The sequence below is a fragment of the Ranitomeya imitator genome, chromosome 3 (genome assembly GCF_032444005.1).
Source record: "Ranitomeya imitator isolate aRanImi1 chromosome 3, aRanImi1.pri, whole genome shotgun sequence".
Lineage (NCBI taxonomy): Eukaryota > Metazoa > Chordata > Amphibia > Anura > Dendrobatidae > Ranitomeya > Ranitomeya imitator.
Genome location: NC_091284.1, coordinates 682,735,850 through 682,880,028, shown reverse-complemented (window position 1 = coordinate 682,880,028; position 144,179 = coordinate 682,735,850). Strand labels below are relative to the sequence as shown.

The following is a 144,179-nucleotide window of genomic DNA, read 5'->3' as shown; positions in this document are numbered from 1 at the left end:
CATGCAGATTATGCAACACCAGAAAGCGAATAACCTCCTGATGTGCAGGAGCCATGCACATGGTCAGCTGGGTCCAGTACTGAGGCTTATTCTTGGCCAAAGGCGTAGCATCAATTCCTCTCAATGGAATAGGACACTGCAAGGGCTCCAAGAAAAACCCACAATGCTTAGCATACTCCAAGTCCATCAAATTCAGGGCAGCGCCTGAATCCACAAATGCCATGACAGAATACGATGACAAAGAGCAGATCAAGGTAACGGACAGAAGAAATTTTGACTGTACTGTACCAATGGTGGCAGACCTAGCGAACTGCTTAGTGCGCTTAGGACAATCAGAGATAGCATGAGTGGAATCACCACAGTAGAAACACAGCCCATTCAGACGTCTGTGTTCTTGCCGTTCAACTCTGGTCAAAGTCCTATCGCACTGCATAGGCTCAGGTTTAAGCTCAGGTAATACCGCCAAATGGTGCACAGATTTACGCTCACGCAAGCGTCGACCAATCTGAATGGCCAAAGACATAGACTCATTCAAACCAGCAGGCATAGGAAATCCCACCATGACATCCTTAAGGGCTTCAGAGAGACCCTTTCTGAACATAGCTGCCAGCGCAGATTCATTCCATTGAGTGAGCACGGACCAAATTTCTGACAATATAACTCTATCTCATCCTGACCCTGACAAAGAGCCAGCAAATTTTTTTCTGCCTGATCCACAGAATTAGGCTCATCGTACAGCAATCCGAGCGCCAGGAAAACGCATCAATATTACTTAATGCAGGATCTCCTGGCGCAAGAGAAAATGCCCAGTCCTGAGGGTCGCCACGCAAAAAAGAAATAATGATCAAAACCTGTTGAACTGGATCACCAGAGGAGCGAGGTTTCAAGGCCAGAAATAGTTTACAATTATTTTTGAAACTCAGAAACTTAGTTCTATCACCAAAAAACAAATCAGGAATAGGAATTCTTGGTTCTAACATAGATTTCTGATCAATAGTGTCTTGAATCTTTTGTACTCTTGCCGAGAGCTGATCCACACATGAAGACAGACTTCTAATGTCCATTGCTACACCTGTGTCCTGAACCACCCAAATGTCTAGGGGAAAAAAAAGGCAAAACACAGTGCAGAGAAAAAAAAATGGTCTCAGAACTTCTTTTTTCCCTCTATTGAGAATCATTAGTACTTTGGCTTCCTGTACTGTTATGATTAGGCAACTCAGTACCACAGTGAACATAGAGGTCAGAGCACATACAGTGATCTGACAATAATCCAAAAACATAGAACGAGCTCTGAGACGTGGGAACTCTGTTGACCGCAATCCCTAATCCTATCCAACAACACTAGAGGCAGCCGTGGATTGCGCCTAACGCTACCTATGCAACTCGGCACAGCCTGAGAAACTAGCTAGCCTGAAGATAGAAAATAAGCCTACCTTGCCTCAGAGAAATACCCCAAAGAAAAAGGCAGCCCCCCACATATAATGACTGTGAGTAAGATGAAAAGACAAACGTAGAGATGAAATAGATTTAGCAAAGTGAGGCCCGACTTTCTGAACAGAGCGAGGATAGGAAAGGTAACTTTGCGGTCAACACAAAACCCTAAAAACCACGCAAAGGGGGCAAAAAGACCCTCCGTACCGAACTAACGGCACGGAGGTACACCCTCTGCGTCCCAGAGCTTCCAGCAAACAAATAGATAAGCTGGACAGAAGAAAAGCAAACAAAATAGCAAAGGAAAACTTAGCTATGCAGAGCAGCAGGCCACAGGAACGATCCAGGAGGAAAACAAGTCCAATACTGGAACATTGACAGGAAGCCAGGATCAAAGCACTAGGTGGAGTTAAGTAGAGCAGCACCTAACGACCTCACCACATCACCTGAGGGAGGAAACTCAGAAGCCGCAGTACCACTTCCCTCCACCAACGGAAGCTTACAGAGAGAATCAGCCGAAGTACCACTTGTGACCACAGGAGGGAGCTCTGCCACAGAATTCACAACAGGACCCTTCCTGAATGCACTGTGTCACCTGGGATAGGGACAAGAGTGAACGACACAGGTGGGGACATTAAAGGATGTTTAACAGCCTGCCTCTACATTGACTGTGACATGTCATTTCCAGTAGCAACCGCTAGGGCTGAGTATAATGGTGTGCTAACAGAAGCACTGACGCAGTGGAACGATAGTGCTCTACAAGGTGAAGTCAGGATGACAGTGGTAGCCATGCCAGAATGTATGACCAGACAGAAGTATGGGTCAGACTCAGACCAGAAAGTCGGGTCGATGTAAGCAGGACTTATGACCGTACCAACCGGGGAAGCCAGCCATGGAACGAAAGGTCATGTGAAAGGGTACACTTGGAAAGTGGGTTGACTAAAAAGGGTCTGGTGACACAGACGGATAGTGACTCAGGGGCTGAAGCACCAAGGACGACATACTGACCGCTGGGGGCGGGGAAGGCCAAACAAAGGTATGATGCTGAATGATGCCCAAAACCGATTGAGACGTTCCTCTCGACTTGCAGGGCAAGGTGACATAGGTACCCTGTGTCGGGACCCATGGTTTATGTCATGTGCTCAACCCCGTAAGTTTGAACAGAGGGAGAGGGCATGTGGTGCGGTGAACCATGTTGCAGCCAGGGTGCGCTGTGTGTGTGCTTCAGGATGTGCTTGGAAGCATAATTATGGTGATGAGACAAAGTCCGGCAGTATTGTAAATGGTCGGTATGTGTCGCAGAGGTGCTCTGCGCTGTAAGCCCAAAATGATATGGTTATGCTGGGACTTATAGTTCCACAAGAGATTGTTGTGTTTTCTTATAAGGGCGGGCTTATAGGGTTAGCTGGTGAGCTGGGCGGGACTGGCTAACCACACACACTCCAATCTAGGGGAGTGGTTACAACCATATAATGTGACTGAGGTCTCGTCACATGGTCAGAGTGTATGGATCTGTTTGGTCCATGTGCAAGGTCCTGGACGGTCGGTGTTGGAACCTCCTGTGAGTGGAGTCTTCCTAGAAGCACCTGAGAGACCATGGACCTGGTGGTCAGTGTTAGAAGCTCCTGTGAGTGGAGTCTTCCTGGAAGCACCTGAGAGACTGCAGACCTGGTGGTCTGTGTCGGAAGCTCCCGTGAGTGGAGACTTCCTGGAAGCACCTGAGAGACCGTGGACCTGGTGGCCTATGTTGGAAGCTCCTGTAAGTGGAGACTTCCTGGAAGCACCTGAGAGACCGTGGACCTGGTGGTCTGTGTAGGAAGCTCCTGTGAGTGGAAACTTCCTGGAAGCACCTGAGAGACCGTGAACCTGAATGCTCAGGGTGTTGGATTGTCCTGGGATGGACTGGAGTCCTGCAAGCACCTGGTGAGACCATGGACTGATGGCCTGTGTGTTGGAAGTGCCTGTGATTGGACTTCCCGGAAGCGCATGGAGAGGCTGCATCTTCAGAGCCTGTGACGGCTTCTGTGTTGGGGAAGCTACAGTTCCTACTGTGGGTCTGGACTATCCGAGGTGCCCTGGTCACAAGGACGGTGATCCCAGTGAGGCAGCTTTCCCCTGTGAACCAGCACTGGCAGGAGTCAGTGTGTGGAGCCGGAGCTCCTGAAAGGTAACTCCAGATAACAAGGGGTTACGGGCAGATACGGATCTGCCATTGGAACAGACTGTCGATGGTTAATGTGTTCCATTGATGTGTATAATGAACTGTTTGTTATGTGGTTTATGACGTTTAATAAACCGGAATAGACTGTTTAAGTGGAGAAATCATGCCTGAGTGTCTAAATCCCGTGCCAAGCGAGTGTTTCCCAACCCACTCAGGTAGCGTTTCACCACAGAATGTACTGTCTGTACTGTATGTGTGTATGTGTGTTTTGTTTTTTTTTACACTTGAACACAGTAGCCGGATGATGGGACTATACTGTCCCATCATCTGGCTACCTGTCACTGTAGCAGACATAGCCGGATGGGACTAGAAGTCCCATCGGACTATGCCTGCCTACACACAGCCCCACACACACACAGCCCCGCACACACCAATGCATACCCACACAGCCCGCAGACCTCCGAACAGCTCCACAGACCCCTGCACACAGACACACACACAGCCACGCAGACCACCGCATACACACACAAACACCCACACACAGACATGCACATCTTCCCCACACAAGTCTCCTCCCACACATAGTCTCCGCCCACATTTCGCCCACACACTGTTCCCCCTCACGATCTGCAGCGTTTCCTGCACCCAACTCCGCAGCAAATTGCAGATCCTGCGGTTCTGTTGCAGATTTGACTGAATCAGTGGAAGTCAATGGGTGCAGAAACGCTGCAGATCTGCAAAAAGAAATGACATGGCCTTTTTTTTAATCTGCAGCGTTTTTTGGTGCTGATTTTTCCGCACCATTAGCACAGCATTTTTTTTTACCATTGATTTACATTGTACTGTAAATCACTTGCTGATCTGCAGCTTTTCTGTGCGGGAAAAAACACTGCGGATCCGCAGGAAATCTGCAACGTGTGCACATAGCCTAAATATGTGAAGCAGATTTTTTCTGTTGCAAAAACCAGAGTGTTACGCTATGTTCCCATGATGAGTTTTTGATGCCACATCAAAAACGCAGTGGAGCGCCTACTAGGATCGTGGGGTACTCGGAACAGGGCCGATTCTTAAAGGGATGTGTCACAGCGGCAGTGACCTGGTCCGTGGCCCTGGGTGTCCAAAAAAAAGGGATGAATGGAAGTGGAAACAAAGTCTAATTTAGGAGTGTTCGTGATGCCATCTGTGGTACTTGGCCATGGATGGCCAACGCTGCTTAACCCCTTCCCGACCTTTGACGCCACGTAGGCGTCATGAAAGTCGGTGCCAATCCGACCCATGACGCCTATGCGGCGTCATGGAAAGATCGCGTCCCTGCAGATCGGGTGAAAGGGTTAACTCCCATTTCACCCGATCTGCAGGGACAGGGGGAGTGGTAGTTTAGCCCAGGGGGGGTGGCTTCACCCCCTCGTGGCTACGATCGCTCTGATTGGCTGTTGAAAGTGAAACTGCCAATCAGAGCGATTTGTAATATTTCACCCATTATAACGGGTGAAATATTACAATCCAGCCATGGCCGATGCTGCAATATCATCGGCCATGGCTGGAAATACTAGTGTGCCCCCACCCCACCCCTCCGATCGCCCCCCCACCCCCCCGATCTGGCCGGTACACTGCTCCGGCTCCCCTCCGCCCTGTGCTCCGCTCCCCCCCGTGCTCGTGTCCGCTCCCCCCGTGCTCCAATCACCCCCCCGTGCTCCAATCACCCCCCCTGCACTCCGATCCACCCCCCCCCGTGCTCCGTTCCACCCCCCCGTGCTCCGTTCCAGCCCCCCCGTGCTCCGTTCCACGCCCCCCGCGCTCCGTTCCACCCCTCCCGCGCTCCGATTCCCCCCCCGTGCTCCGATCCCCCCCCCCGTGGTCCCCCCCCACCCTATCATACTTACCGATCCAGCCGTGGTCCCGTCCGTCTTCTCCCGGGCGCCGCCATCTTCCAAAATGGCGGGCGCATGTGCAGTGCGCCCGCCGAATCTGCCGGCCGGCAGATTCGTTCCAAAGTGCATTTTGATCACTGAGATATAATCTATCTCAGTGATCAAAATAAAAAAAATAATAAATGACCCCCCCCCTTTGTCACCCCCATAGGTAGGGACAATAAAAAAATAAAGAAATTTTTTTTTTTCCACTAATGTTAGAATAGGGTTAGGGTTAGGGGTAGGGTTAGGGTTAGGGGTAGGGTTAGGGGTAGGGTTAGGGGTAGGGGTAGGGTTAGGGGTAGGGTTAGGGTTAGGGTTAGGGGTAGGGGTAGGGTTAGGGTTAGGGGTAGGGTTAGGGCTAGGGTTAGGGCTAGGGTTAGGGTTAGGAATGTGCACACGTATTCTGGTCCTCTGCGGATTTTTCCGCTGCGGATTTGATAAATCCGCAGTGCTAAACCGCTGCGGATTTATGGCGGATTTACCGCGTTTTTTTCTGCGCATTTCACTGCGGTTTTACAATTGCGATTTTCTATTGGAGCAGTTGTAAAACCGCTGCGGAATCCGCACAAAGAAGTGACATGCTGCGGAATGTAAACCGCTGCGTTTCCGTGCAGTTTTTCCGCAGCATGTGTACAGCGATTTTTGTTTCCCATAGGTTTACATTGAACTGTACACTCATGGGAAACTGCTGCGGATCCGCAGCGTGTGCACATACCTTTAGAATTAGGCTATGTGCACACGGTGCGGATTTGGCTGCGGATTCGCAGCAGTGTTCCATCAGGTTTACAGTACCATGTAAACATATGAAAAACCAAATCCGCTGTGCCCGTGATGCGGAAAATACCGCGCGGGAACGCTGCGTTGTATTTTCCGCAGCATGTGAATTCTTTGTGCGGATTCCGCAGCGTTTTACACCTGTTCCTCAATAGGAATCCGCAGGTGAAATCCGCACAAAAAACACTGGAAATCCGCGGAAAATCCGCAGGTAAAACACAGTGCCTTTTACCCGCAGATTTTTCAAAAATGGTGCGGAAATATCTCACACGAATCCGCAACGTGGGCACATAGCCTTAGGGTTAGGGTTGGAATTAGTGTTGGGGTTAGGGTTGTGATTAGGATTATGGCTACAGTTGGGATTAGGGTTAGGGGTGTGTTGGGGTTAGGGTTGTGATTAGGATTATGGCTACAGTTGGGATTAGGGTTAGGGGTGTGTTGGGGTTAGTGTTGGAGTTAGAATTGAGGGGTTACCACTGTTTAGGCACATCAGGGGTCTCCAAACGCAACATGGCGCCACCATTGATTCCAGCCAATCTCGTATTCAAAAAGTCAAATGGTGCTCCCTCACTTCCGAGCCCTGACGTGTGCCCAAACAGTGGTTTACCCCCACATATGGGGTACCAGCATACTCAGGACAAACTGCGCAACAATTACTGGGGTCCAATTTCTCCTGTTACCCTTGTGAATCTAAAAAAATGCTTGCTAAAACATAATTTTTGAGGAAAGAAAAATGATTTTTTATTTTCACGGCTCTGTGTTGTAAACGTCTGTGAAGCACTTGGGGGTTCAAAGTGCTCACCACATATCTAGATAAGTTCCTTGGGGGGTCTAGTTTCTAAAATGGGGTCACTTGTGGGGGGTTTCTACTGTTTAGGCACACCAGGGGCTCTGCAAACGCAACGTGACACCCGCAGACCATTCCATCAAAGTCTGCATTTCAAAAGTCACTACTTCCCTTCTGAGCCCCGACGTGTGCCCAAACAGTGGTTTACCCCCACATATGGGGTATCAGCGTACTCAGGAGAAACTGGACAACAACTTTTGGGGTCCAATTTCTCCTGTAACCCTTGGGAAAATAAAAAATTCTGGGCTAAATAATTATTTTTGAGGAAAGAAAACGTATTTATTATTTTCACGGCTCTGCATTATAAACTTCTATGAAGCACTTGGGGGTTCAAAGTGCTCACCACACATCTAGATAAGTTCCTTTCAGGGTCTAGTTTCCAAAATGGGGTCACTTGTGGGGGGTTTCTACTGTTTAGGCACATCAGGGGCTCTGCAAACGCAACGTGACGCCCGCAGAGCATTCCATCAAAGTCTGCATTTCAAAACGTCACTACTTCAATTCCAAGCCCCGGCATGTGCCCAAACAGTAGTTTACCCCCACATATGGGGTATCACCGTACTCAGGAGAAACTGGACAACAAATATTGGGGTCAAATTTCTCCTGTTACCCTTGGGAAAATTAAAAAACTCTGGGCTAAATAATTATTTTTGAGGAAAGAAAACGTATTTATTATTTTCACGGCTCTGCATTATAAACTTCTATGAAGCACTTGGGGGTTCAAAGTGCTCACCACACATCTAGATAAGTTCCTTTGGGGGTCTAGTTTCCAAAATTGGGTCACTTGTGGGGGGTTTCTACTGTTAAGCCACATCAGGGGCTCTGCAAACGCAACGTGACGCCCACAGAGCATTCCATCAAAGTCTGCATTTCAAAACGTCACTACTTCACTTCCGAGCCCCGGCATGTGCCCAAACAGTGATTTACCCCCACATATGGGGTATCAGCGTACTCAGGAGAAACTGGACAACAACTTTTGGGGTCAAATTTCTCCTGTTACCCTTGGGAAAATAAAAAATTGCAGGCTAAAAGATCATTTTTGAGAAAATAATTTTTTTTTTTTTTTTCATGGCTCTGCGTTATAAACTTCTGTGAAGCACTTGGGGGTTCAAAGTCCTCACCACACATCTAGATTAGTTCCTTTGGGGGTCTAGTTTCTAAAATGGTGTCATTTCTGGGGGATCTCCAATGTTTAGGCACACAGGGGCTCTCCAAACGTGACATGGTGTCCGCTAATGATTGGAGCTAATTTTCCATTTAAAAAGCCAAATGGCGTGCCATCCCTTCCGAGCCCTGCCGTGCGCCCAAACAGTGGTTTACCCCCACATATGGGGTATCAGCGTACTCAGGACAAACTGGACAACAATATTTGGGGTCCAATTTCTCCTATTATCCTTGGCAAAATAGGAAATTCCAGGCTAAAAAATCATTTTTGAGGAAAGAAAAATTATTTTTTATTTTCATGGCTCTGCGTTATAAACTTCTGTGAAGCACCTGGGGGTTTAAAGTGCTCAATATGCATCTAGATAAGTTCCTTGGGGGGTCTAGTTTCCAAAATGGGGTCACTTGTGCGGGAGCTCCAATGTTTAGGCACACAGGGGCTCTCCAAACGCGACATGGTGTCCGCTAACAATTGGAGCTAATTTTCCATTCAAAAAGTCAAATGGCGCGCCTTCTCTTCCGAGCCCTGCCGAGTGCCCAAACAGTGGTTTACCCCCACATATGAGGTATCGGCGTACTCAGGAGAAATTGCCCAACAAATTTTATGATCCATTTTATCCTACTGCCCATGTGAAAATGAAAAAATTGAGGCGAAAAGAATTTTTTTGTGAAAAAAAAGTACTTTTTCATTTTTACAGATCAATTTGTGAAGCACCTGAGGGTTTAAAGTGCTCACTAGGCATCTAAATTAGTTCCTTGGGGGGTCTAGTTTCCAAAATGGGGTCACTTGTGGGGGAGCGCCAATGTTTAGGCACACAGGAGCTATCCAAACGCGACATGGTGTCCGCTAACGATGGAAATAATTTTTCATTCAAAAAGTCAAATGGCGCTCCTTCCCTTCCGAGCCTTACCATGTGCCCAAACAGTGGTTTACCTCCACATGTGAGGTATTGGTGTACTCAGGAGAAATTGCCCAACACATTTTAGGATCCATTTTATCCTGTTGCCCATGTGAAAATGAAAAAATTGAGGCTAAAAGAATTTTTTTGTGAAAAAAAAGTACTTTTTCATTTTTACGGATCAATTTGTGAAGCACCTGGGGGTTCAAAGTGCTCACTATGCATCTAGATAAGTTCCTTGGGGCGTCTAGTTTCCAAAATGGGGTCACTTGTGGGGGAGCTCCAATTTTTAGGCACACGGGGGCTCTCCAAACGTGACATGGTGTCCGCTAAAGAGTGGAGCCAATTTTTGATTCAAAAAGTCAAATGGCGCTCCTTCCCTTCCAAGCCCTGCCGTGCGCCCAAACAGTGGTTTACCCCCACATATGAGGTATCAGCGTACTCAGGACAAATTGGACAACAACTTTCGTGGTTCAGTTTCTCCTTTTACCATTGGGAAAATAAAAAAATTGTTGCTAAAAGATAATTTTTGTGACTAAAAAGTTAAATGTTCATTTTTTCCTTCCATGTTGCTTCTGCTGCTGTGAAGCACCTGAAGGGTTAATAAACTTCTTGAATGTGGTTTTGAGTACCTTGAGGGGTGCAGTTTTTAGAATGGTGTCACTTTTGGGTATTTTCAGCCATATAGACCCCTCAAACTGACTTCAAATGTGAGGTGGTCCCTAAAAAAAATGGTTTTGTAAATTTCGTTGTAAAAATGACAAATCGCTGGTCGAATTTTAACCCTTATAACTTCCTAACAAAAAAAAATTTTGTTTCCAAAATTGTGCTGATGTAAAGTAAACATGTGGGAAATGTTATTTATTAACTATTTTGTGTCACATATCTCTCTGGTTTAACAGAATAAAAATTCAAAATGTGAAAATTGCGAAATTTTCAAAATTTTCGCCAAATTTCCGTGTTTATCACAAATAAATGCAGAATTTATTGACCTAAATTTACCACTAACATGAAGCCCAATATGTCACGAAAAAACAATCTCAGAACCGCTAGGATCCGTTGAAGCGTTCCTGAGTTATTACCTCATAAAGGGACACTGGTCAGAATTGCAAAAAACGGCAAGGTCTTTAAGGTCAAAATAGGCTGGGTCTTGAAGGGGTTAAAGGGGTCTACTGGGGCTGATGGTATTGCAGCAGAGTTGGTATAGCTCCCCACAGGTAGAGCTTGGTCCCCAGGGCTTCCGATGCAATTGGTAAGGGATGGTAGGTGTTGAGATGCAGGAAAGAATTGGAGGACACAGGGTTGCAGTCTTTAGAATCCAGGCAGCCTGGAAGCGATTTGGAATCCTCCTAGTCAGGTGGGGTTGGAAGCCTTCCTTTCTGCGCTGAAGTCTCTGTCCCTTGCTGCCTGAGGCATCACACAAGGTCCTTTCTCAATCTGTCCTTTTACATGGACAATACCCGCATGGCAGACAGCTCGAAGCCTTTTTACAGGTGTCCCTTCTCTCGTGGTGACTCCGGGCTCTAATCTGCTGCTGTGCCTTCGGGCGTCAGTGATGGCCATGAGACCTGCAATGTCCCGCTCTACAGTTTCTGCTGTGGGGCATACAGTTCACACACAACCTCGGACTTTGGTGTCTGGTTACTTTGCGCTTTATCCTGGGAAGAGCTCAGTTATAGCTCCATTCCCAATCTTTCTCTCCTCCTGTGCTTCCTCTCCCTTCACTGTCTCACACAGACTGACCTCTAACTCCTCCTCCGGACCAGAACTTATAAGGAAGCTACCCTGAAACTGGGTTTAGAGCTCCCCCTTCTGGCCTGGAGTCAGAAAAGTGTTGTATGTTAGTGATACCTGTTAAGGGGATCCTTCTCACTTCCAGGCATAGCATCACCCTCCCCGGGAGGAATGCAACGCCATTGTGGCATCCGGACTCCTGGGGTGCCACAGCAGCGTCTTACAGATCAAAAAAAGTGGATGGGATTTATAAAGATCTCAAGCCCACCGTGCTTCTTTTTTTTTTTTACTCAGTGTAAACTGACCTGAGGTGCGGGTTTCAAATCCACATGTCAATTTGTCTTGCTGAGTTTGCTGTGTGGATTTTCCACATAGACTTGTATTAAGTGCATAAAGTCTACAGGTTAAAAACGCACATGAATTTTTAGTGTGTTTCTATGGCAAAAACAGATGTTATCAGCAGTTACGTATATCAATAAAGTTTTGTCAAAGCCAAATACCGGGAAATATGAAAAACAAAGCAACTTTATTTAAAGCATGACATACCAACAAGAGGCAAACGTCAAAAATGTGATAAAGACACATGCAAAAATGAACAAAAAAAAAAAACGCAAGTAACCTAATTTACATAATAGGTGCAGAAATTCTGCAGCGTCAAAAACTCACCAAAAGCTTATTGTGGGAACGTAGCCTAAGGTTCAGTGAACAGGAGATTTCTATAAATCCCATCCATTTTGCTGGAACTGTAATATTCTGCATTTTTGTGCACGGTGAAAATACGCAGCATGAAAAACTCATCGTGGACACACAGCCTAAAGCTGCGGTGCGTGCTTCAAATCTGCAACATGTCAATTTCTCTTGTGGGGATGCTGAGTTTTATGTGCAGATTTTTTCTATAAACTTGTATTATAGCATGAAAATCTGCAGGTAAAAAACGCACATGTGGTTTTAGTGCGTATCCTCTGAGGAAATGCATCAAAAACACATGTGATCCACACGTGACTATGTCAATAAAGTTGTGATAAGGCCAAATAGCAGGAAGTCTTAAAAGAAAAGCAGATTTATTTCAATCACGACACACCAAAAAGAGACAAAAATGATGCATCAAAAATGCGCTAATTACGCATATAAAAAAATGCAAGTAATCTAATTTTACTTAATAGATCAAAAACTCAGCAAAAGCTCATTGTGGGCACATAGCCTATACAGAAAAAAAAATCAATTCTGCAAGGAAAAAGTAAGCAGAAGGTGAAAGATTTCAGAAATCTCATTCACTCTGCTGGTATTTTGAAATGCTGCATTTTTATCTCAGCAAAAACTCATGGAAAAAAAAGTGTAAAAAACGCACCTTTTGAGAAAGCCCATACTGTGCATTAGGCCAGGGTCACACGTGCGAGTTCAATGCGAGTCTCTCGCATCAAATCCCAGCACTGCTGCCGGCACTTGGGAGCAGAGCGTGTGGCTGCATGTATTTCTATGCAGCTGAATGCTCCATTCACGAGTGCCGGGACTTGATGCGAGAGACTCGCGTGAGTTTCTTGCATTGAACTCGCAAGTGTGACCCGGCCTTAAACTGAAGATTTCAAATGGACATTTTCTTTCATTCATGGTTGGTCTGTGAATGTCGTCCATCTGTACAATACCAGCATTATTTAAAGGGGTTACATCGCTGGAGGATGATTATCTTTCAGTCAACAGCCTCCAAACTTCTGTCCCTTACTAAATCTTTTGGACTTACTCAGTGGTTCACCGCAGCCACCCACACAGATGGACATACACTAGACCTGGTCTTCACTCTTCTCTGCGCTATCTAACTTCACCACCTCCACTCTCCCTCTTTCCGACCACCATCTGCTTACTTTCTCATCCCTGTCCTCCTCACCAGTCACACATTTCCAGCAACATTCACACCCCCGCAGAAACCTCACACACCTAGACACCCACACACTCTCTGACTCTATCCTACCACAGGCATCCATATCCTCACTCCACGACACAGACAGTGCCACTGCTTTCTACAATGCCACTCTCGCATCAGCTATTGATACTGTTGCCCCTCTCGTTCATGGCAGAGTGCGACGTATCAATCGACAACCCTGACACAATAAGGGTATGTGTCCACTTTCAGGATGGCCGGCGGTATCACCGGAGCGGCTTAGCCGCTCTGCGGTAAGCCCCGCCCCCTTTCTGGGACGCGATGATGCCGGATGTGTTCATAGCACACATCCGGGATCATCGCTCCCCACCATAGGGCTCTGTGCTATATCTTGCGGCGACGCTGCAAGATATACGGACATGCTGCGATCTGAAAAGACGCGCAGCATGTCCGGAGTCGCAGGGCCGCCGCGTGCGTGTTACCACGCATAGTGGAGACGGGATTTCATTCAATCCCCTCCACTATGCTGTAACATCTGGACGCTGCGTGTCTGACGCTGCGGCTCTATGCAGCGTCAGACACGCAGCGTTTCCTGCACGTGGAAACATACCCTTACACCACTAAAAAACTCCGGCAAGTGTCCAGGGTTGCAGAGAGGCGTTGGAAGAAAACACACCTGAAAGACAACTTCACTGCATTCAAACAGGCAACACTCACTTTCAAATCTACTCTCACCTCAGCTAAACAGGCCTACTTCACAACCCTCGTATCTTCCTTATCCTACAACCCTAATCAGTTATTCAAAACTTTTAACTCCCTTCTATGCCCCCCACTACCCCCTCCAACCTCCCTAATCTCTGCTGAGGACTTTGCCACACACTTTAAAAATAAGATCAACCAAACAAGGCAAGTTTTCATTGTTCAACCACCACAACCCCTTTCTATACCAGACCAATGCCCAAACCCCTTAACCTCCCTATCCAACATCACTGAAGGGAAGCTTAATTGTCTCCTCTCCAAATCACACCTCACCACCTGTGCGCTCGACCCCATCCCACCTCCTCCCCAACCTCACCACCACTCTTATCCCATCCCAAACCCACCTCTTTAATCTATCACTAACTTCTGGCACCTTCCCTTCTGCTTTTAAACATGCCACAATCACGCTTATCCTTAAAAAGCTAACCGTCGATCCAACTGCTATGTCCAGCTATCGCTCAATATCGCTGCTCCCATTCGCTTCCAAACTCCTGGAGCAACACATCCATGCTGAGCTTTCCTCCCAGCTCTCATCTAACTTGCTCTTTGACAATCTACAATCTGGTTTCCACCCCCATCACTCAACTGAGAGAGCCCTGACCAAAATTACTAACGACCTATTTACAGCCAAAGCTAACGGACAATACTCTATACTCCTCTTTCTAGACCTGTCTTCTGCTTTCAATACAGTTGACTACTGCCTTCTACTACAGATCCTCTCCTCCTTTGGCATCAAAGACCTCGTCCTATCCTGGATCTCTTCATACTTTTCCAACTGCACATTCAGCGTCTCCCACTCCCACACTACCTCCTCATCCCACCCTCTCTCTGTTGGAGTCCCCCAAGGCTCTGTTCTAGGACCCTAAGGCCGGCGTCACACACAGCGTAAAACAATACGGTCCGTATATTACGGCCGTAATACACTGAAAAGTCCCGAAAAAAGTGGTCCGTAGCTCCTCCGTAGGCAGGGTGTGTCAGCGTTTTTTGCGCATGGCATCCTCCGTATGTAATCCGTATGGCATCCGTACTGCGTGGTTTTCTCGCAGGCTAGCAAAACCAACATACCGCTATAGAAGTGATCCATGTGTCCCAAAAAGAAAAGAAAATATATATATATATATATATATATATATATATATATCAGTAGACACATATATTAGAGAGAAAAGCCGGTAATTCAGTGCGGTGTACAGTAAAATCACACTGACAGCTTACAGTAGAATAGGTAGAATAAATGTGTACACATAGAATAGGTATATATATATATATGTCAGTGAGACACATATGTATATATATTAATATTTATTCCAGCGCTAGACAGCTTGAAAGCCGGTAATTCAATTACCGGCTTTTTCCTTCTCCTTCCTAAAACCCGACATGATTTGAGACATGGTTTACATACAGTAAACCATGTCTTCTCTCCATTTTTTTTGCAGATTCCACACTACTAATGTCAGTAGTGTGTATCTGCAAAATTTGGCCGTTCTAGCTCTTAAAATAAAGGGTTAAATGGCGGAAAAAATTGGCGTGGGCTCCCGCGCAATTTTCTCCGCCAGAGTAGTAAAGCCAGTGACTGAGGGCAGATATTAATAGCCTGGAGAGGGTCCATGGTTATTGGCCCCCCCCTGGCTAAAAATATCTGCCCCCAGCCACCCCAGAAAAGGCACATCTGGAAGATGCGCCTATTCTGGCACTTGGCCACTCTCTTCCCATTCCCGTGTAGCGGTGGGATATGGGGTAATGAAGGGTTAATGCCACCTTGCTATTGTAAGGGGACATTAAGCCTAATTAATAATGGAGAGGCGTCAATTATGACACCTATCCATTATTAATCCAATTGTAGTGAAGGGTTAAATAAAACACAAACACATTATTTAAAATTATTTTAATGAAATAAAAACAATGGGTGTTGCAGTATTTTATTCAACGCCCAATCCAGTCACTGAAGACCCTCGTTCTGTGAGTAAAAAAACATAATAAACCAACAATATACTTACCCTCCGCAGATCTGTAACGTCCAACGATGTAAATCCTTCTGAAGGGGTTAAAACATTTTGCAGCAAGGAGCTGTGCTAATGCAGGCTGCTCCTCGCTGCAAAACCCCAGGGAATAAGGCTAAAAATAGATCAATGATCTATATTTAGCTTTATTTGCGGTGAGGCGCCCTCTGCTGGCTGTTCATAGATCGTGGGAAATTACCTAGAAAGCTCCCTGGCTTTTTTTTCCGCCATTTAACCCTTTATTTTAAGAGCTAGAACGGCCAAATTTTGCAGATACACACTACTGACATTAGTAGTGTGGAATCTGCAAAAAAAATGGAGAGAAGACATGGTTTACTGTATGTAAACCATGTCTCAAATCATGTCGGGTTTTAGGAAGGAGAAGGAAAAAGCCGGTAATTGAATTACCGGCTTTCAAGCTGTCTAGCGCTGGAATAAATATTAATATATATACATATATGTGTCTCACTGACATATATATATATATACCTATTCTATGTGTACACATTTATTCTACCTATTCTACTGTAAGCTGTCAGTGTGATTTTACTGTACACCGCACTGAATTACCGGCTTTTCTCTCTAACAGCGCTGCGTATTTCTCGCAAGTCACACTGCTTGTCCGTGTGTAATCCGTATTTTTCACGCTTCCATAGACTTTCATTGGCGTATTTCTTGCGCAGTACGGTGACAAACGCAGCATGCTGCGATTTTGTACGGCCGTAGAAAGCCGTATAATACTGATCAGTAAAATACGGCAGATAGGAGCAGGGGCATAGAGAATAATTGTGCCGTATTTTTTGCGAGTTTTACGGACGTAGATTCTGCGCTCTTACGTCCGTAAAACTCGCATGTGTGACGCCGGCCTTACTGTTATGACCTGGTAGTCAGGACAATAATGGACCTGGTGGTTAAGAGCACACGGAATGACCTGATAGTTACTGATAATAAAGGACGAGCTCTGGGACGTGGGAACTCTGCTGACCTCAATCCCTAATCCTATCAAACACACTAGAAATAGCCGTGGATTGCGCCTAACGCTCCCTATGCAACTCGGCACAGCCTAAGGAACTAGCTAGCCCTGAATATAGAAAAATAAAGCCTACCTTGCCTCAGAGAAATTCCCCAAAGGAAAAGGCAGCCCCCCACATATAATGACTGTGAGTAAAGATGAAAATACAAACACAGAGATGAAATAGATTTAGCAAAGTGAGGCCCGACTTACTGAACAGACCGAGGATAGGAAAGGTTACTTTGCGGTCAGCACAAAAACCTACAAAAAGACCATGCAGAGGGCGCAAAAAAGACTCACGGTGCGGAGGCGCTCCCTCTGCGTCCCAGAGCTTCCAGCAAGCAAGACAACAATAAAAATAGCGAGCTGGACAGAAAAATAGCAAACCAAAGAAATACAAGCTGGAACTTAGCTTCTGCTAGGAAGACAGGTCACAAGAACGATCCAGGAGTGAACTAGACCAATACTGGAACACTGACAGGTGACATGGAGCAAAGATCTAAGTGGAATTAAATAGAGCAGCCAGCTAACGAATTAACCTCGTCACCTGAGGAAGGAAACTCAGAAACACCCACCAGAGGAAGTCCATGGACAGAACCAGCCGAAGTACCACTCACGACCACAGGAGGGAGCCCGACAACAGAATTCACAACACCTTACTCTTCTCAATCTATACACTTGGCCTGGGACAACTCAAAGTCCAATGGATTCCAGTACCACCTTTATGCTGATGACACTCAGATCTACCTCTCTGACCCAAACATCACTTCTCTGCTGTCCAGAATCCCGGAGTGTTTATCAGCCATATCCTCCTTCTCCTCTCGCTTCCTCAAACGCAATGTGTGCAAATCTGAACTCATCATCTTTCCTCCATCTCATAGATCTTCCTTACCTGACCTATCTATCGCAATTAACAACATCACGCTTTCCGCCGTACCAGAAGTCCACTGCCTTGGAGTAATAATAATAATAATAATTTTATTTATATAGCGCCAACATATTCCGCAGCGCGTTACAAATTATAGAGGGGACTTGTACAGACAATAGACATTACAGCATAACAGAAATACAGTTCAAAACAGATACCAGGAGGAGTGAGGGCCCTGCTCGCAAGCTTACAAACTATGGGGAAAAGGGGAGACACGAGAGGTGGATGGTAACAATTGCTTTAGTTATTCGGACCAGCTATAGTGTAAGGCTCAGGTGTTCATGTAAAGCTGCATGAACCAGTTACCTGCCTAAGTATGTAGCAGTACAGACACAGAGGGCTAATACTGCATAAAGTGTATGAGAACATGATGCGAGGAACCTTTTTTTTTTTTTTTTTTTATTATAAATAGGCCACACAGGGATCGTTAGGTTAATGCATTGAGGCGGTAGGCCAGTCTGAACAAATGAGTTTTTAGGGCACGCTTAAAACTGTGGGGATTGGGGATTAATCGTATTAACCTAGGTAGTGCATTCCAAAGAATCGGCGCAGCACGTGTAAAGTCTTGGAGACGGGAGTGGGAGGTTCTGATTATTGAGGATGCTAACCTGAGGTCATTAGCGGAGCGGAGGGCACGGGTAGGGTGGTAGACTGATACCAGGGAGGAGATGTAGGGTGGTGCTGAGCCATGGAGTGCTTTGTGGATGAGGGTAGTAGTTTTGTACTGGATTCTGGAGTGGATGGGTAGCCAGTGTAATGACTGGCACAGGGTAGAGGCATCGGTGTAACGGTTGGTGAGGAATATGATCCTGGCTGCAGCATTCAGGACAGATTGGAGCGGGGAGAGTTTTGCAAGAGGGAGACCGATTAGTAGAGAGTTACAATAGTCCAGACGAGAATGAATAAGTGAAACAGTAAGAGTTTTTGCAGAGTCGAAAGTAAGAAAAGGGCGAATTCTAGAAATGTTTTTGAGATGCAGGTAAGAAGAGCGAGCCAGTGATCGGATGTAGGGGGTGAATGAAAGGTCAGAATCAAGGATGACCCCAAGGCAGTGGGCATGTTGCTTTGGAGTAATGGTGGAACCGCACACGGAGATGGCAATGTCAGGCAAAGGTAGGTTAGTAGAGGGAGAGAACACGAGGAGTTCAGTTTTTGACAGGTTTAGTTTCAGATAGAGGGAGGACATGATGTTAGAGACAGCGGTAAGACAATCACTGGTGTTTTCTAAAAAGGTCGGTGTGATATCGGGAGCAGAAGTGTATAACCCTTGACTCTGTCCTTCAAACCACACATCCAAGCCCTTTCCACCTCCTGCCGCCTCCAGCTCAAAAATATCTCCAGAATTCGTCCTTTCCTCAACCGTCAATCTACTAAAATGCTTGGGCATGCCCTCATCATCTCCCGCCTCGACTACTGCAACATCCTTTTCTGTGGCCTCCCTGCTAACACCCTTGCACCTCTCCAGTCCATCCTTAACTCTGCTGCCTGACTAATTCATCTCTCTCCTCGCTACTCCTCCTCTTCTCCCCTCTGCAAATCTCTTCACTGGCTCCTATTCCCTCAGCATATCAAGTTCAAGTTACTAAAACTGACCTACAAAGCCATCCACAACCTGTCTCCTACATATATCTCTGAACTAATCTCCCAATATCTTCCCTCACGCAATCTCCAGTCCTCTCAAGACCTCCTTCTCTCCTCCACACTTATTCGCTTCTCATCCAACCGCCTCCAAGACTTCTCCCGAATATCCCCCATCCTCTGGAATTCTTTGCCCCAACACGTCCGACTATCAACCACATTCGGATCCTACAGATGGAACCTGAAAACCCACCTCTTCAAGAAAGCTTACAGCCTGCACTGACCCCGCTGCCTCCTCATCACTACCGGAGCTACCGCCTCACCAACACCGGAGCTGCTGCAACCCTCAACCTATTGTCTCCTTCCCCACCATCCTGTAGAATGTAAACCCGCAAGGGCAGGGTCTTCTCCCCTCTGTATCAGACTGTCATTGTTAATTTGCTTACTGTAAGTGATATCTGTAATTTGTATGTAACCCCTTCTCATGTACAACACCATGGAATCAATGGTGCTATATAAATAAATAATAATGATTAGGATTAGGCTTGTTCATTGGCTGGTTGATGAGGGGCCGCCCCAACAGAGGACGATCCAGGTTGTGTGGTGATGCTCCAGGTTCTGTGTGGAAAATAAATGAAAAGCATTAGTAAAAAAAATTAAAAGTTTAAATAATAGTAAGACAACACAAAAGATACTCACGTTCGCTGAGCAAGCGCAGGTCTCAGAAAAGAAAGCCGATGATGGTACTTATATTTTCTGACTTTTTGGGCAGCACCACTTCGAACCCGAATTGTAAAAAGACACCAACATGTACAGCAAATCCGACGCGTAAGACCACATTGCAATACTTACGAAAATCCTTTCTGACTTGTGGCTTTGCATGGTCCCAATCATCCTACAGCGATCTGGCCACTTCTTCTCAGAGTCGTTGGATCAAGGCTGAGTTGGAATGATTTCGATCACGGGAGTCCCACAACGCTGCTCGCTCTTGCACTGCTTGAATAAGGACGTCATTATTGATATCATGTTGTCCTTCCTCACATTGTGGAACCTATAGATAAAATACAAAAAAAGAATTTGTAAGTAAAACTGAAAACAAAATAAATTACAACTCTGATAACGACTACTTACACCCCATCAGCAACTTGAGGCCGATGACCCTGGGAAGAATCATTTCCACTCGACTGCTCCTGCTCTTCTGCACTGGAAGGTAAAGAAGAATACATGATTTAACACATGTAGCAGGGTGGAAAAGGAAAGACCAATCAAAAAAGTCCCAGTACAATGTGTAATATATAAACACAAGTCATTTTATTTGAAAATAGCAGCAACAGGGGTGTCAGCACAAAGATATTAAAACCATAATTAAAAACAGGGACGCACACAGTATATCAGAATGTGTGAAGGAGGACAATAACCAATGTAGTTTATATATAATCCTATAAAGAATACATCCTTACTTGAGCAGCATAGTGATAAGTCTCATTATGAGAAGAGAGGAAAGTAAAGTGCGGTGCACACCTCAAAGTGTTAAACAATAGTAATGTCACGATTGGACTGGCGGGTAAACTGGGACCAGGGGCACCTTTCCTGGCCCTATCTCTAGGGGGCGCCCTAACTCGCCCTGTTCCCCGGGATACCTCAGATGGCGAGGATGCTGGGGCCTCCGCCCTCGCCCTGTCTCCTGACTGCCACCCTGCGTCTGTCCCCCTCCCCACCCGGTGAAGAGAGGCGCTACCATGTACAATAGTACACCAACCTGACAAACAGGGGAACAAAGACAAGGGTAAAAAGAAAACTCCACTCACACAAAATATGCTCTCACAAATAACAAAGGTATCCACCAGGGTGTGAAGCACGGGGAAGGTAAATAAAGCAGGTAAGGGATGAGGAATTTTCCAAGCGTGCAAACCATACAACTGTCGCACAATAAATTCCTCCAGCTCTCCAAACACCAGCTCCTCACTACTCCAGGCAGGGCCGGACTGGGACTAAAATTCAGCCCTGGCATTTGAAGTCACACAAGCCCACTTGTCACATGGTGACTGTATAATATCTTTGTACACTTGTAGGTTACAAGAAGTGAGGGGAGTGTAACACGACTATATAACATAATTACAGCTGTATCCAGCATTACAGCTCAGTCCCCATAGAATGTAATACAGCACAGCCCCCATAGAATGTAATGCAGCACAGCCCCCATAGAATGTAATGCAGCACAGCCCATAGAATGTAATGCAGCACAGCCCCCATAGATTGTAATACAGCTCAGCCCCCATAGATTGTAATACAGCTCAGCCCCCATAGATTGTAATACAGCACAGCCCCCATAGAATGTAATACAGCACAGCCCCCATAGAATGTAATAATAATAATAATAATAATAATTTTTATTTATATAGCGCCAACATATTCCGCAGCGCTTTACAAATTATAGAGGGGACTTGTACATACAATAGACATTACAGCATAACAGAAATACAGTTCAAAACAGATATCAAGAGGAGTGAGGGCCCTGCTCGTAAGCTTACAAACTATGAGGAAAAGGGGAGACACGAGAGGTGGATGGTAACAATTGCAATTGCAATTGGTGGATGGTAATACAGCACAGCCCCCATAGAATGTAATACAGCACAGCCCCCATAGAATGTAATGCAGCACAGCCCCCATAGAATGTAATGCAGCACAGCCCCCATAGAATGTAATGCAGCACAGCCCCCATAGAATGTAATACAGCTCAGCCCCCATAGAATGTAATACAGCACAGCCCCCATAGATTGTAATACAGCACAGCCCCCATAGAATGTAATACAGCACAGCCCCTATAGAATGTAATACAGCACAGCCCCCATAGAATGTAATGCAGCACAGCCCATAGAATGTAATGCAGCCAGCCCCCATAGATTGTAATACAGCTCAGCCCCCATAGAATGTAATACAGCACAGCCCCCATAGATTGTAATACAGCACAGCCCCCATAGAATGTAATACAGCACAGCCCCCATAGAATGTAATGCAGCACAGCCCATAGAATGTAATGCAGCCAGCCCCCATAGAATGTAATGCAGCCAGCCCCCATAGAATGTAATGTAGCCAGCCCCCATAGAATGTAATACAGCACAGCCCCATAGATTGTAATGTAGCCAGTCCCCATAGAATGTAATGCAGCCATGCCATGAAATAATAATAAAAAAAAAACACTGACTCTACTCACCTTTCCTCTTGCCCCGCGCTGCTCCAGCCTCCGGTCTCAGCAGCTGCAGTCTGCCCGCCTGGTCACACAGCAGGTGCGGGATGATATGACGTCATCGCGCAAACGCAGTGTAAGCGGCAGACAGAGCGGGGAATGATGGGAGAGGGAGCGACAGCAGACGCTCTCTCCCCATCATTGCATTCAACTGTACCGGCGTCTATGACGCCGGTATAGTTGAATGCGGGGCCGGCCCGGGAGTGTGCCGACAGCGGGGGGGACTCGGAGTGTGCCGACAGCGGCACACTCGAGCGGCCCACTACTGCCATCGGCCCTTCTGGCATTTGCCAGAACTGCCCAATGGCCAGTCGGGCCCTGACTCCAGGTCTATCAAGCAAGTGCTATCTCAGACAAAGATCTGACCAGAAGGCCTAGCTTTTATAGGAGAGAGGAGTGGCTAACCGAGCACAGCTGAAAGCAGGAATTTCCACATGGCCTATTAACCCCTGTCCTGCTGAAAGAAAACAAAACACTTTTAATACACAGGAGAAGTGCTTCTTCTCAGCGAAGAAGCAGAAGCCATCAGACGCCGTGGTCTTCTGGTACTGTTCTGTCGCGGTAACTCTGTGACAAGTAAATTTTAATATAAGATGCTAAAAGTATAAAGAGGTAATCATCTCATCATCAGTCCATATACGGTAAGTCACCTCATGGTATGGGACATATTCAATCAAATTGTAGTCAATGGTGTACTTACATAGATGTAGCTCCTTCAGCCACGTGGGTGGCATGTGCTTGCATCCAGAGTCTTGAGAGTAATGGATTACCTGTTTCCAGACCCCCTTTAACCCCTTCAAGTCGCGGCCCTTTTTCGTTTTTGCGTTTTCATTTTTCACTTCCCTCCTTCCCAGAGCCATAACTTTTTTATTTTTCCGTCAATATGGTCATGTGAGGGCTTATTTTTTGTGGGACGAGTTGTACTTTTGAACGACACCATTGGTTTTACCATGTCTTTTACTAGAAAACGGGAAAAAAATTCCAAGTGCGGTGAAATTGCAAAAAAGTGCAATCCCACACTTGTTTTTTGCTTGGCTTTTTTGCTAGGTTCATTAAATTGTGATTCTCTGTCATTACGAGTTGCTAGACATCTAACATGTCTAGGTTATTTTTTATCCAAGTGGTGAAAAAAAATTCAAAACTTTGCTTACAAAAAAAACAAAGAAAAGTGCCATTTTCCGATACCCGAAGCGTCTCCATTTTTTGTGATCTGGGGTCGGGTGAGGGCTTATTTTTTGCGTGCCGAGCTGACGTTTTTAATGATACCATTTTGGTGCAGATACGTTCTTTTGATCGCCCGTTATTGCATTTTAATTCAATGTCACGGCGACCAAAAAAACGTAATTCTGGCGATTCGGATTTTTTTCTCGCTACGCTGTTTAGCGATCAGGTTAATGCTTTTTTTTATTGATAGATCGGGCGATAATGAACCCGGCGATACCAAATATGTGTAGGTTTTTTTTTTTTAAATTGTTTTATTTAGGATGGGGCGAAAGGGGGGTGATTTAAACTTTTATATTTTTTATATTTTTTTCATATTTTTAAAAACATTTTTTTTTTACTTGTGCCATGCTTCAATAGCATAGGAGGCTAGAAGCTGGCATAGCCTGATCGGCTCTGCTACATAGCAGCGATCATCAGATCGCTGCTATGTAGCTGAAATGCAGGTGTGCTGTGAGTGCCGACCACAGGGGGGCGCTCACAGCAGGCCAGCATCAGTAACCATAGAGGTCTCAAGGACCTCTATGGTTACCTTCCTGATGCATCGCCGACCCCCGTCACATGACATCATTTCCGTCTGGAAGCGCCGGTTAAATGCTGCTGTCTGCGTTTGACAGCGGCATTTAACAGGTTAATAGCGGCGGGTGAATAGCGATTTCACCCGCCGCTATTGCGCGCACATGACATTGGTATTGTCGACTACCCTGATTAAGCGCCTTCCCAAGGGATCACTGACCCCTTTTCCTTCCCAACCTCCGAATAACGACATGAGTCTCAAGTTGGATATAATTGGCCACAGCGGCCTTTATTATAACAAACAAAACATATAACCATAAATGAGCTGGGAAGCTAAAAATCTGGTGTCATCCATAGTATAAACAAGTGGACAATAGACCAACCGTAGATTACTCTCAGCCGTTACCCCACAGGCTCGAGAGCACCAAAATACCCTGAAGGGTTACCATTGTCCACTTCCAACTTAGGAATCTGGCCCACCGTTACCAAGATTCCCCCAGATCACCAGACCCGCAACCAAAACTTAAACCAACTGGAGAATCCGTATCCCGACGGACCCCCCAGGCGAATTTAGCACCAACTCCAAGGACCCCTCCCCCCGCCTACAGCCACTATGACCCGAAACAGAAAATCAAACCACACCCTTGAACACAACAAAAAGGGAGGGCGGGCGGGACTGCTCATGATTCTGCAGAGCGGGAAGTGAACCGCTCCTCCCCCCGCTCCCACCATACCCCTCACCAGCAAATACCCCTCCCCCTGGAACGAACCCCACGCCCCCCTTCCCCTGCTCCAAACCCCCTGTCATGGCGGCTTCCACGTACGCCGCCCGGGGGAGGGGGCGGGCGGCTCGCTCCAGCCTGTCTTGACATTGGTATTGTCGACTACCCTGATTAAGTGCCTTCCCAAGGGATCACCGACCCCTTTTCCTTCCCAACCTCCGAATAACGACATGAGTCTCAAGTTGGATATAATTGGCCACAGCGGCCTTTATTATAACAAACAAAACATATAACCATAAATGAGCTGGGATGGGGTTCTTGAAGCTAAAAATCTGGTGTCACCCATAGTATAAACAAGTGGACAATAGACCAACCGTAGATTACTCTCAGTCGTTACCCCACAGGCTCGAGAGCACCAAAATACTCCAAAGGGTTACCATTGTCCACTTCCAACTTAGGAATCTGGCCCACCGTTACCAAGATTCCCCCAGATCACCAGACCCGCAACCAAAACTTAAACCAACTGGAGAATCCGTATCCCGACGGACCCCCCAGGCCAATTTAGCACCAACTCCAAGGACCCCTCCCCCCGCCACCACGAGGATACTTGACCCCCTCAAGTACCCGAGACCCCACCAACCTTAACCGCTATGGCCCGCTCAATTCCAGACTGTAACCCCAGAGCCCACAAATCAATGCCCACCGCGTTCAGATGAACCCCGTCACCCAAAAGAAATTGGTCACCACCACGCTCCAACTCAAAATGGCGCACGGCCATACCTCCGTTCCGCACAACAAAACCCGACACGGCCCGATTCACCTTAATTCGGGCTTTATTTATCTTGTCCACCGACCTGGCGTGCCTCCAAGATGTCCGAGGAACAATCTCCAACCACACTATGGACATCTCCCGAAACGAAACCCATAACCGGAGCATGTCATGTTTAATGTCCCGGATCAACTCCCGACAAGGACGAATTCCCAAGTCGTTTCCCCCGACGTGCAGAACCAAAATATCAGGAGGCCTGTCCAGTCGAATGCCATTATGTACCTCCTCGAGGACTCTTGTTACCGCTCCTGTCCCTGCGCGCAGCTGTCGCTCCACCGCTCCTGTCCCTGTACGCCGCCGTCGCTCCACCTCCGGACTTCAGCGTTCCAGTCTCTCCAGTGCGGCATCTCGTCCTCCTCCCGCTGCGCGTTCCCGCCGCTCCTCTTCCTGGTCGCGGCGCGCTCGTGCCCAGACGGCTCCTGCACTTCCGGTTCCTCGCTCTGCTAGGGGCGTCCGGTGCTGGCGCAGGCGCCCTGGGATCGTCAAAGGGCGCATGCGTTCCTCTGTTTCTCCGCCTTACCCGGAACTCCCGAGTGACAGCCAATCTGAGTAGATCTTCCTGTATTTAAGGTTGGTCTTCCTGCTATGCTATGCCTGACTGTCATTTTGCTTTTGCAAGTGCTTCTGGCCCGTTCGCTCTGCCTGTGCTCGCTGTCTTCTGCGTTCCTCGTAGTCCGAGCTTGTTTTCTTTGTCCTGCTGAGTTTTCTCCCTGTGTTGTAGTCAGTCCTGTTTGTTTAGCTCCTCTCTGTTTTCTGTTTCTCCTACAGGTTCCTCCTGCCTGGGCTTCCCGGTTTGGCTTCCATCTTCCTGGTCCTGAGCTTCAGTCCTGTCTTTCAGTTTTCCTTTGTTCGCCTCTCTCCTTCCTCCCGTTCTCCTAAGTTCCTGTTCTTCTCTCTCTAGAGCCGCCCCTCTAGGTACGGTCACTGTGGGTTTGACTCCTCTGGGTCTGCGCCTGACGATCCCTGTAGAGGGGTCGGTTCCATTAGGTTAGCTCGCCCGGAGGGTTTGTCTCTCCCACGGTCCAGAGGGTCCACTCTCTTTCTCGCTCTGATCGCGTCACAACTCTGTTCCAACCTAAACCCCGAAACCCCAACCACCTGATGACGGCCACGTCCCTGGAAATCCCGAGCTGTCTTCCATCCTGTCTGACGTTGGCCCGTCTCGCGCCCCAGTACACATACGAGTGGCCGACAATCCACACCAACAGCGAGGATGAACCTGAAAAACATAAACAACTTAGACAATCGCCAAAACAAACAAAAGATCACACCGTTCCCAGCTGCTCAAGGCCTCACATAACTCCGATAACGGCCGGACTCCCACCGCCCAATCCTTTGCACCACCTCAGGAGCCAATCCGTTTCGCGCCGCCTCGGTGGCAGCCCCGATCCGGAAAGAATGGGAGGCGAACCTGGCAGAATCTACCCCGATGGCCTTTAAACACTGCTGGAAAACCGCTATGAACTGATATTTAGACAGGAAAGACCCATCCTCATGACGCAACAAAGGCCCGTCACCACGCGGGTGAAACCTATCAAAAGCCTGCCAGCAACGGATAGGGCACATAACAGAACCAGGAACAGCACCCAAAACTACTTTTTTACCCCACCCCATCTGATCCATCTTAGACTTCCGAATCCAAAACTGCAGTGACCCCTCGGAAGCAAAAACGTCCCCCGCCCACAGGCCCCCTTGACGAACCGTAGTGGGAGACACCAACTCCCCAATCCTCAACGTTCCGTAAAAGGCCAACGAAAAGGCTAAGCGAAACAGCGCAACCTCGAAACTGGAAACGCATACATCACCCAAATGTACCCCCAACCGCTCCAACAACTCAAAGGACACCGGGCGCCTACAATCTCCTCGACTGCTTGATCTTCTCAGCCCCCTCGCAGCCTGCTTTACCAGAAAGGACTTTGTCACGTCCTGAAGACCCCGTAGCCTGAAACCAAAGGCTAAAGCCGCTATCGTCCTATCCACCTTCGCTGCCGACCATCCCTGATCCGCCCCATGTCTCAACCACAACAACAATGCCCCCACCTGGTCCGAACCCGCACTCGCAACACCACAAGCCGCCAGCCAACTCTCCCAACTGCTCCATACCGCCTGATAAACCGACCACGTACTCGGAGCCAAGGACGCTTGGATTAAAGGCTCTGCAGCCCGGACACCACGCTCCAGAGTTCCACCGGACACTCCAGGCCCGTCTCCTTGGCATCGAAAACGCTCCCACTGGAAACGAGACAAAGAATCGGCAATGCAGTTATTAACACCGGGCACATGCGAAGCTGTGAAATAAGCATTCAGGTGTAAGCAAGACAAAACCAACTGCCGAAGCACTCTGATCACCGGGGGAGACGCCGTCGTCAAACTGTTAATGGCGCACACAACCGCCATATTATCACAATTAAAACGCACCCTTTTGTTCCGAAAATCGTCGCCCCAAAGTTGCACCGCCACCAAAATCGTGATGTTCCGCACTAAACCTGTTTCAAACCAGGCTTCCGGCCATCTGGCCGCACACCAACGGCCCCCAAAAAAGGCCCCAAAACCAATACCGCCCGAGGCATCAGTAAACAAGTCCAAATCAGCATTGCCCACTGCCAAAGCGGTCCCAAACCTCCAAGTCAGCCTTGTGCTCGGCAGACAAACGCACAAAATGATGCGGGGCGGTGACCCCGGCCGTAGCACTGGCCAGTCTACGTGAAAAAATTCTCCCCATGGGAATAATTCGAGATGCAAAATTCAACTTCCCCAATAGCGACTGCACATCGCGCAGTGGCAATTTTTTCAAACGTCTAGCTCGGGCCACCTCGTCTCTCAAACCCAACACCTTGTCAACCGGCAACCTAAACTCCCACCTCTCAGAATCGATGACAATACCCAAAAAGGACAAGCTCGTACACGGACCCTCCGTCTTGCCCGGTGCCAACGGGACCCCGAAGCGCTCCGTGACCCAAACAACCGTCCTTAACAGGACCTCACAACATTGAGACTGATCAGGGCCTATACACAAGAAATCATCCAGATAATGAATTACCGAGTCCAAACCGGACACATCCCGCACCACCCACTCCAGAAAGGAACTGAAAGCCTCGAAATAAGCACACGACAGTGAACAGCCCATCGGCAAACATCGATCAACGTAAAACCCGCCGTCCCAATAACAGCCTAACAACCTCACGCTATCGGGGTGAACAGGCAACAAACGAAAGGCCGACTCAATATCGGTCTTGGCCAACAATGCTCCCCTACCGCAACTGCGCACCCACCTGGCTGCCTCATCAAACGACGTATAAACCACCGAACAGAGCTCCGGATCAATCCCATCATTAACCGACCTCCCCTTCGGGTATGACAAATGCTGAATGAGCCGGAACTTATTCGGCTCCGTCTTGGGCACTACGCCCAGAGGTGACACCACCAAATCATCCAAAGGGGGAGTAGGAAACGGACCTGACATCCTACCCAACGCCACCTCTTTGCCTAACTTTTCAGACACCACCGATGCATGCAACTCGGCCGATCTAAGATTCTTCAACGTCGGTGGTACCGCAAAACCCGGGGCCGGTATACAAAAGCCAACATCAAACCCGGCCCGGAGTAACTCTGCCCTCTCGCTATCGGGGTACCTATCTAGATAGGGGGCCATCGCGTCCAACCTCACCGGAGTCGCCCCCTTTGGGATTACCCTCTGGCTTCCCTTTCTTCTTAAAACATTTGGAGGCTCCGTGTGAGGCGCCATTGCAGTGCGAGCACAAATGCTTGAACTTGCAAGTTGCCCCGAACTTACACTGGCCCTCGTTGAACTGCCAACACACGCCATGCTTCTGACTGCCTGATTGTCCCGCCTGACCCCCGGCTCCTGAAGAGGAACCCTGCCCAATGCCTTGGCCGGAAGTTCCGGCCCCCCCTTGAAAGGAGTGACCAAACTTCGTCAGTGCCATTACACGCAACCACAAGCCGATGTCCTTCTGATCCCATCTGATCGCTGGACGAACCGCCTTCCGCTGCCGAAACTGCTCATCATATCGTAAACATGCTTGACCACCATAGGCCCTATGCGCCTCCCCTATGGAATCCATATAACAAAACAAGGCTGAGCAATTATCGGGAGCCTTTTCGCCAATAACACTTGCCAAAATCGCAAAAGCCTGAAGCCAGTTCACAAACGTCTGAGGAATAAGGCGCCAGCGCCGCTTTTCCTCATCCTCCTTCTTACTATCCTCTTTTTTACTCTTATCCAAGTTAAATTTCTCCAGTGGTAACAGTGAAAATATCTCCACGTACTCATCCTTCCAAATCTTCTCGCGCACTTCCTTCTTCAAATGCGCCCCCAACGGCCCTTCAAAGCACACATACACCTCACCTCATGCCTTATCATCTAGCCGAATGCCCCCTTCCTTCTCTTTCTCCGTCTGCACAGACACCGAGACCGGCTCGGCCGACTTACCCTGGTCACCCGAACCGCTGCCTAACAACGCTAACCCCGAGTCAGACGATCTGACCCAAGCTGACAAAGGGGACGGCCCTGGCCTACCACTGTTCAACCGCGACAACAGCTCCCGCACCCCCGACAACAACTCACCCACCCCTTCACCCGATCCACCGAAGTCAAAATCGGCGTCGACAACGCCGGGGACAAACAAAACATAGAATGGTTCTCACCAGGCTGCAGGGGAGCTGCGGTCCCCCCAGCCGCAGACGCCGTCGCCGTCCCGCCGTCTCTTGCCAGCGAAGCCGTCTGTGCGTCCACCCGGACGTGAACCTCGCTCCTCACTGGTCCAGCTGCTCCGACCCCTGCAGTGGGGACCGTGCCGACCCCGTCACTCCAGGAGGCCGCCAGGAATCCGTCGGGCCCAGACCCGGACCCGCCGTCCGCAACGCTGCCATCTGCCGCCGTCCCATGGAAAGGTGCGGGCCCGGTCGCAGCTGCATGGGGGGAATGACGTACCCCGGCTGAGTCTGGCAGCCCCGCCGAGTCTGGGGCGCCGCCTGCTGCTGGGATGCTCCCCCGCCGTCTCGTGGTGCCGCCGGAACCAGGCCGCCCGGGACAGGCGTAACCGCCGCGGCCCGCCGTGCCAATGCCGCGTCCTGCAGCCGCTCTGGCGCACGTGGGCCCAGACCCCCCGGTGGATGAGGGAGAGGGCCCAACTGCCGCCGCAGGCCCCAGCGCAGCAGGTGGATTCCTCCCGGACCGCGGCCTGCTGGGGTGCTTGTACGCAGGCACGCGGCCCGGAGGGTCCCGTGAGGGGCTCCTGCGCTGCCGCTGGGGCGCCGGGGCAACATCAGGGGATAGACGCTGAGGGGGGCGCACGCGCCTAGACCGCCGCTCACCGGGCCCAGCCGCCGATGGATCAGCGCCGCCGCCGCCACTGCTGGAACCGCCCAGGATGCCTGCAAGTTGTGCCTCCGGCCAGCCGGGAGGCTGCGACGCCGCCGCCGCCCGCAGCTGTGTCAGCACTCGCTCAATGGCCGCCATTGTTCAGCGCAGGTAACAGCGCTCCCTCCTGCTCACGATTCTGCAGAGCGGGAAGTGAACCGCTCCTCCCCCCGCTCCCACCATACCCCTCACCAGCAAATACCCCTCCCCCTGGAACGAACCCCACTCCCCCCTTCCCCTGCTCCAAACCCCCTGTCATGGCGGCTTCCACGTACGCCGCCCGGGGGAGGGGGCGGGCGGCTCGCTCCAGCCTGTCTTGTCAGCTGTACAAAACAGCTGACATGTCGCGACTTTGATATGGGCTCACCGCCAGAGCCCACATCAAAGGGGGTGACACGGCATGCGCAGTACTAGTACGGCGCATGTCGTGAAGGGGTTAATACATCAGGGATTTTGCAGGTGTTAACATAATTTCCTGGACATGATTAGTGTGAAGTACGCATGCGTATCAAACGAATGCGTATGCATGTCCTTGCGTACCAATGCGTTCCCATAGACAGTAATGCGGGTTTTTCTACGCACTCATCGGCAATCATCTGCATGCGCATGATTGCGCAATATTTGACGCCTCAAAAAAAGCAACATGTTGCATTCGCCAGACACAGCAAAACAACGCATGCGTACGCATCCGCATGCGACGGCATCCGCATGCGAACGCATGCAAATGCATATCCCTGTGTACGCCATGTTAAAGATATGTACACATGACGCATGCGGACAAAAATGCTAATGTGAACCCGGCCTTAGAAGTCAGGTTTTTGTTGGGCCAGGACAACCCCCTTTAAACAATAAATTGCCAATCGATTCCTGCTTCAGACTGTGGCCTGTGTCCTGAGTCCTTCCCTTCATCTATAAATCTGGGCTTTTATTTTTGAAGTGCACATCTGTGGTTAGGCACAAATGACTTTCCAAGAATTGCCAACACATTTGCATTCCTTCAGTCAGTGTCTGTTATGGTGAGTAGCCAAGTGACTAGATTTCTGCCACAATCAAGCATGCTTTAGGTGTGGTACTTTGTAAAGTGCTTCCCATCAAAAACCACAATTTTACTAAAAAATGAACTTAAAACGGCATCTGCCTGAGAGGTATAGTTTGCGATTTTCAGGAAAAAAATATGTATTGGGGATATTCCACAAAACAAAAACATTTGTCACCTGTCCACAGGATAGATAATAAATGTACGACTCATGGAGGACCAATCTCTGGCACCCCCGAAAATGTTCTAGAGAGAATGGGCGCCCCGTAGGGTCTTGTCACTGTGCCATGACAACACAGGTAACTACTGCAGGCCGGTTGGAGTATTAACTGCTGTGCCACCAACTTAATGCATGTCTCACATATTGTCCTTCCCTTACAGCATTAAGTGCAGCCCTTCTTCTTCACATACACCCCTTCTATTTGAACTACCCAAGTCAGCCTTCTTCATATATTTACTTGCATTTTTCTTGCGTAATCCCTTAACCTGAGGCTGGTTTAACCCCTTTACCCCCAATGGTGGTTTGCACGTTAATGACCGGGCCAATTTTTACAATTTTGAACACTGTCCCTTTATGAGGTTATAACTCTGGAACGCTTCAACGTTCTTTGATATTACCTGCGTTTATTTGTGAAAAAAATGGAAATTTGGAAATTTCGCAATTTTCCAACTTTTAATTTTTATGTCCTTAAATTACAGTTATGTCACACAAAATACTTAATAAGTAACATTTCCCACATGTCTACTTTACATCAGCACAATTTTGGAACCAACGTTTTTTTTGTTTAGGGAGTTATAAGGGTTAAAAGTTGACCAGCAATTTCTCATTTTTACAACACCATTTTTTTAGGGACCACATCACATTTGGAGTCACTTTGAGGGGTCTATATGATAGAAAATACCCAAGTGTGAACTATTCTAAAAACTGCACCCCCAAGGTGTTCAAAACCACATTCAAGAAATTTATTAACCCTTCAGGTGTTTCACAGGAATTTTTGGAATGTTTTAAAAAAAATGAACATTTAACTTTTTCTCACAAAAAATTTACTTTAGCTCCAATTTGTTTTATTTTACCAAGAGTAACAGGAGAGATTGGACCCCAAATATTGTTGTACAATTTGTTCTGAGTATGCTGATACCCCATATGTGGGGGTAAACCACTGTTTGGGCGCATGGCAGAGCTCAGAAGGGAAGGAGTGCAATTTGACTTTTCAATGCAAAATTGACTGGAATTGAGAGGACGCCATGTAGCATTTGGAGAGCCCCATATGTGCCTAAACATTGAAACTCCCCACAAGTGACACCATTTTGGAAAGTAGACCCCCTAAGGAACTTATCTAGATGTGTGGTGAGCACTTTGACCCACCAAATGCTTCACAGAAGTTTATAATGTAGAGCTGTAAAAATAAAAAATCATATTTTTTCACAAAAATTATATTTTCGCCCCCAATTTTTTATTTTCCCAAGGGTAACAGAAGAAATTGGATGACAACATTTATTGTGCAATTTATCCTGAGTACGCCGATACCCCATATGTGGGACTAAACCACTGTTTGGGCGCATGGCAGAGCTCGGAAGGGAAGGAGCGCCATTTGACTTTCCAATGCAAAATTGACTGGAATTGAGATGGAACGCCATGTTGCGTTTGGAGAGCCCCTGATGTGCCTAAACATTGAAACCCCCACAAGTGACACCATTTTGGAAAGTAGACCCCCTATGGAACTTATCTAGATGTGTGGTGAGCACTTTGAACCCCCAAGTGTTTCACTACAGTAATGCAGAGCAAAATAAAAATTCTTTTTTTCACAAAAATTATTTTTTAGCCCCCAGTTTTGCATTTTCCCAAGGGTAACAGGAGAAATTGGACCCAAAAGGTTGTTGTCCAATTTGTCCCGAGTACGCTGATACCCCATATGTGGGGGGGGGACCACCATTTGGACACATGGCAGAGCTCGGAAGGGAAGGAGCTCCGTTTGGAATGCAGACTTAACCCTAACCCAAACACACCCCTAACCCTAATCCCAACCCTAACCCTAACCACACCCCTAACCCTAATCCCAACCCTAACCCCAACCCTAATCCCAACCGTAAATGTAATCCTAATTTTAGCCCCAACCCTAACCCTAACTTTAGCCCCAACCCTAACCCTAACCCTAACCCTAACCTAACTATAGCCCTAACTCTAACTGTAGCCCTAACCCTAACTTTAGTCCCATCCCTAACCCTAACTTTAGCCCCAGCCTTAACCCTAACGGGAAAATGGAAATAAATACATTTTTTAAAATTGTATTGTTTTTCTCTAACTAAGGGGGTGATGATGAGGGGTTTGTTTTACTTTTATAGCAGGTTTTTTAGCGGATTTTTATGATTGGCAGCCGTCACACGCTAAAAGACGCTTTTTATTGCAAAAAATACCGTATTTTCTGGTGTATAAGACGACTGGACGTATAAGACGACCCCCAACTTTTCCATATAAAATATGGAATTTGGGATATGCCCGCCGTATAAGATGGGGGTCATCTTATACGCCCAGTCATCTTATACGGCGTGTGGTTCCCAGGGTCTGGAGGAGAGGAGACTCCTTCAGGCCTTGGGATCCATATTCATGTAAAAAATAAAGAATAAAAATAAAAAACATGGATATACTCACTCTCGGATGGCCCCTGGCTCACAGCGCTGCTAGCGTCTCCCTCCGTTCCTAAGGAATGCAGTGAGTGAAGGACCTTCAATGACGTCGCGGTCACATGAGCGGTCAGGTGACCGGTCACCTGACCGCGACGTCATCGAAGGTCTTCCAGACCCTGGAAATCACACGCCGATATGCAGGATCGCTCCCTGCACACGCCGTACCCGGCGTATAAGACGACCCCCGACTTTTGGGACAATTTTTAGGGGTCAAAAAGTCGTCTTATATGCCGGAAAATACGGTAGTTTTTGCGTCTCCACATTTTGAGAGCTACAATTTTTCCATATTTTGGTCCACAGAGTCATATGAGGTCTTGTTTTTTGTGGGACAAGTTGACGATTTTATTGGTATCATTTTCAGGCACGTGACTTTTTTGATCGCTTTTTATTCCGATTTTTGTGAGTTAGAATGAACAAAAACCAGCTATTCATGAATTTCTTTTAGGGGGCGCTTATACCGTTCCTCATTTGGTAAAATTGATAAAGCAGTTTTATTCTTCGGGTCAGAGCGATTACAGCGATACCTCATTTATATCATTTTTAATGTTTTGGCGCTTTTATACGATAAAAACTATTTTATATAAAAAATAATTATTTTTGCATCGCTTTGTTCTGAGGACTACAACTTTTTTATTTTTTTGTTGATGACGCTGTGTGGTGGCTATTTTTAGTGGGACAAGATGACGTTTTCAGCGGTACCATGGTTATTTCTATCAGTCTTTTTGATCGCGTGTTATTCCACTTTTTGTTTGGTGGTATGATAATAAAGCGTTGTTTTTTGTCTCGTTTTTTTTTTACGGTGTTCACTGAAGGGGTTAACTAGTGGGACAGTTTTATAGGTCGGGTCGTTACGGACGCGGCGATAATAAATGTGTACTTGTATTGTTTTTTTTATTTGGAAAAAGAAATGTATTTATTGGAACAATATATTTACTTTTCTTTATTTAGGAATTTTTTTTTTTTTTACACATGTGAATATTTTTTTTTTTTTACTTTTTTACATTGCACCAGGGGAGACATCACATTATAGTGACAGATCGCTGATCTGACACTTTGCAGTGCAGTGTGTCAGATCAGCGATCTGACAGGCAGTGCAGAGAGGCTTCCCAGCGCCTGCCCTGAGCAGGCGCTTGAAAGCCACCTCCCTGCAGGACCCGGAAGGCCCCCCACGGCCATTTTGGACCCAGGCCTGCAGGGAGGAGGAGGTAGGAGACTCTCGGAGCAACGTGATCACATTGCGTTGCTCCAAGGGTCTCAGGGAAGCATGCAGGGAGCCCCCTCACTGCGCGATGCTTCCCTGTACCGCCAGAAATGCTGCGATCATCTTTGATCGCAGTGTGACGGGGTTAATGTGCCAGGAGCGGTCCGTGACCGCTCCTGGCGCATAGTGCCGGATGTCAGCTGCGATAGTCAGCTGATACCCTGCCGCAATCGGCTGCGCTCCCCCCGTGGGCGCGGCTGATCGCGCTGGACGTACTATTCCATCCATGGGAAGTAGGGCCCACCCCACATGGACGGAATAGTACGTTCAATGGTAGAAAGGGGTTAAACACTTGAATATTGCTATATCACATTATTCTATGTATATGCACATAACTGTATTATGGCACTATATGTTATGCTCCATTTCAACCCTCAGGCTAATTGCCTTCTCATGTGGTGTCTGGCCCGCATTTAACATGTGGGTGCAACCCAGGGCTCCCAGTCCAGATCCCTGTATTTGAATTAAAAAGTGAAGGCAAGGGATTTGTTAAATTGAATGGCAAATACAAAATCTGTCTGTGTAAATACTACTAAGAACTTCCAGGTTTCCATGCACAGTTCATCCTTATACATAGGTTTTTCTATCAAGAGTGTAATAGTATGCAGGTACTGAGTGTGTCACCACGGAACAGACAGACCAACAGTTGAGGGGTTTAATAACAGGAATCAGGTTCTCCTCGCAAGGAGGAAGCAGTAGAATATAACTAGCAATAAAACAGTGCAAAAATATGGGAGTCAAACAGTGTAACAGAATTAAGCAGGATTTCTTGAGAAAAAGAACACTTATCAGTCTGATGAGGACTTGCTTGAAGGGTCGTCTTCTCCAACGTAGACGCCGAGAAACAGCGGCACTTGTCGTCCCTCTGTTGTCCGTGGGCTGTGTAGTCTCTGGAAGCCCGCTGCCTGGGGTTTCGGGAGTTAATGTGATATGCACAGGCTCTGACTCTTTAGCTTTTACAGCACAGCCTATCCCGGGAAAACGATGGTCAGTCTATTATTAAGTCTCTCACCAGGAATCAAGGGCTCTGCACTGATACCGTGGGTACCAGGGGTCACAGTCTCTGTACTGATACCGTGGGTACCAGTGGGTCACAGTCTCTGCACGGGTCTCAAAGTGCCCCTCTCCAGTCACAGCAGAGTCCGCTTTCAAGTACTCACAAGATGCAGTCTTTCTGGGCAATCTCCCTGTATTTGTCCTCTGACCGGGAGCGCTCTCTCTCTCCTGGTGCGCTCCTCGCTCTGCTCTGACCGCTGCTCACGCTGCTCTGCTCCTTGCGCGCGCACCTTTCCCGCTCTCTGCCCGGCTTCCTTCCTGTCCCAGTGTCTAAGTCTGCCCCCTGTGGAACCTGTAGCACAGCTCAATGGTTCCAAGCACAGAGCCGAGAAGGTAACCGCCCCGGACTCTTCTTGTGCTTCGCCTCCTTACATTCCCCCCTCTTTCTGCTCGCCATTCCACGGGCGAGATTTTCAGGAGTTCCTGTTGGCAATCTTCCAGTCCTTGCACAATCTGCTGCCAGATGATCTCATCCTGATTGTAGCGAACAGGGGGTACACCAGCCATTGAACATTCAGAGCGTGTCAAATCAGCAGGGGCGGTGGTGTCAACTGCTGTGGGAGGAGTCGAGGTTTCCTCCGATACGTTGGTAGTTTCAGGCACCAGCCCTGTTTCTGGGTTCCCTGGGAGAGATTGGGAGTCTTCCTCGTCTTCCACATCTACATTGATCACTGGCGCAGCCGGTGGGGGAGCTGGAGCCATTTGGACTGATTCAGGATCTCGAGACAAACATGGACGCAACATATTCCTGTGCGGTGCACGGGTGGGAGTCCCCTCTTTCGTTTCGAGCTGGACCTCAAAGACGGGACCCCCGTTGCCGAGCCACCACTTCACTCTGTATGGCCTTTTCTCCCACCGGTACTCTAGTTTGTTCCCCTCACTAAGACTCGGTCTCCAGGCCGCAGGGCTGTCCCCTTTTGAGGAGCTACCTGGGGATGCTCCAATTCTTGCAGCCTCTTCTGCACTAGACGTTGAATTGTCCGCAGCTGACAACGATGTCCTTGAACCCAGGAGTTCACCCACTCCGTGGGTGGTCCTCCTCGGGTTCCAGCTCCAGCTCTGCCAGCCCCTTCCCGGGTCGGCCAAAGAACAAAGAGTAGGGTGTGAATCCGGTGGTGCTGTGTTTCCGATTGTTATACGCCCACACCAATTCAGGGACGGACTCAGTCCACTTCGCCTTCTGGTCCTCTTCCATGGTCCTCAGCATTTGAATCAGAGTGCGGTTAAATCTTTCACAATCCCCATTCCCCTGTGGATGATAAGGGGTGGTCTGGGACTTATTGATTTTGTGCAACTGGTGAAGCTCCTCCATCACTCTTCCAAGGAAGCAGGCCCCTTGATCAGAATGGATGCGCTTGGGACACCTGTACACCTGTATGAAGTGTTTGCAAATTGCGTGAGCAGCAGACTCGGCAGTCTGGTCCCGCGTGGGCTTCACTACGGCAAATTTAGTAAAGTGGTCTATCATCACTAAACAATGCTCATAGGCTTGGTGTGCTGGTCTAATTGTCAAGTAATCTATTGCCAGTAGGTCCATGGGGCCAGAAGACCTCACCGTCTCTGTGGGGGCTCGTTGTTCTGGTGGTTTGACCAGCTCACAACTTCTGCATTGCTGACATACTTTCTCCACAATGTTCCTTAAGTGGTGATGATAAAATAGGCGCTGTAACCACTGGAAAGTTTTTTTCTGGCCCAAAGTGTGCTCCTTTCTCATGTGCTTCCTTAGCCACCTGATGTATCAAGTAGGGAATCACCGTCTGCCATACAAGACTGAGTTCTGTTTGCAGGAATACCTTCCGGTACAGGATACCATCCCGCAACTGGAGCCTCTCCCACTGGCGTAGCATCTTCAGTACTTCACGTGACATGGACCTTCTCTCGTGCCGATTGGGCATTTGTTCAGACACGACCCACCTTCTCAACTGAGCTTGCTCCGGATCCTCCTGCTGCACTCGGACCCACTCATCACAGGGCTGCTCCAGCAAATTCACACAGGCCTCTTCCTGTTCAATTTCCTGCATCGCTGCCACCGTCCTGGCAGTCTCTCCAAAACCTGGAACCTCCACATCTTACAGTTCTTCATCCTGGCTGGTTTGCGATAGTTTACTCGGGAGAGGGCATCTGCATGAACATTCTCAGCTCCTCTTTTATACGAAATTCTGTATCGGAACTTGGCCATTCGGGCTACCCAACGTTGTTCTAGAGCCCCTAAATTGGCATTCTCAAGATGGGCCAACGGATTGTTATCGGTGCGTACATGAACTTCTGAGCCAGCCCGATATTCTGCGAACTTCTCAGTCATTGCCCACACCAGCGCCAACAACTCCAGCTTAAACAAACTGTAGTTTAATGTGATATGCACAGGCTCTGAGTCTTTAGCTTTTAAAGCACAGCCTATCCTGGGAAAACGATGGTCAGTCTATTATTAAGTCTCTCACCAGGAATCAAGGGCTCTGCACTGATACCGTGGGTACCAGGGGTCACAGTCTCTGTACTGATACCGTGGGTACCAGGGGGTCACAGTCTCTGCACGGGCCAATGTCTCTGCACGGGTCTCAAAGCGCCCCTCTCCAGTCACAGCAGAGTCCACTTTCATGTTCTCACAAGATGAAGTCTTTCTGGGCAATCTCCCTGTATTTGTTCTCTGACCGGGAGCTCTCTCTCTCTCCCGGTGCGCAGCTGCGCCCTGCTCTGACCGCTGCTCACGCTGCTCGCGCGCCTTTCCCGCTCTCTGCTCGGCTTCCTTCCTGTCCCAGTGTCTAAGTCTGCCCCCTGGGGAACCTGTAGCACAGCTCAATGGTTCCAGGCACAGAGCCGAGAAGGTAACCGCCCCCGGACTCTTCTTGTGCTTCACCTCCTTACAAGAGCATTTATGTGTTCTTGTGTATGATGTGGTAAAGGGAACCTGTTATTTGATTGACATGCATGGTTGCAGCCAGGTATGTTTTACACTAAAATGCTGCAGATTTGTGAGTAAATATAATGTAAAAGGCTTGTTGGGGACTATGTCTTTGCTGACTAGTCCAAAGCAGGTCCCCTGCCTGATTCTCACTCCCTTCCCTTTAGTTGACTGATGGGTCTCTCTCTATCTATGTACATAGTGACCTATCAGTGAATGGGATAGAGGCAGAGAACACACAGTCCCGGTCAGCGTTTCACAGTATGTTTAATCTAAACTCAGCAGCATTTCAGAGTAAAATATTCCTCGATGCAACCAGTGTCTGATTTATGCTGCTTGAGGTTCATGCAGCATGAATCTGACAACAGGTTTGCTTTAAAATCAATTCCATTGCTTATGCAGCTGCAATCATACCGCCAGTTCCGTAAATAAGGACTTTTTACCTCGCATGGAATATTACTGTAATGTACAAACACTATATGGCATTTACAAGTGTGCAATGCCAGATTGTACTAATTTTCTATACTAAAAATTGGTGAAAATCATAGAAAATTTGTAAAAGAATGTATAAATATACTGTTTGGTTTATTCTTCTCAATGCAGTAATATACTGTATATAAAAAATTGCACCTTCTTCCCTCAAAATACACTCTGAACGGCTACCTACTCCACCTACCTTTTGCCTTGGCCCAAAAGCCACATAAGACGATACATATGGTAGATCACGGTTAAAGATATTCCTTTCCAGCGCTGGAGCTTCAAACTACACCTCTGATTGCTTAAAAATACAAAGATAATAAGTTACTTGGCTCCCTCTACTGGTTAAAACCATTGTATGCAAGCAAGTACTTAATAATTAAGCTCAAAGGGTTGGTTTGGCATCTAAGAGGTATTTTCTAACTTTCTATCCTTACACCCTATGCACTTTTGTAGTGGGCTTTATTAAACAACAACAACCCACACTTTTTTTGTATCTAGATAATCCCTAAAAAATTTTTTTACTTTACTTCCTGAGACGTTTTGTTTGAGAGGAGTCTCAAACGTGGCGTCACAGGAGGCTGGTGCTGCACTCACTTCCCTGCATTTTCCATAGCCCCTTTGGAAACAGTACATCACAGGGGTCAGCGCTGCAGTTACTCACTAGTTTCTTGCATCCTTTCCTCCTCTGTAGGTGTCCTAGATCCTAGGTGATGGATGCTGGGGGAGTTAGATGGGTGAGTGCAGCACCCGTATTCTGCTTTTATCTCCACTGTTGCCATAGCTTCTGTGAAAGAAGAAGTTGGCAGCTGTGTGACAAAGTCACAAAGTACTAGAGGGGAGATATGTAGCACTGAGGTTGTTAGCATCAGTATTATAGACCTAGGAAAAATCATCCAGTACACTAAGTGATGAGAGGGGTTAATCAGCCATGTTTAATGCTAGGATAATTGAACAGATGTAGAGTGGGAGGAATCCAAAGGATAAATACCCAGCTTTCTAGAGCATGTGGGTGTGGGTGGGTCTGGAGATGCAAGCTCTGGAGATGTGCTTTTGTGTTAAGGAAAGCTGGACTTATGGAGATTGCAGAACTCTTGGATTGAATGTGTAATACCCCAGGTAACTGGTTGTTACAGTGATGTTGCCTTTTTTTTCGGGTAGGGTGATGTCATACTTGGAGGCAAGAAGGATTTCCTTTACCAGGTAAACACCTACATGCAACACATTCTGAATCCTGGCCAGAAGGGGGAGCTCTGAACCTGGATTCAGGGGAGCTTCCCCCAGACATATGTATTCTCGTCTGGATGAGGAGTTAGCCAGTTGGTAGCAGAAGTGAAGGAGAGAGAGGAGTGAGAGCAGCTCCAGGAATGGAAGATAACCTGAAGGATTGGAATGTAGTGAGCATCTGACTAAAGGAGCAAAGGAGAAGGAAAGGGCTTAGAGAGGGAACTGTGACCAGGCACCCTCTGAGCCGAAGCGCAGGAACTGGGCACCGGGAGCCTGAGGTTGTGTTGAACTCTAGGTCGAACAGCAGAACCAGAGGGCAAAGGACTTTATGTAAGTTGCCCGCACCCACATCTGAAGGTGCAGCAGTATAGAGAGACCCTGGGTCGTGATAGAGACCCTATAAAAAGGCTTGCACTGCCAACCATACGGGTAACTGTCCCAGGACAGGAGAGGACTTTGTCAGGGAGCCATAGGCAGCAAGGATCTCGCATATGAGCGCGAGCAGAAAGGCTTACGGACCTCACCTGGGAGAGGGATCCACCATTGCCAGAACACATCACCACCTGTTGCTGGTACCCTGATTTAACCAGTAAAGACGTTACAACCCTGTGTTCTCCATTTATTTGCCAGCATCCACCACACCATCCCTGCCAAGCATACCGGAAGCCCTGGGGACCCAGCTTCACCAATGAGAAGCGATACCATCTTGCTTCCATACCATCACCCCCAGAGGACCCCTTTAAGCAGCATTGGTCACCCCTGACCGAATACCACAGGTGCCGTCACAAACTTTTATTGCTTTACAACTCCTTTTAAAAACTTCCCCTTTTACTTGGGCGCCCAGGGCCATGGACCGAATCGCTGCCACCATGAACTCCCCATTATCGACGACCGGACCCAGTACTGAGTACCCCATGGCCCTGGCGGGCGACTCAAATGTCCTTTGTTAAAGGACATGGAAGCTGGATTCTAAGCCAGGTGGGCTAACCAGCATTATTGTATGGATTTGTTACTTTATGTTTTACCTTCTGCCAGACAAAGGCTGTATTTGCGTTTTCTGGTGACGTGGTATATGAGGATTGCAATAAACTAAGTGGACTTTTAAAAGAAATGGTTCCTATGTCTACCTCTTTAAGAAGCTGAGTGAGTCGACCTACCACAGGTGGCAGGGGTAGAAGCAGTGAGTGGTACATTTGATGAGTTCTGGAGAAAGGCTGACGCTTTCAACTGCTCTACAATCCCAAGGTTAGCATCTCTACCATACCTCCCAACTTTTGAAGATGGGAAAGAGGGACAAAGTCTGTGGCGCGCAACGCGCGCCGCGGCAAATTTTAGGCCACGCCTCTGACCACACCCATTCATAACTAGTCACACCCACATCCACGTCCCAACCACACCCATTTAGCACTGCTGATCACAGTTTCATATAGAATAATTATAAACAAAAAAATATGGCCACACAGTGCTCCATACTGTTTAATGGCCACACATGATGCTCAATACTGTATAATGGCCCCACAATGCTCCATACTGTATAATGGCCCCACATGATGCTCCGTACTGTATAATGGCCGCACATGATGCTCCGTACTGTATATTGGCCGCACATGATGCTCCGTACTGTATATTGGCCGAACATGATGCTCCGTACTGTATATTGGCCGCACATGATGCTCCGTACCGTATATTGGCCGCACATGATGCTCCGTACCGTATATTGGCCGCACATGATGCTCCGTACCGTATATTGGCCGCACATGATGCTTCGTACCGTATAATGGCCACACATAGCTACTCCTACACACGCGGCTCAGCTCCATACACCTCATACACACGCGGCTCCGCTCCATACACCTCATACACACGCGGCTCCGCTCCATACACCTCATACACACGCAGCTCCGCTCCGTACACCTGCGGCTCCGCTCCATACACACGCGGCTCCGCTCCATACACATGCGGCTCCGCTCCATACACACGCAGCTCCGCTCCATACACACGCGGCTCCGCTCCATACACACGTGGCTCCGCTCCATACACACGTGGCTCCGCTCCATACACACGCGGCTCCGCTCCATACACACGCGGCTCCGCTCCGTACACCTCATACACACAAGGCTCCACTTCATACACCTCGTACACACACGGCTCCGCTTCATACACCTCGTACACACACGGCTCCGCTCCATACACCTCGTACACATTTAGCTCCGCTCCATACACCTCGTACACACACGGCTCTGCTCCGTACGCCTCATACAAACAAGGCTCCGCTCCATACACCTCATACCCACAGGGCTCCGCTCCATACACCTCATACACACACAGTTATCTGCACAGACTTCTCCATACCCGATACGTCGATCTGCAATCACAGCAGCAGAGGCCAGTAACAGAGGAGGCTGTGAGTGTTTCCATCCAACCCTGCTCAGCCCCACTCATTCCATGCAGGATTAGTTTTCTAGCCAGGCATGATTAGCTCAGCAGTCCACTGGTCTGCTGCTTATTGCGGCACCCAGGGCTGTGTTTGGCAGATAAGCCCTGGAGGTGGTGACTGACTGTGTTGTAACTTATGTACCTCAAAGAACAGAAGTGTCCCCTCTCAGTGTCTCCCTCTCTGAAGTTCTGTACCGCACGCACACTGGAGACTCCGTCAGGCACATACCGGGAAGAGGCATGGCCTAACACAAGGGGGCGTGGCACGTACCTCAAAAATGTCCCCTCTCTCCCTCAGAGCTGTACAGTGCACACTGGAAGAAAAACAGACTGCAGGGGAAGTGGCATGGCTTAACACAAAGGGGCATGTCGGCTGCTTCTCCTACTCTCTGCGGGAAACAGAGCGTCCCGTGCTGGACAGCGGGGGAAAGCATCAAAACCGGGACAGTCCCGCACAATGAGGGACGGTTGGGAGCTATGTTGTGAATTCAGCTTTTGGGCTCCCTCCGGTGGTTGTAGAGGGTAATGCAGTTGTGCCTGGACTGCAGGATTGGACAGGTGTATCTACTAATTGCAAAACTGACTGGGGTATATAGCTTTGCAGGACTCTTTAGTCCCTGCCAGTTGTCCATTGTTTTTGGAGGATTCACATCCCTTCTGGTCTCTCCTGTTCGCTGTGCTTTTCTTCAAGGATAAGTCCTGGCTTTGTTTTTGCTGTCCACCTGCTGTGGACCTTATAGTTCTGTGCATTTTCATGTTTTGTCTTGTTCAGCTTTGTCTGTGAAGTATTTTTTTTGCAGCCTTGCTGTGTCTCTGGAGATGCAGATATACCCTCCATGTCTTTAGTCAGATGTGGTGTTTTGTATTTTCTGTGGTGGATATTTTCTAGTGTTTTAATACTGACCGCATAGTACTCTGTTCTATTCTTTCTATTTAGCTAGTATGGCCTCCTATGCTAAATCCTGATTTCATGTCTGCGTATGTTTTTTCCCTCTCCTCTAACAGTCAATATTTGTGGGGGGCTGTCTGTCCTTTGGGGATTTTCTCTGAGGCAAGATAGGTTTCCTGTTTCTGTCTTTAGGGGTAGTTAGTTTCTTAGGCTGTGTCGAGGGGTCTAGGGAGTGTTAGGTACCCCCCACGGCTACTTCTAGTTGCGCTGCTAGGTTCAGGGTTTGCGGTCAGTACAGGGGCCACCTTCTCCAGAGTACGTCTCATGCTGCTCCAAGGCCACCAGATCATAACAGTACAACTGGCCAACAATGAGTTAATTGCATCTCAGAAGAAGGGAGGGAAGGTTTTGAACCATTTTTTTTTCCTTAGCCTGTTCCTCCTTCTTAATCTCTGGGTGGCTGCGGAACCTAGTAATAACACGAGTGTTCAGGAGTTAGTTTCTCGTGTGGATCAGCTTGCTGCTAGGGTACAGGGTATTTCAGATTATATTGTTCAGACTCCTGCCTTAGAACCTAGGATTCCCACTCCTGATTTATTCTTTGGTGACAGATCCAAATTTTTGAGTTTCAAAAATAACTGTAAACTGTTTTTTGCATTGAGACCCCGGTCTTCTGGTGATCCCATTCAGCAGGTTAAAATTATCATATCCCTGCTGCGTGGTGACCCACAGGATTGGGCATTTTCCCTGGAAACTGGCAATCCTGCTTTGCTTAATGTTGATTCTTTTTTTCAAGCATTGAGGTTATTGTATGATGAGCCTAATTCTGTGGATCAAGCTGAGAAGATCTTGTTGGCCCTGTGTCAGGGTCAAGAAGCTGCAGAATTGTATTGCCAGAAATTTAGAAAATGGTCTGTACTGACTAAATGGAATGAGGATGCCTTGGCGGCAATTTTCAGAAAGGGTCTTTCTGAATCCGTTAAAGATGTTATGGTGGGGTTCCCCACACCTGCTGGTCTGAGTGATTCTGTGTCTCTGGCCATTCAGACTGATCGGCGCTTGCGCGAGCGCAGAGTTGTGCACACTGTGGCGTTGTCCTCCGAGCGGAGCCCGGAGCCTATGCAGTGTGATAGGATTTTGTCTAGAGCTGAACGTCTAAGATTCAGGCGCCAGAATAGGTTGTGTTTTTACTGCGGCAATTCTGCTCATGTTATTTCTGATTGCCCTAAGCGTACAAAGAGAATCGCTAGTACTGTTACTATCAGTACTGCGCAACCTAAATTTCTGTTATCTGTGACATTGATCTGCTCATTATCATCATTTTCTGTCATGGCATTTGTGGATTCAGGCGCCGCTCTGAACTTAATGGACTTAAAATTTGCCAGACGTTGTGGTTTCCCTTTGCAGCTTTTGCAGAACCCTATTCCTTTAAGGGGCATTGATGCTACACCGTTGGCTAAAAATAAACCTCAGTTTTGGACACAGCTGACCATGCGCATGGCGCCAGCCCATCAGGAAGATTGCCGTTTTCTGGTGTTGCATAATTTGCATGATGATATTGTGCTGGGTTTTCCATGGTTACAGGAACATAATCCGGTGTTAGATTGGAGATCTATGTCTGTGACTAGTTGGGGTTGTCAGGGGGTTCATGGTCACGTTCCTTTGATGTCAATTTCCTCTTCCCTCTCTTCTGAAATTCCTGAGTTTTTGTCAGTTTTCCAGGATGTATTCGATGAGCCCAAATCCAGTTCCCTTCCACCGCATAGGGACTGTGATTGTACTATTGACTTGATTCTAGGTTGTAAGTTTCCTAAGGGTCGACTTTTCAACCTGTCTGTGCCAGAACATGCCGCCATGCGGAGCTATATTAAGGAGTCTTTGGAGAAGGGGCATATTCGGCCATCTTCTTCACCGTTGGGAGCGGGGTTCTTTTTTGTTGCCTAGAAGGATGGATCCTTGAGACCCTGTATTGATTATCGCCTCTTGAATAAGATCACGGTCAAATTTCAATACCCTTTGCCTTTGCTTACTGATTTGTTTGCTAGGATTAAGGGGGCTAGCTGGTTTACCAAGATAGACCTTCGAGGGGCCATTTTGAATACCTTGTGATGCCATTCGGACTCTCTAATGCCCCATCTGTGTTCCAATCCTTCATGCATGATATCTTTCGGAGTTATCTTGATAAATTCATGGTTGTATATTTGGATGATATTTTGATTTTTTCCGATGATTGGGAGTCTCATGTGAAACAGGTCAGGATGGTATTTCAGATCCTCCGTAGTAATGCTTTATTTGTGAAGGGGTCGAAGTGCCTCTTTGGAGTGCAGAAGGTTTCTCTTTTGGGCTTCATTTTTTCTCCCTCATCTATAGAAATGGATCCGGTTAAGGTTCAGGCCATTCATGATTGGATTCAGCCCACATCTGTGAAGAGCCTTCAGAAATTCTTGGGCTTTGCTAATTTTTATCGTCGTTTCATTGCCAACTTCTCTAGTGTGGTTAAACCTCTGACCGATTTGACAAAGAAAGGCGCTGATGTGACGAATTGGTCCTCCGCAGCTGTTTCTGCCTTTCAGGAGCTTAAATGCCAATTTACTTCTGCCCCTGTGTTGCGTCAGCCAGATGTTTCTCTTCCATTTCAGGTTGAGGTTGACGCGTCTGAGATTGGGGCAGGGGCCGTTTTGTCTCAGAGGAATTCTGATGGGTCCTTGATGAAACCGTGTGCCTTCTTTTCTCGGAAGTTTTCGCCTGCGGAACGCAATTATAATGTCGGCAATCGGGAGTTGTTGGCTATGAAGTGGGCATTTGAGGAGTGGCGACATTGGCTTGAGGGGGCCAAGCACCGTATTGTGGTCCTGACCGATCATAAGAATCTGATTTACCTCGAGTCTGCCAAACGGCTGAATCCTAGACAGGCTCGATGGTCCCTGTTTTTCTCCCGTTTTGATTTTGTAGTCTCGTACATTCCTGGTACTAAGAATGTTAAGGCGGATGCCCTCTCTAGGAGTTTTTTTCCTGATTCCCCTGGGGTTCTTGAGCCGGTCGGCATTCTGAAGGAAGGGGTGGTTCTTTCTGCCATCTCCCCTGATTTACGACGGGTTCTTCAGGAATATCAGGCTGATAAACCTGACCGCTGTCCAGTGGGGAAACTGTTCCTGATAGATGGACTAGTAAAGTGATTTCTGAGGTTCATTGTTCTGTGTTGGCTGGCCATCCTGGAATTTTTGGTACCAGAGATTTGGTTGGTAGGTCCTTTTGGTGGCCTTCTTTGTCACGGGATGTGCGTTCTTTTGTGCAGTCCTGTGGGATTTGTGCGCGGGCTAAGCCTTGCTGTTCCTGCGCTAGCGGGTTGCTTTTGCCTTTGCCGGTCCCTGAGAGACCTTGGACGCATATTTCTATGGATTTTATTTCAGAGCTTCCGGTTTCCCAGAGGATGTCTGTTATCTGGGTGGTTTGTGACCGGTTTTCTAAGATGGTTCATTTGGTACCTTTGCCTAAATTGCCTTCCTCTTCTGATTAGGTTCCGTTGTTTTTTCAGCATGTGGTTCGTTTGCATGGCATTCCGGAGAATATTGTGTCCGATAGAGGTTCCCAGTTTGTTTCTAGGTTTTGGCGGGCCTTTTGTGCTAGGCTGGGCATTGATTTGTCTTTTTCTTCCGCATTTCATCCTCAGACAATTGGCCAAACCGAGCGAACTAATCAGACTTTGGAAACTTATTTGAGATGCTTTGTGTCTGCTGATCAGGATGATTGGGTGGCTTTCTTGCCATTGGCCGAGTTTGCCCTTAATAATCGGGCTAGTTCTGCTACCTTGGTTTCGCCTTTTTTTTGTAATTTTGGTTTTCATCCTCGTTTTTCTTCAGGGCAGGTTGAGCCTTCTGATTGTCCTGGTGTGGATTCTGTGGTTGACAGGCTGCAGCAGATTTGGGCTCATGTGGTGGACATTGAGCCAGGAGGATAATTCTTGGGTTGTTGCCTCCGATGTTTATGCTGACGATTTGGTTCGTGCCTTTCATTTGGCTCGTCCTGATCGGCCTGGGGGCTCTGGTGAGGGTTCAGTGACCCCTCCTCAAGGAAGGGGGGTACTGTTGTGAATTCTGCTCTTGGGCTCCCTCCGGTGGTTATGAGTGGTAGTGCTGCTGTCTTTGGATCGCAGCATTTATCAGGTGTGTTCACTTTTTGCAATTTGGACTCAGCTATTTAGTCCTGCTTGATCCTTTAGTCAGTGCCAGTTGTCCCTTGTTTTTGGAGGATTCACATCCCTTACTGGTCTCTCCTGTTTGCTGTGCTTTTCAACAAAGATAAGTCCTGGCTTTGTTTTTGCTGTCCACATGCTGTGGGCCTTATAGTTGGGTGCATTTTCATGTTTTGTCTTGTCCAGCTTGTCTGTGTAAGGATTTTTTGCAGCCAAGCGGTATCTCTGGAGATGCAGATATACCCTCGATGTCTTTAGTCAGATGTGGAGTTTTGTATTTTCTGTGGTGGATATTTTCTAGTGTTTTAATACTGACCGCATAGTTCTCTGTCCTATTCTTTCTTTTTAGCTAGTAAGGCCTCCTTTGCTAATCCTGTTTTCAGTCTGCGTTTGTCATTTCCCTCTCCTCTCACAGTCAATATTTGTGGGGGGCTGTCTATCCTTTGGGGATTTTCTCTGAGGCAAGATAGTTTTTCCATTTCTATCTTTAGGGGAAGTTAGTCCTTAGGCTGTGTCGAGGTGTCTAGGGAGTGTTAGGTACATCCCACGGCTATTTCTAGTTGCGCTGCTAAGTTCAGGGTTTGCGGTCAGTACAGGTACCACCTTCTCCAGAGTACGTCACATGCTGCTCCTAGGCCACCAGATCATAACATATACCACGTGGCTGTGCTATATACTACGTGGCTGTGCTATATACTACGTGGCTGTGCTATATTCTACATGGACTGTACTATATACTAAGTGGATTGTGCTATATACTACGTGCACTGTGCTATATACTACGTGGGCTGTGTTATATACTATGTGGACTGTACTATATACTACATAGGCTGTGTTATATACTACGTGGACTGTACTATATACAATATGGATTTTGCTATATACTACATGGACTGTGCTATATACTACGTGGCTGTGATATATACTACGTCGACTGTACTGTATACTACGTCGACTACTATATACTACATGGATTGTGCTATCTACTATGTGGACTGTACTATATACTACGTGGGCTGTGTTATATGCTATGTGGGCTGTGTTAGATACTACATAGCTGTGCTATATACTACGTGGCTGTGTTATATGCTACGTGGCTGTGCTATATACTACGTGGGCTGTTATATGCTATGTGGCTGTGCTATATACTACATGGCTGTGTTATATGCTACGTGGCTGTGTTATATGCTACGTGGGCAGTGTTATATGCTAAATTGCTGTGCTATATGCTACGTGGCTGTGCTATATGCTAAGTGGCTGTGCTATATACTACATGGATGTTTTATATACTGCATGGCTGTGTTATATACTACGTGGCTGTGCTATATACTACGTGGGCTGTTATATGCTACGTGGCTGTGCTATATACTATGTGACTGTGCTATATACTACGTGGCTGTGCTATATACTACATGGCTGTGTTATATACTACGTGGGCTGTGCTATATACTACGTGGGCTGTTATATGCTATGTGGCTGTGCTATATACTACGTGGGCTGTGTTATATGCTACGTGGCTGTGCTATATGCTACGTGGCTGTGCTATATACTACGTGGGCTGTTATATGCTATGTGGCAGTGCTATATACTACGTGGCTGTGTTATATACTATGTGGCTGTGCTATATACTACGTGGGCTGTGTTATATGCTACGTGGCTGTGCTATATGCTACGTGGCTGTGCTATATACTACGTGGGCTGTTATATGCTATGTGGTTATGTTATATGCTACGAGGCTGTGCTAAATACTACATGGCTGTGTTATATGTTGTGAATTCTGTTGTCGAACTCCCTCCTGTGGTCGTGAATGGTACTTCGGCGAGTTCTGTCCATGGACTCCCTCTGGTGGCTGTGAGTTGAGCTGCTGCTTCTGAGGTTCCTTACACAGGTGACGTGGTTTATCCTTTGGTTGGCTGCTCTATTTAACTCCACTCAGATCGTTACTCCATGCCAGCTGTCAATGTTCCTGCATTGGTTCAGTTCGCTCTTGGATCTTTCTGGTGACCTGTCTACTCCAGCAGAAGCTAAGTTCCTGCTTGTTATTATTTGTTCATTGTTTCCTTGTCCAGTTGGCTATCATGATTTTGTCTTGCTAGCTGAAAGCTCTGGGATGCAGAGTGGCATCTCCGCACCGTTAGTCGGTGCGGAGGTCTTTTTGCACACTCTGCGTGGTCTTTTGTAGTTTTTTGTGCTGACCGCAAAGATACCTTTCCTATCCTCTGTCTGTTTAGTAAGTCTGGCCTCCCTTTGCTGAAACCTGTTTCATTTCTGCGTTTGTGACTTTCATCTTTACTCACAGTCAATATATGTGGGGGGCTGCCTTTTCCTTTGGGGAATTTCTCTGAGGCAAGGTAGGCTTTATTTTCTATCTCTAGGGCTAGCTAGCTCTTAGGCTGTGAAGAGGCATCTAGGGAGAGTCATGAACGCTCCATGGCTATTTCTAGTTGTTGTGATAGGATTAGGGGTTGCGGTCAGCAGAGCTCCCACATCCCAGAGCTTGTCCTGTTGAGTTTAACTATCAGGTCGTGCCGGGTGCTCTTAACCACCAGGTCCATAACAGTTATATACTGCGTGGCTGTGCTATGTACTACGTGGGTTGTTATATGCTACGTGGCTGTGCTATATGCTATGTGGCTGTGTTATATTCTACGTGGCTGTGCTATATGCTACATGGGCTGTGCTATATGCTACGTGGGCTGTTATATGCTACGTTTACATTTACTGAACAAGTTCTGTCATACATATTCTAGAATACCCGATGCGTTAGAATCCGGCCACCATCTAGTCTACATATATTTCATGTTCATTCCGCACCTATAAACCTCAGGGAATATAATATACACCTGGTTATACAGTGCGGGAAATATGTATTTGATTCCCTGCTGATTTTGTAAGTTGGCCCACTGACAAAAAACATATGAACAGTCTCTAATTTTAAGGGTAGATTAGTTTTAACATTGAGAAATGGAATATCAAAAATAAAATCCAGAAAATCACATTGTATAAATTATATAAATTTATTTGCATTTTGCAGTGAGAAATAAGTATTTGATCATCTACCAACCATTAAGAGTTCTGACTTCTACAAACCAGTTAGATGCTCCTAATAAACTCGTTACCTGCATTAAAGACAGCTGTCTTACATAGTCACCTTTATAAAAGACTCCTGTCCACAGACTCAATTTTAATCAGTCAGAGCAAGACGTGAGCACTACTGAGTAATAGCCCGGTTCACTATGTAATTTCGCCGGAATTTTCTGGAGAGTTTCAAATATGTACATTTTTGGAAAGGCTATGGTATAAGCAATAAGAAAAACAATGTTTCCATTTGCCCCGAGTCCTAAGTGGCCGCCATCTTGGATTTTACAAAATGGCTGATTTACATCGATTTTTGTTAATATCTCAGCTTGTAAGTAACGTAAAACTTAAATTTTGACAGCTAAACATACATTTTGAGTACTAAGAAATGCAGTGGTATCCAAATAAATACTCTATATACGACTACAAATTGTATCGGTTTATATTTGAACAAATTTTCGAACTCGAAAAGCAGAGTTAATGTTTTTAACTTTTGAACAACCAGAGTGTCTTTACATATCGCCACCATCACTGTCATCATCAGTTTCATATTTGGTCTGAGTGTCCTCGTCATTCATACACTCGCTGTCACACTGACAAAGATCGGTACAGGATAAGTTATTTTTTCGGCACGAACACCTTGAAGAAGAACAGTCATGTTTGCATTGACAACTAATCATCTCGATTATTGCTTTTGGAGCTGGAAGAACATCTGTCATGGTTGGTTTCAACTGTCCATCCAACCCTTTGTGATAGCCATTCTTCTCGGGATCCAGCTGAGAATCCTGAAAAGCAATGTTAGCTTGTCCCCACACTCTGGCTTGGATATGGACTCTGAGGACATGTTGTTTTAGAGCTCCGAGTGTAGGAGGTAACCTGTCACTTTCTGCCATATGCTTGCAAAATAGATGCCATCGCAGTTCGGGAATATTCTTAATAAAAATGCCTTTTGGAGAGTAAGCAAAACATACGAAGGTAGCAAGAGTTGACAACATAGTTTTGCTCACTTCTTTTTCAGTCGAAAGCATCTGCAGAGAACTGATTACATCTGGTGTTGCGTTCATGTAAGCTTGCAGCCAGATTGCTTTGCCAATTCGAGAGAACCTTCCAGTTGTGTCAGCACCAGTGAATGCATGGAAGGCTGTCAAAGCCTTTGCTCTGTCTGCCCCTATGACTCTCCTTATTGGCTCTATCTCGATCATCCCAGAGACCATTGAAATCGATGTATTCTTCAGCATGAGGTCATAGTTAGCTATGACCAACACCAGTACATCGGTATCAGGGGAGAAGAAAACCATCCTTGCATCCGGTGGGTTTCGTTGTGTTGCCAAGACAGCTTGGTAGATCAACAGTGTGTCTGCTTCTTCGTGATTGTTGTCGTCGAAAACTAAGTTTTTGTTGCTCCTGGTACACCCTGAAGAACAAGTGATGACCAGTTTTTGTGATGAACTGTTGAACTCTAGAGTCTTTGCAGCAAGATAGTTGGTCAGGTCAGCCTTTGTCTTGTCATGTGAAAGGAACCTGTTCATTGGAATATGATTAATGTTTGTTTCATCTCTGACCTGGTACTGAATTGGTGCCTTTCCTTTTCTTCTTTTATCCCTGGTAGCATCCTTGAGAGAATTTTCCCTATACGTATCAAACACAAGGATTATTTCATCGCAATTTTCTGTGAGAGACATAAGCCTGTCATTGAAGCAGTAACTGAGATCTTTGACTGTCACTAGTGTTGCCGGTTTCTTAGCCATCTTTTGCAGAAGAACCATTCCATCTACCAGGGCTATCTTGCGACTTGGATCATCTGATCTTGTGTCCATCCTATCTTCTGGCTGCAGATCTTTCTGTGGAGTTTCTACTATAACCAACTTGTTAAGGAGACTGATCAGTTTCGATTTGTCATGGCATGGTAGCATTGTACCATCTGGAGCAAAAAAGGCTCTTGGGGTCAGAGTGAATTCGTAGTTCCCAATGGCCACTTTCTGGTTTATGTCTCTGTTGGACCTTGCCAAAACCATCATTCTTCCATACAAGTCCTTGGTCTCCTTAAGATCAACAGTCTTGTCTCGGAGTTTTACTGTGGTTTTCTTGTTTGCCGACATGAACATCCTGTTGTTCTCCTTCTTTACTGGTGCCCATAGGCTAACATCCCCATTGATTCGCGCCAACACATAGTCTTCATACAGCTTTTGACCTGTCTCATCTGCATTCAGGATCATTTTTACATACTCATCAGGGATGTAGGCATGGGTGATTACATTGTGCAACTTGTCACCTACAACAGCAAATGGGTTGCCATGTTTCAAAATTGCTTCCTTAATCTTGTCAATAACATGATGACACTTCTTGACTGCACTTGGCCCAAGATCGTGATGCTCTCTGGTTTTGTCACGTTCTAAATCAAACTGTCTGGTATATTCTTTGACAACTCGGGAGAGTTCAGGTGTGGCCATGAAGAATCTCTGACGAGCATTGGCATTGTTCGAGATGCCGACTATGCCAGCATGGATTTTCATCAGCTTGTTCAGATGCTCGCATGCATGGTCCGCCCCAATGGATACAAATGGGATAGCACTTTTCGTGACTGAAATGTTACCCGCTTTCATTTCTTCCCATGTTTGAGGGTGATTTATTTTAAGGTCATGCATGTCCGTGATATACCTTGGCCACAATCGCTTGTATTTCATCCGGTCAAATGCAAAGAAGAGCTTGCTGAGCTGCTCTCCGGCTTGAAGATGAAGCTCAAGGTCTGCATTCCTGGTTGCAGCAACAAATAAAAGGATTGTTTCCACTCGCTGTAGGTAGTTCATCATTGACTTGAACATTGCATTTTTGGATCTCTGTTTCACCCATGTTTGAAAGACTGTGATTATGTCAGCAGTGGTCAAGGCCTCTAGTAGGGTAGTGCTTGCTTGTTTCACTGACTTACTTTTTGTGTTCTTGTTTTCCTCAGAACAGGCAGCTTCAATTCCCTCTGTTGCCATCAAACACACCTGTTTTAGTTCTGGATTATCAATGAAGAACTCGTCCAGCAACAGTTCATACAGAGCAACATATGTATATGTGTGAGCACGAAGAGCACGCTTGTAATGGGTACATTTCAGTATTTGCCTTGTTGTTGCAGACCCATACACATCACCTTCTATCCATGCATCATCAATACCCGAGTTCTCCGTAGAGGTACCCAGAGCGCGCAGGGCAGCCATTACAACATGTAGCTCTCCCAGTCGTGGAACAACGGTGCGTTTCAGATCAGGTCTTGCATCTAGAAGTTGGACAACCTTCTCATACAGAGCCATATCAAATGAAATAACAGTGGGATGATCTTCACCAACAGTCAACTTCCTCAGTTCACTTGCTTGCATGATCACAGTCAGCAAGGTTGACCACTCGTGTGCTAGCTCTGGTAGCAGTGGTAAGGCTCCAACGTTGGTAAATCGCTTGCTTTCGGACAACAGTGAGTTGTATCCTGACCATCCAGGAATTTTGCTCGATGCTTTCTCTAGTTGCTGCATTCTGGATACAGCAGTAGCAACAATCCATCCAAATTGTGAAAGTTGGGAAGAACCTGATATTTCCTTGTTTGTGACAAAGTGTTCTGATCTTTGGGTATGTTGTACTTTTGGCTTGTCACAGTGCAACATATGTACATGGTATGGAGTGACAGATAAAGTGTGGGCATCTGTTATCTTCAAGGGTGGTGCAACTGGTTCTCCAACAGCATCTACTTGCTGATATACAGCAGTAATAGTTCCATGTGTGGTTCCTTTCCCATCAGGGGTATCCTCTGCAAAGTCTGTGTTATCAACTGCAAAGAACACAAAGGTACCCTTCTTCAAGAATGGTGGCACGTAAAGACCTTTTAACTCTCGGGTGTTTTCTACAACAGCATTAGCCAAAGCAGTTTCCATTCGTAGGGTACGGCCATAGGGAACACAAAACCCATGTGAACTAAGAAGATTCATTAATTTCTTATCGCGAGTTGTGTGATGAACAGTCAGAGCTAGCCCCAGGACCTGTGGGTTTTCTCGTGCGTTGGGTTGTCTGAATACTGATGATTCGGTTTTTGGCTTGTAGTTGACCTGGCGTTTTGATTTGAATTCATACATGATGTTCTGACTCATAGTGAGTGCTGCTCGGTCAACAATTTTGGTCCTTCTTTGAGTTTCAAGGCTGTCAATCGGCCCTGTTATGATCCAACGGATAGCGGAATATAATTCTGCTGGAATGTCGTTTATGTCACTAGTGACCGTTATGGTGTTTTTATCATTGACTTCCGTTGTAAAATTAGCAATGCTTTTCCTAATTAACTGTGCTGCTTTGTAGATTGTCTGCATGTTGTCTGCATCATCACTACGACATTCCATTGCAGAATTAACCATGATTTCCTCACAGGCTTCTGGTGAATAAAGAACTGCTGATTCCCTTCTGTTTTTTGAAAGACAGGATTTCAGATGTGGCAAGGCATTCATTATAATTTCTTTGAGCCACTTTCTAGTGAATGTAGGTTTGTGATTTTCCACGCCTTCTATACCAAGCATATTCAAATAAGTGGTTTCGATATCTTGTATAGATAGATATGATTGGTTCTGTGTTTGAATATCCACTAGGTTTATCAACTCTAGCAGACTTGCACGTTGTAATAAGGGTTCTTTGTGGTCTGTTCTGTTGGTACTACGTTCTCGTTGTCCATGAAAAACATGCTTTGTCCAACAGCTTTTGTGGTACCGGACGTCAATAGAATGTGCATCCCCTGGTGCAATGCATGTGTTCAGTCTTGTTTTCAGTGTTAAATTATCTGATGTTTCAATAGCTTGTTTCAACGATTTCCCTGCGTTGACTGTCCTCACATTATAAAGCTTCTCATTCTCATCGTTCTGACAAAAGAAACATTTTTCCTTATCCAGTGGCCATGTATGTGACCTCGTGAATGGTGATGAAGAGTCAGATGTTAATGAACCTGATTCGTCCATTTCAGCACGTCCTCTTTTTAATCCTCGTTTCTTGGTAATGTGGCTACCAGTAGCTAATGCATGTGCATAACGGTCCCGGGCTCGTTGTATTTGGTCGTTGTTAATTGCATTTGTGTAACAACTTCGATGGTAGACTGCCTGATGTGTAGCGATTGTGTCTTTCCTGTTGCTAATCCGTCGATGGATATCAACATAGTTGCCATCTTGTAAACTTGCCCTCTCTGCTACTATGTCCAAAACGCGCTGGTAAGACTGTATCCGAGGATTTTGCACCAACTTCTCATTGCCATTGGAAGACTGACAGAGCATACATAGCTTCCAGTTGATAGGTGCCTCACCTTCACAAGTGACTTCAGTAGCTTGTGGTTTGTCTGTCATGTTCAACTCCTGTAATAAAAGAAAAAAAAAACATGTGATTCCTGTCATTATGTATTATTATGTCAATACTAATTAATTATAAAAAACTGCTGTAGTAAATATCTAAAACACATCTGCAACTAGTAATATTGCATTTCTTAGCCCTAAAATGTATGTTTAGCTGTCAAATTTTATTTTTATGTTATTTATAAGCTGAGATATTAACGAAAATTGGTTTTACGTCAGCCATTTTGTCAAATCCAATATGGCGGTCACGTGGGACTCGGGGCAAATGGAAACATTGTTTTTCGTATTGCTTATACTATAACCTTTCCAAAAATGTATAGTTTTCAGACTCTCCAAAAAAATCCGGCGAAGGCCTAAATCAATACATAGTGAACCGGACTATAAGGTGCACAGGTAGGTTCCCACACCATGACACATACCCACGAGACTGACTAGCGGTGGACTCTGCGTCTCACTCGGTACCTCCTGACCTCCAAGCATAATCCCCTTCTCCATCTGGCTAGATGGACCTTCTATCCTAAGCAATAAGAGCAGGTGATCACGGATGTATGATCAACTCCTATGCATATCTTATACAACCTCACTAGTACGTAACTCATGAAGGTCTCCTGTGACCGAAACGTTTATTGGTACTACGAATAAATTCAGTGCTGTTTAAAACTTAAGTTGAGTGTCAGGTCCTCTTTTTCTCAATTAATCAGTCAGACTCTAACCTCTACAACATGGGTAAGACCAAAGAGCTTTATAATGATGTCAGGGACAAGATCATAGACCTGCACAAAGCTGGAATGGGCTACAAAATCATAAGAAAGACGCTGGGTGAGAAGGAGACAACCGTTGGTACAATAGTAAGAAATTGGAAGAAATACAAAATGACTGTCAATCGACATCGATCTGGGGCACCATGCAAAATCTCACCTTGTGGGGTATCCTTGATCATGAGAAAGGTGAGAGATCAGCCTGAAACTACATGTCACCAAGAAAACCTGTTACCTCGGCTCCTGTTCCTGGTGCTCCTCCTGCTGCCGCCGAGTCCAGGTCAGCTGATGTCCTTGCTGCGTCCTCCTCACTCCGGGGCTCGGTGCTTGCATCCCGGCGCGCATCCTCCCTGCACTCAGCTGCGCGCTCCTGTGGGTTGCGCAGGCGCAGTAGGCTCTGACCGCGCGCGCTCCTTCTGCTCTTCTATCCCTCCATGACCTGACCCGGAAGTACTTCCTGCCAAAGTCTGGCCTCAGGTATTTCTGGCCCTCCTCCCTTTGTGGAGGCGCCTGATTATTGTGTTTTCCTGCTTTAGTTAGGCCACATAGTTTTCTGTGCTTTACCAGTCCTGTGCATTCCCAGTCTTGTGCCTTTCCAGCCCTGTGTTGTTTAACCTCTTGTTCTCCTGTTTTCTCTTTCAGTTCCTGCTCCTGTGTTCCGCAGTTCCTGTGTTTTCCCTTTCCTCAGTCCGTTCCTCAGCTCCTTTACTTCTCACCCAGGTTTTCCTCCGTCACCTTCTTCCCTTTCTGTTTTTCCCCGTTTTTCTCCCTGTTTCCTTTTCCTGGAGCCGATCCCTGGTCCTGGCCTCCGTGGTACTAGTTTTCCCTGTGCTTGCCTTCTAACAGTCCCTGCATAGGGGTTGGTTCCACTCTGGAGTGCTCGCTCAGGGGAGGTTCGGTGCCACGGTCCAGTGGGTCCACTCTTTGTTCTCGTCGCCTTCGGCGTAACAGACTGCACTCGGACGACATCTGAGTGCAGCCTGATTCTAACAGTCCACTCTTTGTTCCCGTCGCCTTCGGCGTTATAGACTGCACTCAGACGACATCTGAGTGCAGCCTGATTCTAACAAAACCATTGGTAACACATTACGTCATAAAGGTTTAAAATCCTGCAGTGCCCGCTAGGTCCCTCTGCTCAAGAAGGCACATGTGCAGATGTGTCTGAGTTTGCCAATGAACACCTGGATGATTCTGTGAGTGATTGGGAGAAGGTGCTGTGTGTTGTGAATTCTGTGGCAGAGTTCACTCCTGTGGTCACAAGTGGTACTTCGGCTGATTCTCTCTGGGAGCTTCCGTTTGTGGAGGAAAGTGGTACTGCAGCTTCTGAGTTTCCTCCCTCAGGTGATCTGGTGAGGTCGTTAGCTGCTTCTCTACTTAACTCCACCTGATGCTTTGATCCATGCTTCCTCTCAATGTTCCAGTGTTGGACTTGTGTTTCTCTGGATCATTCCTGTGGCCTGCTGCTCTGCATAGCTAAGTGCTTCTTTGCTATTTGTTGCTATTTTTTCTGTCCAGCTTGTCTATTTGTTTTGCTGGAAGCTCTGGGACGCAAAGGGTGTACCTCCGTGCCGTTAGTTCGGTACGGAGGGTATTTTTGCCCCCTTTGCGTGGTTTTCTTTAGGGTTTTGTGTAGACCGCAAAGTTATATTTCCTATCCTCGTTCTGTCTAGAATATCGGGCCTCACTTTGCTGAATCTATTTCATCCCTACGTTTGTCTTTTCATCTTACTCACAGTCATTATATGTGGGGGGCTGCCTTTTCCTTTGGGGTATTTCTCTGAGGCAAGGTAGGCTTATTTTTCTATCTTCAGGCTAGTTAGTTTCTCAGGCTGTGCCGAGTTGCATAGGGAGCGTTAGGCGCAATCCACAGCTGCCTCTAGTTATGTTTGGAGAGGATCAGGAATTGCGGTCTACAGAGTTTCCACGTCTCAGAGCTCGTTCTATTATTTTGGGTTATTGTCAGATCACTGTATGTGCTCTGATCGCTATGTACATTGTGTTACTGAATTGCCTATCATAACAGTACAGGAAGCCAACAGTACTAATGATTCTCAATAGAGGGAAAAAAGAAGTTCTGAGACCATTTTTTTTTCCTTTGCACTGTGATTTGTCTTTTTTTTCCCCTAGACATTTGGGTGGTTCAGGACACAGGTGTTACAATGGACATTAAAGGTCTGTCTTCATGTGTAGATCAGCTCACGGCAAGAGTTCAAGATATTCAAAATTTTGTGGTTCAGAATTCTTTGTTAGAACCGAGAATTCCTATTCCAGATTTGTTTTTTGGAGATAGAACTAAATTTCTGAGTTTCAAGAATAATTGTAAACTGTTTCTGGCTTTGAAACCTCGCTCCTCTGGTGACCCAGCGCAACAGGTTAGGATCGTCATTTCTTTTTTGCGTGGCGACCCTCAGGACTGGGCATTTTCTCTTGCGTCAGGAGATCCTGCATTGAGTGATATCGATGCGTTTTTCCTGGCGCTTGGATTGCTGTACGATGAGCCTAATTCAGTAGATCAGGCAGAAAAAAATTTGCTGGCTCTTTGTCAGGCTCAGGATGAGATAGAGCTATATTGCCAGAAATTTAGAAAATGGTCCGTGCTCACTCAATGGAATGAATCTGCGCTTGCAGCCATTTTCAGAAAGGGTCTCTCTGAAGCCCTTAAGGATGTCATGGCGGGATTTCCTATGCCCGCTGGTTTGAATGAGTCTATGTCTTTGGCCATTCAGATCGGTCGACGCTTGCGTGAGCGTAAATCTGTGTACCATTTGGCGGTATTACCTGAGATTAAACCTGAGCCTATGCAGTGCGATAGGAATATGACCAGAGTTGAACGGCAAGAACACAGACGTCTGAATGGGCTGTGTTTCTACTGTGGTGATTCCACTCATGCTATCTCTGATTGTCCTAAGCGCACTAAGCGGTTCGCTAGGTCTGCCGCCATTGGTACTGTACAGTCAAAATTTCTTCTGTCCGTTACCTTGATATGCTCCTTGTCGTCGTATTCTGTCATGGCGTTTGTGGATTCAGGCGCTGCCCTGAATTTGATGGACTTGGATTATGCTAAACGTTGTGGGTTTTTATTGGAGCCCTTGCAGTGTCCTATTCCATTGAGAGGAATTGATGCTACACCTTTGGCCAAGAATAAGCCTCAATACTGGACCCAGCTAACCATGTGCATGGCTCCTGCACATCAGGAGGTTATTCGCTTTCTGGTGTTGCATAATCTGCATGATGTGGTCGTGTTGGGGTTGCCATGGCTACAAGCCCATAATCCAGTATTGGATTGGAATTCCATGTTGGTGTCCAGCTGGGGTTGTCAGGGGGTACATGGTGATGTTCCATTTCTGTCAATTTCGTCATCCACCCCTTCTGAGGTTCCAGAGTTCTTGTCTGATTACCGGGATGTATTTGATGAGCCCAAGTCCGATGCCCTGCCTCCGCATAGGGATTGTGATTGTGCTATCAATTTGATTCCTGGTAGTAAATTCCCAAAAGGTCGACTGTTTAATTTATCCGTGCCTGAGCACACCGCTATGCGCAGTTATGTGAAGGAATCCCTGGAGAAGGGGCATATTCGCCCGTCGTCGTCGCCATTGGGAGCAGGGTTCTTTTTTGTGGCCAAGAAGGATGGTTCGCGGAGACCGTGTATAGATTACCGCCTTCTTAATAAAATCACTGTTAAATTTCAGTACCCCTTACCATTGTTATCTGATTTGTTTGCTCGGATTAAGGGGGCTAGTTGGTTCACTAAGATAGATCTTCGTGGTGCGTATAATCTGGTGAGAATCAGGCAAGGCGATGAATGGAAAACTGCATTTAATACGCCCGAGGGTCATTTTGAGTATCTAGTGATGCCGTTCGGACTTGCCAATGCTCCATCAGTGTTTCAATCCTTTATGCATGACATCTTCCGTGAGTACCTGGATAAATTCCTGATTGTGTACTTGGATGACATTTTGATCTTCTCGGATGATTGGGAGTCTCATGTGAAGCAGGTCAGAACGGTTTTTCAGGTCCTGCGTGCTAATTCTTTGTTTGTGAAGGGATCAAAGTGTCTCTTTGGTGTGCAGAAGGTTTCATTTTTGGGGTTCATCTTTTCCCCTTCTACTATCGAGATGGATCCGGTTAAGGTCCAAGCCATCCATGATTGGACTCAGCCGACATCTCTGAAAAGTCTGCAAAAGTTCCTGGGCTTTGCTAATTTTTATCGTCGCTTCATCTGCAATTTTTCTAGTGTTGCCAAACCATTGACCGATTTGACCAAGAAGGGTGCTGATTTGGTCAATTGGTCTTCTGCTGCTGTGGAAGCTTTTCAAGAGTTGAAGCGTCGTTTTTCTTCTGCCCCTGTGTTGTGTCAACCAGATGTTTCTCTTCCGTTCCAGGTCGAGGTTGATGCTTCTGAGATTGGAGCAGGGGCTGTTTTGTCACAGAGAGGTTCTGGTTGCTCAGTGATGAAACCATGCGCTTTCTTTTCCAGGAAGTTTTCGCCTGCTGAGCGAAATTATGATGTGGGCAACCGAGAGTTGCTGGCCATGAAGTGGGCATTCGAGGAGTGGCGTCATTGGCTTGAAGGAGCTAAGCATCGCGTGGTGGTATTGACTGATCATAAGAACTTGACTTATCTCGAGTCTGCCAAGCGCTTGAATCCTAGACAAGCTCGTTGGTCGTTGTTTTTTGCCCGTTTTGACTTTGTGATTTCGTACCTTCCGGGCTCTAAAAATGTGAAGGCGGATGCTCTGTCTAGGAGTTTTGTGCCCGACTCTCCGGGTTTATCTGAGCCGGCGGGTATCCTCAAGGAAGGAGTAATTGTGTCTGCCATCTCCCCTGATTTGCGGCGGGTGCTGCAAAAATTTCAGGCTAATAAACCTGATCGTTGCCCAGCGGAGAAACTGTTTGTCCCTGATAGGTGGACTAATAGAGTTATCTCTGAATTTCATTGTTCGGTGTTGGCTGGTTATCCTGGAATCTTTGGTACCAGAGAGTTAGTGGCTAGATCCTTTTGGTGGCCCTCTCTGTCGCGGGATGTGCGTACTTTTGTGCAGTCCTGTGGGATTTGTGCTCGGGCTAAGCCCTGCTGTTCTCGTGCCAGTGGGTTGCTTTTGCCCTTGCCGGTCCCGAAGAGGCCTTGGACACATATCTCTATGGATTTTATTTCTGACCTTCCCGTTTCTCAAAGGATGTCAGTCATTTGGGTGGTCTGTGATCGCTTTTCTAAGATGGTCCATCTGGTACCCTTGTCTAAATTGCCTTCCTCTTCTGATTTGGTGCCTTTGTTCTTCCAGCATGTGGTTCGTTTGCATGGCATTCCAGAGAGTATTGTTTCTGACAGAGGTTCCCAGTTTGTTTCGAGGTTTTGGCGAGCCTTTTGTGGTAGGATGGGCATTGACTTGTCTTTTTCCTCGGCTTTCCATCCTCAGACTAATGGCCAGACCGAACGAACCAATCAGACCTTGGAAACATATCTGAGATGCTTTGTTTCTGCTGATCAGGATGACTGGGTGTCCTTTTTGCCTTTGGCTGAGTTTGCCCTTAATAATCGGGCCAGCTCGGCTACCTTGGTTTCGCCGTTTTTCTGCAATTCTGGGTTCCATCCTCGTTTCTCTTCAGGACAGGTTGAGTTTTCGGACTGTCCTGGTGTGGATACTGTGGTGGACAGGTTGCAGCAGATTTGGACTCAGGTAGTGGACAATTTGACCTTGTCCCAGGAGAAGGCTCAACTTTTCGCTAATCGCAGACGCCGTGTGGGTCCCCGACTTCGTGTTGGGGATCTGGTTTGGTTATCTTCTCATCATATTCCTATGAAGGTTTCCTCTCCTAAGTTTAAACCTCATTTTATTGGTCCGTATAGGATTTCTGAGGTTCTTAATCCTGTGTCTTTTCGTCTGACCCTTCCAGATTCTTTTTCCATACATAACGTATTCCATAGGTCATTGTTGCGGAGATACGTGGCACCTATGGTCCCATCTGTTGAGCCTCCTGCCCCGGTTTTGGTGGAGGGGGAATTGGATTATATTGTGGAGAAGATTTTGGATTCTCGTGTTTCAAGACGGAAACTCCAGTATCTGGTTAAATGGAAGGGTTATGCTCAGGAAGATAATTCCTGGGTTTTTGCCTCTGATGTCCATGCTCCCGATCTTGTTCGTGCCTTTCATGTGGCTCATCCTGGTCGGCCTGGGGGCTCTGGTGAGGGTTCGGTGACCCCTCCTCAAGGGGGGGTACTGTTGTGAATTCTGTGGCAGAGTTCACTCCTGTGGTCACAAGTGGTACTTCAGCTGATTCTCTCTGGGAGCTTCCGTTTGTGGAGGAAAGTGGTACTGCAGCTTCTGAGTTTCCTCCCTCAGGTGATCTGGTGAGGTCGTTAGCTGCTTCTCTACTTAACTCCACCTAATGCTTTGATCCATGCTTCCTCTCAATGTTCCAGTGTTGGACTTGTGTTTCTCTGGATCATTCCTGTGGCCTGCTGCTCTGCATAGCTAAGTGCTTCTTTGCTATTTGTTGCTATTTTTTCTGTCCAGCTTGTCTATTTGTTTTGCTGGAAGCTCTGGGACGCAAAGGGTGTACCTCCGTGCCGTTAGTTCGGTACGGAGGGTATTTTTGCCCCCTTTGCGTGGTTTTCTTTAGGGTTTTGTGCAGACCGCAAAGTTAACTTTCCTATCCTCGTTCTGTCTAGAATATCGGGCCTCACTTTGCTGAATCTATTTCATCCCTACGTTTGTCTTTTCATCTTACAGTCATTATATGTGGGGGGCTGCCTTTTCCTTTGGGGTATTTCTCTGAGGCAAGGTAGACTTATTTTTCTATCTTCAGGCTAGTTAGTTTCTCAGGCTGTGCCGAGTTGCATAGGGAGCGTTAGGCGCAATCCACAGCTGCCTCTAGTTGTGTTTGGAGAGGATCAGGAATTGCGGTCTACAGAGTTTCCACGTCTCAGAGCTCGTTCTATTATTTTGGGTTATTGTCAGATCACTGTATGTGCTCTGATCGCTATGTACATTGTGTTACTGAATTGCCTATCATAACAGCTGTGGTCAGATGAGACAAAAATGGAGGTCTTTGGTATTAACTCAACTAGCCGTGTTTGGAGGAAGAGAAATGCTGCCTATGACCCAAAGAACACCATCCCCACTGTCAAGCATGGAGGTTGAAACATTATGTTTTAGGGTTGTTTCTCTGCTAAGGGCACATGACTACTTCACCGCATCAATGGGAGAATGGATGGAGCCATGTACCATAAAATCTTGAGTGACAACATCCTTCCCTTTGCCAGGACATTAAAAATGGGTCATGGCTGGATCATCCAGCAAGACAAGGACACAAAACATACAGCCAAGGCAACAAAGGAGTAGCTCAAAAAGAAGCACATTAAGGTCATGGAGTGGCCTAGCCAGTCTCCGGGCCTTAATCCCATAGAAAACTTATGGAGGGAGTTGAAGCTCCGAGTTCCCAAGCGACAGCCTCAAAGATTTAGAGATGATCTGCAAAGAGGAGTGGACCAAAATTCCTCCTGACATGTGCGCAAACCTCATCATCAAACTACAAAAAACGTCTGACTGCTGTTCTTGCCAACAAGAGTTTTACCACCAAGTATTAAGTCTTGTTTGCCAGAGGGATCAAATACTTATTTCTCACTGCAAAGTGCAAATAAATTTATATAATTTATACAATGTGATTTTCTGGATTTTATATTTGATATTCTACCTCTCAATGTTAAAATTAACCTACCTTCCATGTCTTCTTCAGTGGGCAAACTTACAAAATCAGCAAGGGATCAAATACTTATTTCCCCCACTTTATGGAATATGTGTTAATTCTCCTATTATCTACATATATTTCATGCTCATTCCCCACCTACCAAGCTCAGGGATTATAATATACACCTGTTAATATGAGATATGTGTTAATTTTGCTTTTATCTACATATATTTTATGTTCATTCCCCACCTACCAAGCACAGGGAATATAATATACACCTGTTTATATGGGATATGTGTTCATTCCTCTATTAGCTACATATATTTCATGTTCATTCCCCACCTACCAAGCACAAATAATATAATATACAGCTGTGTATATTGGATATGTGTTCATTCTCCTTTTATCTACATATATTCCATCTTCATTCCCCACCTACCAAGCACAGGGAATATAATATACACCTGTTTCTATGGGATATGTGTTCATTACTCTATTTTCTACTGTAAGATGCCCCATGGATGAGTCCTTGAGGGGAGATATGTGTCATTGCTGCTGTTAGCTGCGGCGATGTGAGCTCGGAAGTATGCCCCAACACATATAGTGCTGAGAGAGTTATTTGGCTCTTCCAGTTCCGGGTTTTATGAGCGGTCACAAGAGATGGGTGGGAATGACCGCTCACATATCCCAACCCTAGGGATGTGGTTTGGCTAATAAAATGGAGGCCAATGTGTCTTCAGTGTCTGTGGCTGGAGGTGTGGAGACCTCCAGTGTGTATTGCTAAAGACACTGACCTGGGGAAGCAAGGGGTTGTAGCATCCCCATACTGGGGTTTCAAAAGCGGGGCTGACACCCAAAAAGAAGGGAGCTAGATCCATACCTGTGGTGCAGCCAAGAGTACCAGAATTAGTGTCTAAGGTCCTTTCCCATAGTGTAATTTGTTGGATGTGTCATACCCCTGGCCACATAGCTGCCCATTGTCCCATGACCACCGTGCCAATGGACTGCAGCACAGGATGGTACTGCTCGTATTTTGCATACCCTCAAACAGGAGAGGGAACGCAAGCATGTCCCGTAACAGTAAACAGTGTGCAAGTGACTGGTCTGCTGGACTCAGGGAGTTTGATAACCCTAGTGAGGGCTACCATTCCCCATTGGCTGATACCTGGAAAAAGGGTGGGCGTCCGCTGTATCCATGGTGATGCCAAGGACTATCCTGTGGCCCAAGTGGTCATCAACACAAACGATGTCACCAAGTCCCATGAGGTCAGCGTGGTCAATGACCTATTGTATCCTATTATAATAGGGAGGGACTTTATATTATTTTGGGACTTGTGGGGAAAATGGAGGACGTCTGTTTGTCCGGACAAAAGCCAGGTTTCTCCCAAAGAAACCTTGTTGCAGGCTGCGGACGATAGGTGTTATGAAATGGTGGTTTAGGAGCAACATGGAACGAGCTCTGAAGGAAGTGGTATCTGTACTGACCGCAGTCCCTAAGCTCAACACCACACTAGAAGTAGCCGTGGGATGTACCTGTCACTCCCTAGACATCTCGACACAGCCTAAGAGCTAACTACCCCTAAAGATAGAAGCAGGAAAACTATCTTGCCTCAGAGAAAATCCCCGAAGGATAGATTAGCCCCCCACAAATAATGACTGTGAGTGGAGAGGGAAAAGACATACACAGAATGAAACCAGAATGAGCACAGGAGGCCAGTCTAGCTAGATAGATAGGACAGGATGGAATACTGTGCGGTCAGTATAAAACACTACAAAAATCCACGCAGAGTTTACTAATAACTCCACACCTGACTAAAGGTGTGGAGGGTAAATCTGCTTCCCAGAGCTTCCAGCAAGACAGAATTAATTAATACTGATAAGCTGGACAAACATAAAAAACACAGAACGGATAAGTCCACATTCTGTGGACAGAAAAGCGCAAGCAAGAACTTAGCTTAGCTGAACTGGTCAGGATAACAGGGAAATCCAAAGAGATGTGAATCCAACCAGAAACCATTTACAAGTGGCACAAGCTGAAGAGAAAGCCAGGCTTAAATAGCCGAGCAGAAAAGACGATCAGGTGGAAGCAGCAGAAGACAGCTAACTCCAAGGAGCAGCCATACCACTAAAAACCACAAGAGGGAGCCCAAGTGCAGAACTCACAAAAGTGCCACTTACAACCACCGGAGGGAGCCCAAGAGCGGAATTCACAACAGATAGGTTTCCGTTTTGTGTGCTTGTTGGCGATGAGGATGAGGCAGCATTCCCTGAGGTCAACGTCCCTGAGCTGGAGGTGTCTGGAGGAAACTTTGGTACTGCCCAACTCAGGCACCTAACTCTTAACGGGGCATTTGAAAATGTAACTGTGTTAAATGGTGTGTCTCAGGAGCCAGGGCCAAAAGTCGGTTCCCTCATTTTGCTGTGAGTGGAGATCTGCTTTATAGGGTAACCAAGCCAAGAGGTGAGGTAATAGAGCAGCTATTGGTACCAGGGCCCTATAGACTCACGGTGTTAGACAAGGCTCATTCCCATGTGTTGGGTGGTCACCTGGGGGCGGATAAGACCCAGTAGTGCATTCTGCAGACATTCTACTGGCCTGGGTGTTACAGAGAAATCCTGTACTACTGTTGTTCCTGCCCCGTGTGCCAGCTGATCTCACCAGTGGCCCACTTCCGGAGTTCACTCATTCCGTTGCCCATCATCGAGGTCCCATTCGAGCGAATAGCTATGGACCTGGTGGGACCACTGGTAAACTCTGAAAGAGGACATCAATACATACTGGTGGTCCTGGATTATGCTACCCGGTACCCAGAGGCGTTACCCCTAAGAAATGCCTCTGCTAAATGTATCTCGAAAGAGCTGATCCATATCTTCTCCCGAATTGGGCTACTGAAGGAGATACTGATGGACCAAGGGACCCCCTTCATGTCAAATGTCATGAGGGAGTTGTGCAGGACCCTGCAAATTTCCCAGCTCAGAACCTCAGTGTTCCATCCATAGACTGATGGGATGGTGGAGAAGTTTAACAAAACATTGAAAGCTATGCTGAAGAAAGCAGTGGAGAAGGATGGCTGAGATTTGGACTGTCTGCTTCCTTACCTGTTGTTCTCCATCCAGGAAGTTCCCCAAGCTTCCACTGGTTTCTCCCCATTTGAAGTGCTCTATGGACGACACCCTCAAGGGCTCATGGATGTAGTGAAGGAATCCTGGGAAGCTGAAACCACCCCCTATAGAAGCATTGTAGAGCATGTCACCCAGATGCAAGAAAGGATTGCCAACTCGATGCCTATTGTGAAGGAGCACCTCCTCAAGGCTCAGAAAGCCCAGTCTAGTGTGTATAATACTGTAGGTCAGCCAGGGTAAGACAGTTCAACCCAGGGGATAGAGTACTTGTGCTGATACCCATGGTGGAGACCAAATTTCTGGCCAAGTGGCAGGGTCCATATGAGGTGGTGGAGAAAGTTGTTGAGGTCCTCTACAAAGTCCACCAACCGGGGAAGTGGAAGCCCTACCAGGTGTACCACGTGAACCTGATCAAACTGTGGCAGGACAGAGAACCTGTGGAAGCTTCTGGTCTGCTGGTCAAGTCCGATGTTGGTGCCGAGGATGTTAAGGTGGCAGACACCTTGCCTCTCTCGCAGAAGCAGCAGTGCCGAGAGTTGCTACAGCGTAGCATAGACCTATTCTCAGATGTTCCAGAGGTACGAAGAGCATGGCGTCCTGACAGAGCCTTATGTCCGGGTCAACTTGAAGCCATACCAGATTCCTGAATCACGCTGAGTTGTGATCTCCAAGGGGGTAAAGTGGATGTGGAGCCTGGGAGTCATCAAGGAATCCAAGAGTGGATGGTCCAGCCCAATAGTCCTAGTGCTGAAAGCAGATGGCGAATGGCGATTTTGCAATGACTATCGGAAGCTGAGCGAGGTTTCTAAGAACGATGCCTACCCAATGCCATGGGTCGATGAATTAATTGAGAGGCTAGGGCTGGCTCGGTACATTACTAACCTTGACCTCACAAAAGGGTATTGGCAAATCCCCATGTCTCAGGGCGCCAAAGAGAACACTGCATTCTGAACACCAGATGGATGCTTCCAATACACAAGGATGCCGTTTGGGTTACAAGGCACTCCAGCAACGTTCCAGAGAGCCCTGGACCAGATCCTAGCTCCCCACAAGACGTATGCAGTGGCCGACCTGGACCATATTGTAATCTTCAGCCAGGATTGGGGAAGCCTTCTAAGCAAAGTACAGGTGGTATTTGATGCTCTATGGAAGGCGGGGTTTTCCATAAACCCAAAGAAGTGTGACTAGGGAATGGAGGAAGCAAGATACTTGGGCTATGTTGTAGGTAGGAGTGAAATAAAGCCCCAGATAAATAAAGTTAAAGTGATCCAGGGCTGGCCACAACCCCTCCCAAAGAAACAGGTCAGGACGTTCCTGGGCATTGTGGGATATTACCGCCGATTCATCCCAAACTTCGCCATGGTAGCCGACTCTCTGACGGATCTCTTTAAAGGGACAATGTCGGCTATGGCTAAGTGGTATCCAGAAGCTGAGATGGCCTTCCAGAAACTGAAGCTGGCCCTGTGCAAACAGCTGGTCCGGTTTTGGGCAGAGGGGGAGGGTATGTAAGATGGCCACCGGACGAGTTCTCGAGGGGAGCTACGTGTCATCGCAGCTATTAGCTGCGGTGATGTGAGCTCAGAAGTATGCTCTAGCATATATAGTGCTGAGATAGTTATTTGGCCATTCAAGTGCCGCATTTTACGAGCGGTTATAAGAAATGGGTGGGAATGACTGCTCACATATCTCAACCCCAGGAGCGTGGTTTGGCTAATAAAATGGAGGCCAACTGTCTCATTCAGTGTCTGTGGCTGGAGGTGTGAAGACCTCCAGTGTGTGTTGCTAAACACACTGACCTGAGTGAAGGGACCCGCAGTACTATATGGACTGTTTATTTTTCACTTTGTGCTGGAAAAGGCTGTTTTTTTGTTTGGGCTATCCAGAGCTGTTTATGCAGTGCAGTTTTAATAAACTTGCTTGGACATTTCAACAATACCGCTCCATGCGCCTACCGCAACCGCAGCCGAGTACAGATTCCTACACTACATATATTCCTCACCTATCAAACACAGTGAATAAAATATACACCTTTTTATATGGACTATGGGTTCATTTCCTAATTATCTACATATAATTAATGATCATTCCATATCCAAGATGCATAATCTATAATACCTCTCTATACATTTGGACCTATAAGTTATTATGTTCATTCTATTTATTTATTCCTTTTCTTCATTCTTTTTAGTACGCCCTCCGTACATACATAGATCACACAGATCACAGACACACACACAAACCACACAAACCACACACACACACAAACACACACAAACCACACACACACACACACACACACACACACACACACACACACACACACACACACACACACACACACACACACACACACACACACACACACACACACTCTGCAGTCGCTCTGTATCTCCCCACTGAGCCCGTCATTGGGACGTGATGACGTCACTGGTCACGCTGACATGTTGTCTACGTCAGTCCCGGAAGTGATGTTGGGCAGAGTGTGCCTGCGAGAAGCAGCAGCTCAGAGCGACCCGGGGAGACGGGCCAGCTGTTCCCGGTGACCCGTGCACGGTGCCGCCAGCAGGGGAGCTGCGCCGCCCTATCTCCGGAGCTGCCAGGCTGGTAAGGGAGCTCCGTGCACACTGTCCGGGGGCCGCCCGTCCAGTCACCTCATACAGCGACCTGACCCCGCTCCTCACTGTGCCCCACCGTACATGACAGGCAGGGGTGACGCCATGGCTACGGGGCTGTGGACAGATGAGTGACACACTGCTGCCGGTCATGGCGAGCTCCATTCAGTGACGTCCGTACATCGCCTACCCCTCACTGGGGGGCCGCAGGGGGTAGAGGTAGATACTCCCCCATGGAGCCTGCTCTGTCAGCCTACAGGGATGGATGGACCCCTATGTGTGGAATCGCTGCTCCCCTCAGGGGCCACATGTCACCTCCGCAGGGTCTGATGCTGCTCTGGCCCCATAGAGGCATCTAGTGTTACACCCCAATGTGCATCAGCCCAACGTACGGCCGATCCCCAGTGTAGCTGCATGCCTGAAGTGCACGGCGGGGGTTACATGGCGTGGCCAGTCTCCAGTATGGCGCTGCCACAGCTGATCCCCAGTGTAGCTGCATGCCTGAAGTGCACGGCGGGGGTTACATGGCGTGGCCAGTCTCCAGTATGGCGCTGCCACAGCTGATCCCCAGTGTAGCTGCATGCCTGAAGTGCACGGCGCGGGGGTTACATGGCGTGGCCAGTCTCCAGTATGGCGCTGCCACAGCTGATCCCCAGTGTAGCTGCATGCCTGAAGTGCACGGCGGGGGTTACATGGCGTGGCCAGTCTCCAGTATGGCACTGCCATGGCCGATCCCCAGTGTAGCTGCACGCCTGAAGTGCACGGCGGGGGTTACATGGCGTGGCCAGTCTCCAGTATGGCACTGCCACGGCCAATCCCCAGTGTAGCTGCACGCCTGAAGTGCACGGCGGGGGTTACATGGCGTGGCCAGTCTCCAGTATGGCACTGCCATGGCCGATCCCCAGTGTAGCTGCACGCCTGAAGTGCACGGCGGGGGTTACATGGCGTGGCCAGTCTCCAGTATGGCACTGCCACGGCCAATCCCCAGTGTAGCTGCACGCCTGAAGTGCACGGCGGGGGTTACATGGCGTGGCCAGTCTCCAGTATGGCACTGCCATGGCCGATCCCCAGTGTAGCTGCATGCCTGAAGTCCACGGCGGGGGTTACATGGCGTGGCCAGTCTCCTGTATGGCGCTGCCACAGCTGATCCCCAGTGTAGCTGCATGCCTGAAGTGCACGGCGCGGGGGTTACATGGCGTGGCCAGTCTCCAGTATGGCGCTGCCACAGCTGATCCCCAGTGTAGCTGCATGCCTGAAGTCCACGGCGGGGGTTACATGGCGTGGCCAGTCTCCAGTATGGCGCTGCCACGGCCGATCCCCAGTGTAGCTGCATGCCTGAAGTGCACGGCGGGGGTTACATGGCGTGGCCAGTCTCCAGTATGGCACTGCCATGGCCGATCCCCAGTGTAGCTGCACGCCTGAAGTGCACGGCGGGGGTTACATGGCGTGGCCAGTCTCCAGTATGGCACTGCCACGGCCAATCCCCAGTGTAGCTGCACGCCTGAAGTGCACGGCGGGGGTTACATGGCGTGGCCAGTCTCCAGTATGGCGCTGCCACAGCCGATCCCCAGTGTAGCTGCATGCCTGAAGTGCACGGCGGGGGTTACATGGCGTGGCCAGTCTCCTGTATGGCACTGGCACGGCCGATCCCCAGTGTAGCTGCACACCTGAAGTGCACGGCGCGGGGGTTACATGGCGTGGCCAGTCTCCAGTATGGCGCTGCTACAGCTGGCATAAAGAGAAAGCTGTATCGCATCACACTGCGACTAATCTGTCAGCGTCTGGTCACACGGTGTAGCTACCACCAGGAACGTGCAGTGCAGATCTGCGCCATGTTGTGCTGCTCTGAGCAGATCTGCCTGTGACTCTGCTGATGCAGATGGGGTAAAATACAAATAAACTCTACCCGCCCCTCACCTGGCGCTTCTATGGCTTCCTGGCTCCTAAGTCTCCATACAGCCTGGATTCCTGCAATGGTGCCCCGTACAATGTGACTGCTGTGCTTCTACACGTCGTGCACTTTTTTTTGTATTCTGCAAAAAAACAAAAAAAATCCTCAATATGTTTTTTTAAAGATTTCAATCTCAAATTCACACAGAGTTGGGATTCAGAGGTAGACAAACACTGGTGTCACCTGTGCAGCTGGACAGGGCTGACGGGTAAGGGGGTCACAACCCCCTCCAAAGCAGTAAGCAGCATCTGACAGATATATAGAGGGGTGCATGGTGATGAACTATTGGACCTCGGACGGCCCAGGCATTGTTCTTGCACAGGGGCCCTCTCTTGTCTGTATCTGCCCCTGATTTAGAGCATAAACAGGCAAACAGGCATCTGGAACATTTCTTTGAACCCAGTTCACACTCTGTGGTTTTGATAGAGAGATGTGTGTATGTGTATATATAATTTAATTTTTTTTTCTGCTGAAATGATCGTGGTTGTTTCAACAAACTTTGCACAAACGTGGTGCAAGTGAATGGAAAAAAATGAGATGTATTCATATATATACCGTATTTTTTTTTTTTTTTTAATCAGAAATATGCTTCTTTTTTTCTCCACTAATGAGCCACTTCTTTACCTTCTCTGCTTCATGAAGTCACCATCCTCTCTGGGGAGAAATGAAGGTAGACTGTGGCTCAGTGAGATTTTATATTGCAGCTGGCTATTGAAGTCTATGGAGTGAGGAGGGGAACAAAGGCGGAGCGCTCAGAGAGAACAAGCCGTTGCTTTGGTCTGTGTTTTAGGCCACGTTCACATGTTAAGTATCTGGTCAGTATTTTACATCAGTATTTTTAAGCTAAACCAGAACATGTAAACATGGTTTGTCACCAGGTGTTTTTTTTTTCCTATCTGAGAGGTAGACACCCATGTTCCAGCAATGTGTCACTTAGTAGGCTGCTTGATGAATTTTCATAAAATCCCTATTCTCTGCTGCAGATCTAGGAGTTTTCTGAAGCTGAGCTCTTTATAACCCCGCCACCCACTACTGATTGGCTGTACTGTGTACGCTGTGCATAGGCAGAAGGCTGCCAGGCAGTGGTGGGGATGGGGTTACATAAGGCTCATAAATATGGAGGACTACATGACAGCAGGTCTTGAGGTACCTTCACATTTAGCGACGCTGCAGCGATCTAGACAACGATCCCGATCGCTGCAGTGTCGCTGTGTGGTCGCTGGAGAGCTGTCACACAGACAGCTCTCCAGCGACCAACTATGCGAAGTCCCCAGGTAACCAGGTAAACATCGGGTTACTAAGCGCAGGGCCGCGCTTAGTAACCCGATGTCTACCCTGGTTACCAGCATAAACGTAAAAAAACCCAAACACTACATACTTACATTCCGGTGTCTGTTCCCCGGCGCTGTGCTTCTCTGCACTGTGTGAGCGCCGGCCGTAAAGCAGAGTGGTGACGTCACCGCTGTGCTTTAAGGCTGGCCGGCGCTGACAGTGCAGAGAAGCACAGCGCCTGGGGACAGACACCGGAATGTAAGTATGTAGTGTTTTTTTTTTATGTTTACGCTGGTAACCAGGGTAAACATCGGGTTACTAAGCGCGGCCCTGCGCTTAGTAACCCGATGTTTACCCTGGTTACCAGTGAAGACATCGCTGAATTGGCGTCACACACGCCGATTCAGCGATGTCAGCGGGTGATCCAGCGCCGAAATAAAGTTCTGGACTTTCTGCTCCGACCAGCGATGTCATAGCAGGATCCTGATCGCTGCTGCCTGTCAAACACAACGATATCGCTATCCAGGACGCTGCAACGTCACAGATCGCTAGCGATATCGTTGTGAAGTTGTTTAGTGCGAAGGTACCTTTAGTCCTCTAGTGATAATCCGCTGCTGCTAACACTGATTTCATCAAAACTACAACAGGCAGCCTAGTAAGAGCATCCCGCGTATCTGTGTGCTGTATACAGCAGCCATCGTAGCAACTAGATCAGCGATTACTGAAAATAACAACGTGTAAAGGTTAAAACTGATGAAAACTGCAAGCCACAAGTCGTCAGACGGCGTTACTCCTCATGTACACAGGTACAGTGTGTTCTGATCATTCACATGAAATGACAGGTTCGCCTCACGCTGGCTGTCAGAGATTTCTGCATGTAAAATTGGCCTGCTGTCAGCTTCTGTTAATGGCCTTCTGAACCATGGACTATGTATTCCTCTAATGGTGATTACAGGGCATTGTGGGGACAAAACAAACAAACAACTTCCAGTTCTTTTTAAGGGATAATTTTTGCTAATAGTGATGAGAACTTTTTTTCCCCTGCAAATCCGCTAGCTGACTATTTTTGCAAAATCCATAAAATCAGCTGTAACGTTCAGATTTTGCTGTGAATTCACCCCTGCTACATTGAAAGAGATGGGAACTGGGGCAAATCCACAGAAAATCTCGCATAATACATCTGGCGCAAGTGGACAATGACTTCTCAGCAAAACGATGATGTGAACTTTATCATTTTGGCTCCTCAGTAGTTATTAGCAATGTTGATCCCTTTTACAATAGACGGAGAACTGGACAGTTGATTTGAGCTTGCCCACAATACATATGATATTTCTATTGGTGATGTCTCGGCTTATGCTGACTTACACCATCGATCTATATGGGAACTTGTGTGTAGGTTTATCTAACATGGTACAATAATGAATCTTTTTTTTTTTTGTGAATGGTAAGACATATTTCCTGGAATATATATTTAGTTCTGTAAGGCTCAGTAAAGTCTCTGGACCTGGAGGAATGTTGGCTTGGCCAGACACATCAATGAGCTAAGGCTCTGCTTCTGGTTCGGATACTGATCCAGTTCACGTCATTAGAGCTGTATGAGCTAAATGTGTCAGGATCCAGAGTAACACAGCAAAACATAAACCTCCCAGTGTAAGCCGTGTGGAGGTGTAAATGTCCATAGTCCTAAAATATCTGGCACCACAACCGGGAAGTGGTAGACGGTGTGAAACGCGGGTCTATTTTTCATCCTGTAGGCTGTGGAGTCGGTGAGCTGAGGTTCCAACCCCACTATCTTTTTTTTTTTTTTTTTTTTTTTCCTTGCAAAAGGTGAGCACTGAACTGCTCAAATAGGTGCTCCTTGTGTGGCTAAACAGTCACTTTATGGTGACAGACTTTCTTTAACCCCTTTAGGTGCTACGGTTACCAGCAACTGTGGAATCCTAAGTGGTTGACAGGTGAAATAGTATGCATGTTGGAGCAGTGTAATATATATGTGAGCAAGCATGATCCAATCTCCAAGTAGGACTAAGAAAAACAACATCTTAATAAAACATTAGAAAATGTAAGAAGCAAAAGTTGTAGCCTGGCAGGCTCCCACTCTCTACCATTCCATCTTTGCCTCGTTTCTTCCATCTTTCTAACCCCCACCAGTATCCCTATGAGTGTGGACTTGGCAGGCTCAGGACATCTACAGGTGCTTCTCACAAAATTAGAATATCGTCAAAAAGTTAATTTATTTCAGTTCTTTAATACCAAAAGTGAAACTCATATATAGTCATTACAGAAAGATCTGTTTCAAGTGTTTATTTCTGTTAATGTTGAAGATTATGGCAGCCAATGAAAACCCAAAAGTCAAATTATCTCGGTAAATTAGAATACTTTATAACACCAGCTTGAAAAATGATTTTAAAATCCGAAATGTTGGCCTACTGAAATGTATGTTCAGTAAATGCACTCAATACTTGGTCAGGGCTCCTTGTGCCTTAATTACTGCATTAATGCAGCGTGGCATGGAGGCGATCAGCCTGTGGCCTGTGTGAGGTGTTATGGAAGCCCAGGTTGCTTTGATAGCAGCCTTCAACTCGTCTGCATTGTTGGGTCTGGTGTGTCTCATCTTCCTCTTGACAATGGCCCCATAGATTCTCTATGGGGTTAAGGTCAGGTGAGTTTGCTGGCCAATCAAGCACAGTGATACTGTTGTTTTTAAACCAGGTATTTGTATTTTGGCAGTGTGGACAGGTGCCAAGTCCTGCTGGAGAATGAAACTTCCATCTCCAAAAAGCTTGTCGGCAGAGGGAAGCATGAAGTGCTCTAAAATTTCCTGGTAGATGGCTGCGCTGACTTTGGTCTTCATAAAACACAATGGACCTACACCAGCAGATGACATGGCTCCCGAAACCATCACTGATTGTGGAAACTTCACACTAGACCTCAAGCAGCTTGGATTGTGGCCTCTCCACTCTCCAGACTTTGGGACCTTGATTTCCAAATGAAATGCAAAATTTACTTTCATCTGAAAACACCATGGACTAAGAGCAACAGTCCAGCTTTCTCCTTGGCCAAGTAACACCAGAAGCGTTTATCTATTGGTCATGAGTGGCTTGACACAAGGAATGCGACACTTGTAGCCCATGTCCTGAATACATCTGTGTGTGTGTGGTGGCTCTTGAAGCAATGACTTCAGCAGCAGACCACTCCTTGTGAATCTCTCCCAAATTTTTTAATGGCCTTTTCTTAACAATCCTTTCAAGGCTGTGATTATCCCGGTTGCTTGTGCACCTTTTTCTACCACACATTTTCCTTCCACTCAGCTTTCCATTAATATGCTTGGATACATAACTGAACAGCCAGCTTCTTTAGCAATGAACTTTTGTGGCTTACCCTCCTTGTGGAGTGTATCAGTCACTGCCTTCTGGACATCTGTCAAGTCAGCAGTCTTCCCCATGATTGTGGAGCCTACTGAAACAGACTAAGGGACATTTTTAAATGCTTAAGAAGCCTTTGCAGGTGTTTTTGTTAATTATTTTAATTTACTGAGATAATGACTTTTGGGTTTTCTTTGGCGGTAAGCCATGATCGACATAAACAGAAATAAACACTTGAAATAGATCTCTGTTTGTAATGACTCTATATATGAGTTTCTCTTTTTGTATTGAATAACTGAAATTAACTTTTTGATATTCTAATTTTGTGAGAAGCACCTGTATATTGCACGTTAATTTTGCTAACAACCTTGATCTGCAGATTGATGCAACTATTTCTTCCTAGGTCACCTTTTCTACTGTCTAAGCAGTTGACAAATTGTTGTTAGGGTTTTTTTTTTTTTTTAATTTTCTTTTTGTCCGGGGGAAAAAATGTTTTTTTTTTTTTTCTTTTTCCTGTGAACATTGTGACCGCAAAGTAAAGTTAAAATGTTATTTATGCATGGAGAACACCATAAAAAGAATTCACCAGTAGCATGACTAATGTAATCTGATTCTTGTTTGTTCTGCAGGATAAAAGGAGGACCATGAATGCAGTAACCTAGCGCCTGGAGTGCCCCATTAGTGGGACAGTAGATGGAGAAGCAAATTAGTAGAGAGAGAGGTAGACTGGCCACCCCAGCGCACTCTTATTGCAATAATTCCCATGAAAGGAATGGCACACACCAATCTGGACCAGGAAACAACCGTGGCCTTTCTGCTTGCGGACACGTAAAACATGCATTTGAACAGAATTGTGACGGATTGCCAGACACTGTATCAGAGGTGTTCAGGAACAATCAGTCTTTCGTGCCTAAGCACAGTTGCTTCCATGATTCTGTTGCAGGTCCTCAGCCTTCAGATGTGGCTAGTGAGGGGTGGACTAAGGAATTTCTCTCTGATGAAGCCTCTGGATACAATACTATGGAACTTCCTGAAGACCCGAAACATCAAGAAGAAACTACAGTTTATGAATCCCCACGATTCGTCAACTCAGATTGTGACTGTATTAGTGGTGGCACGTACTCTGATATTGGCGACCATACTTGTAGCCAGGACTGCCAGCATTTTTCTTGCTACCAGCAGCAGTCATTAAATGAGGATGGAGGTGAAGAGGAAATTTCTGGCAGATTTGCAGAGGATGATTCTTGCAAAGGAATAAGTGGTAGAAAAGGTCGAAGAGGGAAAACCCGGAATAGTTCCAGGGACGAGTCTAAAAAGGCTCCTGCTAGCGGCAAGCACAAACTGGGTCGCAAGAAAAGTCATGGGGATGGGAGACACCAGCTGAGATCCTTCGTTCCTCAACCATTGCTTCAGTTTTCTAACTATTGTATTCAGGTTCTCATCGATTTGGTGCTGTTGATCGGTGAATGTGTGGAGTCACTTGGCATGCTGTTGTATACAACGGTTTGGCTTCCTTCTCACGACTTGGGCAGTTTAAGAAGTCAAATATTGACCTTTGGATTATGGGTAAAACATCGTGCTAAGGATTTTTGGGTCCTCGTTTGCTATTGTGGATCATGGATTTTACGTGTTCTTAAGATGTTGTGTGCTTTGCTCTTCCTGCTATTTATGCTTTCTGTGCGCTGTGCTCGGCTTTGTTGGCAGTATATTAAGAAAACTGTGGACAGAGTTGGAGAACATAGCACCTGGAGATCCTGGATTTCGACTAGACTGCATACAATCTGGGCCTTAGTCACACAAAACAGGACTTGTAAGCGTTTAGTCAGTCTGTTCAGAAGATGGACAGGGAAATTATGGCCTTCCAAATTAACTTCACAAAAAGAACCTTCATGGACCTCAGCGGGATCTCCCAGTAGGGAAGGCCGCTTCCCTCCCAGACATGAGCTGGAACGATTGCTTTCTATGGTCGATATTCCTGAGGAGGATTTAAATCCGTTTCAAGTGTTGGGAGTAGAGATGAACGCTAGTGATGTAGAGCTTAAAAAAGCTTACCGACAGCTGGCCGTGTTGGTGAGTATTCTTTTTTTTGTAAATTCAGTGGATGAGTATTTTATTAGCGGGGCTTTTGCCGAAATCATTAGTATATTAGCTAATATTACAAACCTGCCCCTATACAGACCCACAGGTGACTAGAAGACCTTCTGGGCTATATCGTCATGGCAGATGTGTGTGTCTAAACAAATATGTGACTGCAGACTTGTGAATTCTCACATCATGTGGATTTGGTGGACGCATGACCTCAAGTATGTGACTTGCATACATGAAGTCACATGCCGACTAGATTGGCGCGGCCTCGCTAATTGCAAGTGTATTGTGCGAGGCCAGACATGGCCGAAAGTATGCAAATGAAATACTTGTGGCCACATGACTGCTTTTTCTTGGCACTGGAGAATCTTCAGTGTGCAGTGCACGCGATGTGAGGACTCACAATTCAGCAGTCACCTAGTGAGATTCACTGCACACTGTTTTTTGGTGATGCAAGTTTCGTTATTTTGTGCGAACAAACAAAATTAATTGTGCATTTGAAGTATGCGACCAAGTAAGGATGTTTAGACTCCACTGAGGTCTTTATCACAATGTCGTTTGGTACTTGAAATGGAAGGGATACATTTGAAGGAGAAAAGTTGCAGTTAGTGCTGTGTTGTCTTGGTTTCCTTGGCGCTCCCGCGCCTATGCTTGCTTGGCATGCACTCAGTCAAAAGTGAACTACCAATCTTCCAGCAGCGGTCACATTGTGACTGCAGACTTGTAGCCTGAGGAAGGACCACACCTTTAATGAATCATTTGCATATGACGTGAATTAAGATTTTTCTCCAGTATGCTTGGTTTGTGATAGAAAACATGGGGGAATTTTTTTTTCAGCACCTATTTAGTCGTGGTAAGATTTTTATGGGGCTAAAGCATATTAGAAGCCAGACAATAACATTTTCCCATAGTCATCAGTTGGGGGAGAAAGTAAAGTTGGGCTCCAGCAATAGATTTCTAGATACATTGGCTGTAGGATTTGCCCTCTTGTGCAGTACTTCTCGAGACTGATGTCAAACTGTTCGACTACTGCTTCCCTCTGGTGACGTATAATATGAGACACTACTGCACTTAAAAATGGATATGACAACGCAAATATTCACTCCTGCTAGAGACATGCTGATGTCGGTCTCTCCACTCACACATAATAAAATATAACATTTTAGTGAACATAGCTGGAAGGGTTTTAAACATATTACACAAACGTGGGGTTCAAAGATGAAGTAGCAAGTAAAGAGGATGGTAGCTCCAAGTAAAAGGGTCAGTATAACATTACAGATGGCTGCCATTCACAGAAACAGTTTGGTATTGACACAAGTGAGGAAAAGCAAAATCTTACTTTGAATAGTAGTGTCACTGCTTACCCACAGTGTGATGAGGACCACCATAACTTGCGTATCGCACAAGGGCTTTCTCGAGGGAAGTGTCGGAATAGTCATAGGGGAGTATATAAATACGATCCTGTGTTTTAGAGGAATCCCACCTTAAGACTAGTATGGTTACCAGGAGAAAAGTCCTCTGGATAGACCCTCTTTCTTGGCTCAATTGACAAGTTAGTCACTACACCCAAATATGAAGAGACCTGTCAAATATGCAATATTTTATTCTGAAATATGGGAGCATTTCAGAATGATTGCCATCTCTGTAAAGATGGAGCTTATCTGGATTTCATGCCCTGTAGTTTGAGCAGCTTGAATCCCCTGGCAAGCTCCCCTTTATGCCCGTAGGACCTAGAATGACAGTTCGGCCACTTTGATTTTTCTGATATGATCCTTTTGTCTTTTAAATCCTGTAATTCAAGTAGAATTGTGTAGTTGGAGCTCATGTTTCTGTTTATTTCTTTTGCACTGAAAAACAATGAAAGTTGAGCAGTGGAGCTCCAAGTTCTGAGTCGGGAACCACCCAGGTCAGATAAGAAAAGTTAATTTATTCAGCACATTGTGTTTCAGGGACGACCCGTCCCCTTCATCAGGTGGCTCCTGACTCAGAGCATGGAGCCCTGTGGATTTCCACTGTGCTCCTTTTTGATTATTTTTTCACTGGATCACGGCTACTGAGCAGGATGCCAGGAGCGGGTGGAAGGTGCTGTAGCGCCCCAGAACTGCCGTCATTCACCACTTGGCATCAGCATTGTGCCTGACATGCACAACTACCAGAAGTGAGTTGAACACCTCTTCCCCCACCACCACATAAGTGTTGCAGCATTCTTCATATAAACCAAAAGAGGGGTGGCCCATCTACATATTCCTTTTGCATGCCTGACCTGATCTTATTAGTTTATCTAGATCAGCGCTTCCCTTTAAGCAAAGTGTTAAATGCTCCACGTTTGAGCCTCCATTTTTAATATTATAGTGCATTGTTTGATGGGACCGCTTTAGTTTGTAGTGGCTCCTTCTTGTATATGCCCTCAGCGATCCTAGCAATGACTACAGGAAGTGGTTGAGGAAGATCCATTCTTTGTGGACAGCCATTGATGAACGTTGGGGCATTTTAGTTGTGAGTTTCATTCAGAAAAGGAGTGTTTACAATGTTCTGCCAGTTAGAAATATCTTTGCCTTCCCTCTTTTTAATGTTTTTTTTTTTTTTTTTTGTGACAGGTTCATCCTGACAAGAACAATCATCCTCGTGCAGAAGAAGCTTTTAAAGTTTTACGGGCAGCATGGGATACTGTCAGTAACCCAGATAAGAGAAAAGAGTATGAACTGTAAGTGCGCAAAGATGAGGATCTCTTATAGGACCTTGATGATGATGATGATGGACTTCCTCCAGGAAATCAAACTTCTTTACTCCGTGACTTGACTGACAGTGGCCCTGTATTAGGCAAATAATCAATGAGAATTAAGTGTCACATGAGCCTCAAAAGTAAAGAAAATCTTAGGCTGACATGTTAAGTAGCACTGATACAGCTCTGTACATGTGCAGGCAACAAATTCTGTAGAGTATTCCACAAATGTAGAGCGCTGAGTAGCCTCGTAAGTAATGGCTACTTTCCTACACTTGGGCCTCATGAACACACCAAAACCATGGGCCTCATTAGTATGGAGCTGCTCTCCTATAGATATAGATGGATATACTGCCATGGATAGATTTTCTCCATTTCCAGCTGATGGGGTGGGGGGGACACCTCTGTATAAAATTCAAGCAATGCTAAGGCAGTATACCTGAGCGGGTGGCCTATTATGGCTCCGTACGTATGAACTGTAATAGTCTTGCACTTGGTTTCCTAAAACTAATTCTGAACACGTTTTTTGGCATGATTCTCGTGATGCACGTTCTGACATTTTATCATTTAACTGCTCTGCTTCACTACAACTACACCTCCCTTTGCTTTTAGGATTGGTGAGTGTCCCAAAGGTCAGACTTTGGCAAATGTTATAGCATGTCGCAAAATAATTTTTATACTATTCTAGGATGTGAAAAAAGTGGTGACAGGTGGACATTCAGTTATGTCAAATCTCAGCAGGAATATGAATTCATCTGATTATTAAACATTTTTACTGGATATTGATTAGCTGATTTACAGGCCCATTGAACGGCGTTTCTGCTTTAGAGCTCTCCTCCAAAATAAAGCTTGGGTTGTTGTGCTAATGGGACCCCCAGTAATATTTGGCAGGAACCGCCAGCAGTTTGGTTGGTGCACAAGAGGAGTAAAGAGGCATTACATGTGCATGTTGACATCGATGGGTTATCTATGTAATACACGGATTGCCGGCGTTCTTAGGACACCCTAGTAAACGTTTCAGTATCCTGTATGGAGCACAGATATTATATTCTATGAATCCTCCTTTATTCCATATAGAAATCCCAAAAAGCCGAGTCACCAAGGCAATAGATTCTTGATAAACAACTTGATCTTTATTCCATATTAGGGCAAATCATGATGGAAAGACAAAAAGACAATGTTTCGGCAAAAATTGTCCCTCTCTAAAATATAGGGCTGTATATTATATATTTTTTGAAAAACAAAAATTTAGGCTTGAGAGGCCAGTTATGGTTGAAATGTTGGCTTTTTTTTTTTTTCTATATTGCTTTTGGACTTGGTGGGAGGAGACCCTATTGAGCATGGTGCATATGAATCTGCTACTGTCCTCCTTTATTCCAGTGACGATTATATTGAAAATTTATTTTTCGCTCTTTCGGCCGTGTAGAATGCCATTTGTGTGGCTTACATACCGCTTTTATATGAAGTAGTTGACTGATCAAGGTGAGCAGCGACTACATGAATTGTTACCTTGACATGCGTGTTATTTTTCCTTTTAACCCCTTACTGCAACTGGACGGGATAGTACGTCTAATGGCAGTAACCCTGCTTTGATGTGGGCTCCGGCGGTGAGCCTGCATCAAAGCCGGGACATGTCAGCTGTTTTGAACAGCTGACATGTGCCCGCAATAGGCGCAGGCGGAATCGCGATCCACCCACGCCTGTTTAACTAGTTAAATGCCGCTGTCAAACTCTCACAGCGGCATTTAACAAGCGCTTCCGGACGGAAATGCGTGCACTGGTGACCCAGTCACGTGATCGGGGGTCATCGGTTCGTCGGCATAACCAGAGGTCTCCTTGAGACCTCTATGGTTGTTGATGCCGGATTGCTATGAGCGCCACCTTGTGGTCGGCTCTCATAGTAATGCTGTAATTCTACTACATAGAGGCGATCTGTGCATCGCCTCTATGTAGCAGAGGCAATCAAGTTGTGGCAGCTTCTAGTCTCCTATGGAGGCTATTGAAGCATGCTAAAACTTAAAGAAAAATAGTTTTAAAAAGATGAAACAAATAGTTTCTCTATCGCCTCTCATTGGGGGACACAGGAGCCATGGGTGTATGCTGCTGCCACTAGGAGGCTGACACTATGCACAAAAAAAGTTAGCTCCTCCTCTGCAGTGTACACCCCACCGACTGGCATTAAGCACTTCAGTTTAGCTTAGTGTCAGTAGGAGGTGGACACGGGTCTTTCATTAGACCCTTATCTACCTCAGTGTGCATCGTTTTTTCTTTTCAGGTTTTTCCGGAAGGGATACAGGGTGATCAGTCACACCTGTAATCCCTCAAGGCGGTCTACGAGTACGGCGTGTACTGCCACCCCGTATCCTCATAGATCCCTCACCAGGACCAAGATCCTAGCACACAAGCGTGCTCAGAAGTCCGGTCCTGGCTCCGTCCGTCGCCCACCAGAGCCTGTCGGTTGGAGGAGACGAGGACGTCCATCACCAGCTTCCATAGACGTCTGATACCTTTACCAAGGTTTAAGGTTAGTAACGGACGGCGTGGGATGTTTTCCTCAGCCGCGAGGGCCTCGCGGCAGGGGAATGGTCCTTGCATCAGGAGGTTTTCCATCAGATTTGTCTTCGATGGGGGACTCCAGATGTGGCCATTCCTTGGTCACAGTTCGTGCTGCCATATCTGTTCCCTCCCCTTCCCTTGCTTCCCAAACTGTTAAAAAAAGATCAAAGCAGAAGGGGTGTCGGTCATTTTGATCGCCCAAGAGAGCTTGGTTTGCCGAGATTGTCAACCTTTCTCGCGGACGCCCCCTGGCGCCTTCCAGACAGGCCCGATCTGCTGTCTCAGGGCCCGATCTGCCACCCGAATTCTTGGTCGCTCAGTTTAACGGCGTGGCTGAGACCACGGTTCTGAATGCTTCGGGCCTTTCGGACCGGGTGATTCACACCATGATCCAGGCTAGGAAGCCTTTGTCCTCCAGGATCTACTATCGTAGCTGGAAGGCTTACTTCCGTTGGTGCGAGTCCAACAGCGTTTCACCCATGTCCTTTTCCCTGTCTTCCATTTTGGCCTTCCTTCAGGCAGGACTGGATTCAGGCCTTGCTCTTAGTTCCCTAAAGGGCCAGGTTTCCGCGCTCTCTATTCTTTTTCAGAAGACGTTGTCTTCTCGACCACAGGTTAAGACCTTCCTTCAAGGAGTAGCCCATGCGGCTCCTCCGTACAGGGCCCCGGTAGATTCTTGGAATTTAAATCTGGTGCTGGAAGTTTTGAGGAGTTCCCCCTTTGAGCCTCTCAGAACTGGCAGGGGAACCTCCCTATCTAGGAAGGTGGTCTTTCTTGTGGCCATCACTTCTATTCGCCGCGTGTCCGAGTTGGCGGCCCTTTCTTGCCGACCTGCTTTCTTGGTTATCCTCCAGGACAAGGTGGTCCTCAGGCCTCCGCCTTCCTTCCTTCCTAAGATGGTTTCCACCTTCCACCTCAACGAGGACATCGTTTTACCTTCCTTTTGTCCAGCTCCGACTCGCCCTCTGGAGCGGTCGTTGAACAAGCTGGACCTTGTCAGGGCAGAGGATCTACCTGGCTAGAACGGCCGTTTTCCGGAAGACTGATTCTCTTTTCGTCATTCCTGATGGCGTAGAGGCCTGCTTGCTTCCAAGGCGACTATTGCTCGCTGGATCAGAACGGCAATTTTGGAGGCTTACCGGGTCAAGAACAGAGTGCCCCCTCCTGGGATAAAGGCTCACTCTACCCAGGCAGTCGGCGCCTCCTGGGCGGTGCACCATAGGGCTTCCGCCCTACAGCTTTGCAAAGCGGCAACCTGGTCTTCCATCTAGCCAAATTTTACAAGGTCCATACCTACGCTTCGGCGGACACCAGCCTAGGCAGAAAGATCCTGCAGGCAGCAGTGGTGAGTCCTCTGACCTGATGGAAGCCTGTTTTTCCCACCCCAGGGACTGCATTTGGACGTCCTATGGTTCCCGTGTCCCCCAATGAGAGGCGATAGAGAAAACAGGATTTTTGGTTGCTTACCGTAAAATCTGTTTCTCGGAGCCTCCATTGGGGGGGACAGCACCCTCCCATGTTGTTCTGTTTCTGTTCTCACGTTTACAGTTCTCATGTTTGTGGTTATGGTGTTCAACCACCTTGTTTTTTCTCCTACTGCTTTCTCACTAACTGAAGTGCTTAATGCCAGTCGGTGGGGTGTACACTGCAGAGGAGGAGCTAACTTTTTTTGTGCATAGTGTCAGCCTCCTAGTGGTAGCAGCATACACCCATGGTTCCTGTGTCCCCCAATGGAGGCTCAGATTTTACGGTAAGCAACCAAAAATCCTGTTTTAAATCGCCCCCCTTTCACCCCATTCAAAATTAAAACAATAAAAAAAATCAAACCTACACATTTGGTATCGCCACATTCAGAATCGCCTGATCTATCAATAAAAAAAAAAAAAAAAAAAAATGAACCTGATTGCTAAACTGCGGCGTGAGAAAAAAAAAATCAAAACGCCAGAATTACGTTTTGTTTTTTTTTGGTTGCCGCGACATTGCATTAAAATGCAATAATGGGCGATCAAAAGAACGTATCTGCACAAAAGAGGTATCATTAAAAACGTCAGCTCGGCACGCAAAAAATAAGTCCCCACCCAACCCCAGATCACGAAAAATGGAGACGCTACGGGTATTGGAAAATAGCGTAATTATTTTATTTTTTTTTAGCTTTGGAATTTTTTTCACTACTTATATAAAAAATAATCTAGACATGTTTGGTGTCTATGAACTCGTAATGACCTGGAGAATCATAATGGCAGGTCAGTTTTAGCATTTAGTGAACCTAGAAAAAAAGTCAAAGTTTGGGATTGCACTTTTTTTTGCAATTTCACCACAATAGGAATTTTTTTTTCCTGTTTTCAAGTACACAACATGCTAAAGCCAATGATGTCATTCAAAAGTACAACTCGTCCCACAAAAAATAAGCCCTCACATGGCCATATTGACAGAAAAGTAAAAAAGTTATGGCTCTGGAAAGAAGGGGAGCAAAAAAAACGAAAACGCAAAGCCGAAAAAAGCTCCGTCATGAAGGGGTTAAATCTACTGTGGTCTGATAGTTGGATCCAGTGTATTTGTGAGAAGGGTGGTGATTACATATGCAAAGTAATCTGTATTACATAGTAGCTAGTCAGTCATTGGACTCTGCAAAGGGGGCACTCTTCTCGTGGATACGTCATACCTGTAGGGGTTAAACATGTTCTCCAGAACCTAGGAAAAAATTACAAATGGCTGGGAAAGTGCTAAAATAAAAGAAAATATGTTCATTGTCTTTTGTGATTATTTTTTTTTTTTTTTTTCCTTTTGGAACCCCCCCACCTTCTAATGGAACGGCATTTACATTTTATGCTTTTCCCTTTCTCATTAGAAGTTTAGCTATTCCTCTATTGTAAGGAAAGTCTATTTTGCTATGCTCCAAGCAAAAAAAGCATAATTTGGGTAATGGAAGTGGCAAATGTAAAGATTCCCACTGATATGAAATCCCTTGCTAATATCTCCATCTGTTTGATTAATTCCAGGAAGCGAATGTCGGAAACGGAGTTGGCGAAGTCCATGAATGAATTTCTCACCAAGCTGCAGGATGATCTAAAGGAGGCAATGAACAGCATGATGTGCAGCAAGTGTCAGGGAAAGCACAGGTACAGTGCAGACGGGAATCTCCCCGTACGGCGAGTGCGTGCTTCTGCAGTTGTGCTGGGACTTGTGTCTGTAATGCAGCAGCAGAAATACACTCATATTATGATTGTATAAAATTGGTCAAATGACAAATTCCACTTGGAATGAGTTGGAAGGAGCGTTCTAACTAACGGTAATTAGTGAGTTGAATAGCCTTTTAAAAAATAAAAAAATTGTCTAAGGAAGTGACTACATAGGTATTCCTTTTTCGAGAAGTTATCCATCAACAGAATATATACAGGTCCTTCTCAAAAAATTAGCATATAGTGTTAAATTTCATTATTTACCATAATGTAATGATTACAATTAAACTTTCATATATTATAGATTCATTATCCACCAACTGAAATTTGTCAGGTCTTTTATTGTTTTAATACTGATGATTTTGGCATACAACTCCTGATAACCCAAAAAACCTGTCTCAATAAATTAGCATATCAAGAAAAGGTTCTCTAAACGACCTATTACCCTAATCTTCTGAATCAACTAATTAACGCTAAACACATGCAAAAGATACTTGAGGCTTTTATAAACTCCCTGCCTGGTTCATTACTCAAAACCCCCAACATGGGTAAGACTAGCGACCTGACAGATGTCAAGAAGGCCATCATTGACACCCTCAAGCAAGAGGGTAAGACCCAGAAAGAAATTTCTCAACAAATAGGCTGTTCCCAGAGTGCTGTATCAAGGCACCTCAATGGTAAGTCTGTTGGAAGGAAACAATGTGGCAGAAAACGCTGTACAATGAGAAGAGGAGACCGGACCCTGAGGAAGATTGTGGAGAAGGACCGATTCCAGACCTTGGGGAACCTGAGGAAGCAGTGGACTGAGTCTGGTGTGGAAACATCCAGAGCCACCGTGCACAGGCGTGTGCAGGAAATGGGCTACTGGTGCCGCATTCCCCAGGTAAAGCCACTTTTGAGCTACAGAGAAGCAGCACTGGACTGTTGCTAAGTGGTCCCAAGTACTTTTTTCTGATGAAAGCAAATTTTGCATGTCATTCGGAAATCAAGGTGCCAGAGTCTGGAGGAAGACTGGGGAGAAGGAAATGCCAAAATGCCTGAAGTCCAGTGTCAAGTACCCACAGTCAGTGATGGTGTGGGGTGCCATGTCAGCTGCTGGTGTTGGTCCACTGTGTTTCATCAAGGGCAGGGTCAATGCAGCTAGCTATCAGGAGATTTTGGAGCACTTCATGCTTCCATCGGCTGAAATGCTTTATGGAGATGAAGATTTCATTTTTCAGCACGACCTGGCACCTGCTCACAGTGCCAAAACCACTGGTAAATGGTTTACTGACCATGGTATTACTGTGCTCAATTGGCCTGCCAACTCTCCTGACCTGAACCCCATAGAGAATCTGTGGGATATTGTGAAGAGAAAGTTGAGAGACGCAAGACCCAACACTCTGGATGAGCTTAAGGCCGCTATTGAAGCATCCTGGGCCTCCATAACATCTCAGCAGTGTCACAGGCTGATTGCCTCCATGCCACGCCGCATTGAAGCAGTCATTTCTGCCAAAGGATTCCCGACCAAGTATTGAGTGCATAACTGAACATTATTATTTGATGGTTTTTTTGTTTGTTATTAAAAAACACTTTTATTTGCCCCCAGTATTAGCCCTCTGTGTCTGTACTGCTACATACTTAGGCAGGTAACTGGTTCATGCAGCTTTACATGAACACCTGAGCCTTACACTATAGCTGGTCCGAATAACTAAAGCAATTGTTACCATCCACCTCTCGTGTCTCCCCTTTTCCCCATAGTTTGTAAGCTTGTGAGCAGGGCCCTCACTCCTCCTGGTATCTGTTTTGAACTGTATTTCTGTTATGCTGTAATGGCTATTGTCTGTACAAGTCCCCTCTATAATTTGTAAAGCGCTGCGGAATATGTTGGCGCTATATAAATAAAAATTATTATTATTATTATTATTATTATTTGATTGGATGGGTGAAATATGCTAATTTATTGAGACAGGTTTTTTGGGTTATCAGGAGTTGTATGCCAAAATCATCAGTATTAAAACAATAAAAGACCTGACAAATTTCAGTTGGTGGATAATGAATCTATAATATATGAAAGTTTAATTGTAATCATTACATTATGGTAAATAATGAAATTTAACACTATATGCTAATTTTTTGAGAAGGACCTGTACTCCTAGATTGCTGGTGCGAATCTGATCAGTTAGACTTCCACTGTTCACCAGAGTGGTGCACTTTTCTCCATTGTCTGACTGGAGCGACAATTTGCAAACTCAAGCACCTCTGGTCATTCACTATGGGACTGCCAGAGGGGGCACGGTACAGTGGTCTGCTTTCGTTGTGCGCCAAGAAGGACTATGCTCCTGTCTGATGCCAGATCCTGTTCACAACTTTTGTGATGTACTTTTAGGTTGTATACTGAGAAGGCAAACTTTGTCACACTGCCTGTCCGTAGGGTACCCCCCGAGCGTGGTTAATATATATTTGTACTCTACCGCATACATGTGCGCACATATACCATGTATATCTATATTCGCAGAGTACTGTTACGTAATGTGTGTATGTATATAAATTCTGCAAAGTAGGAATGCTTTTGGAAAAATTAGTGTTAAGACTTAATTTTAAACAGTTTATTCTTATTAATTGAAGGTAATTTGTCAGCAGGTTTTTACTACCTCCTCTAAGAGCAGTCTCACACGTCCAGATAATTCCGGTACCGGAATTATCAGTGTCCGTGTGCCCGTGCGTTTATGTGGCACATCAGTGTGGCACACGTGCGGCACACGTGTGCCGACTGGGTATCACACGGTACTGACTGGGAGGTGGAGTCGCATATTCATGACTGTAATCGGCGGCCCCACGTGACCGCTCATACAGGAGAAGCTGCGGCCAGGACAGGACACTGCGAGGGAGAGTATTTTATTAACAGCGGGCGGGCGCACAGGGGGTGGGAGGGGGGTGGGGACAGGGATCTTTATTTTAAACATGAAAAAAAAAAAAAAAAAAGGATTTTTCATATCTTCTCTCCAGCAAACGCTGCTGGACAGAAGATATGAATGGCGGCTTCAGCACCACGTGGGGGGGACAGCGCTTACTATAGCGCTGTCTCCTGCACGGCACACGGACTGCACACGGACGGACAACGTCCGTGTCCAGTACGTGTTTTACACGGACCCATTGACTTTATTGGGTCCGTGTAATCCGTGCGCTCCCACGAACACTGACATGTCTCCGTGTTTTGCACACGGACACACGGTCCGTGAAAACACGCTGACATGTGCAGAGACACATTGATTTCAATGTGTCTACGTGAGTCAGTGTCTCCGGTACGTGAGGAAACTGTCACCTCACGTACCGGAGCCACTGACGTGTGAAACCGGCCTAAGAGCAACATGATGTAGAGAAAGAGACCCTGAGAGGAGTGATTTATCGCTTAGTTTACTGGTGCATCTGTTCAGACAGTGACTTTAGATTTAGCAATGCAGCAGAGCTGAGAGTGCTTCCCCCGCCCACATCAGGCTCTGTATACATAGCTGTAGACAGTGAGCTGCTTATCACAGAAGGGGCGGAATAGGACTTGCAAGCATGTGGCCAGCTAGTCTCAGCAATGTTAATCTCAATGTGATTAAAGCTTCAGTTGAAGTATACACCACACAGCCTGACATTTGACCCATATTTGAGTTTAGTGTTTTAACCCCTACCTCATGCTGTCCTCTCTTTACATACCAAAAACCTGCTGACAGATTCCCTTTAACAAAAAGTAAAATCAATGAGGAGAAAAAATCTTTGCCTTCAAATCCACATTAAGGCTAGGGTCACATTGCGTTAGTGCAATCCGTTTAGCGCTAGCGCTAACAGATTGCGCTAACGCAATGTTTTTACCGGGGCCGCGTTCCGGGGTCGCGGTAACGTCCCCGCTCTCGCAGATCCCCGATCTGCGAGAGCTGGGAACGGACCGCGGGCGTGCCTCGGACGCTGCAAGCAGCGTCCGCGGCGCGCCACAAAACACCGGCGCATCGCTACCGCGTGCCGAACATGGCACGCGCTAGTGCTGCGCGTTCCCATTGCCGTGAATGCGTTGCACGGCGTTAATTTCGCCGTGCAACGCTGTCCGTTAGCGCGTTCCCATTAATGCAATGGGAACCTAGCCTAATTCTTCTAGATTCACTTCCACATAGTTAAAGTCCTCCGTAGTACACGCCTGCACAAAGCAATCTTGCCTTGCGCAGGCGTGTACTATGGAGGACAGAGAATGAACTTCAATCCAATATTGCAGCCAGCATGCAGCCGGCGGGTAAGGAAAGGGTGAATCAAACACCCAAAAACCCTGCCTCCATGGCTGAAGATTGTTCCCTCCAAATTCAGGTGACAGTGTCCCTTTAAGGAGTTTGTGGAATTATAGTCAGGTGTATGAGCAACCAATTATACAGGTGATAAGGATCATTTCATATGTAGGGTGAAACAGTCATTAACTGAAACAGAAACTGTTGTGTTGGAGGCTTAAAACTGGTTGAGTATCATCCAAACTCTTGCCACAAAAGGGGGTTTGAGGAAGACTGTTTTGTGGCAAGACTGAGCATAGCAAAAAGACCCAAGGTAGTTATACTGCATCAACAATTTCTTTGAGGCAAAGATTTCAGAGTATTGGGGTTTTAACGTTGTTGATAATAATAATTAGAGCACCGTTGATGTTGCTGTACATGAGAAGGGGTTACATACAGGATACAAATATAAAACACTGTGAACGAACCAACAATGACAGACTTGTACAGAGGAGAGAGGGCCCTTCTCTTGTCGGCTTACAGCCTATCTATAGAATGATGGGTAAGGAGACAATGCTTTTGGGGCTGTGGCAGCTTCAGAAGTGATAGGTGGCAGCAGGGTCATTGCAGGCTGTAAGCTTTCTTGAAGAAATGGGGTTTTCTTGTTCCATCTTAAGGTTCAGATTGTGGCGGATAATCATTGTGAGGCACAAAATTCCAGAGGATGAGGGGATACTCGGTTGAAGTCTTGGAGGTGACTAGGTGAGGAACATTTGAGGGTGGTATTGGGAGAAACGGAGGTTGCGTGTTGGAAGATATCAGTAGATGAGTTGGGAGATATTCAGAGGAGATAGATTATGGACTGCTTTGTAGATCAATGTTAGCAGTTTGAACTGGGTATGCAGAAGGGAGAAATGGCAGAGTAGCGAGGACAGAGGTGGAGGAGGAGGATATGGCTGATACACTCTGGGATTCTGGACAGTAGAGAGGAGATATCTTGGCTAGAGAGGTAGACCTGAGTGTCATGAGTGTATAGGTTGTAAAGGAGGCCAATGCGACTTTGAGGTGATCCAGCCCAAAGGTATAGATTGAGAAAAGTAGGGTCCCAGAACAGAGTCTTGAGGGACATCAACAAAAGGAAAGCAGGGTGAGGAGGTAGAATTGGAATGGAGACACTCAGTGTGCAGTTAGAATGTTATGAGGAGATCCAGGAAAGGGTGAGGTCCTTGACACCAAGGGAAGAGGGGATTTGTAGAAATAAGTAGTTGACGGTGTCGCAGGCAGAGGACAGATCTAGGACTATAGAAAATTGTCTGTTTTCTTTTGACGGTAAGTAGTTAGTCATTTTAATCAGGAACGTTTCAGTTGAGTAGTGGGGACAGAAGCCGGACTGTAGGTTGTCAGAGAGGGTTAGATGCAAGGTGGGAGGCATGATCAGCATGGACATGCTGGTCAAGGAGTTTGGAGACGAACAGGGTCACCGATTATGGGATGACCGATGGACGTGGATGGTCGAGTTGAGGGATGGTTTACTTAGGATAGATGTGATTGTGGCGTGTTGGGAAGGTACCAGAATTTAACGATGGGTTTAATAGATGGGTTAGGGCCGGGACAAGTGTGGTGAGGAGGTGGGATGGCATGCGGTAAAGTGAACAAGGGGTGATGATGGCATTTGAAGAGGAAATAAAAGTTCTTATTCAGTGATGGGGGAGTAAGATTATGGGGAAGGGCATTGCTCTGTTATACGGAGGGGTTGTGGTTGTTGTCCAATAAAGACTTGTCTTGTTTAGTCAATCCTATTTTTGAAATATGCGGCAAATTCTTCTGTAGAGATGGAGCAGTGGTGGGCGGAGGAGGGAGTTGGATGTTGACTAGCTGTTTGGGGTTGTGCAATAAAGAGGATAACAAGGGTGTTGTAGTAGTCTTGTTTAGCAAAGGTGAGTGCCACCGTGAATGAGTTGCTTTTCTCCTTCGCCTCATTGGGGGACACAGAACGTGGGTGTGTGCTGCTGCTGCCACTAGGAGGCTGACACTAAGTGATACAAAAAAAGTTAGCTCCTCCCCTGCAGTATACACCCTCCTGCTGGCTCTTTGCTAACCAGTTCTTGCTTAGTGTCCATAGGAGGCACACGGACGGGTCTGCTATTAAGACCCAAAACTCTTTATTTTATTTTTACCTTTTACATTTTTGATTTTAGATTTTTTTTCCACGGACGAATGGGGCGATGGATCCTTTCAAGGTTCCGATCTCCCCGAACCATCAAGAGGCGAGCACGGAGAGTGTCTCCTCTCCGTATCCTCTCCTGTGTTGGGGGATGCCAAGCCTGGGCTGATTCTTAGGGGCAACGGGTCCCTTCAAGGGCACCGATCTCCCCGCAACCTGAACGGACGAGCACATGGAGTGTTGCCTCCACATACCCTCTTCCCCAGCCAGGCCTAATGCCGGACAACTGGCCCTGTCCACCCAGGGACTGAGCTCCATGGATGTACAGAGGCCCCTCTCTATGGTGTCCTAGCGGCCCCCACTGTCCCACCACTATAAAAGCGAATGGCACAAGGAGGGGGACGGTTCCTCTCCACCTACCTAACAAAGGGATGTTGGATTTAGGCTTACACCTTTATCCCTGCACCGTCCACGACTTAAAACCTGACCTGCAGCAGAACAGTAGAGTGCGCACGGTTTCCTCTGCGCTGAAACCCAGTCATCCGCGGAGGCTCTATGCCGGGACGCGCAACCATGGTGAGTGGATCCAGTCAGCGGTGGGCTTCTGCAGTGGGATATTCACATGCTGACTGGCCCAGCTTCCTTGTGGCCCACCTCCCTGAGGTAATGCTGCGGCCTGGCTGCAAAAATTTAGCCCCCGGCTTCGGACTATGTGTAGGCCACAGACGAATGGGGCGACGGATCCTTACAAGGTTCTGATCTCCCCGAACCATCAAGAGGCGAGCACGGAGAGTGTCACCTCTCCGTATCCTCTACTGCGAGGTGGGATGCCAGGCCTGGGCTAATTCTTAGGGGCGACGGGTCCCTTCAAGGGCACCGATCTCTCCCGGAAGCCGCGCCCGCACTATGGCGTGTTAAGGCGGCTCCACCTGCTTTTCTGGCGCTTCTCGCCTGCCACTGGAACGCTCAATTTTCTCGGCCACTACAACGCCCCTCACTTCTCCCGCCTGCCGGCTGCAGAAATTTAGGCCCTGGCTTGGGCCTATTCATGGAGGTCTCAAGGCTCCGCCCACATTGTGTTTGTGGCTCTGCCCCCCAAATTGGTGCTTCTCGCTCTCTGCGAGATTTTTACCACCTCTGCAACTCCCGGTGGCCATCTTGGTCCACCCGGCCGGCTCACACAGGGACGACGGTTTTTGCGTTTAAAAGGGCACAACGACTCTACATCAGTACCTGGGTAAGGAAGTACCTGACCAGTATGCCCTGGTCTTAAAGGCACTTCACCAGTATGCCCTGGTCTTACATGCACATTACCAGTATGCCCTGGTCCTAAAGGCACATGACCAGTATGCCCTGGTCTTAATTGCGCACGACCAGTATTCCCTGGTCTTAAGGGCACATGATCAATCCGAAGCCGGTCACCCTAAATGAGCTCAGGAGCCCTCCGCCGCTGATCCCAGTTTATCCCAGAATACCTAGTCCCCCTCAGTGGACTTTGTCACTAACCGTAATCCATGGTTTCTCAGACCAAGATATTGAATCCCTCCGTGAACCCTCTGTGGCTCGGAGTGCTTGCAGGACCGATATACATGGTCCCTCTCCTACATGGGAGCCATCGGCTAGCAGGGGCTGCAAGTATTCTAGAAACGTGCAGGCGTCTAGAAAACGGAAGTTTAATTTCCTGATCTCTCTCCCCATTGATTTGCTGAGAACAAGGCTCTCAATATGGATTGCATATTGCCTTGGATTGCCAGAGCTTCAGAAAAGGATGGACTAGCCTATTTATATCAACCAAATTGACGACAGAAGCCTCTATGTGGGATGCCATACCTGACGGGTCCTTTTAAAGGGCACCGATCTCCCCACACCATCAACAGACGAGCACATGGAGTGTTGCCTCCATGTATCCAGGCCTAACGCCAGACAACCTGCTCTGTCCAACCGGGGACCTCAACTCTGGGGATGTACAGAGGCACCCCTTTTTTGGCGTCCGAGCACCCCCCTTTGCATCACCACTATTTAGCAGATGATGCAAGAAGGCGGATGATTCCTCTCCACTTCCCTGTTTAAGAGGATGGTGGATCGAGGGTTCCTAATTTTCTACTCTGCACAATGATGGCAAGAGATGTTTTTCTTCTTTTTTTTTTTTTTTCTTTTTTCCTGACCTGCTGGATGCAGCCCCGCATTCTACCACTTGCAGACTAACCGGGTAGAATTTCTTGTGGTATACCTACGAGTATCCCTGTCCGATGTATCATCAATTTAAAATACCACGGACGGTCGGATAGCAAATCTGGTTTGTTCTGTCTTGCGGCTTCGGGTTCAGGGCTCTACCCTTCCTTAGCCGCCGCATGGGTTGCTTGAGCAATAGTCTCCTGGTCCGAGACCTTAACTACTTCGATTCAAACAAGTAACCTTTCCCTGAAGACAGTACAGCTGGCTAATCAAATCTTCTGAGCGGGAGACTAACAAGGGATTGTATCTTTTGTACAGACCCAACCAGCAGTGGAAGGGTTGTCCAGGACAGTCTAGATCTAAGGGATCTTGGTTCCAAAAAGGGGGAATGAAAAGTAAGACCAATCCAGGACTTCAAACTTCTAACAACCTTTGACGAGGTCCTCGTTTTTCGGATGGAGTTACTCCGCTCAGCTGTTAATTCAACAGAAAAAGGTGGGGTTTCTGGCATCGATCGACATTTGGGATTCTTACCCTCACACTCCTATTTTTCCCCTCTACAATAATCCCTTCGCCTTTCCATTCGCGAACAGCATTTTCAAGTCACGACCTTGCCCTTCAGCCTGGCTACCGCACCCAGTGTTCGCAAGGGTCATGGCGGTTGTCAGGTTCCTTTGGCTTTCTAGTAGCGTGGTTCTCCTGCCCTATTTGGGCGACTTTATAGCCGCTCTTCCAGGACTACGCTGAGTCCTCTATCACTTGCGATACCCTCTCACCTGGGCTGACAGCTAAACTTAGATAAGTTTTTTTTTTTTTTTTCCTCATTTCCAGCCCAGCAGATCCTTTTTGAGGATGATCCTGCACAAGAAGGATGGTAATTCTCTCTCGCGCCAAGATCGTGGCCCTTCAACAGGGAGCTCGTGCACTTGATCACTCATCCCCCTCAGTTCATTCAATTCGTTTGGAGGGTTCTGAGGAAAAATGGTGATGACAATGGAAGCAGTTTCCTTCGCTCCTCTCGTTTTCAGCAAGTACATCAGGTTTTCAAAGGGTAGTCTCTGAGCTCCTTCCTCATCCAGGGCCTTCTCCTGGTCCAATAGTTATTAGTGAATACCAATGACAGTCTTCTTCTCCCGATCATTGATCTGAACGGTACGGCTAATCCTACAGCAGGTCCACTGCCTTCAGGCGGGTCACCCCATCTGTCTTCAATTGGATAATGCCACGGCTGTGCCATACGTCAATCATCTAGCAGGTACCCACAGTCAAGCCCCATGGCCGAGGTACCTCACACACTCTGATGGGCCGAGATCTGTCATTCGGTGATCTCGGTAGTACATATCCCTGGAGTATAACACTGGGCGGCAGACATATTCAGCCATCAGGGTTTCTCCTCAAATGAGTGGGAACTTCACCCGGAAGTCTTCCATCAGATCTGCCTTCACTGGAGTACTCCAGATGTAGGTCAGATGGCGTCCAAACTGAATGCCAATGTACTCGAGTTCATGGTTCGGCCTCGAGATCCAAGAGCATCGCAGTGCATGCTCTGTTCTTCCATGGTACGAATTTCCATAACCCCTCTTCAACTACTTCTGAGATCTTGTTGGAAGCAGGAAGGGCCCCAGTGATCCTTGGACACCCACACTGACCATGTCAGGATTTCTCGTTTGCGGTACTAGTGTTTTTCCGTCTTATTGCAACAAAACTGCAAATATGGACTTCCTCGCAGGGAGTCTTCACCTGTGGTTCTTCCCTACCGCATACCGTTAGATCTTTGGGACCTTAATGGTCCTGGGGATCTTACAGTAGACTCCGTTTTTGATCCGGACAGACTTTACTAACCGGGAAGGTCGCTCCCTTTTTTCTGTGTTCTTGTCATCCTGATGAGTCTTCAGAGCTTGCCACTCTGTTCTTTCAGACTTTTTTCCTTATTACCATCAAGGCAAGGTTGCCCTCAGGCCATCCCCTTCCCCTGTTACCAAGGTGGTATTGTATTCCCACTGTTACAGGGGCATCGTCCTTCTCTCATTTCTTTCGGCTCCAGTCCACAAAACGGATTGGGTTCTCCATAATCTGGACGAAGTGAGTAGGTACGTATCGAGGACGGCATCCTTTCGAAGGTTGGACACTTTATTTGGGCTTCCCGACGGTAAGAAGGAGGCTTCCTGACCGTCACAGGAAGGGTTTAGCCGTTTCATCATGCTAGCCTAGTGGATTCGTTTCACCATCCAGGAGTCCTTCCATGCTAGCTGTCAGCCTATCTCCCCGTCTGAGGGTTCTAGGCACCAGACGTCGGCAAACACGGCTGTAAGCTTGCGGATTCGTCCAGTCCGCATGCATTCTTGAAGCACTATAATTCCCACACTTCCACAGATGTGAGTCTGAGCAGGTGGACTCTGCAGGCCGCGGTGGCGCACTTGTAAGTAGCGGTTACACAGGGCCTGATCTATTGTTGTCCCCACCCAAGGACTGCTTTAGGACGTCCCAGGGTCTGTGTCCACCAATGAGGCGAAGGAGAAATAGGGATTTTTATGTACTCACCATAAAATCCTTTTCTCCGAGCCATTCATTGGGGGACACAGCTCCCACCCTGTTATTACCTTGTGCTTGTTTTTATAATTTGACATTCTATACTCTCATATATAATCTGACATTCTATACTCTCATATATAATCTGACATGCTATACGCTCATATGTTGTTATTGATCTCCTACTGCTTTTGCACTGAACTGGTTAGCTGAGAGCCAGCAGGAGGGTGTACACTGCAGGGGAGGAGCTAACTTTCTTTGTATCACTTAGTGTCAGCCTCCTAGTGGCAGCAGCATACACCCACGGTCTGTGTCCCTATTTTTGAATGCGGTGAAGTCTTCCAAGTGCACTTTTTTCCAGGGCTGCTCTGCAAACCATGGACACTTGCTGAAGCTTTTTAGTAAGGTTGTTGTGCCAGGGCTGTCTTTAGATTCCTCACAATCTGCCATGTATGAGAGCGGTGACCAAGTCAATAGCTGATGCGCGTGTGGCGTTGTATAAAACAGTGTCACTATCTGTGTTGTGGAATGACGATATGGAGGATAGCTGTAGAATAGCGGCAGTGCGTGTGAATGTCTAGATTTACGAGGTTTCTGTGAAGGTGTGCTAGTTTATGGAAATGAAGTGCAGGTGAGGATAACAGGGTTGAGCATTTGTAATGGTGGACAGGGGAAGAGGTGAGGTTGGATAAGGAGCGGCGGCAGGTGAAGATTACGTTGTCTGTCTGTCCGTGTGGCTGCAGAGGACCAATGGATAAGACCAAAGGATGAAGCAAGTGACAAGAGTTTGGAAGCTGCATGCTGGCGCTATCTGTGGGGATGTTGAAGTAACCCATGATGATGATAGGAATGTCAGAGAGAAAGTGTATAAGCTAGATGAAGTGGTCAATAAAGGCAGTGGATTCAAGATTTTTTTTTTTTTTAAATCGCCGAGAAATGGTTAATGTTGAGAAACAGACACTCTGGTCACCCAAGGAGTCTTAGTTAAGCAGATGAAACACACATCTTGATTACTTCCCTTTTGAAATCCGAAGATGTCCAGCAGTGCCATCTATCCCGAACTAGCTGTATGCCAGATACACAAATCTACTGTCCAGAGATATCTGGCCTGAAATGGTCTTTATGAAAGCATTCTGACCAAAAAAGCCTATACCTGTGATATGGAAACAAGTCCAAGCTACTGCACGAAAACATATTACCGTGTATATCCGAGTATATTCCTACCCGAATATAAGCCAAGGCACCTGATTTTGCCACAAAAACCTGGGTAAACTTATTGACTCTAGTATAATCCGGGTATGCATTGTCCCCTTCCTTGTATGCATGGCTCCGCGGTCCCTGTCCTTGTATGCATGGCTCCGCGGTCCCTGTCCTTGTATGCATGGCTCGTTATCCCCATCCTCGCAGCGTCTCGTTTCTTCTGGCCCCAGCAGCACTTCCTGCAGAGCGACCGCGTGGAGAGGCGTGTATATTCATTACCTTCATTACCTTAATGAGCGGGGGACACGTGACAGCTCTGCAGGAAGTGCTGCTGGCGCCAGGACGGAGGAGATGCAGCGAGGACGCGCAGGAAAGTATGTAGGATGTGTGCCACGGTGCTGGAGGCTGCGACTGTCATTCTCCTTAGCAGCAGCACAGGCTTTAGCCACGGCCGCCGGCTCCTGCCTCTGTGACCCGCCACTCCCCCTCCCCTGCCGGCTTTCTGGACAATTGACTCGTGTATAAGCGGACGGCGAAAGGGGGGGGGTGTTTTCGGCAGAAAAAAAATGTGCTGAAAAACTTGGCTTGCGTACGAGTATAAACGGTAACTGGTGTGCAGAAAAGCGACAGCAGGTGCTCTGGACTGATGAACCAAATGTGAAATATTTGGCTGTAACAGAAGGTAGTTTATTTGCTGGGGAGCAGTACAATGAGTGTCTGCAGGTAACAATGAAGCATAGTGGAGGTTTAATGTAAGTTTTGGGCTGCATTTCAGCAAATTGAATTGGAGATTTAGTCGGGATTAATTGTGTCCTCAATGCTGAGAAATACAGGCTGATACTTATGCAATACCATCAGGGAGGTATTACTGAAAACATGGAGTCAATAGTCCATCAATAAATATAATTTATTTTATTAGTACCTGATTCCCCCTGTTGTAATCATGATTGACTGTTTAATTGATGGATTGATGTGTACGCCATATTATGATTTAATAAAATGTATATTTATTGGTGGACTATTGACTCCATGTTTTCAGTAATAATTTTATGTGCAGCACGGTGCCTCAGTTGTTAGCATTGCAGCCTTGCAGTGCTGGAGTCCTGGGTTCAAATCCCACCAAGGACAACATCTGCAAGGAGTTTGTATGTTCTCTCCGTGTTTGCGTGGGTTTCCTCCGGGCACTCCGGTTTCCTCCCACATTCCAAAGACATACTGATAGGGAATGTAGATTGTGAGCCCCAACGGGGACAGTGATGATGTGTGCAACCTGTAAAGCGCTGCGGAATATGTTAGCGCTATATAAAAATAAATATTATTATTAATTATTATTATGTTGGGGGTGTCCATTGTGCTTATTTGCATACGCCCCCTAGTGAAGTTATAGGGTTTGTTTTTTATGTTTGATTATAATATTTCTGTTCTGATGATACTGTTTCAACCATCAGGGAGGTGTCTGATCCCAACTTATTCTGCAGCAGGACATCTATCCCAAACGTACATTCAATGTCATTAAGAACAGTCTTCAGTGTGTAAAAGACCAAGAAGTCCTAGAAGTGATGATGTGGGCCCCACAGAGCCCTGATCTCATCATCACCAAGTCAGATTTGGGGTTACATGTAGAGACACAAGGATTTGCACGAGGCTACATCCACAGAAGATCTGTGGTTGGTTTTCCCAAGATGTTTGGAACAACTTCCCTGCAGTTTCTTCAAAATCTACGTACGAAGGAGAATTAAAATGCTGTTTTCAAGGTGCAGCACGGTCAAATTTTGATTTAGATTTCTCTTCATTCACTCTGCATTTTTTTTTTTTTTTTTTAATAAAAATAAACTAACACTTTTTTTTTTTTTTTACATTATTACTTTGCAGCATTGTATGCACACTACTGGATAGAGATATCTATCTGGCAGGTACACATCTGTGCATACTCCTCAAATGAACTGGAGAGGAATGGGCTCTACAGTAGTTATGCAGTGTCCTAAATAGAAAGTGTCTTAACCCCTTAATCCCATATGACGTACTATCCCGTCCAGGTGACCTGGGACTTAATTCCCAGTGACGGGATAGTACGTCATATGCGATCGGCCGCGCTCACGGGGGGATCGCGGCCGGGTGTCAGCTGCCTATCGCAGCTGACATCCGGCACTATGTGCCAGGAGCGGTCACGGACCGCTCCCGGCACATTAACCCCCGGCACACCGCGATCAAAGATGATCGCGGTGTGCCGGCGGTGCAGGGAAGCATCGCGCAGGGAGGGGGCTCCCTGCGTGCTTCCCTGAGACGATCGGTACACGGTGATGTACTCACCATGTACCGAGCGTCTTCTCCCTGCAGTCCCCGGATCCAAAATGGCCGCGGGGCTGCATCCGGGTCCTGCAGGGAGCACTTCCGGGTCAGGATCAGGCTGCAGCTGCAGCTCTAATCCTGCCCGGCTGTATGTCAGATCACCGATCTGATAGAGTGCTGTGCACACTGTCAGATCGGTGATCTGTGATGTCCCCCCCTGGGACAAAGTGAAAATGTAAAAAAAAAAATTTCCACACGTGTAAAAAAAAAAAAAAAAAAAAAAAAAAAAAAATTCCTAAATAAAGAAAAAGAAAAAAAAATATTATTCCCATAAATACATTTCTTTATCTAAAAAAAAAACCCCAAAAAACAATAAAAGTACACATATTTAGTATCGCCGCGTCCGTAACGACCCGACCTGTAAAACTGGCCCACTAGTTAACCCCTTCAGTGAACACCGTAAGAAAAAAAAAAAAAAAGAGCCAAAAAACAACGCTTTATTATCATAACGCTGGACAAAAAGTGGAATAACACGCGATCAAAAAGACGGATATAAATAACCATGGTACCGCTGAAAACGTCATCTTGTCCCGCAAAAAACGAGCCGCAATATAGCATCATAACCAAAAAATTAAAAAAGTTATAGTCCTCAGAATAAAGCGATGCCAAAATAATTATTTTTTCTATAAAATAGCTTTTATCGTATAAAAGCGCCAAAACATAAAAAAAATGATATAAATGAGGTATCGCTGTAATCGTACTGACCCGAAGAATAAAACTGCTTCATCAATTTTACCAAACGCGGAACGGTATAAACGCCTCCCCCAAAAGAAATTCATGAATAGCTGGTTTTTGGTCATTCTGCCTCACAAAAAATCGGAATAAAAGGTGATCAAAAACTGTCACGTGTCCGAAAATGTAACCGATAAAAACGTCAACTCGTCCCGCAAAAAACAAGACCTCACATGACTCTGTGGACCAAAATATGGAAAAATTATAGGTCTCAAAATGTGGAGACGCAAAAACTTTTTTGCTATAAAAAGCGTCTTTTAGTGTGTGACGGCTGCCAATCATAAAAATCCGATATAAAAAACGCTATAAAAGTAAATCAAACCCCCCTTCATCACCCCCTTAGTTAGGCTAGGTTCACATTGCGTTAATGGGTTAACGCTAACGGACAGCGTTGCACGGCGAAAATGTCACAATTAACGCCGTGCAACGGGTCCGTTGGCACACCCATTGACAGCAATGTGATTTTCAGGTGTAGCGCATCGCTAGAGCGTGCCATTTTCGGCTCACGCTAGCAAGGTGCCATTCTTTTGTGGCGCGCCTCAGACGCTGCTTGCAGCGTCCGCGGCGCGCCCGAGGTCCGATCCCCGATCTTCCAGAGCGGGGACGTTAACGCGACCACTAAACACGACACCTAAAAAGACATTGCGTTAGCGCAATCCGCTAGCGCTAAACGGATTTCCCTAACGCAATGTGAACCTAGCCTTAGGGAAAAATAATAAAATTAAAAAAAATGTATTTATTTCCATTTTCCCATTAGGGTTAGGGCTAGGGTTAGGGTTTGGATTACATTTACGGTTGGGATTAGGGTTGGGATTAGAATTAGGGGTGTGTCAGGGTTAGGTGTGTGGTTAGGGTTACAGTTGGGAATAGGGTTAGGGGTGCGTTTGGATTAGGGTTTCATTTATAATTGGGGGGGGTTTCCACTGTTTAGGCACATCAGGGGCTCTCCAAACGCGACATGGCGTCCGATCTAAATTCCTGCCAATTCTGCATTGAAAAAGTAAAACAGTGCTCCTTCACTTCCGAGCTCTCCCGTGCGCCCAAACAGGGGTTTACCCCAACATATGGGGTATCATCGTACTCGAGACAAATTGGACAACAACTTTTTGGGTCCAAGTTCTTTTGTTATCCTTGGGAAAATAAAAATTTGGGGGGCTAAAAATCATTTTTGTGGGAAAAAAAAAAGGATTTTTTATTTTCACGGCTCTGCGTTGTAAACTGTAGTGAAACACTTGGGGGTTCAAAGTTTTCACAACACATCTAGATAAGTTCCGTGGGAGGTGTAGTTTCCAATATGAGGTCACTTGTGGGGGGTTTGTACTGTTTGGGTACATCAGGGGCTCTGCAAATGCAACGTGACTCCTGCAGACCAATCCATCTAAGTCTGCATTCCAAATGGCGCTCCTTCCCTTCCGAGCTCTGCCATGCGCCCAAACAGTGGTTCTCCCCCACATATGGGGTATCGGCGTACTCAGGACAAATTGGACAACAACTTTTGGGGTCCAATTTATTCTGTTACCCTTGTAAAAATACAAAGCTGGGGGCTAAAAAAATCATTTTTGTGAAAAAAAAAAAAAAAGAATTTTTATTTTCACGGCTCTGCGTTATAAACTGTAGTGAAACACTTAGGGGTTCAAAGTTCTCACAACACTTCTAGATTAGTTCCTTGGGAGGTCTAGTTTCTAATATGGGGTCACTTGTGGGGGGTTTGTACTGTTTGGGTACATCAGGGGCTCTGCAAATGCAACGTGACTCCTGCAGACCAATCCATCTAAGTCTGCATTCCAAATGGCGCTCCTTCCCTTCCGAGCTCTGCCATACGCCCAAACAATGGTTTACACCCATATATGGGGTATCAGCGTACTCAGGACAAATTGGACAACAATTTTTGAGGTCCAATTTCTTCTCTTACTCTTGGGAAAATAAAAAATTGGGGGCGAAAAGATCATTTTTGTGAAAATATGATTTTTTTATTTTTACGGCTCTGCATTATAAACTTCTGTGAAGCAATTGGTCGGTCAAAGTGGTCACCACACATCTAGATAAGTTCCTTAGGGTGTCTACTTTCCAAAATGGTGTCACTTGTGGGGGGTTTCAATGTTTAGGTACATGAGGGGCTCTCCAAACGCAACATGGCGTCCCATCGCAATTCCTGTCAATTTTGCATTGAAAAGTCAAATGGCGCTCCTTTCCTTCCGAGCTCTGCCATGCGCCCAAACAGTGGTTTACCCCCACATATGGGGTATCAGCGTACTCAGTACAGATTGTACAACAACGTTTGGCATCCATTTTATCCTGTTACCCTTGGTAAAATAAAACAAATTGGAGCTGAAATAAATTTTGTGTGGAAAAAAAGTTAAATATTCATTTTTATTTAAACATTCCAAAAATTCCTGTGAAACCCCTGAAGGGTTAATAAACTTCTTGAATGTGGTTTTGAGCACCTTGAGGGGTGCAGTTTTTAGAATGGTGTCACACTTGGGTATTTTCTATCATATAGACCCCTCAAAATGACTTCAAATGAGATGTGGTCCCTAAAAAAAATATGGTGTTGTAAAAATATGAGATTGCTGGTCAACTTTTAACCCTTATAAGTCCCTAACAAAAAAAAAATTTTGGTTCCAAAATTGTGCTGATGTAAAGTAGACATGTGAGAAATGTTACTTAAGTATTTTGCGTGACATATCTCTGTGATTTAAGGGCATAAAAATTTAAAGTTGGAAAATTGCGAAATTTTCTAAATTTTCGCCAAATTTCCGTTTTTTTCACAAATAAACGCAAGTTATATCGAATAAATGTTACCACTAAAATGAAGTACAATGTCATGAGAAAACAGTGTCAGAATCGCCAAGATCCGTTGAAGCGTTCCAGAGTTATAACCTCATAAAGGGACAGTGGTCAGAATTGTAAAAATTGGCCCGGTCATTAACGTGCAAACCACCCTCGGGGCTTAAGGGGTTAAGGGTGAGTGGTATGGAGCATGAAAACCAGAAGTAACCACTCCCTTCAGCACACAAGGAAAATATAGAAATTGGCCAGAACATCTTTAGTATTAAATGAATACATAGGTGCAGATATGGTGTCTGCTATACAGACGCTGTTGGCATTGTACACGTGAATTGCACCATTGGCACATGCCAAAGTCTTTTATACTGGCTAACTTTTGTTTTATATTTTGGCATTGTTTGCCTGTGAGTTTCTTCCAAAGTATTACTCCCTCCATCTTTCCAAGATAATTTTAATTAGAGACAAGTACTGTATATCTGGATTCAATTTTTGACAAGTTCATTTGAGGGTTCAAAATAATGTAAAAACAATTATATTGTACAGTGTTAGCCAGAAAAATCGATGTAAATACATTTATGTGCAGAAATGACAAAAGTATTCTAGTAGTGATAATTTTTGTGGTTAGGCAATAAAGGTATCACTCCTAGAATACTGTTTTTCATTTTTGGGCATAAGTTTTTACAGGGCTTGGCATTGAGATGAGATTTTAGTATAGCCCACCTGCAAAAGGTTGCCATGTCATCGTGCATAGTTTGATTGAAAGTGTGTACGCCCATGAGCCAGAATACCTGCTCAGTATTTCTTTAAAACTGTAGTGCGTGCATAATTTTATTAGATGCAGTTTCTCAGTAAGGAAATTGAAAATGTATAAATTATTAATTTCAGTTCCTATTTTATTTTCAAATGGTTTGTATTTCTTTTCATCTGATGCAGGAGATTTGAGATGGACCGGGATCCTACCAATGCTCGTTACTGTGCTGAATGTGGAAAAATGCATCCAGCGGAAGAGGGAGACTTCTGGGCAGAATCAAGTATGCTGGGTCTCAAGATCACCTATTTTGCAATGATGCAAGGGAAAGTGTTTGATATCACAGGTAATGAAATGCAGAGTAACCCAGCGCCATAGGGATATATTAGGTTACTGCTCGTTTAGTTTGTACCACTGGTTCATCAGCTCCTCTTCTCCATTTTGTAATACTGAGTTACATGCAGAAATTGTAGTTAATTTATAGCAATCTGTACTTTTTTCAGTGGCTATTATCACTTCTTTTCTCCATCTTTAGAGTGGGCAGGATGCCAACGTGTGGGAATCTCGCCAGACACTCACCGGGTTCCGTATCACATTTCATTTGGCTCAAGAAATTCTACAAATGCAGGCCGGCAAAGGTTTGGACTCTTTAAGTGTTATGGGAACAGTTTAAAGAGGTTGTCTTAAATACTGTATTTTTCTGACTAGAAGATGCACTCTACCCTAAAATGCACCTAGTTTTTAGAGAAGAGAAATAGGAACAAATGTGGTCATGATGCACGGTTATGGGTAGAGGGTTGATCTGCTGCTGATACTTCTAGATAGTGGTAATGTCCCCCAATTCTGTACTGATTCCCATTCTCCACCCCCATCCTGGTATACATGGCCCCCTGGCTTCAGTGCATAGAGGTGGAGGAGACAATGGGCGTGGGGTGCAGTGAATATTCATTTCCTTTTATAGCTGTCAAGCGTGTTAGCTGCAGCCACCAGCTTCCTTCCTCCTGTGCAACAGGTATTAGTTGAGACGGCCTGCGCCACTTGCTACTTAATGTAGAATTGAGTGAAAGGTGACAATTCCTTTCATGTTGGTGTTATCATTGTCCTAGTCTTGGGTATTGATGACCTATCCCTGCGGTAGTCTTCTGCCAGCCTCACTGATCTGCGGCTTTTGTTGTTTTCTGGTTTACACCATAAAGAAGTGTAGATGTTAATTTGCTAATCACAGTAGGCACAGTTTTTGTGTTGCAGCACAGCTGCCATTTATGAACTTTTTCTCTTCTACTGCAGAGCTCCATCAGAAAGCACCCCGACCTCTGTTGCCGATTTACAGAACCTCTTGAGCAGAATATTCCAAGGATCTCCTGGTCAGATGCCCAATGGCAACCTCTTCACACCTCCCCCGCAGCCTCCGCCACATGGGGCTCCGTCTCCTTCTGCTCCATCTAAACCTGACACTGCACCCAAGAGTGAAACAAAGTCAAAGCGAAAGAAGAAAATGAGGCGCCCAGTGCAGAAATGAGCACTCTCCATGCACCAAACTGAAAATGTGAAGAAACAGGGGTAAAGACATTAATTGCACAACTTTTCTTCAAACTCATAAGTGTTTAGTGGTTTCCAGTCTGACTGCTGTACACTGACCGGAACCAAGTTGTCAAGGGCTTTGCACCATTCAAATGAACACTTACTCTTTTAATTTTTTATTCTAGAAATTCTCTGATTGCAGTGGGCATCAGAAAGCTTTCCCCTTTGCAAGTACCTTTAACAGATCAGACTTTTTTTTTTTCTTAATAGAAACCTTATCTACTCATCATACCAAAGATACCTGGTGTAGACATCTATGTGGAGAGGAAGACTTTACTGTGCATGTAGGCTAATAGCAGATGGACCCTGGTAGAATGTATGGATGGGCACATGCACAGGAACGCTCATCTCTCCTAGTTTTATACACAGGAGCTGGGACGCTACGTTTGGTTTTGCTTTGGTTATCCTTTCTCCATCTTTTAGAAATTCCTGTGAATGACATCAAACTCTATGAAAGCCAAGAAGTGGACGGCTTTTCTTCTTACATTCATGGATGTTAATACAGGGGCAGACATGCTGCCAATATCTGCATTTTTTTCACCAATTTCTTTTTTAATCGTTTTTTTTCTGTTCTGCTCGTTACTGTGTAACCAATGCACTGGTCTGTGCATAACCTTAAAATTCACAATAATGACATATCGGTATAAAGGGGTGAAAGCTCTTGAGGGATTTCTGACAACATGCTTTTATTGCCCCTTATATCCATTTTATTAGAATAATTGCTGGATTTGAGAATGAAGATGTTCTATTCCCAGTTGTTTTTTTTTTTTTTTTACTGGAGACACCCACACACCTTAATTGTAATCAGTGGGAATTCCAGATTCCTTGAGCATATAAACTTCTCATGCCTCTCAGTAATTGGAATAACAGGATATGCCATATGAATACCCCGCTGTTCAACTTAGACAGGGACACTTGTTCTCGAGATGGCTGTGATCTTGCCTGCCAGACTCGCAGCACCATTCTTGTTGATGGGCAGCGTCTAGTAAAGCCCAGCTCTATTCAGATCAGTGCTGAAACCACATACTGCCAGTACAAAAAAACGTTTTTTTTTATCGTTGGAATCCCTTTTATGATATTTTACCAGAAAATCTTTTTAAAATTTTAAAATAAGTCAAGAATAGAAACATCCTCTTAGGATTTTGCTGGAGATTAACAGTGACCTGAAGAGGTATTTCACTAATTAGATTTCACGTAACCACCTGATTGGTAATGACATCTCGATCTGTGAGGGTCTGATGGCTGAGACGCTGTCAGATCGCCAAGAACCGGCACTTGAGTCCAGTTTCAATGAAGCAGCAGTGCACTCGGTGAAATGCTGTTTCATACATTCTGCCTGGGACTGTGAGAAAGCTGAACTCGGCGCTCCCCTATTCCCAGCAGTCCCATAGAGAATGAACAGAACAATAATCGAGCATGAGCAAACAGTGGACTAAATTGCCCTGTTGGTGACCGGTGGAGGGGCCCCAGCTGTCAGACCTACACAGATCTAGAAGTTATAATTTATCCCCTTTAAGGGTTTCTTGACCAGACTGAAGGCGTACCTACACTTTCACACACAAATGATTATAGTGCAGGACTCTGCAGTATTCTCATTTCTCTAAATCACTTTATTAGGGATTTCTGCCGATAACCCCCACAGGTCGGACCACCTGAAGCCTGTTCTGCAGCATACACTAAAATATGCTGCGTCCTACTTGTCTTAGTTGCGTTCTTCAGTAAAATCTTACGACCTTCGCTCCCGCACTGAAAAAGGTACCAGAGCAGCATAGTGTAGCGTCGTCTGTAGCACAGACTTCAGGTGGTCTGTACTGCGAGTTATTGGGAGAAATCGCTAAAAGAGGGATTTAATAATAACTATTATACATTGGTCCTACTTTATAATCAATTTCTTGGAAATCATTGGTACGCTTAACTGAAAAGCCCTATTTTACGTATAGTGTGTGTTTGGCGTCATTGCCATGACTTGTCTTCTCTATCAATTTTGACAGTCCCTATTATATATCTTTTTTTTTTTTTTTTTTTTTTTAATTATCTGCTTTGTTCCATTACTCAGGCAATACAAGTAAGAAAGCCGTCCCCAAGCTTCTTTGTAACAGTATTGAACATTTGGGATTAAGTTTGTGGCTGCTTTGTCATTTTTAATTTACCCCCCCGGGATAGCCATTCATATACTGATCCCACTGTATAGTAAATTTCTGCAGGAACGGTTTATAGGACAATCAAATTTAACAGGTTTTGTTTCTGAATATTTTCTATTTTTTGATTGTACAAGTGTGCTAACTCTCCGCCCAAAGACTTATGCTCATACTGTAGTTTGGTGACAAATTATTTTATTACGGAGGTATAGGTGACCTGTTCACTTGCTGCGGCTGATAAATGATCTAACTCAGGATAATGTTGTGTAACATCTAATACATAGAATACAGGTACAGAAAGTCAGATGTCACATGATGTGAAATTGTATTAATCTGTATGTTCCATGCCTTAAAAATTGCCGCAGGATACAGTGAAGATTTGGCAAAATCGGTGCATGAATAAAGTGGATCACTCGTCCATAGCAACCCGACTTCAAAAGTACCCCATAAGATCTGGAAACTTCCTCACCTTTTTATTTGCTTCAGATTTGCTAAGTCTCCCACCTTGAAATAACAACAACATGCATGAAGAATAACTATGGTCTAGAAACCAGGTCCTAGCAAATTTCTGTTGGCTTTGAAATTTTAGGGTGGGGGGAGAACCTCAAAACCCAATCCACATGGATCGCGTCCAGTTGCTCTTGACATTGCTATCCAGCATGCAATAGTTTTCAACCTGACGAGTTGCTTTCATTCTTAGGACGCCGGTCTTCCTAAAAGCTGACAGTCTTGGCTGATGATCTAGATGCTAGGAAAACACTGTTTGTGTCTGTTAGCAAATTAGTCTCAACGTTTCTAACTTCACTCGGGTCTTCTGCTGATTCACCGGAAGGCACGGAAGGGGAATGGAACCATGACGGGTCTTTCTTTATCTTTGCTGCACTAATTTTTTTCCTCTGCACAAAAAATATAGACTAAGTACCTCTTTAAAAACTTGAGAAGTGCTTTTTATGATATATCCATCCACAGAACGCAGCTCGTTCACGAGGTCCAAACTGCATTACAATGAAGGAATGGCGGAATTACAGTATGGGTTGATCTTTGGGATTGATGGGTTAAATGGTCTTGTATAATATTTTGTTAAATTAAAACTTTTATGCTTTGAATTCTGTTCTTTTGGCTTTGATTTTTGGGCAACGTGAAGGAGGCCTGACTAGTGAGTTGGAGGACAATACGTGTAGACTCTGGTGCACTAGATTTCTGCTCTTGGTCAGTACTGGAATTATTGCCAGCTGCTGGAGACGTCGAACTCATCAAAATGAGCTGGTAATGCCATAGTAAAATGGCTGTACATGGTGTGGTGAACATGTGGGATTAGAAGAAGAGTACAGTCTGCAGACAAGACTGCAGGCCCTAGTAGTGTCAGAGCCAAAGAACACTTGGGCGGCATTCACACAGCTAAGCTGCACATTTATAGCCATTATGCGTTCAGATGCCATCACGGAAAAAATCCCATTATCCCCTAAGGGTGGTTTGCACGTTAATGACCGGGCCAATTATTACAATTCTGACCACTGTCCCTTTATGAGGTTATAACTCTGGAACGCTTCAACGGATCCCAGTGATTCTGACATTTTCTCGCGACATATTGTACTTCATGATAGTGGTAAAATTTCTTTGATATTACCTGCATTTATTTGTGAAAAAAATAAAAATTTGGCGCAAATTTTGAATATTTCGCAATTTTCCAACTTTGAATTTTTATGCCCTTAAATCAGAGATCTGTCACACAAAAGAACTTAAGTAATATTTCCCACATGTCTACTTTACATCAGCATAATTTTGGAACCAAAATTTTTTTTTTTGTGTTAGAGAGTTATAAGGGTTAAAAGTTGACCAGCAATTGCTCATTTGTACAACACCATAATTTTTTTTATTTTAGGGACTACATCACATTTGAAGTCACTTTGGGTATTTTCTATCATATAGACCCCTCAAACGTGACACCATTCTAAAAACTGCACCCCTCAAGGTGCTCAAAACCACATTCAAGAAGTTTATTAACCCTTTAGGTATTTCACAGGAATTTTTTAAAAAAATGTTTAAAAAAAAAAAAAAAAAATGAACATTTTAACTTTTTTCACTAAAAAATTAATTTAGCTCCAATTTGTTTTTTTTACCAAGAGTAAATTGGTAAAACAGGAGAAATTGGACCCCAAAAGTTGTTGTACAATTTGTTCTGAGTATGCGGATACCCCATATGTGGAGCTCGGTAGGGAAAGGGGCGCTGTTTGGAATGCAGACTTAGATGGATTGGTCTGCAGGCGTCATATTGCGTTTGCAGAGCCCCTAATGTACCTTAACAGTAGAAACTCCCCACAAGTGACCCCATATTGGAAACTAGACCCCCCAAGGAACTTATCTAGATGTGTTGTGAGAACTTTGAAACCCCAAGAGTTTCACTGCAGTTAATAATGCAGAGCTGTGAAAATAAAAAAATTTTTTCACAAAAATTATTTTTTAGTCCCCAGTTTTATATTTTTCCAAGGGTAACAGGACAAAATGGACAACAACTTTTGGGGTCCAATTTCTCCTGAGTACCCTGATACCCCATATGTTGGGGTAAACCCCTGTTTGGGCACACGGGAGAGCTCGGAAGGGAAGGAGCACTGTTTTTTTTTCAACGCAGAATTGGCTGGAATCGAGATCGCACGCCATGTCGCGTTTGGAGAGCCCCTGATGTGCCTAAACAGTGGAAACCCCCAATTATAACTGAAACCCTAACCCAAACACGCCCCTAACCCAAACACGCCCCTAACCATAATCCCAACCGTAAATGTAATCCAAACTCTTTGCCCTAACTGTAGCCCTAGCCGGAAAATTGAAATATATACATTTTTTAAAATTGTATTATGTTTCCCTAACTAAGGGGGCGTTTGATTTATAGCGTTTTTTTTTAGCGGATTTTTATGATTGGCAGCTGTCACACTAAAAGACGCTTTTTGTTGCAAAAAATAGTTTTTGCGTCTCTACATTGTGAGAGCTATAATCTTTCCATATTTTGGTCCACAGAGTCATGTGAGGTATTGTTTTTTGCGGGACGAGTTGACGTTTTTATTGGCACCATTTTCGGGCACGTGACATTTTATTTTATCGCTTTTTATCCCGATTTTTGAGAGGCAGAATGAACAAAAACCAGCAATTCGTGAATTTCTTTTGGGGGGGAAGGGCGTTAATACCGTTCCACGTTAGATAAAAATGATTAAGCAGTTTTATTCTTTGGGCCAGTACGATTACAGCGATACCTCATTTATATCTTTTTTTTTTGTTTGTTTTGGCGCTTTTATACGATAAAATCTATTGTATAAAATTATTTTTGCATCGCTTTATTCTGAAGACTTTAACTTTTTTATTTTTTTGCTGATGATGCTGTATGGCAGCTCGGTTTTTGTGGGACAAGATGACGTTTTCAACCATTTTTTATTTATATCCGTCTTTTTGATCGTGTTATACCACTTTTTGTTTGGAGGTTTGATAAAGCGTTTTTTGCCTCGTTTTTTTTCTTACGGAGATCACTGAAGGGGTTAACTAGTGGGACAGTTTTATTGGTTGAGGCATTACGGACGCGGCGATACTAAATGTGCCCTTTTTTTATTTAGTTAAATTTATTGGAACAATATTTTTTTTTTTTTTTTCATTTTTTAGGAATTTTTTTTTTTTTTTTTTAACTTTGTCCTGTGGGGGACATGGTGAAGTGTCAGATCGCTGATCTGACACTGCATTGCACTGTGTCAGATCAGCGATCTGACAGGCACTGCAGGAGGCTTGCAAGCACCTCTTCTGAGCAGGCGCTTGCAAGCCACCTCCCTGAAGGAGCCCCTTGGCCATTTTGGATCTGGGGCCTGCAGAGAGGAGGAGGTAGGAGACCCTCAGAGCAACACGATCACACCACGTTGCTCTGAGGGTCTCAGGGAAGCACGCAGGGAGCCCCCGTCCTGCGCGATCATGTTTGATCGCAGTGTTCCGGGGCTTAATGTGTCGGGAGTGGTCCGTGACCGCTCCTGGCACATAGTGCCGGATGTCAGCTGTAATGATCAGCTGACACCCGGCGGCGATCGGCAGCGCTCCTTCCCCTCCCCCCCCCCCCCCGTGAGCGCGGCCGATCGCCTATGACGTACTATTCCATCCATGGGAAGTAGGGCCCACCCCACATGGACGGAATAGTATGTCCAATGGCAGAAAGGGGTTAAGACCGTTTTGGGAAACCAACTAATTTTAGGCCCAAAATAGCTGTGTTAATGCTGTCAAAGCACTTAGGCTGCCGTCACACTAGCAGTATTTGGTCAGTATTCTACATCAGTATTTGTAAGCCAAAACAAGGAGTGGAACAAACAGAGGAAAAGTATAATAGAAGCATATGCACCACTTCTGCATTTATCACCCACTCCTGGTTTTGGTTACAAATACTGATGTAAAATACTGACCAAATACTGCTAGTGTGATGGCAGCCTTACTGAGACAATTTTATTGCGTAAAGTAAAAACACCAAGGTTACTTACCGGTAGCCGTTTTTTCCGGAACCCATGACAGCACACCTGAGAGAGGGAATCTGCCCAGTCGGGACAGGAACCCTACTGAAAATAAAAGGGTGGTACCTCTCCGTTGGTTTACAGAGCATGAGGCCCCCCTGTTTAGTACACATGGCAACAACATCACCACATCATATTAATTAAAAAACACTGAAAATTATAGTGCACACTGAAGGGGTGATAATGGGGAGAATATACGGGTGCTGTCATGGGTTCTGGAAAAAAACGGCTAACTAAGTAACCTTGGTGTTTTCCCTTCCCCCATGACAGCACACCTGAGACTTTTGTAGAATGAAACACCTTAGGGAGGGACCACTGCTTGCAGCACCCTTCTACCAAAGGTAAGGTCAGCAGAGGAGGATAGATCCAGCCGGTAGTGTTTGAAAAAAGTTAAGGGTGAGGACCAGGTAGCGGCCTTACAAATTTGATCAATTGATACCTCTTCTTTTTCTGCCCAGGAGGTAGCCACGGCTCTGGTGGAGTGAGCCTTGATGCCTTCAGGAACCGGAGTGCCACTCGCAGAGTAGGATAAACTAATGGCCTCCCTGATCCATCTGGCAATGGTACTTTTAGCTACCCCACATCTTCTTCTGCTACCCTGAAAGGCTCTGAATAGGGTTTGGTCTTTCCTCCACTGACTGGTCATGGACAAGTATTGTAACATGGAACTATTGTCATCAAAAATTTGGCTATATGGAGGGTGTATAGACAGGGCCTGTAAATCACCCACCCTATGGGCCAATGTTAAGGCTACCAGTAGCACTGTTTTTAGAGTGAGTGATTTTGGTGACAACTCCCGTAAAGGCTCAAAGGGAGCTCTGGTTAAGGCCTCTAACACTAGATTCAGATCACAGGTAGGGATTTTTGGGATAATGACCGGCCTACAGGACTTTATGAACCGTGAAACCCACCTATTTAATGCTAGATTGCAGTTATATAAGGCCCCTAAGGCTGAAACTTGAACCTTAAGGGTGCTAGTTGCTAAACCGAGCTGCAACCTGCTTGCAGAAATTCTTGAATGGGTCCTACTGGAGCTACATCCCCCAACGGTTCACCCAGGAAGTCATGAAACTTCTTCCATGTTCTACCATAGATTTTTGATGTTATAGGTTTTCTGCTTTTCAATAGGGTGGAGACTAACTCTTGTGAGAAACCCTGATGACTCAGTAATGCCATCTCACATTCCTGCCAGATGGAAGCCTTTCACTTGAGTGGCTCACTGGCCCCTGGGTCAGTAGGTCTGGAACCTCTGGCAGAATCCATGGGTCTGTTATTGATATCTGTCTTAGAAGAGAGAACCATGGCCTCCTTGGCCAAAATGAAGCTATGAGAAATATTATCACTCGATCCTCTCTGATCTTCTGGACTACCATTGGAATTATCACTATCGGGGAGAACGTGTAGGCCAGAGAGAACCTCCAGTGTATTAGTAGGGCATCTACTGAAAAAGGATGTTCCCTTGGATTTAGGGAGCAGAACTTCCTGACTCTTTTGTTGTGTGAGGTGGCAAACAGGTCTATTTCTGGTTTGCCACAGACTTGTACTATTTGCTGGAAAATTTGGGTGTTTAAAGGGACTCTGTCACCTGAATTTGGCGGGACTGGTTTTGGGTCATATGGGCGGAGTTTTTGGGTGTTTGATTCACCCTTTCCTTACCCGCTGGCTGCATGCTGGCTGCAATATTGGATTGAAGTTCATTCTCTGTCCTCCGTAGTACATGCCTGCGGAAAGCAATCTTGCCTTGTGCAGGCATGTACTACGGAGGACAGAGAATGAACTTCAATCCAATATTGCAGCCAGCATGCAGCCAGCGGGTAAGGAAAGGGTGAATCAAACACCCGAAAACTCCGCCCATATGACCCAAAACCAGTCCCGCCAAATTCAGGTGACAGGTTCCCTTTAAGGACCATTCCCCCTGTCTCAAGCCCCTGCAACACACTGCTTGTGTGTTTTCGACGCCCCTTATGTGTAGTGCCGTGAGCGATGACAGGTGGTGTTCTGCTAACTGAAACAGTAGCTCTGACACCTCCATGAGGCCCCGGGACCTTATCCCCCACCTGGTGGTTGATATAAGCCACCATTGTTCGATTGTCTGTCATGACCCGAGTATGGGTGACCTGAAGAAAGGGGAGAAAATGTCTCAAGGCCTTTTCTACTGCCCATAGTTCTTTGTTTGAACCGTGATTCCTTTCTAGCAAGGACCAGGTTCCTTGTACTGAGTAGGATCTCAAGTGTGCTCCCCAACCTATACCACTTGCGTCGGTCGCGATGATGTCCTCGACTAGTTTCTGCCACTGGACCCCCATTGTCAGATGTTCCTTCACAGTCCACCAGATTAGGGAATCTCTTAAGCCCAAAGAAAGATATAGATTTCCTTCTAAATGCCCTTTTAATAGTTTTTACGCTGACAGAACTTCCCACTGCAGCTCTCTCAGGTGAAATTGTGCCCATCCTACAGCGGGTATGCATGACGTTAATGAGCCTAATAGGGACGTTTCTTAGGGTCATTGCTAGCTGATGTATTTCTATACGAGCCAAGTTCATTATCTTGGCTACCTTGTTCTCTGGCAGGAGGCAGAGCTGTCGCTCGGAATCCAGTATTAACCCTACGAAGGATTGCACTTTTACTTGTACCAATCTTGATTTGGGGGGTATTTATTATCCATCCCAGCTCTATTAGAGTTGACATTACTTCTGTTACTTGGTGGGTGCAGTGGGTCTTTGACCTCCCTACCACAAGGAAGTCATCCAGGTATGGGACAATCATTACGTCTCGGGAACGAAGGTATGACATTACCTCTAAAATCACTTTGGTGAAGACCCTGGGAGCTGTAGACTGAATGGAAGGGCTATATATTGGTAACGTTTGATGTGACCTTGAATATAGAGTGCTACCCTCAAGTACTTGCGATACTCCTGATGCATTGGGACATGGTAATATGCATCTTTTAAGTCTATTACTGCCATGAAGCAGTGTCAGAACAGAATTTTTGTAGTCGTGTTGATAGACTCCATCTTGAAGGTGCAATTCTGATTGCGCTTCTTCAGGTTGACTATGGTTCTCCAGGAACCATCCGGTTTTTGTATAAAAAAAATAGGGGAGGGGGGGAGGAGGTTAAAATCCCCCTCCTTCTTCCTGAATCGGGACTTTCTGAAGAACATTTTTGTGAACAAGTCCCAAGACCTCTGTCTCCAGAGCTGATTGTTCCTGTTGGGACTTCCTTTGGGGTGTTATAATAAAATTTTGCCTGGGTGGACAGATGAATTTTATTTTTAGACCGTCTTTGATGATATTTAGAACCCAGGAACTGGGGGAGATGTTTATCCAGGCTGGGAGAAAGAGGGAGCCTTCCCCAACCTCTGGTTTAATGTCACCGGGGGTATTTTTTTGATGATGTAGAGGGTCCCTTGAACATGTAGCCTGACCATCTTTTATCTTAAAAGTCCCAATTTCTCCTATCTCCCGGGAGGCGACCCCTATTCAATCTTCTCCGAAAGAAAGGTTTCTTGGGATCTCTAGAGAAACTGGGAAAGGCTTTCTTTTTGTCCCTTGCATGTTCCAAGATTTCTTCCAATTTTTGTTGCCAAAAAGGAATTGACCGTCACAGGGGATGGAGCACAGTTTGTTTGGACGGTAAATCCCCCTGACAACCCTTGAGCCATAGGGCTCTTCTTGCTGCATTGGACAAGCCCGCTGCTCTATTAATCTTGCAGAATCTGCTGAGGAATCAACCAAAAAAAACTGCTGCTCCTTGCACTAAGGTCATATTCGCAATGATGTCGTCTCTAGATACTTTATCCCTCAATCTGTTGTAGCCAGATCATGATAGCGTGGGCAGTACATGTCCCAGCTATTGCTGGTTTCAGTCCCCTGCCGAGGCTTCCTAGATGTGTCTGAAAAAAGCCATCTGCTTTTTTTTTAATCAAGTGGGTCTTTTAGTATGCCCGAATCCTCTAATGGAAGGGGCAATTTTTTTAAAGATTGGGCTATGGCGCCATCAATTTTAGGGATTTTTTCCCAAGTTTCTGAGTCTTTCTCCTCGAAGGGGTATTATTATTATTTATTGTTATAGCGCCATTTATTCCATGGCGCTTTACATGTGAGGAGGGGTATGCATAATAAAAACAAGTACAATAATCTTAAACAATACAAGTCATAACTGGTACAGGAGGAGAGAGGACCCTGCCCGCGAGGGCTCACAATCTACAAGGGATGGGTGAGAATACAGTAGGTGAGGATAGAGCTGGTCATGCAGCGGTTTGGTCGATCGGTGGTTACTGCAAGTTGTAGGCTTGTCGGAAGAGGTGGGTCTTCAGGTTCTTTTTGAAGGTTTCGATGGTAGGCGAGAGTCTGATGTGTTGTGGTAGAGGGTTCCAGAGTAGGGGTGATACGCGAGAGAAATCTTGTCTACGATTGTGGGAAGAGGAGATAAGAGGGGAGTAGAGAAGGAGATCTTGTGAGGATCGGAGGTTGCGTGTAGGTAAGTATTGGGAGACGAGGTCACAGATGAATGGAGGAGACAGGTTGTGGGTGGCTTTGTACGTCATGGTTAGGGTTTTGTAGTGGAGTCTCTGGGCAATGGGGAGCCAGTGAAGGGATTGACAGAGGGGAGAGGCCAGGGAATAGTGGGGGGGACAGGTGGATTAGTCAGGCAGCAGAGTTTAGAATAGATTGGAGGGGTGCGAGAGTGTTAGAGGGGAGGCCACAGAGCAGGAGGTTGCAGTAGTCAAGGCAAGAGATGATGAGAGCATGGACTAGGGTTTTTGCAGATTCGTGGTTGAGGAATGTACCTATTCGTGAAATATTTTTGAGTTGAAGTCGGCAGGAAGTGGAAAGGGCTTGGATATGTGGTTTGAAGGAGAGATCAGCATCAAGGATTACCCCGAGGCAGCGAGCTTGTGGGACTGGGGAGAGTGGGCAGTGGGAGAGGGTACCTCCTCTTTGATAAAGAAGGTAAAGTACCCATTCTCTCAGGCCTTTTCCATTCTTTATTAATCAATGCTTTTATTTTTGCATTGACTGGGAACGTGCGTTTCCTTTTTTCCTCTAACATGACATCTTCTAGTGACCTAGGTGCTTTTTCTTCCTTTAGGCTCATTGCAGCCCTGACTGCTTTACCTAGTCTCTCTACATCAGAGGTCCCCAACGTTTCTGACCTTGAGAGCCACATCCAGCTGAGAGGGTCGCGAGCCACATCCAGCCTTGAGAGACGGTCGCAAGCCACATTCAGCTCCCGCCCCCCTCACAATAGTGGCAACCAAAGCCCCCATTATAGGCATAATGGTAACCAAAGCTTTTCCACAAAAATCAATGACTCCAAAGCAGTATACAAAGATCCAGGGGTTCCTACAATACCCCCATTCAGTATTCTCCTATAAAGCAGTCCCAAGTCACTGTCACATCCAGCTTCAAACATCTCCTCTGACAGGTGGTGTCATCTTGTTTCCAGCGTACCATACTTAATTCATCTCAAAACCCCTAACACCAGTATATGTGCATCCAGATCTGCTCTTCTGTGCAGGGCTGCTCACAAAATTCACCATTTTCAGATGTGCTCTTCATACCTGTTTGCTAGAACTGGAGTTAATGCACCAAGCTGACAGACAGCCACGAGCCACAATTCATAGGACCGTGAGCCACATGTGGCTCCCGAGCTACAGGTTGGGGACCCCTGCTCTACATCCTCAGTTGGGAAATATGGTCGACCCCCTGTGTCACTGTCCGAGGGACTGGGGAGAGCTCCTGCTGCTGCTCACGCTGCCCCACTTCCATGATGATGATCTGGGCATGAGTGCGTCTTCTGTAGTTATCCCCCATTTATGAGGGATCCACTGCACTCCCCGCCTCCTCCGATGCCCAACAGTTGCCCCTCCCCTCTGCCACAACGCCAGAGTCATTTTCTGCCGGCCGGCGTTTTCTTCATGGGTGCCACCATCTTGGATGTGGCGCCCGCCCCCGATGTCACACCTACTCCCAGGGTGCCTCACACATCTCGTCAGACACGTGACCTGGAAGCGGCTGCCGGCAGAGGGGGGAGGGCAGCGCAGCAGCCACGGAGACCGGACACCCGACGTGCTGCACCGACGGACGCTAAGCCCCGGAGGACCCGCAGACGGCGCTTCCAACACCCGAAGTCCAGCGCACAGGCCCTGCCTGTTCTTCTGGGACGGGAGTGGGTAAGTAGATAAAAAAAAAAAAAACTTCCACCGTGTTCAGCACAAGGGTCCCTGTCAGGACAGGAAACCCAACTGAAGTGACGGAGAGGTACCGCCCTTTTATTTTAAATAGGGTTCCTGTCCTGACTGGGCAGATCCCCTCTGTCCTGTGTGCTGTCATGGGGGAAGGGAAGAAACTGGTCCTCGTTTCATCAGTGATGTGTCCTGGGTTTTATCAATTTTTCTCTGAGAAAAAAAGTTAACTGTGAAAGAACAGACCTGCTGTTGGACGTGTGACTTCAGTCGAAGGTCCATGGAGGCCTCTGTCTAGACCAGTATTTCCCAAACTCCAGTCCTCCTGAACCCCAACAGGTCATGTTTTCAGGATTTCCATAGTACTGCACAAGTAGGAGAACTGATACTTCCATCACCTGTGCAATACTAAGGAAATCCTGAAAACATGACCTGTTGGGGTCAGGGAGGACTGGAGTTTGGGAAGCACTGGTCAAGAGTTCAGACCAGTGCTCCCCAAACTCCAGTCGACTCTAGACTCTCCCTGGCAAGAAATTTCAGAGGAGAGAGTTGAGATCCTACTGGCTTTACCTGTCTGGTCCTTTCTGTTCTTGGGAAAGTGAGCTGCCGCCAGGAGTCTTCTTAGGCTTCTTTCACACTTGCGACGTGTGACGTCCATCGCAATGCATCGTTTTGGGGAAAAAACAGATCCTGCAAATGTGCCCGCAGGATGCGTTTTTTGCCCAGAGACTTGTATTGCCGACGGATCGCGATGTATGGACATACGTCGCGTCCATCATGCACTGGATGCGTCGTGTTTTGGCGGACCATCGGCACATAAAAACGTTCAAGGGAATGTTTTTTCGTATGTCACGTCCGCCATTTCCTACTGCGCATGCGTGGCCAGAACTCCGCCCCCTCCTCCCTGGACTTTAGAACGGGCAGTCGAAAAACTGCATCGGCTTCCCACGTCGTGCCAAATTTTCACAACGTGCTTCGGTACGTTGCGCCGACGCTTAGCGACGGACCTGTACCGACGCAAGTGTGAAAGCCTAAGGCTACTTTCACACTTCCGTCTTTATAAAGACGTTGCCATGCGTCGTTCTGTGCAAAAAATTCATCCTTCAAAGTTGCCCACATGATGCGTTTTTTGCACATAGACTTGTATTACTGATGCATCGCGACGTATGGACACATGTTCCATACGTCGTGCACTGGATGCGTCGGTAATTGGCAGACCGTCGTCACAGGAAAAGTTCAATGTAACTTTTTTTTGTGCGACGCGTCCGCCATTTTCGACTGCGCATGCGAGGCTGAAACTCCGCCTCCTCCTCCCCGGAACTCCTAATGGGCAGCGGATGCGTCTGAAAACTGCATCTGCTGCCCACGATGTGCACTGTTTTGCACAATGTCCGTCGGGCCGATGGTTTGCGGCGGCCCCGTACGGACGGAAGTGTGAAAGTAGCCTTACCGAGAACATGTTTATATGAAGGGGTGACGAGCGATTTCTATGCCTGCCAGGATAAGACTGAGCTCATTAAGTCTATATTTTTCTACCTTTTCAATTTCATGATTTATACTGAGTGGTCCTTAGCAATTACTGCAGAAACAATTTATTGAAATTTATTTTGTTCATAAACTGCCATGCTGCAGATTTAACATGGACACCACAGATCATTTCTGCAGTGTATGGGTGAGACATACCAAAACCATGCAAATCTTTACAAGAAATCCACTGTAAGCATACCCGCAGTGTGCAGAAAATGATAAATCCATTGCACATATTGTCTGTTTTGAATTTATTTGCATACAATGTCAGAACATGATTTCTGAAATTATACATTATAAAACACACATCAAGCTTAAAGTGACAATCAATGAAAAAGTAAAACCTTTGGTCTCCAGTTCTACCTAGCGCTGGATCTAAGGGCAACCTATTACAAAGATTTTCTCCTAACTTCGCATGCAGTTGCTCCATGATGCCTAATTACTATGTATATTGTGCTCTTCTCATTTTGTCCTGGTTTTGTTACATTTACTTACAGTAGTTCTAGATTAGTGTTATATTCTCAGGCAAATTTTTAGTCTGATCTAGATTTTTTTTTTGCAAGCAGTTAGAGGCGATACCAACAGATAATGGGAAACCTGTCATTTGGAAGAGACTTTATTTAAAGGGACTCTGTCACCTGAATTTGGCGGGACTGGTTTTGGGTCATATGGGCGGAGTTTTGGGGTGTTTGATTCACCCTTTCCTTGCCCGCTGGCTGCATGCTGGCTGCAATATTGGATTGAAGTTCATTCTCTGTCCTCCATAGTACACGTCTGCGCAAGGCAATCTTCCCTTGGAGGACAGAGAATGAACTTCAATCCAATATTGCAGCCAGCATGCAGCCAGCGGGTAAGGAAAGGGTGAATCAAACACCCGAAAACTCCGCCCAAATTACCGAAAACCAGTCCCGCCAAATTCAGGTGACAGGTTCCCTTTAAAGGGACGGTTAGCATAGAATGACTGTTGAAACTAAGTACAAGTGTGTGGTGCTCCAGGGCAGAGCCAATCCTTTTATATACACTGTCACACCTGCTTGTTTTCCCCTCTCTCTGGCCCTATGAAGCCAGAGCTCTCAAAGAGTGGTGGAGATAGAGGGGGAACCAAGCAGGTGGGAAGGTGTATTTAAAGGATTGACCCAGTTGTAAAGCACCTAGTGGCAGTACTTGGTTTCAACAGTCATTCTGTGCCGACAGTCCCTTTAACTGACATCTGTTTCGGACAAGGAACATACAATTCCTACACAAGTCTAAATTGCAAGGATGTGACTTCAGAGAGGCTAATATTACACTGCCTTAAGATGGCGACAACACTTGGACCCCAAGCTTCTACCCAATTGACGTTAGTTTGGTGGGGAGTGTTGCTGTAAGGCATCTGCAGTGTGTATCCAGCCTAACTGATGATGATGATCTAAAGGATTTCAAGCTTGCTGCAAACATAACTTACACTTTATTTAAGGATATTCTCTCTTTCAACAGCTCCTTGGAACACACTGTTAGTGATGAGTGAAAGTGCTTGCTACTCGAGTTTGAGTTGGGTGCTCGAGTCCCTGCCCTGTATGTTTTGCCGCTGTTAGATAACCAAAAAACACCTTGGGGATTGCCTGCCATACATGGGCAATCTACACACATTATTTATATATATATATATATATATATATATATATATATATATATATATATATACACACACACACACACATATACATACATACTCCAGCACCTGATGCAAACTTGAGTAGCGAGCACTTTCACTCATCACTAATTTTCCAAAGCAGCTGGCAAAGTCATAGAAAATATCCAGAGCACTGGACATGAAGTGATTCTGCATGGCCATCTAAGTAAAGCCACCAATGTCCATATTTTATAGTCCATGTAGAATCTGTATTTTTTTTTTTTCCTACCATGACCAAAGCTACAGCTGTTTGCATGCTGCTGGATAGGGGTCAAATAATCTGGTCTGACCGGGCCAGCGATCCACACAACTATGTAATTTCAGAAAGCTGGGATTTTGCTTGCTGTGGTGTTTGTGTGAGATCCAGCCTACTTTTGTTCTGAGGTGTGCTATGATTTCTACACTGTCTTAGGAACTTTACTTCCTCACCTATATCATGCATTACTGTTATTTAAGGGGGTTTTCCACTAAAACTACTAGAAGACATGCGGTTTCCTCCATTTAGCAGTAATTCTGCCTTATGCGTATGATCTGAGTAATGAGACCGGCGTACTGTGTAACAATCTCATGGTGGTGGGTCAGCTTTTAACCTAGCAATCATGTGAAGATCCTATAGACACATCAGGAAAAGGCCACCCGATCTCAGTATAGTGTGAACAGGAAACAAATCCAATCCTGGTTTCTTAAAAAAAAACCAAAAAAAAAAAACCAAAGACATCAGAATGATGCTGAACCAATAATGCAACATCTACATGAGGTTCAATAGATATGTATACTTAGTACTCTAAGAGCACAGAACTAAACGGTGTAATTCATGGAACAGCATTCAATAGTCACTAACCTACAGCCATACTATTGGTACACTCCATCGGGAACACCATTAATATTAGTCTGTGAAAATGTACTGACATTAGCACACTACACATGAATAGCCCATGGGTGACACTGAATGTACCTTCATCCCTATGTGCTCATTGCTTAGATAGGAGCACGCTGCATCTATAACAGCAGATATTGATCAGATGACTCCCTAATATCCAACACTGCCTTAACCAAGAATACAGTCTGTCATATGATAAGGTCAGGAGTGACCATAAAATGTCATCATGGTTATGGGAACGTGGGTGTGTTCATTGCTGCCATGTTCTGGATTAAATTTCCTTTATTTCCATAAACTCTTTACATCACTGTGCAAAACAAAGCGGTCCAAACTAATTTTAATGAAAATTAAAAGGGAAAACACATTTAACATAATGGACTGCTAATTTACAGCAATGGTCTTTCTCCTGTGGGCACAGCAGGGCCCGTACGCATTACTTTGAGCATCACCGTATTTGATACTAGATTACCATGCACCCTTTTTTAATCCAAATAAATGCCCCCCCCCCCAAACTCCCCCCCCCATCCCCCACTACAGTTAGGTCCAAAATGTCTTTTTCCATAATAAGTTGTGTGTATCATCATTTGATTATCCAATCTTGAAGCATCACAGTATAAAACACGTGTAGGACGGGAAACTTCTCACACTATCATACAGCCTGGTCCCTTCAGCTCCACAATGAGAATAATGTCCCCATATTTGATCATGCAGAACATGAATCGTGTGACAGGCAGCATTCTCATCTGACAGCTTCAGTATTTATTTATCCCAAATATTCGTACTCCGTGGAATTGTGGGAGTTTGGGAAGGAGGACACTGAGCAGCGACAAGGTGTTGATAAAGAAATGGACAGCATCGTATTTGGTGTAGAAGCTGGCAAGGAGGTATCTGGTGGAGAGAAAACACAAGAATCCATCACTTAGATAATTTCTACTTCAAGATCTCATATCAATAACATTCTGCAAAATGAAAGTTGCAAAAAATCTTTCCTAGACTGGTCATTCACTCACCGCCCCATAGCCTAAACAGAAGTTCAGATATTTCTGTACATACGGCGCCAGAGCCTTAAGGCTGAGATTCAATTCTAACTGTTTGGTTGCAAGATTGCAGCCAGCCAGTAGATAGAGACCAATAACTTTTTCAGGACAGACCCTGTTCACCAAGGTGTCAGATGAGCCAACAAATAATCTGTCACATCCATGAAAAAAAATATATTGTGGTGGAAAGCTGATAGAAAACGTCAGTAGCATGTTCCCCAGCTTGCAAGTGCCTGACAATGATAAAAGTTAAAGAGTTATCACCTAACTTACTAATGACTGGCGGTCTGACTGCTGGGACACCAAGAGATCCCAAGAACAAACTTTGGGACCCGGGAACGTAGCTCTGCAGAGCTCGGTCTTCAATGGAGCGGAGGTCCATAGGTTTCTGGAGCCTATTTGTATCACACGGTGAGTCCGACGGCAGGGCTTGTAGCCCATGTCTCTTTCTTTAAAGCACCACTCCAGCGTTTTTATTGCAGTGGTGGAATGGTGCTACTAAACTAAGTTCTCTGACTTGGTCTTTTGCTTATCAGCCAGCATCTTCAGATGTTCCCGTGCCACCATCTTGTGACCAGTACTTCTGACTGACCTGAGGTCAGAGGTAACAACAATGGGCTCTCAATGTAAAGTCTATGAGACCCTTGTTCTTCCGCTCATACTTGTGTTAAGTTGCGATTTCAGCATTGCACCAAACACTGTAGCGATGTGGCAGGTCACACACTACTGGAGACCGACCAAAGTGGATAACCAAAGAAGACGGTGACTCATAAGTATAAGATTAGGGGATGGGAACTTAGTTTAGTAGCACCACTCCAGCTCTGTAATAATAAAATTGCTGGAGTGGTGCTTTAAGCAAACTATACTGATCTATTGCCAGTAGATATTTGATTTGGTCAAAAACCAGTTTAGAGGAGGATAAAGGTTACCAAGCCTGCCTACCATCAGATCCTACTCACTGGCAGATCTGACAGATAGCTCATTCTACAGACACTGGAGAAACCACAAGGCGTCCGTATCTTTTAAGGGTTACGCACTATCTTCGGTTAATTTGGGATATGGAATTAATTGGGACTATTTCTTATTAAACACCAGTTTAAAACAACAGAAAGTGTCCACTAAAAGCTGTTAAAAACATGTTCTGCCATAGTAACAATTACCATTGTGTAACCGGCAGAACCTGCTCCACGAAGGACGTGAAACCAGCTGTATAATCAGGTCAGACTCCACTCAGTGCGTCTCCAAAGAGGATTACATAAATTACAATATTCAGGCAAGGTCTACAATTCTAATAGGTTTAAACAGCAACAAGTCTATATGAATCATAACCCTTAGGCCATGTTCATACACAACAGGTCATTTCTACAATGATGTAACACTATAGTGGCGGCAATTCCCCGCTGTGGTCTTGGGATGCAGTGACATTATGGCCAACACGTCATGAAATCCAGATCTAAATCTGTAAAACACCAATTTTGGCTTGGCTGATATACAAAATCTAATAAATAGCATTTAAAGAATTGTAGCAGTTAAGGGAGGAAAACAGTAAAAAACAAGGTGTTCTGAATACTTACAAAACAATTGGAGTTATAGTGAGAAACTTGCGGGAAGAAGTAAATTGCAGGCCATAGTCCATCTGCTCCCAATGAGTAAGAAGCCGAGCTTTACCCTGATCGGGGGTTTCAAACGGGGTGCCTTTCACTGTGTGCAGGAACAGGTACATGACCTGTAGTGTAAGTCACAGAAGAGGAGATTATTATTGAGCCATATACTCTATATGAACATTTATAACAGCGCCATTCCCTTATTATCCCACAATATCTACAACTGAGGTCATCCATCCTAAGGGGACATGCCAACGATCAGGAAAGAGCAACGCTTTGGAATCAGCGTATTTTCGCTGCATAAAAATGCTGAGTTTAATCATGCAGTTAAATCCGTATGTGTTCGTTGAACAATGCGGATTTACCGCATCCAATACATTTTAGTGTGGAAATTTTTGTTGTGGAGACTAGCGTCTCGCTGCAGATAACTGACATGCGGCGGCTCGTGGTTTACGCAGCACCAAAGAAGCACATTGGGCATGGGAATTCTGTATATCCCTCCACCGGGCTTGTATCATAGAAAGCAGCGTTTGGAACACAGAGCAGGTTAGCTCATGGGCACGTACCCTTGGGTTACGTTCCCATGAGGAGTTTTTTACATTGTGTATTAATGACAGGCATGGGGATTCAAGTAAATCAATAGTGTACATAGGAGTTCAGAAAAGTGATATTATCCTATAAATAACATCCAGATCATCAGGTCCCATCAGGGAAAATACCACCAAATGATTAATAGGAATACCAAGGTAATCGGATGTATACCTATACCATGATGTTTACTAAAAGATAGCAGCGACAAAGCAACAACCACGATGTGCCGACAGAAGTAAAAGTAATGAAGTCTGTGGAGCCACTATCTTAGGGAAACAGTGTAAATAATCAAGAAAGAAATGTCTCACCCATGGTAACCTGTATGTGAATGTGCAGACAGCAGCAGCCTCGACGTGTGTTTCGCGTGGGCTTCTACTGGGGGGGGTTTATATCTATATATCCCTTCTGGATGGTTAAAGATTAAGGCCCAATTCACCCATTGTTTCCAGCATTCTGGCATAAAACAGTTTGAAATGTTGGTTCACCTTACAGCTGCGGTCAATTCTAACAACTTTTTTTTTTTTTCTAACAGTGGAGTGTAGGAGTTTTGGGGGCAAGAACCCAACACTCCCCCCATATTTACTGGTGACAAAGAATGGCTGAACCTGCCAATATTGGTGGGTTTCATAGACAATCTGTGTTTTGGGGTACCGGGGAACTGATCGTTGGCCAATTGCTTTGTTCCCCCCTGGAGATAAACGGTCACCAGACATGTAGGTTGATGGCTTTGTCATTCAGAACACAGGAGTGATTGGCCGAATGAGCGCACCTGTACAGGGCAGAGATGGCTGTCTAACAGGCATTGGTTGGCTGACAGTCTCTAATGTATATGACCGGCTTACGTCCACATGACTGAACACCAGTAATACATGCTCAATCTACGCAGGGTTCGTGTATGACAACATTTCATATTCAAGTAAAACTGCACCAAATATATTTCTACATTACTCACAATATGAATACACGACGCAACTTACCAGATTGTGAATAACATTAGTCAGGGTCCAGACAACAGGAACGCTGAAGAAAGGAAAGCTCAAAAGGATGATGTGAAGAAATCCTACAAGAATGATGTAGGCCAGCCATATCCCTCGACTATTCAGCACCCGTGTATTGGGATTCACCTCACTATGCGCCACCCCAACATTCATCCTATAGGACAAAAATACATTTTGACATGCAAATGGAAGCCGGGAGACATTCCTGTATTCGGTATCTCGTGGACAAACTGTGTAATATCTGGAGTATAGAAAATGAATGTATGTGCCGGCTCTCAGTCTCATTAGCAAGTAGTGTAATATTTAATCATAATAAGTGAAAATTCAAAATCACCTGCAGGCATAAAAGAACAAATGATCAAAAACACTGTATATTACATGCAAAACATATAAAAATTGAGTACAGAGAAATGTATGCTTGGTTTTTATATGTTTTATATGTTGATCAGTGACTTGTTCTTTTATGTCTGCAGGCTATTTTGAATTTTCGTTTGCTATAAATTATTAAATATTAAACTCCTTGCTGATATCACCTACAGTCGGCCCATACTTTTATTTTCTATACTATATTTTCACATGTCTTGCTTCCATAAAATCAAATGTAAGAAAAGCAGTTCCGATAATCATGAAGGCAATCCATCAGTCAAGGTTTGTTTATTGCATCCATTGAAGGAGAATCATTACAGAGGAAGAGGCAAGGGGTACTGTGCTGTGACTATGTGGAACATCACAAAGGCTTCCACCATCAAAACACACAATTCACTGTGGAATCTTCCCTGCAGTGGGCTGATCATTGTGAGCCCCTGGTGATCACTAGAGGAAGCTGCTGAGATGTGCATGTTTCCCTGTAAAGGACATTATTGCTAAACCTCAAGTCACCTTCTTTTGCAGACCTCATTTCTGACTACAAGCCACCCCGCGTCACATTCTATTACATATATTATGCGAAAAAATGCATTAATTTTTGATAAAAATGTGAAACTTGCATGTATTGTAATACACGGCAAGCTGTTAAATATGGGTCAGTGTCAACCTTGACATCAGTTCGGCTGTCTCCTCAGTCTTCAGACCCTCCTGTCGTCTGCCACAGGGACTTGATCATATCATCCGGGCACGCCCGAGATACTCAGATAACACCCGAGCATGCTCGAATAACACGTTGTCTGAACACGTTCGCTCATCACCAGATATGATGTGATCAGAATTGAGCTAAAATTCACATTTAGGTAAAAACTGAGGGGACTGAAGCCTGAACCAAAAGGAAGGTGGCAGTTGGGATTGACAGCGAAGCGCAAGGAATACACGCAGCAGCAGAAGTAAAACATTACCACATGTAAGGCACAGCTGCAAAGGGGGCTATGGTGTTCTAGCAATTCAAGGAGACATAAGTTGAGGCCACTAATAAAGATAGCAAAATTTCTAGGAAACGCCCTTTAAAAAGGTTTGACCATGAGGAGCACATGTGGACATTGTAAGGACAAACCATCAATTTACATTCCTGGTATTGACCTTTAAACTTTTTAATAGGAAACCACTAGCGTTAGGGATAAAGCCGTCTATATAGGAAATATACTGATATTTTGAGACACACAATGCGATTCTGTATTAGGGCATGTGCCCACTATCAGGATTTGCTGCGTTTTTTTCCAAATGGGATTTCTATAAATTTCATGTGTCTACGTGCACATGCGGATCACCCACGGAAAATGACATGTGGCGCGGGTCTATGAGCCACGGCAGGTCAATTTCTCTTGGGGAGACGCCAGAAATACAATAGAATGTATTTGGATGTTGTCAATCTGCACAGTTCAGTGAACACATGCGGATTTACCTGCATGACTAGAACGCAGCCAAAATACTCTGTGCCCAAAGTGCTGCTACTTCCTGATCATGGGAACGTACCCGGAGGCTTTATATTGGAAGATCTGTGACAGTAGAAGTGGAAGCATGTTTCTATTTTTATTTGCCTAGACCACGATAGTAAAGTATCCATACTTGCAAGGCCTTAGGACCCACAGAACTGAATTGCACATATTTAAAGGGGTTGTCCGGTCACGAGATGTTGATGATTTGACTTACTATAGTCACAACAGCCACAAACTATGGCTCAAGAATCAAAATCATATACTGCACACCGCAACAAAATGATACCTTTTATCTTCCTTCACAATCCACCCTACCCTTCTAAAAAAAAGTAAATAAATCATAAGTACGTTAAAATAGTAACCGATAAAAATAACAACCTATACCATAAAATCAAGCGCTGGTATGGCTTTATCAGAAGGGAGAAAATATATGACACAAAAATGCCATTTTTCCCCCATAAAACTTTTTTAATGACCAAAAGTAAAAAAAAGAAGTAAATAAAAAAAACCTAAACATTCAGTATTGCAGCAAACATATCAAGCCATAAAGTAATGTTAACTTGATATTTTGTATTTTATGGTAGATTTTATAATAAATGCAAAAAACAACAGAATTGCTGGAAGGCTTTTTTGTAACAAAAAACAAAACAAATACAACTCATCCCCTAAAAAAAAAACAGAACAAGCCCTCATACTTCTATAGTGATGGGAATATTATAAAAAATTACTTAGGTCATTAACCCCTTCTGACCTCGGACGGGATAGTACGTCCGAGGTCAGATCCCTTGCTTTGATGCGGGCTGCGGCAGTGAGCACACATCAAAGCCAGGACATGTCAGCTGTTTTGAACAGCTGAGATGTGCCCGCAATAACGGTGGGTGGAATCGCGATTCCCCCGCCGCTATTAACTAGTTAAATGCCGCGATCAAAACGCTGACCGCGACATTTAACTTGCGCATCCGTCCGGCAGCAATGCATTGGCATGACAACCAGAGGTCTATTGAAGACCTCTATTATTGATGCCGGATTGCTGTGAGCGCCACCCTGTGGCTCATAGAAATGCAACAATTCTACTACATAGAGGCGATCTGAGCTTCGCTCCTATGTAGCAGAGGCGATCGAGTTGTGCCAGCTTCTAGCATCCAATGGAGGCCATTGAAGCATGGCAAAGGTAAAAAAAAGAAAAAAAAAAAGTTTTAAAAAATATGAAATTTTTTTTTAAAAAAAATATAAAAAAAAGTTTAAATCACCCCCCTTTCGCCCCATTCAAAATAAAACAAAAAATCAAATATACACATATTTGGTATTGCCGCGTCCAGAATCGCCCGATCTGTCAATAAAAAAAGGATTAACCTGATCGCTAAACGGCGTAGCGAGAAAAAAATCTGAAACGCCAGAATTAAGTTTTTTTGTCGCCGCAAGATTGCATTAAAATGCAATAACGGGCGATCAAAAGAACGTATCTGCACCAAAATGCTATCATTAAAAATGTCAGCTCGGCACACAAAAAATAAGCCCTCACCCTACCCCAGATCACGAAAAATGGGGGTATCGGAAAATAGCGCAATTTTTCTTCTTTTTTTTAGCAAAGTTTGGAATTTGTTTTCACCACTTAGATAAAACATAACGTAGTCATGTTTGGTGTCTATGAACTCGTACTGACCTGGAGAATCATAATGGCAGGTCAGGTTCAGCATTTAGTGAACCTAGCAAAAAAGCCAAACAAAAAACAAGTGTGGGATTGCACTTTTTTTTTGCAATTTCACTGCACTTGGAATTTTGTTTCCTGTTTTCTACTACACGAGATGCTAAAACCAATGATGTCGTTCAAAAGAACAACTCGTCCCGCAAAAAATAAGCCCTCACATGGCCAAATTGATGTAAAAATAAAAAAGTTATGGCTCTGGGAAGGAGGGGAGCGAAAAACGAAAATACCCTGGGTCATGAAGGGGTTAATCAACTGGTGCCGTCCACAGAGTGGACCCTTCACTGGATTGTTTTCTTATTTAAGCGTTTTTTTCTTTTTCTTCTCTGCCCTCCATTCCTATGTTAAGCCCTGCACTGACAAGGCTGTAAATTACCCATGCAATCATGCGATGTGTCACTTACTGGGTTGCTTGGTGTCATTGTTATAAAACTCCTGTTTTATCAGCAGATCATCATCTGCGGACTAGTGCCATGTAGTCCTCCATATTCATGAGCTCAGTATTACCCCGCCCCCGATTGTGCACTCTGTAAGTGGGCAGAGAGCTGTCAGTCAGTGGTGTGGGCGGGGTTATACTGAGCTCAGCATTAGAGAACTGCAGCAGAGAATACAGGGATTGTAGCCCAGTAAGTGACACATTGCTGGAATCAGGGTCTCTGCCACAATACTAATGCTACGTGTGCCCGATTACATAGACTCCAGTGTGACATCTGCGGACTATGGGGCGGTACCATGATCCTTCCCATCTGCAGCCGCCATGAATGGCTGCTTCCAGAGAACAATAGAATGCCGCCCATTGCACGCTGGGAGACTGTGCTGCGCTCATACAATGTAGCAGGAAGCAGCCATATTGCTCACTCAACCCAACCGACAAAACGCATTACTGTGAACGAACGTCATGAGTGACTCCGGCCGCCGTCACATAAAGGGCCATGTAGCCGAGCACCGCATCACCGTCTGCAGCAGTCACCTGTAGCTGGGGCCTCCGCCTGTCACCGGTCTCCAGGAAACGCAACCACTTCCGGTAGGAATGTGTCCGAGGGCGGAGCCAGCATGACGACTAAAGCCTGCAAGATGGCGTCGCTTACCGATTGGTTTAGCGCAAAGACGTACATTTTCTGCGCATCACATCTGATTGGCTCATTGTGCTGGTGACGTAAAGTCTGATGATTGGTTAACATCGTAACTGGCAATTGACCTATTGCAAGGCTTAGCTTACGTCTCACGTGTCCCGGTGCTGTGTGTGGAGGAGTACCGCGTGAACCGAACCGTTGTAATCACCGGTTGATTTATGCGAAACGAGTGCCGTCTTGTAGTGTTGGTAACGGAACAACGTAATCGAAATTTCCCGCGCTTTCCCATCGACGTGACGTCACGTGTGCGCCGGACCAGTCGCTATCGGTTTTTCTCAGGGAAGCTCACCCAAGTGTGAGGTAAAAACATGGCGGACATCGTAGACATTCACAAGCTGAAGGTAAGAGCGAGTGAAGGTGGAGACGGCGGAAGGTCGGGAAATAACGACATGTGCGCAGAGCGGGGCTGTGAGGAGAGACGCTCCAGGAACCATAACTGCCGCATACAGGCGCTGCGGTTACTGGGGCGGTATATAGTGTGAACTGTGTCATACCAATGAAATGTCCCAAACCACAAGTCTCCCCTTAGTCACACACACACACACACACACACACACACACACACACACACACACACACACACACACACACACACACACACACACACACCTCAGTGACTGGTGTGTGCAGGCGGCGCCTCCATGGGAGAGAAACCACCTGGTTTATCACAGAGTTAAACGGTCCCTGCGCTGACCACGCGATCTCATTGGATGATGTGCTGAATAGACGGTTTTCATATCACTTCTCTTAAACATGATGCTGTCCCATGCCGGCCATTAGGGGCGCCCTTCTGCCTGACCTGCTGTCAGGTGAAATCCATCTCTAGCTGCAGTGACCGTGCAGGAACTGGGGATGTTGGTCTTATGTCCGTCACACTGCAGACAGTCCTATCAGAGAGGCAGGAGCAATACAGGCTGGGGAGGAAGTTCAAGCACTTGTAGTGCTGGCAGCATATTCATTTAGAACCACTTAAAGAGAACCAGTTAGCAGAATTTTGTAAAACAAAGACATGACTGTAATGATGCTAAAATCAACTTTGTCCTTTAATCACCATTTGAAGTTTTCTGTTAATTAGATTTCAGTGCACAGGGGCCGGAAATTTCGTTTTTCAAGTTTGCATGTTTTAGCGCTGCAGTGTGCTGCCTTATTTACTTAACTATATATGAGTTGGCGACTCTGGGTTCAGCACCTGTTCACACTTAGTCTATGTTTGGATGTGCAGGTCAGGTTTTTGAAATGTATTCTCTAGCCTTCTGATCGTGCACTCCGCCTCCTAGCTTCAGGTGTTTTAATTACAGCAGGTCCAATACCCCTCCATAGAGAGAGAGAATTTTAGTCTAGGAAGAGGTTTCACATGTACCCATTCAGATGGAGACGTTTATTCTCAGCGAAGTAAGGCAAGCGTAGGACCTGGTATAAGAGAGATGCCGTAAAGTGTCTACCAGATACACATAAAATTGGCCATTTTTATGCGCTAAACGCTCTCATTTTTCATATTTCTAGTGCAGTAATGCAGTTCAAATTTCGTATTTCAAGTTTGTATGTTCTAGCGCTGCAGTGTGCTGCCTTATTTATTTAACTATATACAAGTTGGCGAGTCTAGGTTCAGCACCTGTTCACACTTAGTCTATGTTTGGATGTGCAGGTCAGGTTTTTGAAATGTATTTCACACAGAGGAGACAGGTCATTCACAGACCAGAGGCAGCAGAGGGGCTCAGGAACCACAGACAGGGAGGAGGAGACCCCCGTGTATAGTCCAGCCCCTGGGCACCAAAATCTATATAGCAGAAAACTTCAAATGGTGATTAAATATGCAGATTTTTTTCACCAAAAGTATCAATGTAGTCAGTATTACAGCGTCATTACAGCCATGTCTTTACATTGCAAGTCATGCTGACAAGTTCTCTGTAGTTGAGTGAGTGAATGTCAAATTCTAGAGCATGTGAATTGGAGCAGTTCTTTCACATTGTAAACTGGTATGTGCGCCAGAAGCTAGACCCCAAGTGATCAGTCACTGATCACCTACAATGTTGAGGTTTGGCTCATGGAGAAATCCTTTAAAGGGATTGTCTACTACTCTGGCAACCTGATGAGAGGGGGGATTATGAGCTCATCATGCCATATAATTCATTCTCTGAACTGAAATACCCTGCATGTCTATTGCTCCAGTCCCTGACAGCAAGCAGCCTGAATGGTATCTGAGTCATTCTATCTTCGGCATTGAATCCTGCATATTTGTTAGCCATCTTAGTAAGCAATTGTTTTTGTTTATAGATATTTAACTCACTTCTGCTTGTCCTCATGCAGAGAGATCGCATAACTGTTTCAAAGCGGTTTATGATCCATGAAGACCAGGACATTTGTTTATCTGTTCACTACATTTATTGTGTCCTGCTGTCTCAACTGAGTTAGATTGATTGCTATCGAGAGGAGAAAAAAAAGTGAGATCTAAGAGCTAGCCTTCTATAAATGTAGACATACTTTGGGGATGCATTCGTGCAGGGGTGCATTCGTGCACTATTATTCATGTACATTTATTCAAAGTACTTTTTCTAAGTGCTGGCAGTTATACCATGGCAGTTAGACAGGGCAGGAGACAGATAAGACAATCTAAATCTATTCCCTATTCATTTGGAAAAGAACAAATACTCACCATGTGTATTTGTATATTCTATATAATAATTTTATTTATATAGCGCCAACATATTCCGCAGCGCTTTACAAATTATAGAGGGGACTTGTACAGACAATAAACATTACAGCATAACAGAAATACAGTTCAAAACAGATACCAGGAGGAGTGAGGGCCCTGCTCGCAAGCTTACAAACTATGGGGAAAAGGGGAGACACGAGAGGTGGATGGTAACAATTGCCTATATCCTGGCTGCTGCATTCACTCACATTCACCGCCCTTGCATAAACTCTTTACACTCCATCCATATCGGCCCCTCTGTCCTTGCCTCTCCTATGTATAGCACTCATGCTCTGTTCACATTGCTTAACAGCGCAGATCCATTCAGTCCCACCATCCAACACAAGAGACGCTCTCACAAATCACTTGCTCACTCTTTCTATCCTCATTCTCCTAGTCGCTGGAGACATCACTCCCAACCCCGGCCCCACATGTTATAGCCAGTCAAACCTCCCAACTGCTACACTCAGAAACCCCTCTAACCTTATTAATATTCCCTGCATGCCTTCTGTCTCTTTCAATTGTGTCCTTTGGAATTCTCGCTCTGTGTGTAATAAACTCTCCTTCATCCATGACTTCTTCCTTTCTAACTCTCTTAATCTCCTGGCTCTTACTGAAACCTGGATCCAGCAGTCAGACACCACCACCCAAGATCGGACAACAGAGCAGGTGGAGGCGTTGGTCTGCTCCTTTCACCCAAATGTACCCTCCAAGTTATCCCCCAAGTACCCTCACTTGTCTTCCCTTCCTTTGAAGTCCATGCTGTCAGACTCTACATCCCCTTCTCCATGCGAGTGGCGGTGGTGTATCGTCCTCCCGGCCCCTCTCATCAGTTCTTGGATCACTTTGCCACCTGGCTGCCACACTTTCTCTCCTGTGACACCCCCACCCTCATCATGGGTGATTTCAACATCCCCATTGCTTCTCCCCTCTCCCCATCTGCTTCTCACCTTTTATCTCTAACCTCCTCTTTCGGCCTCTCGCAGCATACTAACTCTCCAACACATGAAGATGGAAACTCCCTCGACTTGGTCTTCTCCCAGCTTTGCTCAGTGGATGATTTCATTAAAGGGACACTGTCACCTGAATTTGGAGGGAACAATCTTCAGCCATGGAGGCGGGGTATTTGGGTGTTTGATTCACCCTTTCCTTACCCGCTGGCTGCAATATTGGATTGAAGTTCATTCTCTTTCCTCCATAGTACACGCCTGCGCAAGGCAAGATTGCCTTGTGCAGGCATGTACTACGGAGGACAGAGAATGAACTTCAATCCAATATTGCAGCCAGCATGCAGCCAGCGGGTAAGGAAAGGGTGAATCAAACACCCAAAAACCCCGCCTCCATGGCTGAAGATTGTTCCCTCCAAATTCAGGTGACAGTGTCCCTTTAACTCCCCTCTCCCGCTCTCTGACCACAGGCCGTTAACACCCAGAGACTTAAGAAGAACTTGCAGTCCTCATTGGCCCCAATCTCCTCCATCTCATGTCCTGATTCTGCTCTGAAGCATTACAATGAAACTCTGCAAAGTGCCCTGGATGAAGCTGCACCTCCTATACATAGAACAACTTGGCACAGACGGCGACAACCGTGGCACACGCTGCAAACACGTTTCCTGCAGCGGAGCTCCAGGTGCGCCGAACGTCTGTGGAGAAAATCTAACCTACCCGAAGATTTCATCCATTATAAGTTCATGCTAAAAACATACAACTCTGTCCTTCACCTCTCCAAACAAACCTATTTCAACACCCTCATCACCTCACTGTCTAATAACCCTAAACGTCTCTTTGACACTTTCCAGTCCCTACTCAACCCAAGTGAGCAGGCCCCAAACACGGATCTCCGCGCTGGCTATCTGGCCAATTACTTCAAAGAAAAAATTGACCACATTCGACAGGAAATTATCTCCCAATCCCTTCATACAATGCACTGTCCTCCCTCGCCCACTGCATCTAGTTCACTCTCTGACTTTGAACCAGTTACAGAAGAAGTAGTAATCATAGTAACATAGTAACATAGGCCGAAAAAAGACATTTGTCCATCCAGTTCAGCCTATATTCCATCATAATAAATCCCCAGATCTACGTCCTTCTACAGAACCTAATTGTATGATACAATATTGTTCTGCTCCAGGAAGACATCCAGGCCTCTCTTGAACCCCTCGACTGAGTTCGCCATCACCACCTCCTCAGGCAAGGCTCCTTGCATCTTCTCGCCCGACCACTTGCACCAGTGACCCCATTCCGTCACATCTCCTCCAGTCCCTTTCCCCGGCTGTCACCTCTCACCTAACCAAAATATTCAACCTTTCTCTCACTTCCGGTATTTTTCCCTCCTTATTTAAGCATGCCATCATACATCCATTACTTAAAAAAAACATCCCTCGATCAAAACTGTGCCGCTAATTATAGACCTGTCTCTAATCTTCCCTTCATCTCTAAATTCCTCTAACGCCTCGTCCACTCCCGTCTTACCCGCTATCTCTCAGATATCTCTCTTCTAGACCCTCTTCAATCTGGTTTCCGCTCTTTACACTCTACTGAAACTGCCCTCACTAAAGTCTCTAATGACCTACTAACAGCTAAATCTAATGGTCACTACTCCATGCTAATTCTCTTGGATCTCTCTGCAGCATTTGACACTGTGGATCATCAGCTCTTCCTCACTATGCTCCGCTCCATCGGCCTCAAGGACACCGTTCTCTCCTGGTTCTCCTCCTATCTCTCTGACCGATCCTTCACTGTATCTTTTGCTGGTTCCTCCTCCTCTCACCTTCCCCTTACTGTTGAGGTTCCTCAAGGATCAGTCCTAGACCCCCTCCTCTTCTCTTTGTATTCTGCCCCTATTGGACAAACAATCAGTAGATTTGGTTTCCAGTACCATCTCTATGCTGACAACACCCAATTATACACTTCTCCTGATATCACGCCGACCTTTTTAGAAAACACCAGTGATTGTCTTACCGCTGTCTCTAACATCATGTCCTCCCTCTATCTGAAACTGAACCTGTCAAAAACTGAACTCATTGTGTTTTCTCCCTCTACTAACCTACCTTTGCTTGACATTGCCATCTCCGTGTGCGGTTCCACCATTACTCCAAAGCAACATGCCCACTGCCTTGGGGTCATCCTTGATTCCGAGCTTTCATTCACCCACCACATCCGAGCACTGGCTCGCTCTTATCTGCATCTCAAAAACATTTCTAGAATTCGCCCATTTCTTACTTTCGACTCTGCAAAAACTCTTAAGGTACCGTCACACACTGAACGATATCGCTAGCGATCCGTGACATTGCAGCGTCCTGGATAGCGATATCGTTCAGTTTGACAGGCAGCAGCGATCAGGATCCTGCTGCGCCATCGTTGGTCGGAGCAGAAAGTCCAGCACTTTATTTCATCGCTGGACCTCCCGCAGACATCGCTGAATTGGCGTGTGTGACGCCGATTCAGCGATGTCTTCACTGGTAACCAGGGTAAACATCGGGTTACTAAGCGCAGGGCTGCGCTTAGTAACCCGATGTTTACCCTGGTTACCAGCGTAAACGTAAAAAACAAACAAACAAACACTCTATACTTACATTCTAGTGTCTGTCCTCCGGCGCTGTGCTTTCCTGCAATGGCTGTGAGCACCGGCCAGCCGTAAAGCACAGCAGTGACGTCACTGCTCTGCTTTACGGCTGGCCGGCGCTCACAGCCAGTGCAGGAAAGCACAGCGCCGGAGGACAGACACCGGAATGTAAGTATGTAGTGTTTTTTTTTTTACGTTTACGCTGGTAACCAGGGTAAACATCGGGTTACTAAGCGCGGCCCTGCGCTTAGTAACCCGATGTTTACCCTGGTTACCAGGGGACTTCGCGTAGTTGGTCGCTGGAGAGCTGTCTGTGTGACAGCTCTCCAGCGACCACACAGCGACGCTGCAGCGATCGGGATTGTTGTCTAGATCGCTGCAGCGTCGCTTAAAGGGACACTGTCACCTGAATTTGGAGGGAACAATCGTCAGCCATGGAGGCGGGGTTTTTGGGTTTTTGATTCACCCTTTCCTTACCCGCTGGCTGCATGCTGGCTGCAATATTGGATTGAAGTTCATTCTCTGTCCTCCGTAGTACATGCCTGCACAAGGCAATCTTGCCTGGCGCAGGCGTGTACTATGGAGGACAGAGAATGAACTTCAATCCAATATTGCAGCCAGCATGCAGCCGGCGGGTAAGGAAAGGGTGAATCAAACACCCGAAAACCCTGCCTCCATGGCTGAAGATTGTTCCCTCCAAATTCAGGTGACAGTGTCCCTTTAATGCGACGGTACCTTTAGTGTTTTACTTATTCATTCTCGTCTGGACTATTGTAACTCTTTACTAATCGGCCTCCCTCTTACCAAACTCTCCCTGTTCCAATCTGTCCTGAATGCTGCAGCCAGGATTATATTCCTCACCAACTGTTAAACCAATGCCTCTACCTTGTGCCAGTCATTACACTGGTTATCCATCCACTCCAGAATCCAGTACAAAACTACTACCCTCATCCAAAAAGCACTCCATGGCTCAGCACCACCCTACATCTCCTCTCTGGTCTGTCTACCACCCTACCCGTGCCCTCCTGTCCGATAATGACCTCAGGTTAGCATCCTCAATAATCAGAACCTCCCACTCCCTTCTCCAAGACTTTACACGTGCTGCGCCGATTCTTTGGAATGCACTACCTAGGCTAATACGATTAATCCCCAATCCCCACAGTTTTAAGTGTGCCCTAAAAACTCATTTGTTCAGATTGGCCTACCTCCTCAACGCATTAACCTAACTATCCCTATGTGGCCCATTAAAAAAAAAAAAAAAAAAACTTTAACCATAATCAGGTTCCTCGCATCATGTTCTCATACACTTTATACAGTTAATAGCCCTTTGTGTCTGTACTGCTACATACTTAGACAGTTAACTGGTTCATGCAGCTTTACATGAACACCTGAGCCTTACACTATGGCTGGTCCGAATAACTAAAGCAATTGTTACCATCCACCTCTCGTGTCTCCTCTTTTCCTCATAGTTTGTAAGCTTGCGAGCAGGGCCCTCATTCCTCTTGGTATCTATTTTGAACTGTGATTTCTGTTATGCTGTAATGTCTATTGTCTGTACAAATCCCCTCTATAATTTGTAAAGCACTGCAGAATATGTTGGCGCTATATAAATAAAATTATTATTATATCATCTGATGTTGAGGGTTGAAATCCATGTCAGGTGCCGGTCCTTCTGGTGAAATTCCTTAATATTCAGGCAACCCTATCTCAATCAGCATATTTCCACCAGTAAAATAACCAGTTACACTCTCCTCCAGCACCTTTCCATCAATGTGAGCTTTCACTCTCATGGCGCTCACAAGAGATTATTGTCATATGAGCACTGCACCCAATCAGCGCTTGTTTCACTCTCTACACCTTTAGACGTCAAGAGGAAGTGAGCGGCCGGCCGCAGTTCGGACTTCCTCTTGATGTCTGATTTGTCCAGAGGCTGGGAGAGAGAAACCAGCGCTGATTGGGTTGGAGTTCTCAGCGTACTGAATAACCCCTCTAAAAGGCTTTATTCTCCTGCGTTGTTTAACCCCTTTACCCCCAAGGGTGGTTTGCACATTAGTGACAGGGCCAATTTTTACAATTCTGACCACTGTCCCTTTGAGGTTATACCAGGGTGGATTTGATTTAAATCTAACTGATTTAAATCACTAGTCAGTAAGGCTTGATTTAAATCAGTGATTTAAATCAAAGTTTCTACCTAACTGAATTTGACTCCGCAGAGGTCCCAGCCTCTTCTTCACGGCAAAAATGTTACAACGTGAACAGAGTTGAGAAAAAGACCTTAATCCTATTGTTCTACAAACCTATGAATACAGAATCAACCCCTTCAGTGCCAAGTCCAAGAAGTTAGACAATATGTTTCTGATTGTTTGGAGTGGAATAGATCTGCACAACACAAGAAGAATGTGAATCTAAGTGTGAGGAGGAGGAAGGGCAAGCAGACAAGAAAATGAAAGTGAAACTTTGAGCACAATACTGCAGCATAGCCACAGACAGACGAGTCTGGATCTGTTTGTGTGTACGATCTGAGGTTTATTACATTCTTTCCTTATAATGGCAGCAGGCCGTAAAAGAGACCCAGTTTGGGAATATTTTAACCCCTTCGTGACATGCGCCGTACTAGTACTGCGCTGCCGGCACTGCATTAGTGCCAGTAGCAGTACTAGTACGGCGCACCGATCAC

At 46.0% G+C, this 144,179-nt stretch overlaps 3 protein-coding genes across 5 annotated transcripts in view; 2 read left to right on the top strand and 1 right to left on the bottom strand.

The window, feature by feature from the left end:
• Nucleotides 1–71,603: 71,603 nt before the first annotated feature.
• On the top strand, nt 71,604–112,622 carry DNAJC14 (DnaJ heat shock protein family (Hsp40) member C14). 2 transcript variants are annotated; one of them, XM_069758438.1, is made up of 7 exons: nt 71,604–71,755; nt 78,981–80,421; nt 83,034–83,140; nt 88,714–88,833; nt 107,983–108,143; nt 108,333–108,435; nt 109,085–112,622. In XM_069758438.1, exons 2-7 carry the CDS (start codon nt 79,045–79,047, stop codon nt 109,314–109,316), a joined length of 2,100 nt encoding a protein of 699 aa, XP_069614539.1. In that variant the 5' UTR covers nt 71,604–71,755; nt 78,981–79,044; the 3' UTR covers nt 109,317–112,622. The 2 variants fall into 2 exon arrangements, with proteins under 2 accessions (XP_069614539.1, XP_069614540.1); XM_069758439.1 differs by lacking the exon at nt 71,604–71,755 and adding an exon at nt 74,440–74,529 and having other exon boundaries at nt 109,085–109,460.
• A 13,509-nt stretch (nt 112,623–126,131) lies between these two features.
• On the bottom strand, nt 126,132–135,202 carry ORMDL2 (ORMDL sphingolipid biosynthesis regulator 2). 2 transcript variants are annotated; one of them, XM_069758437.1, is made up of 4 exons: nt 135,084–135,202; nt 130,523–130,697; nt 128,925–129,076; nt 126,132–127,201 (listed from the first exon to the last, which is right to left on the bottom strand). In XM_069758437.1, the coding sequence occupies exons 2-4, from the start codon at nt 130,694–130,696 to the stop codon at nt 127,066–127,068; spliced, it is 462 nt and encodes a 153-aa protein (XP_069614538.1). In that variant the 5' UTR covers nt 130,697; nt 135,084–135,202; the 3' UTR covers nt 126,132–127,065. The 2 variants fall into 2 exon arrangements, with proteins under 2 accessions (XP_069614538.1, XP_069614537.1); XM_069758436.1 differs by having other exon boundaries at nt 135,009–135,113.
• A 130-nt stretch (nt 135,203–135,332) lies between these two features.
• The window catches only part of SARNP (SAP domain containing ribonucleoprotein), a 123,674-nt gene continuing 114,827 nt past the window's right edge, over nt 135,333–144,179 (top strand). The window contains exon 1 of the mRNA XM_069758435.1: nt 135,333–135,587. Within this exon, the coding sequence (XP_069614536.1) occupies nt 135,555–135,587 (33 nt within the window). The 5' untranslated portion in view covers nt 135,333–135,554. The remainder of the gene's footprint in view (nt 135,588–144,179) is intronic.

Bases quoted from the DNA above. Each gene is read 5' to 3' on its own strand.
- ORMDL2 (XM_069758436.1), bottom strand. The intron at 129,077-130,522 runs GTAAGTTGCGTC...CTTACACTACAG, and splicing joins CTAATGTTATTCACAATCTG to GTCATGTACCTGTTCCTGCA. The intron at 127,202-128,924 runs GTAAGTATTCAG...TCTCTCCACCAG, and splicing joins ACTATAACTCCAATTGTTTT to ATACCTCCTTGCCAGCTTCT.
- DNAJC14 (XM_069758438.1), top strand. From the start codon at position 79,045: ATGGAGAAGCAAATTAGTAGAGAGAGAGGTAGACTGGCCACCCCAGCG. The intron at 83,141-88,713 runs GTAAGTGCGCAA...GATTAATTCCAG, and splicing joins AAGAGAAAAGAGTATGAACT to GAAGCGAATGTCGGAAACGG. The intron at 108,144-108,332 runs GTAATGAAATGC...CTCCATCTTTAG, and splicing joins GAAAGTGTTTGATATCACAG to AGTGGGCAGGATGCCAACGT.